Source organism: Pungitius pungitius, chromosome 4 (assembly GCF_949316345.1).
Source record: "Pungitius pungitius chromosome 4, fPunPun2.1, whole genome shotgun sequence".
Classification (NCBI taxonomy): Eukaryota; Metazoa; Chordata; class Actinopteri; order Perciformes; family Gasterosteidae; genus Pungitius; species Pungitius pungitius.
In genome coordinates, this window is record NC_084903.1 from 12,125,489 (window position 1) to 12,269,017 (window position 143,529).

The following is a 143,529-nucleotide window of genomic DNA, read 5'->3' on the forward strand; positions in this document are numbered from 1 at the left end:
ACAATGAAATCCAACATAGAGGACATCAAGACATAATTGTAAATTTGGAATGATGTAAGAGGAATGCATCTTTGTTGAGATAATATGCACTCATTGCCCAGCCTGACCTGGAGTTATAAATTATGCACACGTTTTTAGCTCCAGGCAGAATCCTCCCATGACATATGTGCTGCTGATTAAGAGAGAGTGAAATGGGTCTATTTTAATGAACATATCCTATTTAACAAAGACATAACTCAAGTATATCACTTGGAACACACAGGTCACAATAAACCTCTGATCCCAACGTGATCTTTCCGTATTGTTGAACACACTTTTCTTGATCTGAAATATTCACAGCTCCTAAAAAGGCTGGTATCAGGTCTCATTAAATGTTGATGCTGTGGGTGAGTAAAGAGAATATGGGCTACATCAAAGGCCTTGTTATGTCCAGTGAATACTAACCAATCCCCAGCTTCTCTGTAGGAGCATCTAAAGCCGGTAAGACCAGCGGTGTCAAGGTCACCGCTGGAACTCCGCCCGGCCCTTACGGTTCCGACAGGAGACTTCTGCACATCACAAGGAAAATGAGGAAGAAAGCGTAGATTGAGAAAAGATGCTATTTTTCCATAATGATCTAGATTGTGATGCTCGGCGCACTGCGCACTGCATCAAAACCAAAGCGGTCAATAAAGCACAACACACATGGGCTCACCCGAGCAATAATAGCCCGGAGTCAAAGGATACGTGTTCCACCGTTGATTGATTATTTGTCCCTATTATTTTGTTTGTTTGAGAAAAGGAGTGTGCGTCTGTGTGTGGGTGTGTGCACTTGTGTGTGTGTGAAAATAATATTACCAACAAAGGAAGTCTTCTTTTTATCCAACCGGGAGTTACATTGACATTTTCTCATTTCACGGAAGAACGTTACTGGGCCAAAAAAAGTCTTGATTTTAAAGGCAGTGAACTTTACGTTCAGTCGACATAACTCGACAGAGGCCATCAAAATAATTAGAATACATTACTAACCAAATTGTACTTATTACATGATATTAGTGAACTGGATAGTGGGATGCTATTGTGGGCATTGAGGAACATTTGCAACGTCAAACACAACGTTCACGGAATAAATTCAGCAAGTGCAGATCGTCGGGTGAAGAGAGGGAGAGTGCAAGTTTTACAGAAGGTTAAAACCTCCACAGGCTAGTTGAATGAAGACATGCACAACCAAAGGACTTAACATCAAAAGAACCTGTGTTTTCAGCTATTCTCTGTGGTGGTCTTGCTTTGCATATTTCATGGCAGTGGATATCATATCAATGCCCACCTTTCCATTGATATGTAAAAAAACTCATACGGTCTTTTAATTCAAAGTATTTTTCTTGCTAGGTGTAAAGTGTCAGTCTTTTTGATTTGAAAAAAATTTAAATTGTTGTTATTTACCGTGGCAGGGAGCCACGGTGGAAGTTCACCTCTGTCTAGTTCCTCCCATAAGGTGAAAAGCAAGAATAAGAACCTGTTTGTTTTTCTCTACATAAAAGCCTCCAGATGACCTATGATTCCAGGCAGACCTTTAAAGAAATAGAGGACAATCAAAAGGACAAATGTGACGAGCCTCCCGTGTGAGCTACAAGATGAATGCGAATCACCGCGTCAGTTCTGTGATGTCTTTGACCTGAGAGTTCAAAGCTGCTCCTGGACTCTGGACCCCCGTTTCGTATGTGAGCACCTCAGACAAAGGCTTTGTTCATATTAAAGTAAATCCACCACATTGTTCCTTTGAGCTAAAGACAACTATTTGAACAGGGAGGACGCTTTCCAGACATGGAGCCAACATCTATGTGCCTGCAAACACATCACACACACACACACACACACACATAAAAACGAAGACATTTAAAAGAAAATCTTGATATAATTCAAATTTTCTTCGATTTTAGATGACGCCTGATTTTTCCCTCTGAAGCAGTATAACTCAAACTCTTGCGATCTCTTCTTCATGACACACAGACATCTACTCTTTTTTTTTTGATGATTAAATATGTAATTATTCACATTAAAAAACCCGTACTGGGCCAATCTGGTCAAGCAAACTTTGTTCCAGAGGTTATGTGCTTTTCATCCTTATACGGCTCTCAAAGAGTGCAGCCTTGTGCCGGTGTGCATAATGCACCTCTGTTTAAGGCACAAGGCAGTGTGTTGTGGAGCTACAGGATGCCTACTCCCCCCCCCCCCTCCCCCCCCCTCCTCTCCACCTCCCCTGCTCCGGTGTCAGGAGGCATTGGGAGGTGCTGCTCCGGCCCGGGGTCATAGTTAACCACGGCGAAGCAGCAAAGACGAGCCGCTATGGTGTCTCCTATTCCCCATGAGACACAAGGGTGAGCGGGGCTTTGAAGTTAAAAGTGTGGCTTGGAGACAATGTGAGCAGCACGTGAGCCTCTATCTGTGTGTGTGCTGGTATGCGCGATGGTCTCCGAACCGTACAACAGTGTGTGCAGGGTGACCGTCGGGTTTCACTGTGCAGCTGGAACCTTTATAACTGTAAAGACGTGTTCATATAAATAGAGAATCTGTGCATGAAACTAGCCAGGCTTTGAAAACTATGTAATATTTTGTAGGCATTTGCTGTTTCCTTTTGTGTTTATCTGTGCAAATAGATTAATAGCAAGCCACGGTTTGTTGAACTGTTGAGGTTAATGAAAATAATAAATATACAGTAAATTTACCATAAATCTTTTCCAAATCAGAGGACCTACATTTTGGATTTTCTTTAAAGTTTGATGAATAGCATTACATCGATACATTCGTACTGACAAAATGCTGATGATAAATGTCCAAGCATTACAGCCTTGATTCATCGAGCCTGGTCCTATGACAACGCCCTAAAGACAAGTCAAACAACCAGAACTAGATGTTGTATGCGTCTCCTTGACAGGACGTGTGATACGCCTCTTTAACAAGTACAGCATTTCATAAAGCCCTCTGTCATTTACAATTAAACAGATCAGCAACAGCAGCATGCATACCTGAGTAGAAGGCCTGCTTTACATTTCAGAGCACACAGAGGGCATTTCTATGCCTACAAAGGAGGCCTTCAGAGAGAACGAGAGAGAGAGACGGGGTGTGCAAGGAGCTAAATCTTTGACGGAGCACAACGCGGTCCTTACAAAGTCTGTTTAATGTTGTCTTTAGAAATATCTGTTCCACACGGTAAATAAGCCCCAGTGATGAGTGAGGTTTTAGAAAGTGACCAAAAGCTCCACGATGACTTGCGTTTGATATCCAGGGCGTCAAGAAAGCTGCTCTCGCTCTCTGATATGAGCGGCGTTCATGGATGTGCTAATGTTCTTAAACTCAACATTCACAGCAGTGCCGTAAAGCGTTGGTTCAGTATTAATAGGATAGTGATTTGACTTCTTCACATCATTCGGGCTTCAATTTAAAAAAATTACTAAAATAATGATTGAAATAAAACAATAACAGTGGTTAATACTATTGTCGATGTGCTAACGACCACCACTCGTACTGCAAATAAGCATTTGGCGTTTTTACTGCATAACACATGGTATTGATAAATTTACTGACATAAACCAGCTCTAGAGTTACAGGAACACTTTATCATTTTGGATGAGACAACACAGGCTTCTGTCATTTCATGTTCAATTTAATCATTGATACTGAGCAAGCATCCGGTATGCTGATCTCATACACAAAGATATTTTTTATTTTTTCAACTTTATTTTTCTTCCTTGCATAAATGTTTTAATTCAGTTCTACAACCAGAAAGGAAAGGCAAAATGATGTCCTGTATACGTCTGGCACAGAAGAAAAGAAAACAGCAACATATTCCATAAATACAAATGTTTTAATGGAGTACCAGAGTTGAATGGCTCTTGGCTGCCATCTTGAGTTTATGAATAGAAATTACACTTTTTAGACAAACGTATTAAGAACATTTACTAAATCAATGAAGGAACCTGTTTTTATCTTAGGGGTTTCTTGGTTATAACAACCAGTGTTCTTTGATAGGTTGTTTGGACTTGGCTGATGGTCAGTTGAATACGAGCTGTTATTTACACAAGAAAAAGTAATAACTAAGAAGGTGATGGACATAGTGTAGTAGTTAAATAATGTTTTTCATGTCAATAAATTAAGCAGATCAGTTTCTAGTTCCGATTCATGAACCTCAGTATTTCAAGCTCACAGCTTTTGGAAGATAAAAAGTACAAAGGTCAACAGGCAACTGTTATTTCCATGTATAAACACACATGTAATCAACATAAGGTACCTTTATCTATTAATACATCTATTTTTATTACTTGAATATCTCTGGCACAAATATTATTTGAGGATGAATTATGTTCTTGTTTCTTTGATTTCAGTAGGCAGCCAAATCCAAACTAATTCTGTGTAATCAACTTGCAGATTTTTATAGTTATTTATAATTTTGGTAATGGAGACAGTTCACTAACATCTTTGAAAGCATTTTAATTAATTTTCCATTGAGTTATTCTGAGTAAATTCAGATTGGATAAAATACTACAACCCTACCTCTAAGGTTGGAGCCTAAAAAATATTATTAAACACACTGTTGTTTGCAAAATCCTACATTCATTAAGCACATCTCATGCTTCAAAATACTTTAGTGATCTCCTTGTTAAGTCTTTTTGCAACTGTGTCTTATGCATACTGTATAGTTCTTTTAAAATGTTTATTTAAAGGAACCAACTGTGCCCCTTTATTTTCTTGAATGAAAGTACTTAGGGGCATCAGTGGCCCAAAAAAATAACTGTGAGTGTAGAGTCCTAACGTGGTTACTTTTCTCTTTGAATTTAATGCGATGCATAAAGTTCATCTTGATATCTTGGAAATTGGGAAAATCTAAATGGAGGGGCTGTAGATCAAATACAAAAGTTTCATTACCCCTGACATGGAGGAAGCCAAATGAGGCCCTGAAATTATATTAAATTAAACCCAGCAGACTTGGTTGCAGTGTTCGCTGTAGTGCATTATGAATATAATATGAAAGCTCTGTATTATTGAAAAGGCTCTTGAAGCCAGAAGAATGTTTTTTTTGGGAACCAAAATGACGTACTGGGGTGTGTTTGAAAATCATCTTAACTACATTAGCGTAGAGAGGCTCGTTGACTAAATGAATGCTCTGATTCAGCATGTCAGTGATGTGCTGCATGAATGTAGGAACTACTGCTGCTCTACAAAAGGCTAGGACAACAAGTGGGGGATCAGGATTTGTATATAAGCTGTAGTCGTAAGGTGTAATTCGCAGCAAGTTTAAATAAGTCAACTAATACAAAACTTCACCTACACATAAATACTTAAGAGCATCCTTATCTTAAAGGTTTATTTAACATGATGCTCACAGGTCAAACACACAAGTACCTTGATTGGATTAGTATTATTCTGTGTTAAACTGCAGGGTCAAAGCATTTGAGTTTCGAAAAATTAAAAATTATTTTCAAGAAACCTGCCAAAACATTTGTGTACATTAGCCTAACCTCTTTGTTTTGTGTTTCACTTGTTAAGTCAAGCGTGTATGAACTTTACAATGCATTGTCTACATTTTTAGACCGCTATGAATTCCCCATGGAGAGTAAATGCACAGCATGTTTGCATGCTATCACAAAATCGGGCACACGGTGGCACCAAAAGAGATGCAGAAGGGATGTAGAACCGATGTGTGTTCCATATGTAAGTGAATGCCATACATTGCTTTGGAATTTAAAGTTTATTTAAATTAGGTTGTAGCTACTCGATAGCTAACAAATGAGAAGACATGACATGGAGACATTTAATGGCTGAGTTTAGCCACGTCTGCTGTGGGTTTGTGACTGAAATAGGTGAAGGATGTGGAAGGGGCTTAGCGTTTTACTGCCTCGCTTACCTACCTTGACACATCCAGATGGCATCTGGGTGGGTTTTTGGAAAGGCTTGAGAACACAAAAGAAAAAGCATAACAATGCAATTCATTTAAAACCACATTTGAAGATGGCTTAAAACGCTATTTCAGAATTCTTCAGGTACGTCTCAGTCTTAATGCTCAAATCGGGATTTAAATGTGGAAGTGTGTGGACAGATGCCGACAAAAACTGTACGCTGGCAAAAAGCACTTTTCACGTCTACATCTGTGTATTTCAAAGAAGTATACATTATTATTTTATCTACGTTATTGTTGCCTTTTTCTCTCCTGAGATAGAAGTAAAAAAAGTGATCAATATGTGTCAAATTTGTGTCCCAAACAACCAGTTTTCCTGCAGCTAACCAAGAAAAGTAAGATATGGTAGCTAACTGACTCGTAGTGTGTCATCCACATGGTGATGAGGGAAAAGTGACAGATGCTCGTCCCCGGACTCTGTGGCATCAGCTCCTCCGAGGCTCCGGACTCTCAAACAGCTCAGTTTGCACATGGCTGCTCGCATCAACCCTCTTCTCTCTAATCAGCTTCGGGATGTGTTGTCTGTCAAAACTCAGGGGAGACTTTCACATTTTTAACAAACCCTTGGCTGTTTTAACCACCACGGACACTTTTCATTATTTACACCTTTTTTTTAGAATAAAAAGTTCAAAGCATTGGCTTTCTATCATGCACAGCCATCAACAGAATGTGACTTTGTCTTGTTATCAAGTATATTTCTTTGTTAATTGTTGCTAAAGTGTAAAGGGTTTACTTCAGTAAATAATAAAGTGAAATAAACCTTCCAAATGTTCTATTGAAATCAATGATCAGAATCTATTAGAGAAATAACTCTCAAATTTGTGTCAGATTGACCAAGGTCATGATAGAGTTGTGACAGATTTCTGGCAATCACATCTGTATTACTGTTAATAAAGTACTTTGTACTTTGTTAGAGTGGACAACAGTGATTCACAAAGTTCTGTAAAAACAGCCACCAAAGATCGAGCTTCCCGCATTACAAAAACACAGCAGCAAACACACTGTCCACAACTCCAAAAATGTATTCAAATGTGTTTTAAAAGGGGCCAAACTTTCAACTTTGTTGTGAAAATCCTATAATTGTCGACTGCACACATTGAACTAGATTTGATACTACTGAGTTTACAGTTTACTTCTCTACGCCACTGCTCACAAGTCCCACTTTTATCAAGGTGTAAGGTTTTTTAAACTGCCACTAACCCCCACATTGTGCGTTGCTGCAATTTACACTGGATTTACACTGGGTTGTTGTTGCGTAATAATCCCTTTGTGTTATACACAATCTTTTCAAGTATTTTCTCCCTGAAGAGACGCTGGACTGTGAGGGTCAAACAACTTTTACAACAATCACGTCAATTAGGGAAGACGAGCAGCCGTGAAGCTCAGGGTCTGTTACACAGTAACTCCAGAGAAATAGTACTCGAGGGAGCTATTAAGCCTCTTAGAGATCCCACGTGAGGATGGTCATGGCTGTCCAGGGAAAGGATAGCCTCACTGCCGCCACCGCACCATATTTTCCAAAAGGGGAGGAAGAGGAAGCAAAACTCTTGTGAACATCTTGTTTGACCAACTGTTCACATACGGAATAAACGAAGGAGTCTGCCGTGGTTTCACAAAATATCAGTAACATTAAAAAAAAACATCTGACAATTAAAAGCCGGTTACCTGGCTCGGGCAATGTGACAAGATTCCAATTATGAACTTGAACTAAACAAAGGCTGAGGAGACTCCACAGTCAGCCATTGGCCCTTTTGAACTCAAATCCGGCAAGATGTTACAAACGTCACATACACTGCCATTGACAGGATTCATTTTCAGCACGCTCACAGCACAGTTCACAGCATAGTGCAACGTGAGAAAAGCAATTACTCAGTAGAAGCGCATGATTGAGCGCCGCTCATTGTCCATTCACCGTACAGCATGTGGTCCTGCACTGGTATCTCATCTGGGAGCCTGATGTTACCACTGCTTGTCCATACCTCCCACCTTTTGTAACCTTGTTCCTTGTCCACGGGCGTTTTGTCCCTCCTAGCAACAAGCTAACATCCTCTTCGGCTTTGAGTGTCGGCTTTGTTAGGATGTTTCTTTCCCATCGTTTTGACCAGACTGTTGTTGCGTTGAGCTGTTTCAGACTTATAAAGGATGATCTTCTTTTATCTTTGTATAACTGTGTTACGTGCCTCGGCCTGCTTGTGGGAGGGGGTGTGTGTGTTTGATTTTGTTCCCACAGGTGTTCTGACGCACCCACCAGCCAATAATCTCCCCTGCCAGCTCCCACCTGCAGACACTAATCACCCTCACCCACAACTTTTTGCAACCGAACAATTGTTTTGAGCGGCGTTCAAGTGACATTTCTGTTTGTTTTGGTGTATGTATATATTTGGTCACTTGAACTAGTGAAGGTTAAGTTATTTTTGTTATTCTGTTATCACGTTGTCTGTGCTATTCAGTTTCTTTGTTTTGTTTGTCCCAGGGAAAAGGGGACCGCACAATGGGAGTGTGTAGGTAAGAGACCCTGGGGTTTACATACTACCCGTAGATAAACCTCTGTCTATACACACTAGGTAAGATCTGGGCGGACCACCCACCTGTACTTTTTAGAGAGTTTAACAAACTTGTGTTTAGACTAGGTAGATTAGGGGTCTTTTTCATTCATTTCTTTGCTTTGGTTCCGCTCAGCCCCTTTTCCCCCACTACCGTATTATAGTTCAAAATAAACCTGGTTTGAACGGTACGGTGTTTTTGGTTGTCCTGATTGTGCGCACACTGTTTTTACTTCACCTCACCCTCCCGGTGACCAGCTCACGTGTGACGGCGAGTTACGGTATCCTCACTGTAGAGGAGGGCGTAACAAACTGTCTGTTGAATGCACTGAGTTGTGTTGCATTCTCGGGGGTGTAGGCCGCTGGTTTTCATTGGGTAAAAGAACACATTGAATGTAATAGATGTTATCTCTGGTTCTGTGTTGATTCTTTCAACAGTCCATTATGAATCCCACAATATTATAGGAGTTAACTAAATGAAGCCTAATTGATATCAGGCTTTTAATAGACTTAATAGTTTGTATGTAAGACATAATGCATCCCAGGGGTCATCTGTAAATACTCTAAACTAGATATGTATCTCCTACTATTATATCAGCATTTAATGAGACGTCGCACAATGTGTGCACAGGTAATACGGTTGAGGGATGAATACAATGAGAAAATATAACTGTATCGTTCATCAGAGATTTAAGTAGTGGCTTATTATAACCACTTGAGGGCAAAATGAGCCAGGTATTGAAAGATAAATGAAAAGTGTTGAGTTGCCAGAGACCTGCTCACCATTGTATATCACAACAAAAACAGCTTACAGTGCACAACATTGTGAATAAATATTCTTTAAGGTTGAATTACTCGTGTCTAATGAATACAACGTGTCCTCTCTGTTGATGATAAACTGCATGATTGGATGCCCTCGCTTGTCAGACATAACACATGAACCTTTCCAAGTGAAGTATGCATGGTTTACAGCTTATATCCCCCATTTAAACAAAAACACAGGAAGACATGAAAACATAATGTAGCTAAAATACAATTTATTCCTGCTTTCAATAAACGATCAGTTTAATATATAGATTAATACATTTTTCACACTTGCATTTTGCACTATAAGGAACTCTAAGGAAGTATTACATGAAGGCACAAGAAAGCCGTAGTTGTTGAAGTTTTCTTTTTGAAAGTGCAGACTTCGAGTTTGCAGTACAGTTATACAGATACATGTCAGGATAATATGATCCAAGCAAAAACAGAGAAAAACATACTGCCATTCCTTTAAGGTACTTTTGTTCAGTTTTCTTGCATCGATAACGATTACATCAGTGCTATTGTTATTTATCCGATTTCAAGCACAGACAAAGAATGAATACGGACAGGTTTCTAAAAACTGTAGGTCCATCGATGTTTGTGAAGAAGTTTGTTGATGTTTCCCAGTGTTTGAAGGTAGATGATGATGTAGTTTGGTCACTCAAAGGAGGCACTGGAGCCAAAGAGAGGATAGAAAACCATTGAAGAGTTTAACTTTGAGAAAGTAGAAAATTTTTTATAGATTCATGACAAATGAATATTAAGACAAAGAGATATTGGTATCAACGTTCCTTAGTTGAAAAATATATTTTTGGCCACAGGGATCACAATAACACTCACACACTACATACACACTCAACCTGTCTCAGAGAGAAGAGTGGAGTCAATAACCTTTATTTCACTGTCCACAGATCAGATTTGGCCAGCGTACATAAATGATCATTAAGATTAACTTGTCAAAGCCCATATTTAACAAAAAGATAAAAATTGATTTGTTATATCTAATTTCAGGAAATTTTAAATGTAGGAATCTCACTTCTAAAATTGTATGATACATAATTATGCATCTTACACATATGTGTAAAGTTGAATGATTTAGTCCAAATTGCTCTCCTGTACTTCATCTACACCACATTCCTCAAAGACATACCACACATCTGCTCATGTGCTCACACAGGGCCGCGCCGCTTCCGCCTGCCAAACGCCTGGGCTCCCACGTCGGTGGAGACATAGTTGCTGCGTCCGATTCCTCCCGACCGACTCAGGAAGTCAGCCAAGCGGTGGGTCACACAGGTGGCTGTGTTGCATGCCCGCTTCTGTGCTGTCGCATTGCTTGAAAGAATGGAAAAGACAGTGAACACAGCTTGTCTCAGTAGCTGAGTCAGCGCTAGGGAAGACTGACTGATAAGTTGAAAGTTTAGTATCGTCAACAACAAATGAAACAAAATAAAAAATACAGAAACAGGAAGTAATTCATATCACTGTGTGTGCATTATAGTCATGCTGACCCTTTTCTCCTTTCATGTTTTGTTCAATAAGTAATGTACATCTACAAGTTTGGAATCGAAATGAATTAAAGGAGCTTCCATGTAAAAGATGAGTTTATTACAGTAAAGCAGAACCAGGTTACATTGAAGATAAGAAATACAGGTTTCTGTCCATTTCTATATTTTATTTAATGATCAGAACTACATTGGTAACAGCATTTGGTAGTTTTCAGATTGGTGGTGCTGCTGGTGGAAAATGAAAGCAAAGCTGTTCCTAAGAAGCTGGTCAGAAAAACAGGGTCCACATGCATCATCAGTCTTATGAACGGAAACCGGATACAAACGTTAACTCAGACAGACTGAAGAATAGACCTCAGCTCAAAACGTGAGTTTCAATTATGAGACAAACATGCAGAAACAGACTTGCAGTAAATGTCTCATGCAAATAAATATCAATAACGACATGCATGATGTTCTAAAATGTCATGCTTTAAATTAATATTTGAAATACATCCGAAACAGATCCGTAACAGGCACATGAAGAGATCTTGTTGTAGTTGAGTCGTCTTGCTATGCATGTTCAGTTTCTGTAATATCTGTCATGCATTTTCTCCCTTGTCATCATGCTCCTCATAGTTTTATGACCAAGAACACATCAATTGATATTGTTCTGAATCAATGGACGGGTGAATAGCTGACTGCAGTTCATGCATGAGCTGTACCTTGATAAAAACAACAATAAAGACCAAAGTTGGAGCTGTCGGGCTTATCAAGAAAAGTGTGTAATATTTTGCCGAGATAGATAGATAGATAGATAGATAGATAGATAGATAGATAGATAGATAGATAGATAGATAGATAGATAGATAGATAGATAGATAGATAGATAGATAGATAGATAGATAGATAGATAGATAGATAGATAGATAGATAGATAGATAGATAGATAGATAGATAGATAGATAGATAGATAGATAGATAGATAGATAGATACCTCTTTGCATCAGCTGTTTGGTGGTCTTGCTCCTCTGACGTTATCTGCATGAACTCCTTGATGGCTCTGAGTAACCCTTGTGCATCTTCATTTGAAAGTGTGACTCCATCCGACATCGACTCCTTACTAGTTCTGAAAATACACATTTGATTGAGTAATCTCTCCAGTTCTGTTTTTTTTACAAAAAGTGAATGTATTTTATTCCTTATGGAATAATGCCACATCCTTACCTGGACGGCGCTGCCTGTGAGACGTGCATCTGACAACTGATCAGCGCATAGGCAAGAAGGAGATTCCAGAGTTTCAGCATTATCATGATTCCCTGTGAAAGATACATACAATGCAAACAAGTTAATAACATTTTTGTAAAGAAGGTTTTTAAAATGTCCTCAACATTTGATTAAAAAAGACACCATTTCTCATTAGTACAGACTTACTCATCTAGCGCATGCACCCACTGCTATGAATCGCCTCTCTCTCTCTTACACGCTCTCCCTGTTAGAGATGCTGAACTTGCGGATAGAAGGCGGATAGAATAGTTCTTGGTGACATAGTGACACTGGGAGCTTTGCCAGAAATGATAACAGCCGCTCGTCCATTAGCAGAATTAGTTAGCTGCAGCCGATCCTACATGGCACTATAACACCCACTGTTAGCATCCAGTATCCAGTCTTCTAAGTCCTCAACTTATCCTGAAAACCACATCATCTGACATCTAACAGTGACAGCATCATTTTCACAAACAACTAAAAAAGCACTCTTTAATCAATACTCACCGTGAGATAATGAATCTTCTGGAGATAAAGAAATTCAATGATTCAGTCCCACATGTGAATCTGCTGAGCCCTCCTTACTCTGCAGGGTTTAATATATATCATGCACGGGTGTCTGTACTAAGTGAGTGAGCACTTGATCATAGACTATTGACCAATAAAATGTTTTACTCTCAAACTGCTGGCCAATCAGACATCCTACACGACTTGGAGGAAGCCAATAAAAGGCTTTGTATGTAAATATCATCAATATATGCTCATCAGTATGTTTAGCTCACAAAAGGCTGCTATGTATTTTAATGAGATCATAGTTGTCAAAGTTAGGAGTGAATCATGCATTTTGCATACTTCAATATTGGCCCCATTTGGCTGGAAATTGTAGAAGTCTGTCTGTAAATATCAAAGTAATATACAGTATATCCAACCTGTTATGATAGCTATACATCAGTTATCCTTGGTGTTCATTTCTGACGCACATAAGTACAAAGCAGTTCTTCTATTTCTTCTTTCTTCTATTCTATTTCTAACTTAACAGGTTTGATCATGTTTATTTCATAATGTATATATGATCAAACTTATGTCTTTCTTGAATGGCAATGTTGTCCATCAATAAACTATAGTTTCTAATAGTGTTAGGGGGAGAGAGAGAGGACCCAAAAGCGAGATGCAGAAAAATGATGATCTTTAATGGGAAGGTGCAAACTTAGAGATCGCCGCGAAGGCAGGCACGAAAACGGCAACTGAAGTCTTCTTAGAAAAATGAACAGAAGGTCTCCCGGTGAAACGGGGCACTAGAGGTCGAGGGCTGGGAAGAGGGGTTCTCTGCCCGTCGTTCCCGACAAAGCCGGCTGGCCGGGGTGGCGGCTGTTCAGCTGGGACTCCTCCTGTTCGACGGGACCGGACGCTGAATCAGGACAGTAAACACAAGACGTAATCGGACAAGACTAGGCATAAAGACGATGAGTGTGTCTCCTGCGTGGGTAGCAAAATACTCTGACAGGGAACAGAGGAAAAGGGGAACTAGAAATAGCAGAAATAATTAACAACATAGGGAACAGGTGTGTAACAATTAGTGTGAGAGGGGGGGAAGATAATGGGATTCAGCTGGTGAGTTGTGGAAACAATGTATGAATAACTAAAAACCAGTAGGGGGGGGAAAAGGGGCAGGAAGAGCCCAAAACCATGACAGTGCCCCCATCTCAAGGAGCGCCGCTTGGCGCTCCCAAGGGGGGAACCTGGCGGGTGCGGAGGAAATCATCAACCAGAGAGCGGTCCAGGATGTCCCGTGAGGGAACCCAACTCCTCTCCTCAGGACCAAAGCCCTCCCAGTCAACTAAAAACTGGTGACCACGACCTCGACGGCGCATATCCAGGAGCTTACGCACGGTGTAAATAGACTTATCCTCTGCGCGCACCGGAGGGGGCGGGGGGGTGCGGGGGGCGCGGGGGGGAGTGCGTATGACCGGTTTGATGCACGAGACATGGAAGACAGGATGGACGCGACGAAGACCGGGGGGGAGTTTCAGCTCGACCACGACAGGATTAATGACCTTGGAAATCCGATAAGGTCCGATAAAGCGGCGGGCCAATTTGCGAGACGTGGTCTGGAGGGGTAAATTACGAGTGGAAAGCCACACTCTTTGACCGCAAAGATACTTAGGGCTCTTAACCCGACGTCTGTTGGCATACTTGCGAGTGCGGGTCTTGGTACGGCAGAGCGCGGACCTAACTCTCCTCCAGGTGCGCTTACAACGGCGAATGAAAGCGTTTACTGACGGGACATTAGAGTCAGCCTCCTGTGAGGAAAACAGGGGGGGCTGGTAACCCAGGCAGCCGTTGAACGGAGACAGACCGGTGGCAGACGTAGGTAACGAATTATGGGCATATTCTGCCCATGGCAGCTGATCTGCCCAAGAGGAAGGGTTACTAAATGCTAGACTACGCAGAAGACGACCCACGATCTGATTAGTGCGTTCGGCCTGACCGTTGGTCTGGGGATGAAACCCAGAGGACAGGCTGACGGCTGCACCCATAAGACGACAGAATTCTTTCCAGAATAGGGACACGAATTGAGGACCCCGGTCCGAGACAACGTCAGTGGGGAGACCGTGTAGCTTGAAGACATGCGTAGCAAGGACTTGGGCCATCTCCTTGGCCGAGGGAAGTTTAGCGAGGGGGATGAAATGCGCAGCTTTAGAAAATCGATCCACGACCGTGAGAATAACTGTATTGCCAGCTGACGGGGGTAGACCAGTAATAAAGTCGAGGGCAATGTGAGACCACGGACGGGACGGTGTGGGTAACGGTCTTAGAAGTCCCGCTGGCGGGGCGCTACTAGACTTGGTCTGCGCGCAAATGGTGCAGGCGGCGACGAAACGTCGTACATCACGGTCGAGAGTGGGCCACCAGAAGCGCTGGCGAATTGTGAACAGTGTTCCCCTGATGCCGGGATGGGCAGTCAGTTTAGAGGTATGAGCCCACCGGAGAACAGCTGACCGAACCACTACGGGAACAAAAAGGAGGTTCCTAGGTACATTACGCGGAGCGACAGAGTGAGACAAGGCGCGTTTAACAATTCTTTCTATTCCCCAGACAACAGACCCGATAACCCGTGAGGGAGGGATGACCTCCTTAGGCGCGGAGGAGGTGTCTGGGGAATCGAAGAGGCGTGAGAGCGCGTCGGGCTTCACGTTCTTAGAGCCCGGACGAAACGAAATGGAGAAGTCGAAACGGGTAAAGAATAAAGCCCAACGAGCCTGTCGAGCATTAAGCCTCTTCGCAGATCGGATGTACTCTAGGTTACGGTGATCCGTCCAAACGACAAATGGCACGGTAGAGCCCTCCAACCACTGACGCCACTCCTCCAGAGCCATGCGAATGGCCAGCAACTCGCGGTTCCCAACGTCGTAGTTGCGCTCTGCGGGCGAAAGGCGGTGAGAAAAAAAAGCGCACGGATGCACCTTATTGTCAGAGGAGGAGCGTTGGGAAAGGACGGCCCCAACACCCACCTCCGACGCGTCGACCTCGACAATAAACTGCTTGGAGCTGTCAGGGGTGACGAGAATAGGCGCCGTGGTAAAAAGGGATTTGAGATGATCAAACGCTCTCTGCGCGGATTCTGTCCACTTGAAACCTGACTTTACTGATGTTAAAGCGGTAAGGGGCGCTGCGACTTGACTGAAGTTGCGTATAAAACGTCGATAGAAATTTGCAAAGCCCAGGAAACGCTGGAGCGCGACACGGGAGTCAGGGGTGGGCCAATCTGTAACCGCCTTTACCTTAGAGATGTCCATACTCACCCCCTCGGCTGAGATAACGGAACCGAGGAAGGAGACGGAAGACGCGTGAAAAGTGCATTTCTCTGCCTTTACGAATAGGCGGTTCTCGAGGAGGCGTTGCAGAACACGGCGCACCTGTTGTACGTGGACCTGGAGGGACGGAGAGAAGATTAATATATCGTCCAGATAAACAAAGACGAAGATATTCAGCATGTCTCTTAGAACGTCGTTAATTAAGGCCTGGAAGACGGCCGGCGCGTTGACAAGGCCGAACGGAAGTACCCGATATTCAAAGTGCCCTAACGGTGTATTAAACGCGGTCTTCCATTCATCTCCCTCCTTAATGCGAATGAGATGGTACGCGTTACGAAGGTCCAGCTTGGTAAAAACCTTGGCTCCCTGCAACAAGTCAAATGCAGACGACATGAGTGGCAAGGGGTAGCGATTCTTAATGGTTATGTCGTTGAGCCCACGGTAGTCGATACATGGACGCAGAGTACCGTCCTTCTTTTTAACGAAGAAAAAACCGGCACCAGCAGGTGAGGCGGAGGGCACGATAGTTCCGGCGCTAAGGGACTCTGACAGATACTTCTCTAGTGCTTCGCGTTCTGGGGCGGACAGGGCGAACAATCTACCGCGCGGGGGCGTAGTCCCGGGAAGCAGGTCGATGGCGCAATCATATGGACGATGGGGAGGGAGAGAAGTGGCCCGTGAACGGCTGAAAACCGCTCTCAGGTCATGATACTCCTCCGGTACCCCGGCCAAGTCACCTGGCTCCTCCTGTAACACAGTGACAGGGGAGACGGGAGGATTAGCAGACAATAAACATTCGACATGACAAGACAGGTTCCAAGAGAGGATGGAACCAGTGGACCAGTTAATATGAGGGTTATGCTTGGCTAACCAGGGATGCCCCAGCACTAACGGGGCAAAGGGGGAGCGAAACACTAAAAAGGAAAGAGTCTCATGGTGGTTGCCGGAAACAGTGAGTGATAAGGGAGTGGACTGGAGGTGGACCCTAGGTAGGGAGCTACCATCTAGGGCAAAAAGGGAGGTGACCCCCTCGCGTTCCTTCAAAGGGATACCTTGCTTTCGGGCCCACGTCTCATCGAGAAAATTCCCTTCTGCCCCAGAGTCTATTAAGGCGTTACATGAGACTGATGACCCCGCCCACCGCAGGGCTACTGGAATCAGGGTGCACGACTTTGACGGAGAGATGCAAGTAGCGCTCGCCAGTAATCCCTCCTCTACTGTCGAGCGCTGGCTTTTACTGGACATGTTGACACAAAGTGGTTGGCCGCGCCACAGTACATGCAGAGACGGTTTGTGATGCGACGTTCCTTCTTTTCCTTGGCGGCAATGCGCAGTCCGCCCAGCTGCATGGGCTCCGGTTCAGCACTGGTGGTAGGGTGGGAGTAGGTGGGTGAGGCGGCCGGTTGAGGAATGTCCACCACCCTGGAGCGACGACGAAGGTCAAATCTCTTCTCGATTCTTATTGCCAGTTCAATAAGAGGGTCGAGGCGAGTAGGCAGCTCACGGGCGATTACCTCGTCCTTGATGCTAGCCCGGAGACCCTCCAGGAAGCGCGCAACGAGCGCCGGCTCGTTCCAGCCGCAGGTAGTGGATAGGGTGCGGAACTCTATAGAATAATCCGCAACTGAGCGTCCTTCTTGACGGAGGGTGGACAGGATGCGAGAAGCCTCTTCGCCATGAGCCGATCGATCAAACACCCGTATCATCTCCCCCTTAAACAAGTCAAATTGGGTGATGTAGTCAACCCCAGCCTCCCATGCAGCGGTGCCCCACTCACGAGCGCGTCCGGTTAGAAGCGAGATGACGTAGGCGACTCGCGCTCGCTCTCTAGCGTAGGTGACAGGCTGAAGTGAAAACACCAGCTCACACTGAGTGAGGAACGCTCGACACTGTGTGGGCTCCCCGGCGTAACGGGGGATTATTGACTCTGGGCTCTGGGGGTTCCAAATCCCTGGAAGCAGCAGGGGAGGCCCTCCTGAGGTGGTGGACTTGGGCGGACAAGTCCGAAAGTTGGGCAGCCAGGGAATCCACCGCACGACGAGTAGCGGCTAGTTCCGAGTCGTGTCTCCCGAGCACGGCTCCTTGCACTTCGACAGCAGCACGAATCGGGTGTTCATCCGCTGGGTCCATTACTGGTCAGAGTATTCTGTTAGGGGGAGAGAGAGAGGACCCAAAAGCGAGATGCAGAAAAATGATGATCTTTAATGGGAAGGTGCAAACTTAGAGATCGCCGCGAAGGCAGGCACGAAAACGGCAACTGAAGTCTTCTTAGAAAAATGAACAGAAGGTCTCCCGGTGAAACGGGGCACTAGAGGTCGAGGGCTGGGAAGAGGGGTTCTCTGCCCGTCGTTCCCGACAAAGCCGGCTGGCCGGGGTGGCGGCTGTTCAGCTGGGACTCCTCCTGTTCGACGGGACCGGACGCTGAATCAGGACAGTAAACACAAGACGTAATCGGACAAGACTAGGCATAAAGACGATGAGTGTGTCTCCTGCGTGGGTAGCAAAATACTCTGACAGGGAACAGAGGAAAAGGGGAACTAGAAATAGCAGAAATAATTAACAACATAGGGAACAGGTGTGTAACAATTAGTGTGAGAGGGGGGGAAGATAATGGGATTCAGCTGGTGAGTTGTGGAAACAATGTATGAATAACTAAAAACCAGTAGGGGGGGGAAAAGGGGCAGGAAGAGCCCAAAACCATGACAAATAGTTTCCAGCCAGTTTCTCAAAGCTAATTACGGTGCGGTTGGTCTCTGGGCATCTTGTAATTTCCGTTATGTAACAATATTGGATGATGTATCTTAAAGCACCCTGCCTCCCAGTTAGTTTTTGCATCACAAGGAAACTCATTAGTGTGTGTGATCCTTTTAGCACTATTGAGCAGACCTGCAGGTTTTATACCACAAGCCCTAAATTAGCTTCTGCTCACAGAAGACTTGGAACTTAAGAGAAAGATATTCTAACTATACACTCACAAAAATAACATTTGACTCACTGGATTAACCCTCAAAAAGAATTTGAACTGCATTTATTTAGTTTAACTCTTGATCTCGTATCTCTCATGGAATGTCAACACCGAACAGCAGATATTTAAAAATAGAAATTCATGAGCACAGAGTAACAAATTTGGAGCTTAGTGCTCCAAATATCTTACTTCAAATTCTCCAAATTGATCATAAATATAAGCTAAAAGTCACAGTAACGAACTATGTTAGTATTAAACTAGTCTGTGTATATGTAATTACATTATTCTCTCCACATTGTTTTGCACTTGAGCTGCTTCCAGGCCTTGGTTCACCACGGCCCGCTCTGATTATTGACACGGGTTGAAGCAGAGAAATGACATTCCAGGGGGAAAAGTGTATTGTCAAGAATGCAATCAACTCAGACTGTTAGCATTCCCTAATGTTTGGCACGAATTGGCCTAATTGCAACACAGGAGAGCATTCATGACAGAGAGGGCAGCGTTATGCTCAGAGCAGCTGCTCATCAGTCTCAGCTGAGTCAGCGTGAGAACGTGTCTCCTCCCAGACAGAAGCAGCACCGCCTGTGGCTGAGAGGGAACCGTCTCAAAGAGAACTTCCTTCAAAGCTCAACGATACAACAGTTATATATTAAATATAATATTTGGTAAAAGATTTGAGCATATATATATATATACGTATGTGTTTAACTCTTCTAAGCCTCCTGGATTGAATCTGAGAAGGTAAAATGACATTAAATAGTCTGCTGAAAACAGGAAAATACAAAAAAGCTCTTTGTCCAAGAACATAGACAATATCATAAGATATTAATTTATTTGTCCCACAATGGGGAATTTCACAATAAATAAGAGAGGAACAGAAACACTGATAATTATAATACAAACATAGGATTCTTTTTGTGAAACTAGAAAGGAGTCCTCAACTGTGTTAGGAAGGGAGAAGTGTAAGCAAGCACAGACAGTTTCACACAAAAATGAGCACCAAAATAGCACCGTGGTGTTCGATCTGCAGGAATACCTTATGACCACTCGGCTCACCGAAGCAAAAAAAAACAAAAAAATGTCAGATGGAAATGTCAACGTGACTCAATTTTCACTGCTGTCGGCTTTTGAGAATAAGTAGATGGCAAGCCTGAGTGGCGAAAATAAAGTAAGCGTGGCTTGGTTGGCTGGATGACCTCAGAACCTTTGCTGTAACTTTCAGAATGGAGAGAACAGGAAATTAAATTAATTAGTTAGTTGAAGACAAACTTTATTGTAATGATGATATTGATACTTGGATAGAACACACAGGGTTAAAACAGTAAGATTGTGAAGATGAGAACAAACTTCACCTGGGTGGAAAACCTTTAATGAAAGTGAAGGGCCTGAAAACACTTTACAGATGGTTTCTACACCTTCACTGAGAACATAAAATGACTTTCATTCATTATAAAATTACAAACATGAGATGAAGTATCCATTAGCGGAGGAACTTACACCTGCGGCTCGTCATTAGAAGCTGACCAGACCTAAACTAACATTTAAGCACCTGGCTGGTGGTTGCAGAGGGATTACAAGATCTCTTGATCTTGCATTATGCAGCAGGAAAAAGGAGGCTCTGGACGGCATTAGTATTGCCAGGGAGGGTCAGTAATTTGATTTTTCTCCATGAACTTGATAATTCCGATCATCTGGATAATAACTGATTTGCTGTGGAAGCACAACAGACAAAAGGACCCGCCCAAACAAACACGCCACACAACGTCCCACACTTTAGCTAAACAGGAAGAACCATCTTCAAATGGCCTTATAATGTAGCAACGGATGCTTTTCTTCTACACATACAATAACTGCATTAAATCCCATACATTGATCAGGACAGCAGCAGGGGGGGGGGGGAGGTGGAGTGCTCTTTTAGCAGTGTGTATGTGAATCAATATTGATTAATTGAGAAACTACACTGGCGTTTTAATTTTAATTTTATCTTGATCAAATAACATTTTCTGGGACTAAGAAGTAAAGATGAAGAGCCACACCTGTCACAACCTGACACCTTTCCTCTCCTCCTCCTTTTTTTTCTTCCCGGTTAAATATATCCTGTCTTGTCGCCTCTCATATTACACCTGTTTATTCTTGATATTTCATAGTAGAAAGGGTTGTAACTATGTCAAACATTTATAGAATTTTTCGGAACTTGTGCCAATATCCAGTCAATGTTAACCACCTGGGCACTTGTCATGTCGCTGGTGTTTTAATTAATCTAACCGCTAACAAGATAATGCAACAGTGAGAACATATTTATTTTATTACATTTGACAGATGTTTTTAACGCTTCCAGAACAGCCTTTGAGTCTCTGCAGCTGGCAGGAAGCAAAGACGTGATTTGCAAGTATGTCCTCATTAGGTAGCCCTAACAAATATGCACGGTGGGTAGAGGTCTATGAAGAAAAAAAAGCTTCCCGGCTACATCAGCGGGAAGAAGCGGCTGGGTAAATAACTTCATGTCTAATGAGCAGCCAGCCAAGTTTAACTGATCACACCGCAGCATGGAGAGCGTGGTTCTACAAACGCGCAGACTTTATGGTTTAAGACCACATTAATGAGATAATGGTTTTTTGGGTTAACCCTATCGAGCTTTATCCATCTACAGAGCAGAAACCTGGGAGCAAAACAGTAAGTGAATTCATTAATACATGTAAATTATGTCAAATATATTGGGAAAGAGAAAACATACAGAAAACATTGCCCTACGGTTTTACGCAAGTATTCAAAATTGGTACCTTTTTTTTTGTCTAGACGGGATCAGTTTGTAGCCAACAGGTTGGAAATACATCACACGGAAAACGTACGTTTGGAATGTGGTGCCTGCATTAACCTTTGACCTCTATGAGCAGTTCATGACCTAACCTTTAATGGGTTTGGGTGAAGGAAACTGGAGCAGCTCACTAGGGCAAAGTTTATTTTCTTGAAAAAACGAAACTGGTTAACACCAAAAAATGCTTACTCTTCATTTACTTCGATAAACTCTATTTAAACCAGCAAAATAGGCTTTTTTAATTGTATTTGAAGCCACATTTTTGAATATTTCCATCTAAAGAAACCATTATGTGAGTACATTTAATATTACTATGGTTGATCTCTGATTCAGTGACAAATAAAAAAAGTGTTTTACTCATTTTGATTGGTTTGGTTGTGTGAATGTAAGCTGCCTTTAAAATAAATCCCTGTGAATAAATAAGTGTGTAAAGCACATACTCTCACTCTAGTTAATACAAGTCACTATTTAGGTAAAAATACTGAGGCATTGAAATGCTTTTGAAAAACTTGCAAACCAGCTCTGTAATGCAGAGAATACAGCAGGTTGATGATATCTATCAGGCCATGTAATGCCTGTTCTCCCAGGAGCACGATGGGTGTTTCGTTAGGTTTGTTTGTTTATGTACTTTATATTTAAGTCACCGGTCTTTAAAATGAGCAACGGAAATAATTAAAATCTCAGCCAAAGCAACAGTTATCCTTGAGCCACATCACAGATGGAACTGTCACCACGAAAAATAAGTGCATTTGCAGGAGGGGAAATGATAATTGATCCTCACTGAATGTTAAAATGTTAGGATTAGTTGGCCGCTGAATTCTTTCTTGGACGGAACTATTTCAGTTGTCTTAATACCTTGTAAGCGAGTTGATTTAGTGTTTCACCAACCTCCCAAGACGTCAATCCCTTGATTCCTTTATTTTTTCTTAACATCTCAATCTGTGCTTTATTGTCATTCAGTGTTTATTTGTGATCTGAATTCATTTAGATGTTGATATAACTTCAACGTCAACCTCCAACTTGGTCTAAACAATAAACTGTGCAGAAAACCTAGATGAAATTAAACTGTATCCAACCAAAAAAACATTTCAGTGTTGCAAACTTTTTCCAATAAAAAAAAAATATATATATAGATTTTTTTTTAATAGATATTGCCGGGATGATGCATTTTGTAATCCAACCCACACAAATTAGAACGGGTAAATACGTTAAATGTACTTATTATGTGTAAAGCAGCATCTTTAAATATCGCATTGCATTTGAGCGATTTAAACTGTCAAACGTCACACTCGAGTTTGCCTTCTCTATTTCAGTCTCAGACTGATGTGTAGATGTTGATCTTGGTCTTTTTTGGGACGCAGGGAGCAGCACCTCCCCACCGGGAAAGCTGCCCCACAGCCCGAGACTGCATTTCTGCCTGTGATTTACATGAAACAATGAGTGTCTCTGTGCTCAGCGCTTTAACCCCCTCCAGCCTGCTGCCGTGGGTTCAAATGAGACACGCAATGGTCTCTCAGGTGCTTGTTTGCTGTCAGTTTGTTTGAGGCAACGTTTTACAAAGTTCATACCTCAACTCGACTTTGGCTTTCACGGCTTGGATGAAGTGCAGTGTTACTCTTTGACGTTTTATGGTGTTTTTTTGTTGTTGTTTTTTTTCTTAATTGTGTTCATTAATCGCCGGCTTAAACCCGACCTAAACCACCCCAAAAATGATCCCGGGTTATTGATCAGGAGCAGAACAAAGTTCACCAGCAGTTGACTCGGACTTTTCTGGCCAATCTTAGCTTTAGAGGCGGGGGATAGAAAATGTGCAAGATGATACATATGCACTTCAGCTCTTCTGCGGAGAGAAGTCCAACTCGGCGGAGGTGGTCCAGCGACTGAAGCTATAGACTCTTTTTTTTTTTTTGGATGAAAGATGGTTTCAATTCAATCGCAATCTCTGGTGCCGGTGTCCTGCCCTCAGGCTCTCCTCGGCGTGGTCTGTCTGGCTGTCGCCTTGCTCGCTTTTGTGCTGGTTCGCCAGCTCGTCAAGCAAAGGAGACCCCCGGGCTTTCCTCCTGGTCCTTCTCCCATCCCTGTGATAGGGAACATTTTCTCCCTGGCCACCGAGCCGCACGTCTTCCTCAAGAGGCAGAGCGAAGTTCACGGACAGGTAAACCGGCTCGGGACTCCTTCGTGTACGACCGCTTCTTGACTGCTGTGCAGTGCGTGGGCCTCCTCGCAATAAGGACCACGGGCTGCATGACATGCACGCCACGCGTGCGCACGCACGCACGCACGCACGCACGCGAAAACGAACAAAAGGGACTCGCCCTAACATTTTGTCTGCAGCTTTTGGGGGAATAGCGGGAAAAAAAGGGGGCTCTTAAAAAAAACACACACACACATAGAATGCTACAAGTAGAAAGTTGTGCTTTTTCAGGCACTGGGGTGGATCTTGTAAATGGAGACATTGCAGGGAAGTTTAAACTCATCCTCAGTTTTCTGGCTCCTGTGGAAAAAAAGCAGTTTGGACACTAGTGATAAGGAGGGGACACAAGCTGAATCATGACTCTTAACTGTGGCATTAATATCTCATGTGTCGGCACGGGGCACTTTAATTTGCACAGCACAAAAGTGCAGCAGTGCTCATCATGCAACGTGTACCTTTCAGATTTTCAGTCTCGACCTGGGAGGCATCCTGACGGTGGTATTAACTGGATATGACTGTGTCAGGGAATGCCTCTACAATCAAGGCGAGGTGTTTGCCGATCGCCCATCGCTGCCTTTGTTCAAGAAAATGACCAAAATGGGTGGTAAGCTCACGTAGAAACACTATTCATTCATCATTGCAGTCGCCGCGACACAAACTCACGTGCTTTTCTTTGTTCCCCACCTTCCAAAGGGCTTCTAAATTGTAAATATGGCAAAGGCTGGATTGAGCACCGCAAACTGGCTTGCAACTCGTTCCGTTACTTCGGCAGCGGACAGAAACAGTTTGAGAGGAAGATCTCAGAGGAGTGCATGTTCTTTGTCGATGCCATTGACGAACACAAGGGAAAGCCCTTTAACCCCAAACACCTGGTGACCAACGCCGTGTCAAACATCACCAACCTGATCATTTTTGGTCAGCGCTTCACTTACGACGACCGCAACTTTCAGCACATGATCGAGATCTTCAGTGAGAACGTGGAGCTGGCAGTGAGCGGCTGGGCCCTCCTTTACAACGCCTTCCCTTGGATTGAGTACGTGCCCTTCGGAAAGCACCAGAAGCTGTTTCGCAACGCTGCTGAGGTGTACGACTTCTTGCAGGAGGTCATACAGAGTTTTTCACAGGGCAGGGTGCCGCATTCGCCTCGCCACTATGTTGATGCCTATTTGGATGATATGGAGCGCAGTGCGGGAGCAGCCGACTCCTCTTTCTCCTACGAGAACCTCATCTATTCAGTGGGTGAGCTCATTATTGCTGGCACGGAGACCACGACTAACACCCTGCGCTGGGCCATGCTGTACATGGCTCTCTACCCCAACATTCAAGGTCAGTTATAGTATAAATATCATCCCAATATGTAAACAGGTGACCCACAGAGAGATTTGATGGACATCTGTTGGTAGACTGCTGTAGACATAATAGTTATGTAATGTTCTGATAATGAATACACGGCTGATGGCATCTATTTTTATCTTCAAAAGAGAGGGTGCACAAGGAGATTGACAGCGTGCTGGCCAATGAGAGGGCACCCACCTTGGAGGACAAACAGAAGATGCCCTACGTGGAGGCTGTGCTGCACGAGGTCCTTCGGTTCTGCAACATCGTCCCCCTCGGTATTTTCCGTGCCACGTCACAGGAAGCAAAAGTCAACGGCTACACAATTCCCAAAGGCACCATGGTGATCACAAACCTCTATTCGGTGCACTTTGACGAAAAGTACTGGAACGATCCAGGTGCTTTCTCGCCCCAGAGGTTCCTGGACAACAATGGCAACTTTGTGAGGCGGGAGGCCTTCCTTCCATTCTCCTTGGGTTAGTGCCTCTGCTCCTTTTACATTTTCAAGCTCGATAAAAGTTTGCTAAATATGATTGTGTCTTCAGGTGATTTGATTGGTGAAAATGGCAAGTATGTCGTAAGTCAGGGGTGACCTCAAGTCAGATGCTGCCAAGCCATAAACTAAAGCATAAAACTCTGAAACATAAACGTGCATTGGCGGGAATAAGGCATTTTCTTGGCACAAGTATTGTGCATACATGCCAACATCACATCTAGAAAAACACACAACCGCCTTCGCATTACATAACTATACAAAATAAAACAAATATCCGGTATTTTAGATTAGAGCCATGCTGTCATGATGGCAGTTCAGTTTGTCCTCATCGGTATTTTGTTTCTCATATTTCGGAATAATGTGCCTTTGTGTTAATTAGAGAGTCTAAATTGAATTGATTCTTTTCAGGGCGACGGTGCTGCCTTGGCGAACAGCTGGCCAGGATGGAGATGTTCCTCTTCTTCACCACTTTGCTGCAGAGGTTTCATCTTCAGTTCCCTCCAGGAAGCATTCCCACTGTCACTCCGAAACTGGGCATGACCTTACAGCCCAAACCTTACTCCATCTGTGCTGTCCGCAGGCAGCAGAAAAGTCCCTGCTCTGGAGACACTCCTTATCCCAATTAAGGCAAAATATGAGTTTAGTACAGCTTGTTTACATGTTCAAACCAGAATTGAAGTATTTTGCACAGCAATGCAACCACATGATACAGGTGTATGTAGCTGAATGGCTCTGAACTGTACTGTCAGCTCTTTAGCTATGGACATTTCAGTCAGTTTATTCAATGACTTTTTAATTATTCTACTGGGCAATATGCACGTTTGCACAATACCTTTAAGCAGCAAGACAACCAGACACAACTCAGTGCTGAAAGACATTCTGGGAACACCTGTGTTCCACTGATTTAGTTGTCTGTAGCTCAGAGTTGCCCTGAGCCCAGAAAATGAAATGTCCATGAACCTCAGTGTGGTAGCAATGGGTTTGGTGCAGTGTCAATGATTGACAGTAAGTACACCTATGATGGACCAACGCCATGCCTCTTCAGGACAGCTTCAGGTTAGACAAATTAAACCACTGAATTGTATGTTTAGGGCCCAATGTGACTTTCCAAGAAAGTTCTGAGCTGGATCAACTCTGACCTTTTCTCCAGGGATTACGCTCTCTGGAAAATATGTCTCTTGGCAGGCTAATGCAACCCTGGTGGATTTCTAGAAACTGACTATGCAACACTGGTTTCTGCTAAATGGTGCTTATCAGTACTAACAGTACTGCATTTACAAGTTTGTCCTTTTTTTGTTGCAGTACTGATGGTATGAGTTGTTGTTTTGTGTGTATTCATAAAGTCTTTCCTAACATATTTTAAATTTGCCATGTCATCTTTTAGCTGTTGCTAAATTTCTAACACTGAAATGTATGAATAACTCATATATGTGTTATTCACATGCTGAGAGCTCAAATGATCCCTTTGAATACTTGCAGAATAAGTTCAATAGGATATGGCCTATCATTTCAATGATACACAACATACAGTACAATAATATTAAGTCAGTGTATATTGTAAACTGTGTTTTCCATGAAGGTGAAAAGCAGATTTATGTCCCTTTACCCCTTTGCACTGCTCAGCCCCGGGGAGAAAAATGCACATCCAATTTGATCCATTATGTGCTTTTTCTTCTCTGACACAGAAAACATTAGCATTCAGTTAGTGTTTCATGTGACCTGGTTAATGCAGGTTTCACACTATCTCAGTTTCCCTCTGCGCAAACCCCCACGAGGAAAATACCTGGCTCCTACGTTACTAAATGCTCCACTACGTTAACCCAATCGTCGTTTGGCTGCTATTGGTGCTGGAGAGTTTGAGCACAGTGGGTTTTCATAGCATTTGGGCAGAATTCAAGGTTCTGCTTATGCCAAAAATGGCACTCATGAGTGTGGTGTGATAGAAAGTGCAGCCCGACCAACATGCATTCAAGCCGGTTTGTACGCCCCCCCAAGAGGAGGTCTAATGAGGCTCATAAGTGAAAACACCTGTGTGCGCCTTTAGAAGATTTATGGCTGTGCGTTCATTTTCCAATGGCCTGGACCCCCAAAAGGTTTTTATTATAATATCTTGCAATTCAAACACACTCACACCAATAAAACAATGAGAACGTCTGATACTTTAGGGATGGTGTTTTATGACATCTATAAATAACAACAAAAATCAGTTGCCCCCACAATGTAGATAAGGGTGAATGGTTACATTAGACAAACATACGTATATTGATGCTACATAAGGATGACAACCATTCATAGATGCATTTATGGCACAATCATCAGAGGACACTGTGGTTTGAGAGACTGCAGAGTAAGAAGCCAACAAACCTTCACCGCCTGAAGGAGCCGCAGTGTGACGGGACGGGAGCCATGGAGGATTTATGATCCAGGATGGCCCCATGGGAAAATAAACTAATGAAAGAGTTGTCAGATTGCATATGGCGCTCTGACCTGAGTCCAACTCTGACTCTCGTCCCCCTCGCTGCCACGTAAGAGCCTGGTGAAATATTTGACCCGAGTTGTTTCTCTTGCATGAACAGTACTGGAGCCCACAGGTATTTTGCCCATCCATTTTGCGTATCAAAAACCCACCAACTAGGGTGTGTAGGTAAAGCGTGGCGCGCTGAGATGGGTCGACTGAGACAACAGCGATACAGAGAGATAATGAAGAATACGAGAGTGGTTATTAGACAGAACAGCGAGAGGCTGAAACCAAGTGAAAAATCTAAATCAAAACACCAAACCCCACAGCTCCACACCTGTAAATAGAAGTAGATAAAAACTCTGGAAACAGAATGGTAATTACAGGATCTCAATATACAACATGTCAGCTGCGTGTAGAAAACGAATGCATTCATTTGATTATTTAAAAAATATATATTTATATGCACATACTCTTTTGTACAGCGGCTAAACACTTGTTTGGTATTAAAATGTGCACCCCTGTATCTATTGTTTTGTCTTTAAATATTACTATGTTGATTTTCACTGCTTACTTAACATTGTCTCCAGAGACTCTGATTTTATAATAGTGATAAAGGAACTAGGCACAGATTCTGCCCTCCTTTCCATTAAACATTTTATTCTAGTGGAATGCCAAGAGTTCTTTAGACAAAAACACAGTTCTCTGTTTGTGTGTGTGTGTGTGTGTGTGTGTACACACACACACACACACACACACACAATATATATCACATATAAAGTTAAATAAAGCCGGGATCCCTGGGTTTGGCAAAAATAAACAAATAATGAGGAAAAAATGGAGAGTTCAGTCAATTCATCTAAACATCTGTTAGCCTGCTGATTGAAACGCAGATTAATAAATATGTACTGTTTCCTTAAGAACAGAGAAGATTGAACATTGATAAAGAAATTCCCTAATGAACTGTTATAGAACTGAAAAACCATTTTGCTGCAGGGGAGACATTCGCAGTCTGCTAAAAACCGAGATAAGCTCTTCTCCAGTGAGGTTGCAAAAAGGTTATGCAAACAGTGTATGAATGGCCGAGAGACAGCACGTACTATATGCTCCTCTGGATTTGTTTGTAGTCAAGTTGTTCATTTGAAGGATTACAAACTACCTCAGTCACCCTGATTTAAATTGTCTTCAATTTTAAAGTGAATTTCATAATGACATTAATTCTGGCAAAACTATTCAACTTTGCGTGAATCCTGAGTAACCTTTAAAATAGTATTTTGAATCAAAATAGGAATATGAAAACTCCATTCGGTGCTCCTGGTCTCAATGTTAAAACACCAGAGGACATTTCACTGATTAGAAGCCACCCATTTCAGAAAGGACACACAAATAATACACAAAAGAATTACATATTAATAATTAAAAATGTGCTCTCTTTCTCCCTACTCATTCTCTCTATCACATTCCTGCCAAAAATATTCACACACTCAAAACAAAATGAAGCAAGGAGAGTTAAAAATCTCAACAACAAAAAAAAAAAGACGTGTGGTACACATGAGTAAAAGCATCAAAAATGATGCAGATATAATGCTATTAATCAGTCAACATTTCAATAATGTCTCTGTGACTGAGTCTGATACAGTGTTTTGTGTCGCCAGCAAGGAGAGAGAACTACACAAGCCAATATGGACTCATTTAACCATCAGGCAGGCACATTTGATATATTTAAATATATATATATATATATATCATAAATATATATATGTGTATGTATACATATACATACACATATACATATATACACGCACACATATACATATATATATAATTCAAAAATATACCTGACATTGAGGCTGAAACAGTCTCAGTCTCTTGTCTTTCTGTGTTTGAATGGTTTGCTTTGGTAAAGGGTATCTATCACTTCATGGTGTTGCTTGCTTCATTATCTTTCCTTATTTCTCCATCGTTCATTTTTAAATAGACAGTAATTGTTTTGTACCTAAGGGAGGTGTAAGCGCTTTGTATTCAAGGCAGCATCACAGCCAGGTCACCAAGGGGGCAAAGTCAATGCTGGACCCTGTTCACACTCTTCTTCTTCTGCACCTTTTGCGCCTCAGCTCTGGTGCTTTTTTTTTTCTGGGTGCACTTGACTCTCCAAGGGGTGAAAGTGCATAAGAGTTGGACTCCCACCGTTGCAGCAAGGATCCGCTCACAGTAGTAAGGCCTTTTTGTTTCTCCAAAAACAATGTGACTGCTTGAGCATCTGAGTGTCTGCACAGTGAATTTCTTGTGTTTGTGTGTGTGTGTGTGTGTGTGTGTGTGTGTGTGTGTGTGTGTGTGTGTGATTGTGAGTGTGAATGTGTGTATTTGTGTGAGAAAGAGAGAGAGAAAGAGCGCAAGAGAGAGAGAAAGAGGGAGGAAGTAAAGTGTGTTTTATATGCATTTGTCAACTGTTTGTATGTCTCACGTGTGTTTATGTTGTAGAAAGGCAGGTGGTTGAGGGACCCATGTCCTTGTACAGCCTCTCCTCCTCTTCCTCGCGCGTCTCTGTTCTTCCCTTCGTTCCCAATGCTACTGACGCTCCTCTCCCTCCTCCTCCTCCTGGATGACCTGGATGTCATCTGACGGGGAGGTTGGCAGGCTGGCCGGCAGGATGGGGAGGAGGCCGTCCGGCTGCTCTTTGCTCTTCTCCTCTTCCTCTATGGTCTTCTTCCACACCTTGTGATTCTCCGTCAGGTGCTGCATGATGCTGCAGAACAACCTGCGGCGGCTCTTCCTCCTTTCTGCAATAGAGAAAAGGCAAAGAACTGTTTATAAAGATCTGTTTTTACAAGGTAAATCAGACATCAAAGCTGACAGTGTCTTACTTGGTGCTAGCTCATCCTCCAGCTCATCTTCCTCATCTTCATCTGTGTCTGTGTCCACCTGCCCATCCTCGTTGTCTTCATCCGACCCCTCTTCATTAATCCAATGGCCGGGAAGCAGGCCAGCGGCGTCGTAGGAGTTACAAAGGGGTCCTACAATGTGAGTGATGAAGGACTCCTGTAGCTTTGCCAATTGTGGAGAGGAGCGGTCCATGAAGGGGCTGATGGGTAGTCCCAACCTAGCCTCCTCATCACCCTGGAGATCAAAAAGACTACTTTACACCTAGTTAGAAATATCTGTTTGTTTTTCATTAGTTTCCCATGCGGGACAATAAAGTCTGAGATAAAAGGTCCTCCGTTGACTGGTAATCGTCATTATTTAAATTGCTTTGAATAAAACTACAGGGAGCAATATCTCACTAATATAATGAGTCTTTCCTTTCTTTGCTGTTTAGGTGTCAGATATGTGTTTTCTCTGGAGGCGTTTGTGCTGGGAAGGGGATTTCTTTAACGTAAAGCCGTTACCCGCATAGTAGGTTCATGAGAACAGACCCGAAGGATTACCAGACAATCCGAAAATAAAAGGTTGAAGACTTTTTCCAAAGTAAGAATGCTAAAGATAAAGATGAATGAATGAAAACAAATCTGTGCGGTCTGTACCTGTTCATAAAATTCATTGACGATGCCTTCCGTCCACTTCAGGTGCAGGTCACGAACTTTGGCCGGACCATTGATGTCTGCCAGCTTAATACACACTTGGCACACTAGCATCCTGTCGTTCTCATTGGTCCAATCAATTCCTGGACTGTTCACATCATTCACCTGTTAACAAACAAAGATGGATGTCTTCATACAAATCATGAACTGATTTTTCCTGCATCCATTATGCTGCGTATTAACTGAATGGTTACCTAACATCCTAATGTTTCAATCAACAAACATTTATATTTTTGTCAGATATTAATGTTTCAATGAATAGATAATGATCTATTCTGCACATGTAACTCATCTCACATCTGACCTTGCCATTGAACTCGGCCAGGAAGTCAAAGTGCTTCTTGAGGTCTGTGGCCAGAATAGCCTCGATGACGAGGAAGCGAAACCGCTTGAACTCCACATGATCCAGGTTGACCAGGAAGTTGAACTCAGGCCGGGACAGGTAGAGGCTCCAGGCAGACGCAGCGTGGTGGTTCTCCAGCACCGACCTGTCATTGTACAGCACCGCCTGCAGCCCACAGCACAGAAAAGCCAAGTGGTGAGAGAGGGCAACGATGGCACACAATTCCCCCTAAAATTACTCTAAAAATAAATGTGCTTGCATAATATGTCTGCATCTGTGTTACACAAGTTGTAATGGTTTTTAAAAATAGCAAGAACTCAGTAAATGAGAGTATGAGGGTATTTGGTTATGAAGGTTTTAATGTAACTGGCTCAAAACGCAAGTATAGCTGAGGAAATAGACAGGTTAAAAGTAGTTATGAGGACATGAGATAACACATGGGCTCCCCAGCAATCAATAGGTTCAGGGTTCCCTGTCGCTTCTTTTAACCAGCTTTCCTGGGACTTACAAAACCCAGACAGTGTGAGTGCTATCAGTGGTCATGTTGAGAAAATACAATATTTAAACAGGGGCTTTCGGTTAACCTTTTCAACCCTTATTTAAATGGCTGACCACAGTGAAGGAGCACAATGGGGATCAACTGGCTGTGTGCAGTGCAGTTCATCTGATATATGATGAAAATTTGCAGTTATTTTGTGTTGTGTGTTTGTACACAAGGCTAGTATCAGGGACAAGATGTCAGTGCGGATAGTTGACTTCCTGTAGTGCAAGCAGTGTCCCTCACCCTGGGGGTGTAAACTTAGTAGAGTACGGTCCTAAATGCTTATCTTTTCATTAATATACACAGACACTATTGTGTATTTTTGTCCTTTGTAAAGCTTGGACAACGGCAATAATAGTGCACGTACGGTGTAATAGAAATGTTAAAAGAAAGCACTTTTGGAGAGCAGTAAAAACAGTTTAACATTCAACCTGGCCAGTTTGGAAACTAGTGTGACAACCAATAACTTAACTCCATCAGTTACAGTTGTGGTTACATGTCATTTGACAAAAGGAACCATTATTTAGGATATCTGGTGTGTACTAGTGAGCTTCAATACATTTGTCAATACATTCTACTACACTTCCAAGTAGAAATAAATGCTGCAGGATACCTGAGATGCATTAGTGGCTACTAGAAAGGCATTTGTGCGACCGGGATGGTCATAGTCGTGCATTGCAGCTGCTACATAAAGGGCCATTAGCTCCAGGGCGGGTATGTTCCAGGCCAGGCAGCCATAGCTGTCATCTGAAATGGAGGAGCTTTTGGAGGAGGCGTAGGATATCCTGCCCGGAGAGATCCCGCTATCTGAATCTGCAACACGACAACAAAATGGATCTCAATGGATGTCGCAGTGATGAAAACTGAAGTGATCTCTTCTCTAATCTAAGCAGGTATTGGACTGTATTAAAAAAGGAAGGGGGTTATGGTCATAGAGTAAAATATACACAATACTTTCATTTATTCACTTAATTTCTTACATCCCGGACATTGTATCATTCCCTTCCTTTGGTCCCTTCTTATTAAATGGCAGCTGTTCTGTTAGCTTCCGTGTTAGTCGTCAAAGTCAGAGACTACATTTCCCATGACAAAAAGGTTTATAAACACATTTGAATACTGTGTGCAAAAAAATCCATTTCCAAAGTAAAAAAACCCTCCATGTTTATTTTTTAAAAACGTGTATTACTGAGACCAGGGAAATCTACTCAGGAAATTGACTGTGTGCAGGCTCTAGTGCATACATGTGACGAGAGACTAGAGTCAACTAAGATGTGCAACCCTGGCTGAAATCATATGGCTGAAACGCATATATTACAGAATGCAAACCATGCATTTAGCCTGAGAAGATTGTTGTGCAGCCATGTGTCCAGGTTGTAGCCTGTAGTCCATAAATGACTCAACAGCTGTGTCTATGAGCAGTGAGTGTATGAGCCCACCTGTGTCACTTCCTGTCACATGCTCACTGTGGATCTGCTGGAACCCAGGGATTGGTCGAGTGGTCAGGTACCAGACAGCATGGAGCACATCAGTAGCATGGACCCTGTTATGATCTGTAACCATAATACTTTAATTAGTCTATTGTACAATGTACAGCGCACCAGCACTCACTTGAAATTCTAGGTACTTTGTGGATAACTAAAACTGCACTTTTTCTTGGCTGCACAATGGCACCACAATGAACGACCTGGGCCTACACAGAAAATGATGTCAGAATATCTTGAAAACTACACTGGTGAAATACTCACAGGGAATGTCCCTGTAGCCACTTTCCAGAGCACAGAAGTATGTCATGAACTCCCTCACAGGGATCTTGAAAATTTCAAACAGACAGGTATCCTGGAAAAGGGTGTAGGTCACCTGGGGAAACACAAGCCAGCTTTCCTGAAACACCAATCAGATCACAACCAGCTGCCCCCAGGTCCCCTGGAATATTGACATACCTTCATGCACATCGTTATACAAGGACAAGGAGTTCACTACCTGTGCAGATATGTCATTTGCAGCAAAAAGGGGACACTATTTGCACTTACTGAAATAATTCATATTTGGCATATTTGCATCAAAGTCAGACTAAATGCTAAAGCTTCTTCCAGTAGACACTAAAAGCTGCCATGTTGATTATATCCAGTTCAAAATAACTTTTGTCTGTTGTTAAAAGAGTGGACAGGTCCTCAGATTAAAAGACAAACTGCTGCAGCGACAGGAGATGACTGGTTTGTGCGTATTGTACTAACGTAGCTGAGTATCCTTCCGCTCTTCCCTCCTGTTCTGTCCACCAGGTCAAATATCTGGAAGTTCCAGGTATTCATCCGTTCCATGAGAGCCTCATGGTCCTCCAGCATAGGATCTAGTCGGAAGTCCCTCTCACCCTGTAGAAATTGGAATGAGTATTGTTTCCATTGAGATTTGGTGTTCTGAAATATAAATGGTGTTTCGACATGCATAATCATTGTAATTAAGTCCAGATAAAAGTATGAGCTGTCTGATAGGCATTTGTAGTTGAAAGAATTGTACTAATAACAGGACAAAGGGATTGATTGTCCTTCAGCTGTTCTGCAGTGAACAATCAGATTGAAACTCTCTGATCAAGCACACCTCTGACTCCTGAGTCAGCTGGTCTCTGCTGGAGCTCTTCTCCTTCTCCTCCTCTGCCGACCGCTGGTCCTCTGCGACATCCCCAGACGCGTCCCCCTCCAGGCTCTCCTCCCTGATAAGAGGCTCCCCTGTGAAGTCAAACCCTTCACCCGCTGCATCCCCAAAGTACAGGAAGCAATGAGCACACGGACACAAAGCACGCACACTTGCATCATACACTTGCATCCCTTCTTAAACCCTTATTCAATTGAAATGAATACATTGCGATCACAGAATAACGTGATTGCATTCACCTCGGTCTGTCTTTGTCCAGCACAGGGCAACGTTAACTCTGTAGAATGCTTTCAGGAGTATTTATCTTTTAATCTCCAGCACCACCGTCGGCCACCACGCCAACTCACACTTTACTGTAACAAATGTAGTTGATTGTACCTGAGCGCCTGCGTTGAGCCTCGCTGATAAAGGGTTGATAGGATTCACCCGTCTCACCTCCAGAACCTCCCTTGAGCATCTGACGACCACAACTAGAATGGACACAACGAATCGCACATGTGACCAAATGAAGAAAAAAATGCACAATGAAATGTCCCTTCAGCGCTGCAGGTCTCACCTGTTGCACAGAGGAAAGGGGGCGCTACCCACAAGCCCTTGGGTGTATCCCGAGGGCTTGTGCAGGTTGAGATTGACACTCGGCTTGGTCAGGAAGTCAGCAGTGTCTGGGAACTCCACAGGTGATCGAGTGACGGAGGTCGACAAAGAACCTGCGCCTGCTGTGAGCAGACTGTGGCTGGGTGAGGAAGCGGGGCTCGGGCTGAGAGAAGCGCCTGGACAGGACCAAAGGAGATTGGTTTGAGATGATGTGTAATATAATCAAATCACGAGCAATTTATCCACGTGTCGTCTCGGAGGAGTGTCACCTGCTCTCCTGGATCCAGCATGGTAGGTGAGAGTAACCGAGGAAGACCTCTGCTTGGGAATGGTGAGCAGGTTTGGATTGGGCCCGTTAGACAGCCCTGAGCTGGAGAGAAAAACAAACGTGTTCAAATGGAGCTCAAACATGTATATATGAAAAAAAAACATCTTTGACTCAAAGCCCTTTAGCAAAGAAAGATGGTAACATAAGGAATACTTAAGGTCTTTGATCCTCTTATACTCAAAGAAGCTCTATACTAACCAAATATTTAGTCTCTACTTCCCCCCTGTGGAGACATACAGAAACTACACCCCCCTTGGTCCAAATCTAGTTTATTGTTTGATTAAATCCAGTGCTAGGTAATCGATTCGTTGCATTCATTTTCTCTGACTTTCTCTCTATTCTCGATTCTCTTGTGTACAATTATTGACATTCCCTAAAAGTGTTGAATTCTGTTCTAATAATCACTCAAACTAGAGAAATCACAATGATGTGCTAACAGCGCCTCCTGCTTTTGGTTTCCCTCTGAAAGATGAAACTCACACGGGGCTAAAAAGGTACATTTGGGTATTTGTAGAAACAAAAACACTTTTAATCAATTCCAATAATGCATTTAAAGATTCTTTGTAGCAGGGTCTGGTCTGTCCAATGATTTCACTTCTCAACCTCAGTGTCACACAAGCGGCTTCAAACTAAAACAAAAGGCTATATTTCTTCTTCTGTGTGTTTCTAGCTGTGTATTTGTTGGTACCTGGTCAGGTTGAGTTCAGGGTGGGGTCTCTTGCCATTGTTGCGTTCCCAGCGTAAAGAGGCCGAGTCGAGAGAAGAGAGTGCTGAGCACGAGGAGGAGGTGGAGCTCCGCCTGGGCTGAGGGGTGGGGAGGCTGTTTCTGCTGCTCAAACCCTGATGGAAGAAGGAAGACAAACTGAAGGTGCGGGTCATGCTACATAAACAACACTATCACATCAAAAAGCGGCGAGCATTTCTGAACTTGAGCCACATTCATAATAGAGCCAGCATACAAACAAAGCAACATACAAACACAGGGTCATATGGTCAATATGTGTAAACTGTGTTTGCTACAAAGCGACGCCATCTAGCAAAATAACACAACATCTGGCTGATCTAGTATGTGAATGGTGTAGTTCAGTTATTTACCGTCGCTCTGATGACTTTCCAAAGCTGTACAATCCTCTCTTACAAAAGACACTACTGTTTCCTATGTTTGGACACTATGACTCTCCGGGTACTTTTTGAATTGAATTACCGTAAATTCAAACTATAAGGTGCTACAGTTTCCCCACGTAAACTTTCCATTAATGAATCAATGGTGAGACGTCGGAGACAGCAATGTGAAGAACTCGGTACGGCTTATATATGTAAACATCTTTTGTTCTAAATGTAGGTGGTGCGGCTTATATTCAGGCGTGCTTTATAGTTGGTAATTTACGGTACTCATCTCTTTATGTATCCATGCTAGATTGAGGTGCTGTCCGAGTGCTTTCACCCACCTTGATGGTTTTCCTTTCGCTCCTCTCCACAGAGTCCTCCACCTCATCGCAGGGGTAGAAGCCTGGGAAAGGGGTGAAGGGGTTGACCCTGGGGCGGCATGAGCCCGAAAACGTCCCCATGAGGCTGGAGATGCTGCGCAGGGCAGAGACGGTGGGTGGCGTCAGAGAGGAATCCATCAGTAGGTCCGACACCAGGTTCCTGGCCTCGTTGATGACTGACAGATCCACGCCGTTGCCGCTCACTGCACCCTGCCATGAGCATCACACGCATTATTCAGAGCGGCGACTTCAGTCCGCCACGTTTAAAAGTAGTCGGATCCCGATTGTGTGACCTCCTGCCGGAATGCACCAGGTCACTGACAGAGGACAGCGTTGGCAATGTACCACTAATTTAAAAAGATGTTGGGGTTTGCAGGGATCAAAGTATTTCATTGTTTCTAGTGCCCATATGAAAACCATAGTGCTATTCTAATATCTAGAGCGAAATCTCATAAACCCCATAGCATTGTAGCACAAACAGGTTTAATCCTTGAGTTATTCAGGGCAGGTTTCATGTATCCTTTCATGTTTGGCTCTGCATAACAGGAGCAAACAGGGATTTTTAGTTTGTGGGAGCTAAATTCTTTGTTGGATTACGCAAATAGTTCAAACAAGACAAAGAATGTCTGAATAAGATAAAACATGTGGCATGAGAAGAATGCCAAGGCTATTGTACGCCAGCTTTAACACATATCTGTGTTACGCGTCATCAAAAATGTCAGCAGGAGAACGGAGCGTGATGAAGGTGAATAATAGACGGCTTCTACCTGTACTGTCGGTGTGTCACTTGGGCGAACCACACCGGGTAGCTTAGTTTAAACAAAACTTAAATAAACACGAGTACTGACCTGATACTGTGGTTTGTACCAGTGCTTCAGATCCCAGTCCCACAAGATCATCTGAAAGACAAAAGAGAGACACACAAATTGCAAATTATGTTTATTGTGCATAACACAGAATAGGAACCGTATTTACATAGAAAGAGATCAGGCTCCATTATTAGCAGCCTGTCCTGTCACTTTTCAGTGAGGGCACCGGCAGGTCAGCTTCTGTTGGTCTATTCTACCTGTTATCTAAACACACAGTGTGCTAACAGTTTACATTGAGGACTTCTCGCACCACACAATGCACTCGCTACTGCAGGTATTCTAATGCACAATGCCTTCAGACACAGCACACAGATGGCCTTTCACTGAAGGCAAAACAAGAAAATCTAACGGCTGAAGCCACCAGTGCATCTACAAGGAAGCTGTGAGATTTTATCTGGCTCAAACTACGTCAATTGGCAGCGCTCCAGCGCTATCTGTAGGTAAGCTAACGGGAGCTTTCACGCATGCAGGTTGCAGTCGTGGACAGTCAGAGTTGCTGCAAGCTGTGTAACACAAAGTTGCAGGGGCTCGGACAACTGAATCCTGTGGCTCAAGTATAAATACAGAAATGATTAGCTTTGATAGCACTAACTAGGTTTGCCACACAGTCCAATTATACTTTTCGTATTTATTGATTTTCCTAACAAGGGCATTTAATTTAGTCATCTATGCACATTCCGGAAGCACTAAAATCCCTTTTGACTGCAATGAAGTTGATAAAAGTGATGAATCTGTCACTTGATGCGCGACAGATAGACAAATATATTATACATGTATTTATATATATTAAATGCTTTTAAATACATATTCAATAAAATATAATATAATGGAATATATAATATATATATATAAACTATATAATATAAGCTACAGTGTTTTAATGGATAGAAATATATCAGTCTGCAATGTATTTATTTTTGAGAGCAAGCGTGCAGTCTCACCTCCCACCACACGGGGGAGAGACAGCCGGCTTCACACACACTTAAAAACACACACATCACATGTCTTTCTTTCAATCATCATTGTATTTTCAGGATTAATCAATGCACATCAATAACTAAAAATATATCTCAATTGATTAATAATTTGTTCATATTCATTTTGGATGAAAGCATCAGCTAAATTAGATGTAATGTAATTCAGAAATGCCAAGAACTTAAAGATGGTATTCAGTAAAACAAATCCATTATATTTAAGGATTCCATCTTTAAAGCTAAAAGTTTAAATGCGCTCTCATACGCACGTGTATAGAGGAAGACTTTTAGGAATACTTATCCAGCGGTGTTTTACTAAGTGACACGTACACTGCGTAAGCTATGTTTAATAAAGAGATCCATTCAATCTCCCCCAATCATTGTTTCATGTACCAAAGTGGGATGTTGGGTGTTTGTCCTCACACTCTGTACAATGCTTCCAAACATTTAATATGGCAAATAAGCACTGCCATGGCAACCTGACTTAGAGGCCAGGAAACAATGCTCCATACACCATGGCAACGGGATGGCGGGAGACGGCCGGAGGACGGAGTTGTTGGCCTTCTGCTTGTTTACAGAGAGATGCAGTAGGGCTAAAATGGAGAGGGAGATGGGTAAATGCTATTGAGTGGAGAGTTAAGGACATAGAACTATATGTCAGACAGAGATTTTAAAAAGTAAACGTAGACACAAATAAACACGATCTACACTTTTCACCTCACTCAACCTAAGGTGTTTAGCGCTATTTTCTAGTCTTCAGTGGGTCACACAATGCAGGGTAGTTTGTGTACAATCCGTCTGCACCACTCTTCACGGGGTGTAATGGCACATTCTGTGCACAACGTAAACATCCATGTCCTGCCTGCCCGGACACACGGCGCTGAATGGGGGCCCAACCAGCACCATCACAGCATGCACCAAGTGACAACTTGTTTACAGTGAGGGCCTTCTGCAAGTCATGGGATTAGAATTGTTCAATGAACATTTTCCCTAGCAATGTTATGAAAACATGACATGAGGGCACGCAACAGCTGAGACCTGCACACATGCAGACGCACAAGACCTCTAAAACAGTTTGCTACATTTTTTAGACAAACAATGTAGAAATCCAGTGCAATGAGGTACATTACTATTTGTACTACTTTTTCTACCATTTTACCACTCAAATATATTCATTAAAATGGGATATATTATGATATGTATAACAATAAATAATGATACCATATTCATTAATACTCAACAGTATGTAATGTAGATAAAACTACAATTAAAAATAATTATGCATGAACAAACACACATCTAGCTTTTTCACTCCCAAAACAGATAAATACCTTCAAAATGAGCAATAACCGCAGAACAATATTGGTCAAAACAGAGATTAGAATTTCAGTCTCAAACCTATAGACACATAAACTTTAATTTAATACATTGGCCCCATTGACAAAAATATCCAATGCAGCTTATTGAGTCCAGCATCTATATCGGTGCCCAGAATTAACACACACAATCAAACACGCACTGAGGAAATATACACATCAAAATAACACTACACCACCCTTCTCTCACACACACACACACACACACACACTGTTATTTAACACAAGTCGTAAATATTCTGAACAGGAGTCATAAACCTGTGCGAGCTAGTCAACGGCCAGTTGTCACACCCGCGTGTCATTTTAGCTTGGCTCTGTGGTGTGAGAGGTGCTAGAAATGATAAAAGCACGCTAATAAGAGTGTGGGGGACAGAGAAAAGGTATCAATGAGGCAGACTGCCATTGGTATGGAGAGAAGCAGGGCCCTGCTGACGTCAGTCTGCGGCGACACACGCACACACACCACACACACAACGTCAGCAGCCCACTTGCACATGCACACGTCGCTAATGAGGGCTGGGCTCTCGCTCTGAAAACACGCACAGGAAGAAGAGCTGATAGAGAGAGGGGAAAGGAAGGCAGGCTGGCTTGATTCTCTTAAGCCTGTTAAGGAAAGAGAGTTAACCAGATGAGAGGACTGCAGAGCGAGCATGTGTCTGTCTGTCTGTCTGTCTGTGTGTGTGTGTGTGAGTGTGTGTGTGTGAGTGTGTGTGTTTGTCCCATAGGTCAGACATGGCTTGATCTGCCAGAATATGGCTGGGCCTGTAGAGCACGCTGTGCCAAGACTCTGGCAGGTAAACGCAGGCAGACCAGCAGCTGAGCTGACTGAAGGAGATGCAGACTGGGATCAGAGAAATAGTCTCTGAACTGTTGACCCAACGTTGATTACATTTCATGCACATTATAAACATTGTAAACATTCATTTACAATAAAATACGGCAGTTCCTTTCGTGTCAATATTGAGATAAAGGAAGCTGAGGTGCTACACCTTTGCGTCGAAAGGAGTCAGGTGAGGTGGTTCGGGGCATCTAACCAGTACGCCTCCTGGGCGCCTCCCACTGGAGGTTTTTCCGGGCGCGCCCAACTGGTAGGAGACTCCGGGGAAGACCGAGGACACGCTGCATGGATTTTATGTCCCAGCTGGCCCGGGAAGGCCTCGGGATCCCCCCAGAACGAGCTGGGAAATGTTGTGGGTGAGAGGGAAGTCTGGCTCAGCCAGATGGGCCCGCTGCCACCGCGAGCCGACCCCGGGTAAGCAGAGGGACATTTATGGCTGGAAGATACGGCTTAATGTGTAACATTTACGGTCGGTTATAATTTATGGAGTAAAAAAAGCAAATAATGAAATGAATGTATTGTAGGATTTAAAAAGCACTCAAAAATTAACATAACATGAATCCATTCATTTAAAAACTGGTTTGTAATACATCCCTTTTAAATAACTGATAATATTATTTTCTGTTGAAATCTAGCAGCCTTTTTTATACAAATAATGCAGAGCGTAATCTGACACCCTTTGTTGAATGGTTCAAACAATGTATCGAATCAGACTTAGTTGGCAGATGACAAAAATATGAAGTAACCAGTAAAATATTTGAAGAAATAAAATTCTTCCTCCAGTCAGAAAATCTTCCAAACCGGAGACGTGTTCAAATCTTTTTGAATCCGGGCTGCTTGGCTCGCCTCCAGCCCCACGGGTCAACAAGGCCAACGGGAAAACTCTTGGTACTCCAGATGGCTAGTCCGCCTATGGCTGTCACCAGTGTTGTCGGGGCAACCTGGCAGGACCATGGAAAATTCTTTGACTCGGGAAAGGAGCTTGTGCAAAGTGTCATCCCTCCCTTTCACACTCATCTACCACTTCACTGGCCTGGTGTTGCTCAGCGTCGGCCCAGCAAAGGCCGGCGTCTATTGGTGTCATCGGTAGAATTAGGTATGACCCCATCTGTTCATTTGTAAACCACATGGCATTTGATGTCTGCCTTGTCTTAAACATAATGGGACCATAATGGAACTCTCCAGAGGCCATGACCTTTATTACTCAATAATACACATACCTTGTTGTAAGCCTGTTTCCTGTAGGAACTGTAGTTCAGGACAGAAACAGAAGAAGACAGAAGCAGTTCGGTTTTCAGGGGACTTTGAGCTCCAAAGGCCGAGTCCCATTTTAGTTGGCTCAAGGCACAAATCTCTACAGCCGATATATCCAAAACATTATTGATAAATAGCACTACAGGTAAGCGGAAAAACACATTTCTTCTTTGTATTTGAGGTGAGTCGTCGCTTGTTACGGCTACTATGGCTAAATGGTTCTGAGGAAATTGAATGTTGTGACAAAAGTGACAAAAAAAGAGCCGCAAAGAGCCGCGGAATCACCTGCCCTGCTTGTCTAAACGCTAGAGGCCAACGATGGTTTAGGGCTGGTCAGCACTAAATATGTTCTCTGAATCAGAGGGACACATATGCCGTGTGATAAGAGAAACCCTCTAATGCACGACGTAGCACCAGCTACTAGTGTCTGTGTAGCCTTAGGTTACGTGACATGTGCTGCAGGAAGACAACAAGGTGGCCACCTTGAATGAATGATTACATTCCAAGAAGTGTTTTACGAACTGTTGAAAGTTAATGGATGACATTCTTTGTAAAAGGTTTTCTGTGTTGAGTAAATGCAGTTAGACATTTCTCAGTATTCGGGATGGGCAAAAAACTGTAAACACGATGGATAGCGACAGCTCTCAGAGGGAGGGCACCAATACCAATAGTGTCTGGAGTTACAGTGCATAACTCACATCCTCAATTTTGCATTGGATTCGCAATGTTGTGCACTCCAATTTAGCTATCAAAATCATAAGCAAGGCAAAGAAGTGTAATGAGATATTTTGTGAGATGTGAGAACTAGTCAAGTTTTGTCTGAAGCCTATAGACACACATACACTCATTTATTCTTTTGAAGTGGGGAAGATAGCAGTTGCAGTCTGCTTCCTGGCTGCTGTGAATATGTCAGCCAGCTGTGTCCCCAGAAAAAAAAGCAGATGGACTGAAATGAGGTTGACAGAAACAGTGAAGAGGAAGAAATATAACCCTGCACGGAAATGGAATTGACATGTTTTCATCAGACATTCAGCATGGTCATCATGGTTGCTTTCCAGCATTGGTGGAAGACCAATATGGAGGGAAAAAAAAGACACACAGGTCTAAAAGTACTGGAGTTTCTGAAGCCAAAGCATGGGTGTAGGATGAATTGAGGAGGCTATGGAGAAATACACTTGAAAGCTCAGGGAGGGAAGGAAAGACTAAATATCCCTGAGGCCACTCTGAGGCTGCAGGTGTGTCCTCGTTCAAGAGATAGTAAATGGTCCCAGCAGACCTTCCACACTGTCAGATGTTCTGCTTCTCTCATTTGACCTTAGATAACTTTGACATCCAGCACAAAGAGATGCAAAAAATAAAGTTGACTGGCATGGTTTGAGCCATATTATTTAACCAAAGGCTATTCAATAATAATAACATTTTACCACGCTAGATTTTTTATGGTTTGGATTTTACATGAAACCAGTAGATATTGCGTGACATGGATTTGCGTCAACCTGCATTTTACAGCCAGCCGAGTTAGTGCATATACTGTAATTCCTCATGAAACTTTTGCCCCTGGCAATATATCAGACCTAAAGAAATGAGCCACTTATCCTCATCTGTTCGCGCTACTCAACCTATTGTGTTAATTTGCGTTGCATAGTGTTGGAGACAATGCATTAAGAGATCATCATGTGGAACAAGCAGATGAAGAGCAAAAGGATTCTCCAACCCATTCTGGACGGACCTGGACGTCTCTCAGCAAAGCGCTCTTGTTACCAATGAGTTCAGGGATGCACAGAGAGGATTAAAATGACTCCCTCTACTTGCCTCGTACATGCACAGCAATGGGAGGAAAACCAAAGAGGTCATAATGGAGCCTTTTGCAAAAGAATGGGGCAGCAGCTACTTTGTACAACAAAAGTGGCGTAGAAAATGTTAAATGCAAGGTACTAATACTAGTACTAGTACTAAATATGATCGCTAGGAAATGGTATTATTTTAACACTGATTGTGGATCACAAGATCCATCCAAAACACCAACAACAGACAAGGGCACGAGTCGCATTGACACTTTTGAAATGTAGAGGAACTGAATGTTAAGAGGTTACTTTGATGTAGAGATATGGCTACAGATATGTAGCTTAAAACCAGACACATCCCTCATTTTAACTGTCAGCGTGACTCACACAGAGAAAGTGAGTCAATGCTACAAACAGTAAGTCAACCGTAGCGCATCGATCACAAACGTTTTTCCGATAAAGGTCTGTTTCATCGTCAAACGACCCTTAACTTTCCGGTTCTACACAACACACAAACTAAGTGGGCAGCTACCCATGCTGGCAAAATACAGCCTATACACCACCTGCCGTGTTTCTAAGAAATACAAAACCATGAAAAGAAAGACACATTCAATTGTATTTTGACTGACAACATGCATCTTTTCCTTCCTATAATCTAATGTCACAGTGCGCTGTCTAGAAAATCAGAAAAGACAGACATTTTATATATAATTCAACTTGATAATAAAAAAACATTGAAGCAATACAACTGTTTTTTTCAAGTTAGTGAAGGCAAACAGACTGGCCCCAAATCAAGTCAATTGAGAAACCTTTAGGATTACAATTTTACATAACAAAAACATTTCCACATAAAGGGATTTAATCCATGGATGACTGGCCCTACATTTCCTGGAAATCACTCAGCAAATCATGCCCCTATAAATAGTTGCAGGCAGTCTGGACTGCAGGCCATCAATGCAAGTTACATTTCATCAAAACTTAGATTTTCTTGTTGACCTGTAACGCAGCGATCCATAGCCACCAGAATATAGGAATATATGACCTTTGGAGAGTGGTGGCAGAGAGCCCAAGTGTAAATACTGAACAGTACTTCACAAAGTCCTTTCTGCTGACATTGATTTGCAGATCTTCAGGTTCATAAATATCCCGGGCTCACCCAGTGTTAACACAAGTAATTATTAAAAGGACCATTGACCTTATGACGCACAGAGAGTACAAACACAGCCTGGCGAGGGCCTCCTGTGTCATCACAAAACATATAAGCAGCTGTTTATTAAGTTAAAACACATAACCACATTTCATGGGTCTCTATGTCTGGTTTCCCTTTGCTTACATCAGTATTTCCCTCCACTGTTATCAGCACATTCGGTTTGCAACCAGCTCTTTTCAATACGTATAATAAAAATATGCAAGAGGACTGAGGTGATCTCAGTGGCAATGTTTTTTGTTGAAATTGTGCCCAGGGGGCTCTGCACCAGATGGCTTCACTGTCCAAGACATCGTGCACACAGGTGTTTTAATCATTTTTGGTTGCATGGCTTTTTGTTCCATACATTTTATCCAAGGTTGTTTACGATCGTTTGCTATGAGTTTGAGTCCCGGACGGCATCAATCCACTGGGTCTTTACTCCGCAAATTTTATTTTGTACACACAGACACAATTTAGGCTGTTTGCTTACGTATAATTCAGTGCTGAAGCGATTAGTAGATTAATGGGACATGAATGGACTTGAGGTCAGAAAATTGATCAAGCAGAACTGCTGCACACACAGTTTGCAACTTGTCAAATGTGCAAATAAGCTACACTTTCTCTTTTTTTTAATGTAATATTGTGCATTATTTGTTAGTAATTTGTTCTAATTGCTTTAAATCACAAAGTCCATATTCTCAGCATATTGTGGCTTAGTCTATTTCTTGTCATGCATGTCCTTCACACGCAACCGGTTTTTGACCAGTGTGGAGCCCAAGACCAAGCTGTAGTTTGGAGGCTGGCAGACCTGAGTGCAACAGGAAGGTTATACCTGATATGGACATGAGAGCTCCATGAGGGAGGCTCGATGCCTTGTAAGGGAACATCTGGTTTTATCATGGAATCAGTGCAAGCTCCTCTCATAAACACGACCTAACGCCTGAGCCCTGCAGCTCTGGCCAATAACAAGCATGTGAACACAAACGCCATCCATCAGAGGCGCGCAGTGGGAGGAAGAGTTCACAGGGAAGTAGAGAGAGCGAGACAGACACAAAGAGCAGTGAGAAGAGACGGAAATTGTGTGTTTAGTAAATCATTTACAATTAAAGAGACCAACGCTGGCTCTCTGTGGCTCCTTATTTCTACTTTACGTATCAAATTCACAAAGCTGCCTTTTAAAGCTGAGAAGAAGAAAAAAAAAGAAAAAAGCCCAAGAAGCTTACAGCTGTACAGTTGTCAAGCTAAAAGGTCAAAATCAATGGGGAACTGGCTGCTCTTGAGCGGCTCAACATCTGTCTACTTGTCGTTAAAGTTAGTTTATATTGCACATCATGAAGGTAATTTAACCAAATTCAATACACTCTTCTCGGCAAATCCATAATCAGAGAGTTTGTGGGCTCCATAGAAACGAAGGACACTTTGCAGCCTGTCCTTTCCTGCCCTCCTGGCTGCGGAGTGAAGGCCTGGGTTGGATCATAGAAGTAAAGGTCAGCATTGTACGGGGCTCCAAAATGCCTCACAGCTACAAATGTTTTTTGTATGAAGATTGAGGCAAGATATTATTTTTACAAGGTGTGCAAGTCAATAGAAACTTTTGTTGACTGATATAAGATCATAAAATAAGTGGCTGTAAATCATTGTGTTCATATACACCCCCTACACACACGCATTGCACACACACACACACACACACACACACACACACACACACACACACACACACACACACACACACACACACACACAAAAGTCCAGAGAGAATTATTAGTATGCTCCTTAGCGACATGGAGCTTTTTAGATCAATATTTTGGTTTAACATTTGAAAAAAGCATCCTACCAAAATGCAGACAGCAACTAGCTGTTGATAAAAGTGAAACATTTAGAGAACCAACTACACACACATTGATCTAATAAGTTGGTTGAAACCAAACCAGAGATAAAAGCAAAGTGAACTTTGGACTAAAGACAAGAATATCGTAGCTACTGAAGATCCCCTTAAAGTACTTACTATTTCATACAGTAGTTGGATTGGAACATAATAACCTCTTCATAACATTGCCAGTAAGACTTTGACCCTCTTGCTAATATTTCATCTCTGCCAGGATTGTGGGATTGCACACTACAAACGGACACCGCATGTAGTACATCATGGTATTTATGGCATTTTGCATTTGAAAGACTGTGTTCTGGGACTAAACTAACTGTGTGTATTTGAAAACACTGAATGTTTGATTATTTTTCCTCTTTATGTCTATCTAAACCCTTCAAGATGTTTCAGGGCAAAACGCCCTTCTCTTGTATGACATATCCGCTTTTCCCTGGTATGGCAAGGCAATCGACAACCCAACACTTTTCACACAAGTCTGCAGCCATACAGCAGCCATAGGTTGAAAAACCCCTTAGGGACTAACCAATATACTGCAACAGGCCCAAAATGTATTTGTAGCACAGTGCAACATAACAAAAGCAATGAGGTGACCTTTCACGAGGACTATCCCCTCTGGCTTGGTACAGGAGTACGGTGTTCTACACTGTAGAGTCCCTGATGTGTAGTGCACACATAATGAAGCGAGACTGTCAACATGGCAACATGAAGACGACGAACATGGAGAAGCTATTAGTAAAGGGTTTAGGAGTGCAAAGTAAGGACAAACAGTTCAAGTACTGACCAAAACAGTTCATTTCATAAAATGATGCTGTAAATCTGTTGAACATTTCTAACATCAGATTCTGGAGGAAAGTCAAACAAAGGAACAAACCTTTCTTCCTGCTTTTACAAGAGATTGCAACAACAAAATGTTTAATTCAATAGACTTTCCCGAAAAATGAGGACAAAAGCATTGCAGAGAGGCTATTTAGGGGTGACCTTCATCGGAGGATCCAAAGGTCACATGACCCCAATTCAACAACTGAGCCCAAGGTGTCTAATTAATTACTTATCTGCTGTCGTTGATATACTCAACAACATTTATTCTAAATGTCTATTAAATGCCCAATATACCATCTTCAGAACAGGCAGCCTCAGCGGCCAGTGCTGATCTAGCGCGGATCACAACATGATCAGCATTCTACTTGGGTGAGTAGAAACTCAGAGCTCGGGGAGGTCTGCCTACATCACATGAGACAGATGCCACATGGCATAAATACTGGAACACTGGCTGGCTGTCAGATGAGTCAGAGTCAAATAAACAGACCTGAGGTGGGTTTACTAAACACAGATTGGAGAGCAAAGGTGAGGACTACACATACACATTACATTACATTACACGTCATTTAGCTGACGCTTTTATCCAAAGCGACTTACAATAAGTGCATTTCCACATAGAGATACTAACTCAGAAGAACAAATAACAAGAAAATACAATTTTCATTAAATAGGCAGTTTCAAAACATGTTATAGAAAAGTGCCATTATAAGTACAATTTAAGTGCTACGGTTTGTTAGTGTTTAAGTCAAGGTAGACACAGTTACCATGTTATTGTGTAGCATACAGTCCTCTGACTTCTTCTAGGTATAAATGCACTGCTTAAAAAGAGCACTCCTGTTCTTTATTGAAGTATATACCATTTAAAACGGGGCCAAGCTTAGATTTGTTTGGATTAAAAGGCACGAGACATTTGAACGTATCACTCTTTTCTTTCATTTACGTAGTTTATTGAACTGTTAACCGTCTATTAGATGTTGGAGCTCATATCACCTGGGGCCTTTCGGATGTACACACCTAGCAACTGCAGGCCTCTTAGTTTGAAATGTAGGTGTGCTTTACACTTTACAAGCATACTGAACTGACAAGGATCCAAGTGGGATTGACTTTATTAAGCGCATTAAGCTTTGTTGGTAGCGCGTACCTCCGTGGATGGCACCGAGTGGCACCTTTCGCTGCAGGATGCTCTGGATCGCCAGGGGGCGTGTGGACAAAAATGTACCGCGAAGAAGCAAGAAGACATTGAGTGGGAAAAAAGCCATAAACCATAATCCACAATGGCAAGGAGGAATTAACTGGAAACTCATATCTCGTGTTCAAGGAAAACTTTATGGCTTCATGTGCAAGCCTTGTAAAGAAACAATTCAAGGAATACATGTAATATAAAGAAATAAAAGATCATTTTACGCAAAATAAATACTTAAATAAAGATTTTTAAAACCTAAAAAACAAACAAATGGGCCTTCTTTGTACAGACATGCGAATAGCACTTCCATCGGTGGACTATTCGGGACCCAAGTTAGAAAATTCAGAGGTGCACTTGCAGACACGTTAGGCGAGTGTGCACAGTGTGCGTGACCTATTTCTTCAATTACACATCGTAACAAAGCATCTGACCTACTGAATGCTAGATGGACAAATCCGTTAGCTCCAGTGCCGTGATACATAGTGAACAGACTTAAGGAGCCCCACAAAACATTTCTGTGCAGTTTGTTCTGTAGAGTTGAGTCGCATGGATGTGAACTGAAGCTGTTCTTTCTGACTGCTCTGTTGATCCAACACATCCAAACTGTTCACTTCACTGCATCATCCCAATGGACAGCATATTAATGTGTCCCAAACATCGCTGAATACAAAGCCTAACAGACCTCTGTGATGCTTTTAGTCTGAGGTACGGTTTGTTTTGTGGTTGTGTTTTAGTCTTTAGTGATTGGTTACAACATTGATACATGTGAAGAACGGTATCAGCAAAGAAATAGATCATAATTATGAGTAACTTAACTTGGATAAAATAACTATAATTGCATTCAACAAAGTATGTTTTCCAAAAGATGTATGGAAAAATATATATAAAATACTACCTGAATGTTGGGCATAAGGATCATTTTAGGAACAGAAAAAGATCAGGAAATGAGAAAAGTTGTAAACCAACTAGCTTTCTTTATGTCTGTTTTCAGCGATTTATACAACCAACCAACAAACCTGTTTTTCCTTCTATTAGTAAAAGTAACACAAAACTTTCGATGTGATCACAAGGCCGGTAGAGTTCACTTTATGACGCAGTCACTAAATCTTTAATCCACGCCTCCCGACAGCCAACTGCTGTCTGCAGTAGAGCACCTGGTGCCTGGCGGTGGGGAGCCTGCTGTTGATATGAGGCATTAGGTCTTTGATGCATGTCAGCAAAATGTAGGCCCCGAACAGGTTCGCACTGCAGCATTTAATCCAATGCAGTGCAGAGTGTATCAGCATAAGTAAGAGACAACGGTTTTATGCTCCAAAAGTGTATGAATACATGAATGCAGTATATTGGACCTTAATGTCACTTTAAAAGTCTCTTCCCAGGGAGCCAACCGACGGCATCTGAGAGGAGCAAATGGGCATCTGCTGCACGGGGGGCCGCCATTAGAGTGCTCCATATGGCTGCTGCAAACACCCATCTAGACCCCTGCCCGCCCCCCCCCCAGTCGCGCTGGTGCTGGTTTATCCCCAGTAGCAGCCGCAGCCGAAAAAACGGCCGTCTTCTACGGTCTACCTGGTAAATGACTGCGCCATAGCTCGCTAACCTTTCCCACTTCAAGTACAAAAGATTCTGTCTTGTGTGTGTCAAGCAAGCATGAGCCAATCGGTTCGATTCGGTTAGTGTAGCGTCGATTAGATTTGAACACGTATCAAACTGCAACAGAAATGCACTTCATTTGACTTGGATAACTAAAAACAATGCTTCATGACCGGAAGAAGTGCACTTTTATTTTGACCTGAAATGTAGATAAGCCTTTGGCTTACGGGTCAAATTTCATGCGCTGTCACACGAGAAAAAAAGGCAGGGGGGCGTCGGGAGGGGGGGGGGGAACAATGGCGAGCAGATCAAGAGAAACCTTGGTCGGATGGGGGAGCGATATCACACTGAGGCTCAGAGTCAGAGCAGTTGTCAGACATTAAATCTATCGACTAAATCTTACTTACATTAGGTTAGGGGAAGGGGAGGAGGGCCGTCTGGCATTTAAGCCTGTGTGCTTGTGTGCTGGGGGAGGGGTGGATGGGGTTAAAGGGGTGGAGAGGGTGTGGGGGGGTGCAAAGGGAGAAAGAAAAGGAGACAGCGACAGACTATCGAGAAAGTGAAGAAAAGGGGGTGGGATTGGCCAAGTTCATTTTCTTCTATTTTTTTTTTTTCTTCTTTTGTTTAAACCTCATCATTGAATTTTGAAAAATGTACTTTTAATTAACATAAGTCACTCAGGATGAAGCAGTTGTTGTAAATGGCAATCCTATTGGTTAAAGTTTGGGTTTTCATTGCAGTGACTAATAGTGCTTCTCAGTTTTGCCCTTTTCAGTGGGATCTGCCCTCAGCTGCTAAACACACACAAGCCCTCCTCTGTAGCTGTGGCTGACGTCAACCGTCGCCTAGCAACCGCCTTTTGGTGTAAAAGCAGCAGTGCTGACACCGTTTTCAAAAGAGGCGCACAGAGAAAGACGGGAAGAAATGAGAGATAGAGATAGAGAGAATAAAACGAGGGGTAGAAAAGTAGAGGGAGAAAAAGTGAGTACAATTTTGTTAAGATTGATGTGCTCTGTTTGGATGAGAAGGTGAAGCAAAAAATCCCAATTGCATGCATTCTCAGTGCCACATTAAAACCTGTAATCCCTCCAGTCTCACCATGCCTTCAAATTACCATATAAAGCTTTAGGAATACCGAAGGAAAAGATGACGTTATATCGACGAAGTCGTCTGGAGGCTATTAGCAGTCAGTAAAACCTATGGTATGCATGCACTCACCTACATTAAACTTAAGTACGCTACATCCCTGCCCTCATTTTTTTTAATTCCCACAGCAACAGTTTACAGATGGGCTTACACCATCTATTTCACAGAAGACTACATTTACCACACCAGCCCAAACCGAGCCACGCTACCCCCCCCCCCCCCCACCCACCCTTTCACGGAGGAAACCAACAGTCAACGCGCGCAGGGTTCAACGACCTCATCCCAAAATTAGAAGCTCCGCCACCTGAAATATTTGCATGGTTGGAAACCTTGTGGTGTAATCAAATTTCTCTATGACGAGTAACACAATGTCTCTTGAACCCTCAAAATAAAATAAAAACCGGATCCTCTCGCAGGTGAAGCCTGCGGTTTGGGGAACACTTGCTCATTAGTTATCGATAATATCTCCACTTCACATTTGATACATTGTTCATGTCATGGAAACAAGCAAAGTAAGGGAAGCTGATACAAAAAGCCCAAACAACAGAAAAACTCAGCCACGGCTACGCTTTTTGCAAATTGAGAGAAGAAGAACGCCGAGGTCAGGACATCACGCCGAGGCTCATTAGAGATAGATAAGAATCTTTATAGGCATTTCCAAACGCAGCATCAAACAAGTCATAACCCCAACTATGTCCTGAAATAGTAAAGATAGAGAATCAAAATAATACCGTCACTGAATATTGTTGCGGGCCCTTTCCTGATGGTGAGTCTTAAGTCACAGAAGCCATCAAGGCTACACTCTGGTAGGCCTATCATGTAAACTAAAGAGCGGCAGGCTAATTGCTGCCGATCATGACGCAAACCGTTTCCAGGGTAACCCGAGTTTTGGAGTACCCGCTCTAGCATTTCCTCATCTGTTTGCACTCACACCAGCAGGCCGACAATGCAGCCGCTGCATCCTGTTTCGCTCTGCAGTCAGCCAAACAGTCAGCACCTCGCTCAGCTTAACCCTTTGTGCCGAACCTGCTGCTGCTGCTGCTGCTGCGGGTGGAAAATGAAAAGCAACCACGCAAACTAGCGGTGATGTTTAGGAAGGTAGGACGACCACAGAGCTCACAGACGCTGTCACAGCAGCCCGTCAGGACCACGAAAACAACTCAATGGATTCAATAATACATGTAAAAGAAAAAGAGGGGGGGGGAAGCATTCATAAATGCTGATTCAGCTCTTGATGTGGCATTCATAAAATGTTTACCTTCCATAAAAGTGGCCTCAGTGAGCAGTTGCTAAGCAATGAGTTAGGACATCTTGGCCTTGATATTGCTACTGTAACACAAGCTCCTGAACGCGGAGGTTAACGCCACACACCGCTCTCACTTTCCCATTTCATCAAATACATTTATATTATGATAATCAGCTTCAAGGCGCATCAGAAACACTTTCATTGAATATATTTCCATATTAACATAAATAAGACTGCGGTTCCCGAATACTTTGGAGCTATTTTAATGACTTTGCCTGAGAGAAATTGTTGATTATATCTAAATTTAAATAAAAACACTTTTTTTTTTACTGCAGAAAACATTTAATACCCTATGATTCCAGAAGGTACCGTCTATTCCAAGTTAATTTAAATAAAAAGTATTCAAATATTACCTAAATCTTAGTTTTAAAAATGTTTTTAAAGTGCAAAGAGAATACAAACAATAATGCAAAATTTGAGAGGCATTCTCGTAGGTGCCATGACCAGCATGAGGAGGATTTAAAGTCTACTGGAAACCAAACTGAACGCTTGTTTCAATGCAGGCAACTCATTTTGAATTTAACACGCGTTGTTTTGGTCAGTTCTGATAACCAAAAGGCAAAAGAGCTGTCAGACCGCTTCACTTACTGCACGCAGACAATACCCACGACGAGGCAGAGGATGCAGACAGTATGAATAGTACTTTGACCACGATATCATCTATGTGGGATTATATCTCATTAAAATAAGATATTTAATGTAACACAAAAGACGTGTTCTGTACGTCTATGCAACTGCGGGAAGATTTATTCATTGGATATGAACATTACATAACTACTGCAATACACTCACACCAATGAAAACGGACAAATTATAATATTGGAAAAGGGATATTCTGAAATACTTAAAAAATAACCTTCTAGCTTTGTCTAATTCCTGGATTAATAAGGTTTGTTTTTTCAGTTGCAACTTTTTCCCCCGAAAGACTCTTTGTATCGCAGACCGTCGCAAGACGGACAATTCCTCCCTTTTCGATCACTGCTGGATGCGGACACCGTATTCTACGGGGCGATTAATAAGACTTGGCATTTTTTTCCCCCCTTCCTTCTTTGCAATCACCATGCAGTACGTCACTGGGCCGTGACGTCAATGTTATATCATTCCACATGGCTTTACAGCAAGCGAACGTGACAGCTGAGAGCTGCTCTGCGTTTTCACTGCCCTCCCTTCCAACCTTTCTCTCTGCAGCCTGCGTCTCTGTTCTGGTCTGGATGAGGGGGGGGGGGGGGGTTAGTTAAGTGTATTACTTACCCCTGCCCGCCCCCGCGGAGTGGTAAGCAACCACACAAAAAGAGGGCCCTCTCCCTGAATTGTACATTGTGCTGCCGGGACTGCCTCTGAGGTCTAACTCAATGAAGTTATCTTTTAGATTTCTGTCCTGAGAGCCCAAATACAAAGATCTCCACTTTAACTACTCCATTGAGGAACACTATCTTGGTCTCAGAGACACAAGCTAACGTCGTTCTAGGGGAGGAAAAAGCTGCCATTCAGGTTGTTTGTTGTTCTGGCTTTTGGATTCATAAACTAAAATAAAAATAAAATAGAAAAATAAATAAAAAAGATCCCTAGGACCAAAAACCCAAATATGCAGCATAGGATTTATTAACATTTTCTCAAATTATTGGTCTGACCAATGTGACCACTGGAGAGGCTCAAAGTTCATGGGGCAATTTACAGAACTGATTTACATATATGGGACTCGGACCACAATGGCGGGTGCAGTGTTAATGCAATAAATGCAATAGTTCAGTGTACCTAACCCCTGCCACTTGCAGCCGATCTATAAAGCTTTGGTTGTGCAAGGCTACTGTGGCAAAATAACATGTCCGAGTCTTGAAATGATCAGAGCATAAAGAGCATTGAATTGAAGCTGGATATTACACAAATTCACTGTTTTTGTGTCACACCTGTTTGCACCTTTCAAAGACAGAAACTTTTCCCTGTTTCATCATTTCTACATGAGCAGTCTAAACACTCGGCTATGAAGGGTTTCCTTTGTAGTCAGACTGACAAATTGAGGATCGCACCTCCAATCAAAAGATGTGCTCAGCTACAGAGAATGTCCCTGAACGCAACACAATACGACCAAAGAAAACTGGGAGGTTGACCTTTAAAGGAAAATAAAGCAATCTTTTGAGTGGCCATAACATGACATTCAAATGAAAACGTCTGTAAATCCTCAGCACTTATTCTCATTCTGTTTGACTTCTTGCCATTTTGTTCATTCATCAAATACTACTTAAAATATGCAAATGACAAAAAGAAATGTACTAAAGTTGAAGCTGTCAAAGATACGTCGTGGCGGTGGCATTAAATAAAATATCATTGTCTACTCTTAGACCACGCTACAGTTCAAAGTAATTGCATAGCCTGCATTGGTAATTCCGAAATAAGAAAACAAATACTTTCAACCAGTAAGACACAGATAGAATGAAACTGTAAATAGTTGGGGGAAATTCTGCCAGCAGACAGCTGCATTTAGGTCAGCAATAAAGCTACGGGCTGTTTATTGGTTGTGACAAGTACCGATCATTTGTAAAGTCGGCCTTTTCAAATGTATTTGAAATTTGCGGTAAAGAGATGGAGGAAAACATGTGCTTGTCTGTAACGTTTGCATGTTTATGAGTCAAATGGTTGCCATTGAAAGGTTTTGTTTTTGCTCAAAACAAACACTTGAATGTATTTCCAACCTTTTAAAATATTTGAACACAAAATAATTTTAATATTCATTAACTTTAATTTCTAGGATAGAATTAATCATAATTCATATCATGATTTTACAGATGCAGGCGTTAAAACAAGGAGCTGAATTAGCCTTATTTGTGTCTTATGTGCAGCCTCATGTGCCTGATGTGCATTCTGTTAAAAGACAAAACAAAAACAACTGGCTCATTAAAGTTTTGCTAGTGGCCTAATACGACTCTCTATAAGCAGTAGCTTTTGTAAAATTGGGAAAAGAGAAGTTAAACCCTTTGCTCCTATACACAATTCTCAACAGTGAATTCCCTTCTGGGGCTGTAATACTCAATAATAACTTGCGGTGGCCCTGTCAAGCTTTCTATGAGCAATTACTTCTGACGGGCAAAGAAAATGTTGGGACAAAACATCTGAAACCTTTGATGTCTGAAAAGATATTCACACTTGTGTCCTCCATTCAAACTCGCAGATTGGATTTACGGATTATCTGGGGGAGAAAAAAATGAGACAGATTGACCTGGAAATTCAGGTATTTTTAGGTGCAAGTTTTACTTCAAATGCCTGTCGCGCATAACAGTGACAAGATGAACACACACAACCACCGGGGTCTGCTGTCTCTATCGGGAATATTCCTGATGGTGTCGACCTGCAAACAGTCTGCACCCACATAAGTGGAGTGTTGTGAAGATAAAAAAATATATTTTTTAAAAACATGCGTGAGTATGATAAAGTAATTACTGCAAATATCTTCATATTAATACAGAAGAAGTGTCATGATATGTTATTTAGCTGACGCTTTTATCCAAAGCGACTTACATTTCTACCCATGGTTTTTACAATAAGTAGGGGACAGTAAGTCAGGGAAATAAGTCAGGGACACTTCGACATGGGACCAAACTGCCCACCCTCTCTACTAAAATGGGCCACCATCGCCACTCATGTTAAACCCATTTGTGTTGGGGTGTTTTAGTCCTGGCTAGGGCCAAAGTACTGCTGCTATAGTTACCTACATTATAACTTATAATCCCCATGATTTAAGGACGTTGCTTAAACCGATATAAATCATCCAAAGGCTTTCCATCTTTTTCCAAGGCGATGACGAACGCGCCGTATAAGCACCAGTTGCTTCCCCTCCAAACCCAAAGAACCTCACAGTTGAAATGTGTGCGTGAGAGTGTGTCTGTGTGTGAGAGGAGGGGCGGAGGGGGGGGGATTGTATGTTCTGCAAAAATGTGTGTGTGTGTGTGAAGATGCAGAACGTGTTTGACATCACCGGTGAACTCTGAGTGACTCCGTTCGAGGTCTGCCTTTGTGCTTTTCTTTTTGCCTGCCTCTGACGCAGAGGCGGTCTCATTAAGTCACACCACAAAAGATCATTTCTTATGCCGGGTTTGCCGTTCTTCTCCACCGACTCGATGATCGGATTATCAAAACCCGGGAATGGACAAGCGCCGTGGCATCGCTGGCGCCGATGGAAAGGCTGCCGTCCGAGAGCATCAACTTTCCCCTCTCGCCGGCAACCTTGTAGGGGCCGTCAGATTATGTACGATGTAACAGGACACCTGCGACAGGTTGCCAGTAAGCTGCGTCATAAAGCTGACACCTACAGATGGACGGACACACTCCCCCAATACATTCACAACTCTGACATCACGGTTCAGTGGCAGAAGGGGGAACAAATCTGCCGCAGGCGATAACATGTGCTCCCCTTTTCATTGCTATTTGTTCCCCGTTAGGATGGTGGTGAGGCATGTCAAGTTTGCAGTTCATAATGTGGCGCTAAACAATTAATGACACTAAATTGGCGCAAATAGTTGTTTGGGTTTCTAATGTTTTCCAAATGTCAGTCTACGCTGTGCGTTTGTGGGATTTTGTGGAGGATGCAAACAACAAGGTTACCGAAGCAGACAATGTTTTAATTACTAATAATAAAAAAAAAAACCTGTCCTGTTTCAACTTGAAATGTTTCAACTGAAAATGATCAGGTTTGTACTGGAGGTGTACTACACGCTGTGCGTGTCTAAAGCGACTGTTGCTTGGAAGATTGGGTCTTACTCAAATGAAAGCAGACTGTTTTGGATTCATTCAAACTGTCGACTGAGTCAAATACAAATGTTATTAGGGTTTTTACATGCACAACCTTATCTTGTTTCTTTAAAGTTATAAATCTTCTGCAATCTGTTCGGAAATGTTGTGAAGCACCTCATCCCAGGTTCAAGTCAATATCTTCAGAGTGTTGGAAGGTAAAGGAACATTTTGGAGCTAAGGGCCTCGTCAAGAAAGCTTAAAAGCCTGAATATATATTTATTTATAAATCTCTCTCTATATGTGTATATATAGAAATATGAAGTTGACTTCTCGCTAATCCTCAGTGGGGTAAAAGTGTAAAAGTGAAGGGAAAGAACGATCTTTCAAGAAGCAAAAGGTGAATTTGTTTAAAATGATCCAACTTGCTTAAGGCCTAATTCAATGTGGCTACTAAACTGCTAATAGCGTAAACCACAGTAAGAAGAAAATTGATATATATACGTGTGGAACCTAAATAAATGTTTTTTTTCTTTAAATGGTGACAATTATGTTTCAGTTTATTTACACTCAAATGAAGTGAGCGCCTTGCATCAGCTTTTCGTCAACAACATATTGGATGCAACACGATAGTCTTCATTTGGACTGGACATCACTTGATATTGTGTATTAGTGCTAAGTAGAAGGGGGGGCCCCATTTTGCAGTGGACCTGTTGGCTCCTGAAAACGCACGTTATAGCGCTTGTGTATTAAAGCAAACAGAAACAGGAAGAAACACACTCTGAATGTGGACCATTGACACTGAACGATCCCAAAGCGCGTGCACGCCATCATGTTGTTTTGTTGACTGATACATTCAGAGGGGACTGTTCATCATAACAGCTCTCCGAATAACACCTGAGGATGTAACCAGACACTCACATTCCATCGATTATGTCAAGATATGCCCTATTAAAAAAAAATGATCATGCTCAAAATGATGATGCACACATGATAGTGTGCTAAATGTTGGTTATGAGCTTCCATAGGCTGGAGACACCTTGATACAATTGGCTGAAATGCAAACGTCTTGCTCGACATTTAGAGCACATGTAAATAACACTGCAAAACACAACTTTAGTTTGCCCGATAAGGCGGGATGGGGCACAACTTTTGGTTTTAACACAAATTAGTATTATCGCATACAGGTAGTTCTGTGGGTCAATGTTTATGTTTTTCTCGAATGCAAGTGAGCGGTGCGGTGTGCTTTGTTGAGACCGTGCGTCTCCCTCCTCTAGTGCACATGTTTACTCTGGGTAGCTGTGGATGATCGTTGGGAGGGGAGGGGGGGGAAGGAGGGGTGGGGGGGGGGTACATGAACAATAACAACAACCGTGGTCCTTCAGGGCAGTACGTACCTGTTCTTTAGATATACAGGGTAACGACGGTCTGCGGGGCATTTTACAACTGCCGTAATAGCTGGTCGACGTCTCCCCCAGTGAAACGCAACTGGACCGCCTCCTGGGTCGGATCACCGGGACCTTTTCCTCCGCGGAGGAAGCCCCGCTCGGCGCCTCCCTCGGCGGGTAGCAGCGGTCGAAGCAGAGCCCGAGCAGGGAGCCCGAGACCCCGGCGCAGCAGGCGAAGAGCGGCCTGAGCAGCGCGGGCAGACCGCTCAAACTTGTGAAAGACACGAGCCACACAACGCTGGCGAAGACCAGTACGAGGACGCTGTGTTTGAGTTTCAGAGTGGGGATCAGGGTGAGCAGACCCACGCACCCCAACACGAATAACAACCTGCCCACCATTTGCATCTGGTGCTGGTCCTCTCCCCATTGCAGAAACCGCAAAACCAAAAAATCCCCGAGGTAACACGACGCCGGCAGTGACAGGAGCCAGCATTTGCCGCTCTCCTTCTTTTTCCTCCTCAGGTAGAACGTCAGAAAGAAGAAAGCACATCCTATGCTGAATAAAGGACTGATGGACTGGGAGAAGCCCGACAAAAAAGTCCGCAAATCCCAAAGCGAGTCACTTTGCAAGCTCCTGGAAATGAGGAAAGATACCGCCAAAGCTAGAAACGCGCCGACGTAGAGGGCTGAGACCTTTAAACATGTGGAATTGAGAAGGTCTTCGTTGCAAAACCTGCACACGTTAAACAAAAATCCCCCGTGGTGGTCCTGTTTGAGAGGGGTGACGCAGCTCTTCACATAGCCGTTCCTGAAGCCCTCTGAGCTGTTTACACTTCCAGCCCCGTCGTGGTGCCTTATTTTACTGTGCAAAACCTCTCCTTCCTCCCGTGCAGCCATGGCCTCGACTGTGGCTCCTCGTATCCACGCGAAGAAGAAGAAAAAAAGGTCCCCCTTCTGCCAATATCCACGCCGCGTTAACGCCGAATTACATGACGGCAAATGCACTCCATGGTCACTCAAACGTGCTCCAGCACTTGGACTAAAGAAAGAAGGTGAGATGTTGTTTTTACAGAAAGGGGTCTCCGTGTCGCCACCTAGAGGCCACAACCTACACCGTGGGTTTTGTAATCTGGAGCGTTCAATTAATCCCGGTCCGCAACATTACATGTAACATAATCCATACTCCGGGGTTGCAGTTAAATAAACGCATTTATTAAAATGTTGGTATTTAAAAAATAAAGAAAGAAACTATTGGTACTTTTCAAAAGTTGGACCTTCTATTGCAGTCAATTACTTTTTTAGATATTTATTTATTTCTAAGGAAATATTTTGCTTTTAAATGTAGATTTAAAAGCAAAATGCAAAATAAATCATCCCTAGTTCAAATATACATTTATATTCCCCTTTATCTACGTACATATACATCCATAATTAATAAAAGAAAAATGACACATACATTGAGTAAATATTGCCAAATGTTGACAGGGTTTGTTACAATTCTGAATGTCTTGCATATCATCTGAATTGGCCTTGCCATCGTTTACTTAGTGTGTCAAACTGAAGTAATCATTTACCGTAATAAAGTCGTTGTTGGCGGGTCGTGCTGCATCGAGCGGCTCTGGGATCGTTTGCTTCGCCTGGTTCGCTCAGTAGGACGAATGTCGATCCAACTGATCTTAATAACAGTGTACCTTACCGGTGGTGACTGTTGAGTAGTGGTCAGGCAAACAACGTTTAATAGATGAGTGTTGTGATGTATTTTCAGAATTAAAGTCATTGTCTGCAATAAGCCCCACCTGCCATTGGCTACGACCAGCTAATTCTAAATGCATGTGGTGGCTTTCCAGAAAGCAAAAAGCCAGCACGGCAAACTGACATCCTAATAATGTAAAAACAGTCTTTTAACACAGAGGAAGGATTGAGAATGAATATTGATCCATGTAAACAGACTTAATCAAACTATTTATTTCAAGATATTTCACATAACATCAGGTTATTATATTTTCCAGGCCTGTCTTTATCGACGTAAACAAGACACAACAGCAGATGACAAACTGAGGTGATCACAGTATGAATAGTGTCAGAGCTGCAACAGACCATCTATCTCACAGACCAAAAACATAAACACAGACATACAGCGCACACAAACATTTATACTGATAATTAATGATGCACAGTTGTCTCAGGTCATGAAGAAATGATGGCTGTTTTTGCACATTTCCAGATGTTGAGTTGCTGATGAGGGCCAGCTTGCTTTCACGTAAAGATATCCAACATTAATAAATGTGTGTCACATAGTCTTTATATATTACACCACCATCCTTAAGTGTTATTCAGTCAATGTTTACTGTTATAGAGCTTGATGGCAGAGGGAGGAACAAGGCTGACTTTTATCACACTTGTGTAAACTAAATAAAGGCCCATGAGTGTCTTTTCCTCTCTTGTTGTTCTGTAACCAGTATGGCAATTCTGTTTGGAGAGCAAAGGCTCACCTCATGTCACAATGACAACTTATTTTACTTTATACATTTTTATTCCATAAAATTGCTCACCGAATCGTAACAATATGACTTTCCCAGAACAGGATCAGGAAGTTAAATGAGAATCCCATAGAGTTTTGGTAGCAAGCATACAGCGAGGATAGCAGCACGTGTGATGCCATTGCTCTTGTCTGACAAGGTTCTGTTGTGTAATGTAAACAGGACTTTGCGCTTGGCTTGAACCATAAACCATTCTTACCATAAATACTGCAAATTAAAGATGTATACCTATAAAAGCACATGCATGTCATTGAGAGAATAATTGTAGTCTGTTCTGCTGATTGCAGCAATACAGTACTATTACATTTGTAGCATGAAATATGGTTACAAAACTTGGCAAAACTTGGCAAACCAAATTGGCTTAAACCTTAGATTTGTTTGTGTAGTGGCAGTGTAATATAGTTTTCCTCTGTGCTATAAAACTTGATGGTCCTCAAAAAACTATTGCACACGATACAGTACAAAAAACCTATTCTTTTGTTCTTTCGTTAGGATGAAGTCTGTTGGGGATTTCTTTTACAGTTACTGTATTGTTGATGAGATTAATGAATCTCATGTTGTTTTACTGCAATAATGACAACATACACTTTATCACTAATTACCCTTTTAAGTACAAAACAGATCTGTCGAAACAATCTTTCAAACGATTCTTGCATTTGTATCGAGGTTCAAGTGTCTTTACATTCACTATAACACTGGACTCAGCCTCCACTGGAGGGTGCTGCAGAAAATGAATACTTGGTAGTACATTATTGTACAACATTGCACTCTTGCAATTACCACTGTTCATGTTGTTGTTTATTTTTATACGGAAAGGGCAGTGAATATAGTTGCGGTTGAGTACTCAATTCATTATAGCGTTTTCTTAGTTCTTAATCGATCCGTAGTTGCATTGTCAACAGTTTGGTCCGTATGAACCCAGCGTTCGCATGTCGCTTGTGTCACACGTTTATTTTGCCTTCGCGTTTGAGCCATCCGGCGCACGGTAGCAGTGATGTGGCTCAGAAAGTAATCTTCCACGTCAGTAGGAAGTAGTGGAGAGCCACAGAGACAGCTCGCCAAAGGGTTCACCTGAGCATTTTTACAGATGTGAATATCCTAGATTGAGTGTCGAAGGCCACTTCGTGGGATAATTGTCGTGCTATCAGGTAGTTGATGTTTCTTTTTTTTCTTTTTCATAAGTGATGTTTCTTACCTGAGCCGTGGTAACGGCTGAAACAGCTAGCGTTAGCTGACGTTACTGTCCTCCATTTCATTGCTAGCCTGATCTGCTAAAGCTAATCTGGCGCTAGCTAACGTCCGATAGGTAGCAATTGACCAGTTAGCTTAAGTCAAAGTCACCAATTGAAAACTCTACAAACTTAGCCTGCCGTTTTATTTTGAATGATGCTATATGTTACTCTGCTTGATGCTAACGCCGCTACCGTTAGCAGCAGCTCCAGCTTTGTACGAGGGTTTTAACACGTTAATGCTGCGTGTCACACTTTATTAACTTAGGGATCAATAACCTTCTTTCTCCTCACAGTTGCGTTTTTTAAAATGCATTCTGCAATAGCAGCGAGTAATATATAGTATATATTATAAATTGTAAACATGGCCTCTCGTTGTTCGGGTATACGATTGATTTCAAGGCGGCTCGACAATAATTCAGCTCCTCCTTAAAGTTTGAGTCACTGTATTTTTTCAAGAAAATCAAGCGGCCTGTTAACCAAATAAAGATGGTGAGTGCTCCGTTGCCGGAGGAGAATTTGAGAAGCCATTCGTATCAACGTCCTAATGCGGACAGTTTTACTTTCATCTTATAACGTGGATGATCAGCTGTTTATTGTTAGGATATTTTGTCTGATGCAGAAATATTAAACAAAGCAAACTAAACAAAGCAACATATGGGTTTAGCAAAACTATTACAAAACACACACCAGCCATTCATTCAATGCTTGTATACAGGTGTTTATACAGTAGAATACCTTTTAATGGTTTACCCTGCTTTAAAAAAGTTCTTCACATGCAATGTACAAGCCTAATTTTCTACTCTGTTTAAAAACAACACCGATGTATATTTCTTAATGTATCTAGTGGTAAAATTAGGTTTTCGTTTGTCAAATCTAGTGAGTATATTTTCTAGTGTTATCTCCTTTTGTAGTAAAGATGTATCATGTAATGTTCACGAGGAATTGAAGCAAAAATACAGTTCAACAGTTTCAATCAATTCCGACACTTGACGCATTGTTATTTTGGCTTTTGTGTACTGTAGATGAGAAAACACATGTCTCATCACTTTAAATAATCACTTTGAAGCTATCAAGCGAATAATGACTCGCAGCATTTTGTAGCTCCTCTCTACCAATTTTCCTGACCAAGGTTATTGAGCCATATCCCAGCACACCTGGAGTAACATGCAGATCGTCCAGGACAGGTTGCAAGTCTATGGTAGAGCAAACGCCAACCTCTAATTAGTTTTTTGTGCATCTCTTTTCAAGGACTCTGGAAGGGCACTGCTCTGTGAGGCCACAGTACAAAATAAACAATGAGCCAGTGTGCTGTAAACCAGCAGGTTACCTCCAGTAAGGAAGAAGTGGTTATATTTGGTAAAGCGTGCTATGTACAGTCAATTAGCTCCGCGTTTTCCCAAGTAATTCCAGTGGTTTATACCTGGTTGGCTATTCTGGGTTTCAAAAAGCTCATAGAAGAGTTGTCTGGTTCTATTTCAAGTTAGTTAGTCGTCCTCTTTGGCTACTTTGAATAAAATCAAATGCAACTCCACAGTGCTTTATTTTCTTGTTTGAACGTTTGGCTTTACGGTATATTGGTTTTGTTTGTGTTTGGTCTTCACGCAGATTTAGTCTGCTTTTTACTAAATGTAGGGTTCTTCTTTTTCTCATAGGTATTTTCCAGTAAGCAGCATTCTTTGGGATTCTTCTTAACGGATTCAAGCCCAGCAGCAAAATGACAGCTGCAGAGAACGTTTGTTACACTCTGATCAATGTTTCATCTGAGTCAGAACCCCCTTCTGAAGTCAGCCTTAAAGCTGATCTAGGTAACTATTGTTGATATTACCTTGCAGATTTGTCTCACTAAACCTTAATAAAACGTTCATTTCTAAATGTCTCCACCTCAATGTAATAGAGGTTGTTGAAATGTAATGTGGCCCTAACAAAACAATGTCCTGCTTTCTCTGGATAATTCAGACCTCACTGTTAAAAATAACAATAAGGATTTTAAGTTTGGTAGAACTTTTATTTTTACCCAATGAAGACAGGTGAAGTCTGTGTTATCTAGAGAGAAATTATTTTCTACACAAATAACTAAAATACTTAATTGGTCATCAAAATAAAATGGTGAAAAAAATCGTAACCCTGAAAAACAATAGTTCAACCTCTTCCTTTCGAAAAGTTTTAAGTTGAGATCTATAAAAGTCCTAATACATGCTTGAGGCCAGACTCACCGTAGTAATAATAATAATTGATTTCAACAGAAAAGGGGGAGATCAAGGCAAAGACTGAAGCCCTGAAGAAGGTTATCATCATGATCCTGAATGGTGAGAAGCTGCCAGGACTGCTGATGACCATAATCCGCTTTGTGCTGCCACTTCAAGACCACACCATCAAAAAGCTGCTGCTGGTTTTCTGGGAGATAGTTCCCAAAACAACCCCAGATGGAAAACTGCTACAGGAGATGATCCTGGTCTGTGACGCCTACAGAAAGGTAACAGCTCCTGCGACCACAGGGAAAATACACTTGAAAATATCTTTTAATTTAATTTCTTGAAAAGAAAATGAAAAAACAAACCAGCAATCGTCATGTGGCATCTTTCTCTCAATTCCAGGACTTGCAGCATCCCAATGAGTTCATCCGTGGCTCCACTCTGCGCTTCCTGTGCAAGCTGAAGGAGTCGGAGCTGCTGGAGCCTCTCATGCCAGCTATCCGGGCCTGCCTGGAGCACCGCCACAGCTATGTGCGCCGCAACGCCGTCCTGGCAATTTACACCATCTATAGGTACCAAGTCTTAGACCTCTTATGTTCGCACATGCATGTTTTATACTCTCTTCATTAGTGAAGAACTAACATCCGAGCATGTTTACTTGTTTTAGGAACTTTGAGCATCTCATCCCTGACGCTCCAGAGTTGATCCATGATTTTCTCGTCAATGAGAAAGACGCCAGCTGTAAGAGAAATGCTTTCATGATGCTGATCCATGCAGATCAGGTCTGTAGCTTATTGTCCCTTTCTACCTGTTCCTATTGTTGTGTTTCACTATGACTAACAGTATCGATCCCAAAGCCCAAACTTAACCTCATTTCCTTCACTTTTTTGCATGTTTTCAGGATCGAGCTCTGGATTACCTCAGCACATGTATTGACCAAGTTCACACTTTTGGTGACATTCTCCAGCTGGTCATCGTGGAGCTGATTTACAAAGTGAGTCAAGACTTTCACTAGTCCAACATGAGCTCAGTAACTCAACAGCATATTACCAGAGGAGCTGCTTTAATGTCTCAACTCTTGCTGTTCTTGTTCTCTGCCTGCTAGGTCTGCCATGCTAACCCCTCTGAGCGCGCCCGGTTCATCCGATGCATCTACAACCTGCTGCAGTCCTCCAGTCCGGCTGTTAAGTATGAGGCTGCCGGCACTCTTGTTACCCTCTCCAGTGCTCCCACAGCTGTTAAGGTACATTACCAAGATCTTATCAGTAATGTACATAGTTCAGAAATTGTACGCAGTGACCCAATAGCAGTGATTTATGGCGATTCTCCTTCTCTCATGCACACTGATTTTGTGGGACTTCAGGCTGCTGCCCAGTGCTACATTGATTTGATTATCAAGGAGAGCGACAACAATGTGAAGCTGATTGTTCTTGATCGTCTGATTGAACTGAAGGAGCACCCCACTCACGAGCGCGTACTCCAGGTACGTTGAATTTCTGCTGTGGTTAGTTTTTGAGGCAATTAACAAATAGAATGTGGTCTGGTGCCTTATGAAGATTATTAAAAACAGCAATAGTCCAAATGTGATGTCCCTCTCAAGAAAATAACTATTGACCTTTTAAACACCTTAGTAGTAGTAGCAGCATGTATGATTTTAGTTGATGAATATTATTTGATAATTTAAGATCCACGAAAAGCAGAAAAAGTTTGACGATGAGGCGGAGCCCATTTGCTGCACTTACATCTCCTTTAAGCTTTTGTTTCTCACAAATGCTTTGTAACCCAGGATCTTGTGATGGACATCCTGCGTGTTCTCAGCACTCCTGACCTGGAAGTCAGGAAGAAGACCCTGCAGCTGGCGCTGGATCTTGTTTCATCGCGCAATGTCGAAGAGGTCAGCGGCGTGCACAGTTATAGCATGTTATAGAAATCACAAAATCCTGTTAATAATGCGGCGACGGTTTGTTTTTTCAGTTGGTGATCGTCTTGAAGAAAGAAGTGATCAAAACAAACAACGTATCAGAACATGAAGATACTGATAAGTACAGGCAGCTGTTGGTGCGCACTCTCCACTCCTGCAGTGTGCGCTTCCCTGACATGGCGGCCAATGTCATTCCTGTGGTGAGTTTCTCATTATTTAGCTCTAGAATTTTTTCATTTCCGATAGTAACCCAGGGTGGTGTATACTGTTTTTATGATAGGAATATAGTAAGACAGTTCTTTGTGTTGATATGATTTACAGCTGATGGAGTTCCTAAGTGACACTAACGAGGCAGCTGCTGCCGATGTGCTGGAGTTTGTACGGGAGGCCATTCAGCGGTTTGACAACTTGAGGCCCCTCATCACCGAGAAGATGCTGGAAGTCTTTCACGCCATAAAAACTGTCAAGTAAGTCTTTAGAAGAACTCTGAGGGGAATATTCTGCATCTTCTTTTTTGTCTCCTCCCTAATGGTTAAACAAATCAGTTTTAAGATGGTCTGCGCTTGGATAAGTATTACTTGCATCACTATATATATTCATTCAGTCTTTACTAATGAGAACTGTATACGCATACTGTAACAATACATCGAATGTGAGCTGATCTTTGAAACAAACTGCAGCTCTCAGTAGTTCACCAGTGGTGTGTACTCTGTAAGAAGATGTTGTCAATATCAAATCAAGTAGAACGAGAGTGAAAATACACAACGGAGGTGAGTTTTGGTGGCTTGTTACTTTAAATGAGGAATGAAAATGGTCAGATTTGGTTCTGATAGTTGTCTGCTGTTACATAATTTTGTCAGTACACCAAGGTGGTGTCTCTATACAGGAGCATGTTGCTTTGTGAATCCTCATCAGCTTTGTCACCATTGTCCTATTTCAGGATCTACAGAGGAGCGTTGTGGATCTTGGGAGAATACTGTAGCACCAAGGATGACATCCAGAGTGTGATGACAGAAGTGCGCAGGTCCTTGGGCGAGGTATATTTGTCTGCTATTGTCACAATTGAATGCGACACAAGCTTACCTGAGGCTCCGATCAAACTGTTCCAAAAATCTGACATCTGTCTCTCGTGCCGACAGATCCCGATTGTAGAAAATGAGATCAAGAAAGAGACCGGAGAGGTGAAACCAGATGATGAAGTAAGTGCGGCTCCAGCCCAGAAGCTGGTGACAGAGATGGGCACCTATGTGACACAGAGCGCTCTCAGCTCGTCCAGGCCTTCGAAGAAAGAAGAGGATAGGTAAAAACTGCAAATTATTTTTTTCTGATGGTATAATCCTTTGCATTTGTTATTCAGCTGATTGCATGGACGTTGGTCATCTTGGCACTGAGCTCACTCGGGTAAAACTTGGTGGTGTTGTTGTTGCAGACCTCCACTGAGAGGCTTCCTGATGGATGGAGACTTTTACGTGGCAGCTTCCCTTGCCACCACACTGACCAAAGTGGCCTTGCGCTATGTTGCCATAGTTCAAGACAAAAAGAAACAAAACGTAAGTGGTTCCCTCTTGACTGACACCGCTTCATCATTGAACCAACTAACTGAGGTTCTAACCCCTGCTGTCTTGCTGTTGTCTCTCCCAGTCCTTTGTGGCGGAGGCCATGCTGATCATGGTCACTGTGCTGCACTTGGGCAAGTCCTCTCTTCCCAAGAAGCCGATTACAGACGATGACGTGGACCGCATCTCGCTGTGCCTGAAGGTTCTGTCAGAGTGCTCGCCACTTATGAATGACATTTTCAACAAGGAGTGCCGCAGATCCCTGTCACATATGCTGACTGTCAGACTGGAGGAAGAGAAGCTATCACAGAAGGTAGGGCTCAACCTAATGAACCTCGTGGAAGTTAGGCTGAGTTAAGTTGTATTTGATTTATTTATTTTTTTACATTACATGTCATTTAGCTGACGCTTTTATCCAAAGCGACTTACATTGCATTATAACCCATGCGTTACATTTTTGCCTGGGGAGCAATTAGGGGTTAGGTGTCTTGCTCAGGGACACTTTTACATGGCACATGGGGCGGCCGGGATTCAAACCACCAATCTTGCGGCTTCCAGTGCACCACACTACTCCATGTGCCACCATCGCCCTTTTTGTTCTTACATCTTAACTATTTTAGGTATCCCCGGTGTTTGGACTCCATTGTTAGCTAGTTGTAGGCTGGCTTACACCCCAAAAAATAACCATATGTGTTTTTCTTATTACAGAAAGAGTCTGAGAAACGCAACGTCACGGTGCAGGCAGACGACCCCATTTCTTTCATGCAGCTGACTGCCAAAAGCGAGATGGCTTCTAAGGAGGACCAGTTCCAGCTCAGTCTGCTGGCTGCCATGGGCAACACTCAGAGGAAGGAGGCTGCTGATCCACTCGCATCCAAACTCAACAAGGTACACCGCAAACCCTGATAAATTACATTAATAACGGAGATACTGCGGAGACTACTTTTGGCCTGTAAATAAAGGGATGAAGGGATTTTTTTTTAGTTGTTAAAATCATTCATTGTTGCCTTAAAAAACTACAGCATCTTAACTGCTTGCTGTGTATCTAGTTAATATAATTGATAATTCATTGTAATCCCTCTGTCCATTCTAGGTGACCCAGTTGACGGGCTTCTCAGACCCAGTTTATGCTGAAGCCTATGTTCATGTCAACCAGTATGACATCGTGCTGGATGTGCTGGTGGTCAACCAAACCAGCGACACTCTCCAGAATTGCACTCTTGAGCTGGCCACTTTAGGTCAGTCTGGTTTATTTTCCACCTTGTTCAACAAGTGACCAGATTCTTTTCTCTATTAATGATTACCCAAGCCAATTACATTGTGAAGCTACATCGCGCTGGTATGGATTTCAGCAAATGTTTTCATCCCACAGGTGACCTCAAGTTGGTTGAGAAGCCTTCACCTCTAACTCTGGCTCCTCACGATTTTGCTAACATCAAGGCCAATGTCAAGGTGGCTTCCACGGAGAATGGCATTATATTTGGCAACATTGGTATGACGATCATTTTGTGTATTTTCCGCCATACAATTCAACTTGTTTGTTTTGCTCTCTGTAGTCTGAGAGTGTTTTCTTATATGTTGGAGATGTTTGATTCTGTTTTTCCAGTCTATGATGTGTCAGGAGCTGCTAGCGACAGGAACTGCGTGGTCCTCAGTGACATCCACATTGACATCATGGACTACATCCAGCCAGCTTCGTGCACAGATGCAGAATTCAGACAGATGTGGGCAGAGTTTGAGTGGGAAAACAAGGTAGGCCTTTGCACTCCACATGAGTGTTCCTCTCTACTTTTCTCAACACATTGATTTTTAGTCTACACATTGGAAAATTGAAACGAGTGAATTTAAAATATGGTGTCTGCGTCGTAGGTAACGGTGAACACTAACATCACCGATCTGAACGAGTACCTTCAGCATATCCTCAAGTCCACCAACATGAAGTGTCTGACTCCTGAGAAGGTTGGTATGCGACGTCCCAGACAGCAGAGCAAAGAGTCAGTGGTGCTTTTAAACCCGGCAGGACTCCTAAAGATGAATGCCAATAAAGGCCTTTTTTTTTCCTGGTGCATGTTGAGGGAAATGATAAGTGGCCTTTGTCAGCAATGTCTCCTTAAACTGCTTGTGGCTGATGAAGCTTGGTGATCTTGTGCTGTTGTTTTGCAATATTCTCAACTCCTTTCCTTCTGCCATTTTTAAACCAGGCACTCTCTGGCTTCTGCGGCTTCATGGCTGCCAACCTTTATGCTCGTTCTATCTTTGGAGAAGATGCCCTGGCTAATGTCAGCATCGAGAAGCCCATCCACCTGGGGCCCGACGCACCTGTCAACGGACACATCCGCATTAGAGCCAAAAGTCAGGTGGGTCACAGCTGCTGCACCGTGAACACTTAATCACCTCTGAAGTAGAGTCCTGGTTTCCTGGATAAGGAGAGCGAGTATATGAAATTAGCTGATACATGTGATGTTGCATTAAAGGGTTTTTGCTCTTATCAGTAAGAATACAATCTGCCACAATAAATCCTTCTTCTTTCATTTCACAGGGGATGGCCTTGAGTCTGGGTGACAAGATCAACCTCTCCCAAAAGAAGTCAAATGTCTGAAACCATTCTGGTCCAGCTGTAAAAATGTCACCTGCTGTTGTTTTCTATCATCCATCTTTTCAACACAGATAATTAAGAACTCTACATGGTTAGTTGCTTCCGTGCTGTTTTTCTTTCTTTTTTATCTAACATCACCGCTGTCACTTTAGTCATTTTCTTTCCCTGTTCTGCTTAATTTTCAATAAACAAATGTATTAAGAGTGACAGTGTTTTGTCTGTTGATTCATGTCTAGAGGGTTTCAGGCGTTTTCAACGTGAACAAACTCAAAAGGGGAACGTTTGGATGACTTTTAGCAGTCAATGTTTGAGGGCTTTCTCCCGTAATGTTTTACGCTCCATGAGGCCTGATTGTAAATGTTTAGTGATGGCTTCAAATATAAATGTCACTCAAAGGAGGTTGTGTCTGTTGCTCTTGCTGTTTCCAGCTTTTCTGCTCTGGGCTCTTGTGACATCTTGCAGAATGGACCTTAAGGAATTAGTCTTCCCCAAATTGTCATTGACTTCATGTAGACTCTTAAACACATCCATATATGTGCAATAATTTTAACGGAGGGATTCACAGGCCCCCTCATAGCCATCTGCAAGTTTTAAACTGATAATGAGATGCAGATGGATTAGTATTGGCAGGGAGTTGCATATTGCACTCGTCCTTCCTGTTAATCATTTACAATTTAATGGCCATCTATGGCGATGTCCCAGATTAAAGGCTTCCAACCTTGTTCACTCATCTACAATATCTGTGGCAGCATTCACAGCGACACTTCGAAACCTGAAACCAGAGATCCAGGGCCCTGTGTTTTTTCTTCTGAGGTCGACAAAGTATTCACCCACAATAAATTTGCATTCTTTAAGTCCTCATTTATTATGTGAGACAGCGGATTTGTGATTATTTTAATCTGGATCGAGCATTTCTCTTAGACGCTTACAGGTCGATTGTTGTGTTTTATAAGCATTTGTCTTGATTTCATAATGAAAAAAATAAATGATTATATAAATAATAAATAAAAACTGTCTAGTCCGTTTACAAGTAAAGCACACACAGAGGTGACACTAGATGGCGCTGCACGTGTGTTGGTATTATGCAGCGTAATGTTGTAGTAAGATCTGTCATAACATGGCATATAAGTGACATGTTGACACAACACAAGGCATGCTTGTGGGCCATTTCAGATTCAGAACTTCACGCAAACTGACATTTTAAGGGTAAAAAAAACCCCGACTTCATTATGATCAACTCGAGATTAGAATTCACTGTAGTATGTCAACGAAAATGTAGCTGAAGGCAATATATCTATAGTGTATTTTTACGAGGCATGTTTTTCAGAACTCTTTTGTTGCATTAAAAATGTGACTGACTTACAGCACAATGGTGGACTTTTTACTTGTGAGAAGCAGCGTTATGACGATATGCAAAGCTGGGGATTTGTATGATATGAGCACAAGGAAGAAGTCCACAGCACACATGGCTTGGCCTGCAATGCGCGTGAAGGGAAAACCACCACTTGGACACGATGCCGTTTATCATCCTCCTATTTGTTTGGATTCTGGTGGGAGCCGCGGGGAGCCTTTATCGTCGGTTCCAGTCGGCTGAACAAGGCATTTAACTGCAGCCTTTATATCCGCGTGCGCTGCGGGACAGGAATGTAGGGGAGTGCGATGCCAGTATCGGGACAGGAGGGCTGCGGGGTCGGCGTGTGCGTGCGTGCGTGCGCGCGTGTTCTGTAGGTGGAGTGTTGGTGCAGTCACACACACACACACACACACACAGCCGGTAGAAAGTAGAAGGGCCTCTAGCGCCAGACATGAGTACTGGTCTGTTTGCTCACTCCTGCCGTCGGATCCACAGCGCCAGCATCGCAGCGTCCGGGCAGACACACACGGTCAGGCGTGCGGACAGGCGCCCCGCAGCCCCGCAGCCCCGCACCTCCCTCCCCGTGTCCCCGTGGCCGCGTGCAACTCAACGGACTACGTCGACGACTCATTTTGCTTTGTTGTTTGCTCCGGGCTCCTTTCTACGTGCCGGGTCTCTCGCACCGCAGGGCCTCCTTCAGTTCGCTGGGAGGGAGAAGGCGAAGAAGAAGAAGAAGTAGTGTTGGTGGTGGTGGTGGTGGGTGTTTGCTGCTCACTGGTGTTCCGGCAGCAGCGGTCGCGGCGGTGTCCCCGATGGCAGGCTGGAAGGACGGCTCGGTGCAGGAGAAGTATCGGCTGGTGGTGGTCGGAGGCGGCGGTGTCGGCAAATCAGCTCTGACTATCCAGTTTATTCAGGTCAGTAGCGTGCGCAAAAACACGGCGAAAGACCGGGGAGAGACAGGAGGTTCTTGGTGGTGGTGGGGAGGGGGGGGGGGGCACGGTGACCCGGTAAGCGGATACCAGGGTATGCTTTCCTTCACTACCTGACCGGGGCCTACAACTATTCACCGGGGGGGTTGTGAGCAGAGGAAGGGGAGTGCTGGCGGGTCGGGCTGTGTGAATGAAACGGGGAGGGACGGGCTGTCACTTCAACGCGAACCGTTTGACCCCGAAGCCCCGCTTCCACTTTGCGCCTCACAGCCGCCGGGCAGAAGCGAGGCGGCTCCCCTTGGGGCTCCCGAGGTGCCCCTGGTTTCTTATTAACTTGCTCCGAAAAGTAAAGTAGCGAATGGGGTTTAGTCTGTAATGGCTCGGTAAGCCTTGAGAGGGTTTAGAGTAGAAGTGTTAAAAGCAATGCCCCAGTGCACAGGAAAGTTGCACTCAACTCACTGCACCTTTTCTCCGAGGCAAGCTGCTGGTTAACCGGAGGCAGACTAATCTAAATATTCTGAGAGATTAAATTTCTCTTCCAACCCTCACTGAGAGGGTTCCGTATGTGTGTCGGTCTCCTTCAAAACTCATGTGTGTAACATGTAAACAGTCACCTCCGTCAATCCCTGGTTGCATTCCAGCACACTGCAGACTTGGCCTGCTTTGCTTTAACCTTCCAGGCTTTCATAACAGTCTTTTAAGCAATAGCCCCGTAAAACACACACACACACACACACCATATATGAGAGACGACAAACTTTGCCCTTTGCGTTGTGTGTTTCCCGCATGTGTCAGTGTGTTACTGACCAGACTGCAGGCAGCTGCATGTCTCCACAATAGTAGGCTGGCACATGTTTAAGAGTGGGGGAGATCCGTGTGTGTGTGTGTGTTTGTGTGTGAGAGAGAGTGTCTGAGTCTTTAGGGGGAGTTGTGTCTAATGAGGGTTCAAAAAGCTCATTAACTGCATACCAAGTAAAAAGGGGTCGGGTTGCTGTGGAACAGATCTTTGCTTTAGCCTCCTGACCCGAAGCTGTATACACATTTCCCTTGATTTAACAATACTGCAATGATGCCAATATTGTAATTGGGAAGTTATTTGTTTGTAGTGTGTGCACCGCATTTTGTAGTTTTAAACAAGTATGTCAATGTTTTGGAGAAGGAAGATGATACTTTATATCTGTTCTCAAAGTAACACCTACAGACCAAATAAAATGGATTTACTCAGATGGTGATTACAACCACCACCAAGGAGTCTCCTGCCAAATTATAGACAGTCCCAACAATGTTCAACAAAATCAAAAGCCCTCTATCTAGTGACGGCCCATTATTCCTGCCAGTCGGGTGACATCAAGGTGAACACTACCAGTACCAGTGTATAACAACTGTCCACTTTGTGTATTCAGAGTAACCCATAGTTACTTTCCTCCCAGGCCTTTTCTCGCTGCCGGCTGACATGTCGGGTACCGTGAAAAGGAGATTGTTTGAGATGTTGACAGCAGCACACATCCTCTTCAGACGTTGCTAGAAGTCGCCTGCCAAGCGAAAGGCCCCAACAGCTGATTGGGAAGTTGAGGCTTTCCCAAGAACCATGTTGAGTTGAGTACGTGGGGGGGGGTCTGAGTGAGTCTGGGTGGGTTAACGGTCATGGACCATGTGGGATTTGGAGGAGGAAGTCCCGCGAATGCAGCTCTTTGGTCGTTATAAGGACCTTCCAGTTTAGTATAGAAAAACATGACCTGCTTCCTGAAGTGCGAGCGTGTGTGTGTGCTTGACCAGGCCTCCTGTATTTACCAAACGTAGTGAAATGGTGCAAGTGCTACAAGTCTCTTTGTAACCGGCAAACCTTTTTTTTCAAAATCTTGGTGGGTTTTTGACGGCTTCTGAGAAACGCTGATGCAACACCTTTTCCACCGACAGTATTCGTATTGAATGAGACGTTGTGTCCAAACTTTTGACTGGTGCTGTTGTTGTTGTGTAAATTTGAGGTCTTTTTTTTGTTGACGGTCTACTTATAGCGTTATGATTCCATATAGCAGAGGGGATCCGACTGTTTGAATATCCAGAAGGATCTTTGTGTTGCCTTATGTGTTACTGTGTGTTTTTGTGCGCAGGAATTTGTGTGTGAAAGACACCTTTTGTGTCTTTAGAAAATAACTGAAGAACTGGATTTTTTGCATCGACATCCAAACTATTTTTAATGATCAAACTTACCAAACCAGTCGTAACAAAAGCAACTGTAAAAAAAAAAAGTTATACTTTCATATTTGGAAAAATGTGATCAAATGAGTAAACAAGACCATGAATCAATCAATGCAATCTTTTGTCTGTTTTTCGTAATCCATTTTGTGCGCCCCTTTTAGACTTAGTACTGAGCTTCAAAAGCCAGCGTTAATCACGAGGGTGCAGAGCAGAGTGTGAGACGACTCGAGCACAGAGATCAGGGATTGGGCCGATAGGAGATGATGAGCACTAGCGGAGAGGCAGGTGGCTGCTGTCCACCCTAATGCCAACCAGTTGACTCATGCTAAGATAGCAATGGCATGATTGAGTCATCTGAACACAAGTTGTGGAACACAGTGTGGTGTTTTTTAATGTGACGACCATAAAGGAGGAAGCATCCAAAGTAAGGGAAAACATGACTCACGTTGGCCATGTGAAGAGTGCACGTAGGGATGTGTGCATGTGTCCTTTGGATTGTTTTTACCCCCGAAATAATGGCACTTCAAAAACCGACTTTGTATACAAAGTGTAGCCAAAGGAGCTACTGGAATCAAACGGCTCTGTGACGAGATGTTGTGTGATCTGATTGTTGAAAAGCACGGCGTAGCTTCCTCACATGCTCTCTAAAATGAGTGTGGTGGTCGCCGTGGGCACGCACGAGGCCACAGAATCAGGACCGATCAAGTCCGGAGAGATTAGTTAAAGACGTTTTTTGTGGACCTCAGCTAGATTCACTGCAAATAAATGACTTCTCTTTCTGTCTCTCATACTCCCACGGAATTTTCCACGTACTTTGACGCATTTTTTGGATTGCTTAGATATGAAGTGGAATGTTGCCATGAGTAGTAATTCAATCAAATAACCAAGTATTTCAAGTGCAGCTTTGCTTGGGCATGTGGGGGCAAGGTGTGGTAGCAACAGTCATGTTGAATGTGGTGAGAGCCGTTTCTTGTGCATTTCTCCGAAAACAACCACAGGTGGTTGGACAAAGCTTTTTCTGCGACTCTTTGCATGGGGTGTGTTTGTGATTTAGTTCAGACATTTTAAACAACGTACTCTTAGACCACTTCTGTCTGGCTCAGTGATGCATCTCACGCCACACAGCCGAGTGCAGCAGTTCCATGTATACCTTCATCTCTTTTAGGGAAGTTAATATCCTTCTTTGTCACGTAATATTGATCCATATGAGAGTGCGCTCCTATTGTTTTTGCTGTTTAGCAGCTGTGCCTGTGGGCAGGTGATGAGAGTGCATTGTTTGTTCAGCTCTGTAGCACAGTCACCTGTGGACTTCTCACAGAGCAGAATGGAGAGCTATTAAGCCCTTCATTGGTTTTCACCACATGAATTCTAACCAGAAACTAAATGAATGAATACTCGTCGGTATAGAAATCAGTACTTAAAGAGATGCAGAAGGAAAACCTGTCAGCACCATGTCACCTAGAGGGGGAAAAATAGAGCAGTTTCTATAAATTGCGGGGAGTGACTCAAAACAGAAAATTGAAGTTGTAAACAATTGCTGCAAACCTACCCTTTTTGTGAATGAGTCACTTTGCTTGTGAGTCATCCATACGGTTGGTAATACCAGCATGCAGAAAAATGAAAGAGAAAGACTTCAGCTTCAGCATCCAGTGTGTACATCATATCGGAAAAGTAAAACGGTCTTAGTCATTTCATAGTGGGTGGTTGTGATTTCTTCTCAAAATGTAATCTAGTATAAAAGCTGGTGCTACTCCCACAATAATAACCTTTTCATGTTGTGCTCCATCGACAAGTTAATGTTAAAACAATAGCCAGCTAGCTTTGAGCGCAGTGTCACAAAGTTGGTGCTTCTCTTCCTTATTTCCCCTTAATGGCCCTTTACCCTCATGTGACTATTGTGCTTTGTTTCGTCACTAATTGTATGGCATTTCCTTATTTTGTTTCCTTAATGGAGAATAATGTAACACCTTACAATGTTCAGATTGAGCATAAATACACAATGTAAGTCAACTAGAAGTTGGCATATTATAGCAGTAGTTTAATCCTGTTTGCTGTGATGTGAATGGGTACGTTTGCTCAAACGAGTTGAGCCGTGTCTCATTGTGACGCTTCGCATTGATGCTTTTAATAATCTCTGCGGTCTCTGTAATGGTTTTAAACGACCCCTTGGGCAAAATGAACGTATGAGCCTGTCCCTTGTCTGTTAAAGGCTCGTCTTAAGCTGTCCACATTTCCCTTTTTCAAGATGCCATGTGAAATATCTTCTCACATCCTTCTCCAGCTCGCGGCCGCTCTCCTCGTCCCTCCGCTGTGTGTAAATATCGCACTCGAGTCCATGCCGACAATTATTCCGAATCACATATTTGAGTGGCCGAGTAGCATCGTTTCCTAGACTGCTTGATGAGGGCCATGAAGGCTAGAAACCTGCCCTGTCTCCCCTGTTTTAAGTCAACTTGACAACTTGATGCATAGAATACAATTAAATGTCCAATCAGAATATTCCTTGTCCCCTCCAACACCTTTTATATAGTGGGATGTGACAAACATTGCTGCACAAAAGGCTTCTATAGCGGCACCTATTTTTAGGCTGGATACGTGGATAGAAACGATCCCGTTGCTGAGGGGATTTGTTTAAATCCGGCTGAATGCCGTGAAGCGCGCCATAGGAACGTTCACGATAAAGGTAGTTGGGGATCTATAAAGACCATCTGGGAACGCTCAGGTCATCCCTCTCGTTCCGAGCTAATGAGAAGCTAATGACTTGCCGGGGAGGGAGATTGGTTTTCGTCAGCAATGACATTAACATACAATGAAGATGTTAAGACAACAAGAGGAACTAGGGGATTAATTGCATAACATGTGTGCCGGTAATTTATAGTTATGCTATTGTTAGGGAGGATCCACTGTCAATGGGTTGAACTAACAGGAATCCGTTTCTGACTTGTGGCTGTATCATGTTCGCTATCTGGCACAACAAAACATGTGACGCTCTCCTCAAGCCGAGAGAAATGCCAGAGATTATTGGAATGGGTCCAACCAGCTAACTCACTCACACTTGTATACAGCCTTGAATGCGATAGGAACAAATGCAGAGAAGCTCAAGTGAACTCTTATCATGTGTAATACTCGTAACAAAAGAAGCTGTCTTTTAGAGTGATGAGATGAAATATAGACGTAAGCTGCATGTGTGTTGGGTGCTCTCTGCAATCCAAACCAATTTTCTGAAGCATCTTTCTCTGCTTTGCAAAGCAGAGCAGTTAGCTGGAGGCGAAGGTGTGACCCAGAATGTAACAGATCGGAGACCAGATGATGATTTTATCCAGTGTTGTCTCTCTCTCTCTCTCTGCCCCTCTCTCTTCTGCCACAGCCACTAAGAAGACAATGCTAATGAATAATGCAGCAACGGCATGTATGCACAAGTCAGGAAGTGAGAAACCATCGAAAGAGCAGAGAATCATCCATCCATCTTGCCTACTGATGATAGACTTGTCTAACGTGCGTTCTTTCAGCTGTGAGCCAAATTGTAGCGAAGCCAGTGAATGGAGATGATCAGTATCTGTGGTATTTTGGCTTTCTTTTGCACAACATTACCTCCTGCAGCCTATCAAATTGGGGATATCTCTGCGAAAAATGTATTTTGAATGGGTGTTTGGGTACACCGCGCAACCTTGCTTATCCGCTCTTAGGCTGATAAAGGGAAGGAGGAAATGTTTATATGTAGAAGATTAGTAATATAAAACCCTAGCACACCGCTCTGCAGTAAAATGCAGATTCTAAAAATATTGAAAGCTTCCATTCGATTTCTGTTCATAATTCTAATCTTGTTTAGATGTTTGTTTAACAAGTGGTTGAACGGACTAGGTATATTTTGAGAATGACACCCCGTGTCTTAACCTGTATGAATAAATGTCGATGAACTAGTCATTTATGAAGACCAATTTGAGGATGCATTTTATTTTGAATTAATTCTTCTCAGGCTGCCTATAATTAATGTTTTGAAAAACATGTTAATTTTTCTTAAACTAACCTATTGGAAAAATATATAATTTCATGTATTTCATGTCACAGACTTTTTTATATGTCTGACACACAACTGAAGGCATCAGGGAGAGTCACAGGGATCTACATGAGCCCCCAAGGTTAACCGTGGGGCCGCAATGACAGGGATTTGAAATGAGCTTATGTTGTCAATTCCCCCCCCCCCCCCCCCCCCACGAACTTGATATCTATTGATCTCTGCCAGAAAATACCATCAACGACAACCGGTATTATGTTTCGACAGAGACAGACTTCTTTTGGTCGGGGAAACTTTCTGGTCTCTGATTGTTTAAAAAAAATGATTAATTTGCTTTTATCTAGTAATGACTTTCTTTTCAAACCGTATTGTAACTTTTCAATTCTAAATGTTACACACAATTACATAAATGAGTAAAACCAGTTTGTGCTAAATTTGACTCTCAAATCATATTGTTTTTTTTGATGGTCAATAGAATGCATTCTACAACATAAAATACTCATTTTATACCACTATAAGGAGCATAATAATTGTTTATACACACTTTCAACTCTCTGATAGCTTGTTGTTTTCCGGTCACTGCCCCTCAGATAGTCAGACAGACAGATAGGGCCGTCGGTTCCCCTGTGTTGTTTCTGGCCATTGTTCTTTGTTCACACCTCTGTCTGTTTCAGAATAACTGGCCACAGTATCAGGTCTCTCATCTCAGAGTCATATAAAAACAACTCTGGCTATGGGAAACTGACATGTTGCTTATTTTAGCAAAACCCACCGCCACCGCATTCTTACATTTAGCATTAAACATTCATGCACAGCTTTTTATGTGGCAAGCCTATTTAATCATCACACTGCTACTGTTGATTAAATATAGTGTTAGTCATTAGTTGCGTCCCGTTCTTAAACATTGTCTGCGCTCTTCTCTTAAGCCGCACCGCCTCCCGTAATGTGCCACATGCAGAAGAGACGTTGTTCATGCAGCTTAGGTCGACACAACACTATGAATGGTTCCCTTAAGACGACTGTGCTCGTCACTGATGCCGGTCCCCGAGTTGCCTGCCAGGCAGCTGGTGGACATTTGGCACGTCTCACCCAGACACCGGCCAGGGGCCCGGGGGGAGCACCTGCTGTCCATCAGGGGGGTGAGGCATGGAATGAGACAGGTGACGGCACAGCACGGGGCTCTGTCCATAAAACACGGATGAGCAAGTGGGACTTGTGTCCTCCTCTCCGTTTCTGTCCAACTGATGAGACACCCGAATCATGAAGAGAGAGGATGTTCAGCAAGCACCGGGTACATTGAGCAACATCGGAGTCGGGGTTGAGTCAGCGACACAGCTGTTGTGTGACTGGCATACTGATCCAACTCGTGCAGCAAATGTGACCGTTTCCAGCGCCAGTTGGTGGCGTCAAGTCCGACCCAGACTTTTGAATTTGGCACACGCCCGTCGCAAACCGAGTCAACAGCTGCCTAAAGGTGTGTTTGGTATGTCCAACCAAAACATTGTCCTCTCGCAGCCAGGCATCTCGGAGCTCAGGCTTCTCAGGTGTTGTTCTCCTCTGGTTTACATCTGCTGACCTTGAAGGCCACATGAATTACATACAGAAGTATAATAGTTGACTATATATATATATATATATATATATATATATATAATTCCCCTTTCATGCAGAGTTTGTAATTGTGACATACACAAATCGTTGACCCAAATGCAATGACGTGTGATGATGGCGCATGGGCAGGCAGGGCGGAAGCATCAGAGGGATCAAGATGTGTCCATTACGCCTTGTTTATGAGGAGCTGTCTTCTCCAGTAATAACATTTTCTCCTGCCTGTGTTGTTGGGTCTGCTGGCCTAAAAGCGCTCTGACATGATGCCAGTTAGTGGCCCCATTTGCTTTGACAAATCACCCCATGATAAGAATTATAGTCTGCTGCAGAGTACCCTGGTGCTGAAATACACACTCAGCAGGTGTACCAGAGCAGAGAGGGGAGATGGTGGAGAAGATGAATACGTTGCTGCAGGTGCTGTACTGGTCAATCCGTTTAGAGATGTTTGGGAGCTGCTCAGTAGCTGGTTATGTTGATTATTATTTCTCTTTAATCGTAACTGGTAAACCAAATCTTTGCCATTATTCACTCGGTCATGAGATTCTCCTGGAAACCGTAGTCCACTGACTGTGAGCTGCACTCCGCTGAGTGACTTTGAAAGTCGCACAGTCGTTTCTCTGTGCGCACAGCCACTGCAGTAGCTGGTGTCCTCTCACTGAGCTGTCACAGTAAAGCTTTGTTGATGTGAGCGTGGCCAGTTTGACTTCTGCAGCGAGACGAGCAGAGGAAGTAGAATGAGACAAAGAAAACATGCTCAAACGCAATGCTAGGCAAGGCGAGGGGTCCCAGAGAGGCTCCATATACTCCAGATGAGCTTTCTCGGGTGAAATGTATTTCTGCCACATTATTGTCTGTGCCTTGCTTCAGTTATCCTCAACATCTACACTTAATTTGTGGTGAATTTGATGCACTGCACAAAAGCAGTCATTGATGAGGGTTCACCAGAACAAAAGGGGGTCAGGTGGGAATCACGACTCTTTTTGTAAATATGTTGATTTTCTGTCTCACCCGGCAAAGCCAGATAGGGCCGTGGAGAAAAATGGTATTGATATCAACAAATGTCTGGCCTTAGGGTGGGCTTGATGCAGGAAAGGGGAACTTTACAGTGGGTCACATGATCAGCTAGAACAATAAGCGTGGTTCACACGGTTCATCCTCTGTGTTGTTCTGCTTAATCAGTTTGTGAGCTTCGACAGTAGTTACACAGGTCCCCACTTACTATTTAACAGTGTTCTTATGGAACGGAGATGAAGAAACAGTCTGTCACCACTCAAAGGCTAACGTGCAGCTTTTGAGCCAAGTGATCTGGATGAAAAAGGTCCTTTTTAAATGGCACTTCTTTGATTCTGCGCCTTTGAGCGGGTTCAAAAGTGTTCAGAGTCCAGCGCACATTGATATTTAGCTACGCTATTGAAGTTTTAATGTCATAGAGGTTAGAAGAGAGCAGGGGGTTACTGGCAGGACACCCATCCTCCGCTTTATTCTCTGCACGAGTGCTGGACCGTTCACATACTGTACGTGCTTGATTAAGGCCGACGAATGAAAATGCTCATAGTATTTATGGATAAACATGTATAAGTGGATATTACTATTATCTGTTACAATGGCATTTCAATCTGCAACTTAACCACAGGGATCGGGCAATAAGGCAACACATTACAAACCCTGTTTAATGTTTGGTTAAAGTTAAAATGAATGGACAATACTACAGAAATGTTCATTTCAATGTCCCCATTTTAACTGCATAAGAAAAGCTGCATGTATCCAAAGCCTGTATAAATACAGTTGGTCGACCCAGGGAGTAGCACTGCATCCAATTGATCCAATTAATTGATCAATTGATTAGCCAAAATACAGAAAACTTGTAATGTTTAGGATTTTCTTAAAACTCAGATTTTAGCTCATCATGATTTGGTGGTTGTCTTTGTAATACGTGATATAAATATAAATTGTATATCGTGTTGAATGAAACAATCTTGGGCTCTGGGCAATTATGTCTCAGTGGCATAGTGATGGTATACAGCACCACCATTGTAAAAACATAAATATCCTCAGAAACACAAGCCCGGACATGAAGAGCATTTGTGGAGGACAAAAAAAGGTTGAGTCCATGTAGAATTAGATAATTGGTTTTGCTCAGGCGGCTTAATGTTACTCAGCATCAGCAAAAAAAAAAAAAACGTGTGCGTTTGCCACTTGATGGCCCAGAACTCCAGAGGCATCAGAATTAGCATTCACTGATTGGGAAGACTCTTTGTAATGATTGGTACGTCTTTTTGACAACTTGGACCTTTTTTATTTTTGCAGTTTGGGCAATTACATTGGTTTCTTATAATTGAAATGGGATGTTCCTTGAACGTAAAAGTGTCCGGGTCTGTATTTGCAGCTATACGCAGTGCTGGATGGATGTGAGAGTTACGCCAACGGTTTGTCTGATGGGGCAGAGTTTCAAGTGGTTGTTCGGCTTTTCAGGACAAGGGAGTGATTTAAGGGACAAGCTATCGATCTGTTGCACATTAGGAGGAAGGCATCTTGTAGGAGCGATGTGAGTGGGTTCATTTAATCCGGCGTTGAGCCAAGTTTCAGTGCTGCGCGTCGACTGCATTCTTCATAGAGAATTAGCATTCAATGAATGTGTTTCCAAAGTGGATGTTGACCCTGCAGCTTTACCGCAGACCTTTAAAATATGACTGACTGACTTAACTTTTTTTTCTTCTTCTTTTTTTCAACTAATTCTGTGCAGCATGTGTACACTATTTAAGGCTTTTCCAGCTTCAGCAAAATGCTCCCCGGTGGCCCTTTAAGGCAGTGGACACATTGTGTGCTCTCTTTCTCTCCGTGTGTATTAGGTATTGAATCAGTGACCTTTCTGGTTTGCATGAGCTCATGGGAAAAGTGGGTGTTTCCACAGGAAGTTAATGCCTTTCCCTCCCCCTCTGTTTCTCTCTCTCTCTCCCTCTCCCTGTTGCCTACAGTCTCCCTCCCCCCCTCAAACCTTTCATTCTGTCTTCTCCCCCCCCCCCACCCCCACCCCCAACCCCAACACTATTCCTCACTTCAAGCCCTCTAAAGTACTGAAACAATGCTCCTCACACATTCCACATTCCTGTGCCACTTGTAGGAAACTGGATGAGCGGTGGCGTTTAGGGACGAGGACGGGTGGTGTAAAAATGCAAAGGAATCGGTCCTCACTTCCATCTGCCCGACGTTCAACCCGCTTGGTGGCTATTTGATTACCAACAGCTGTCCAGTGTGCAACCCAAGAAGTTTGCCGAAGGTTAAACCTCTGCTAGTTTGGGGACAGGAGTTAATAATACACAGATGCCTCAATCAGATTTCTCTTCTCTTGAACGATGCCCCATGCTACTCTGCTTTGGCGCCTTGCTTCGGATGTCAAGTAAAGTTGGGCCACAGGTCACGACGGCATTCAACGGCTGAGAATTTGCCGTTGAAGTGTAGAGGTACAAAAGAAGTATGTCAAAATTATTTAATTTACATGGATAATATCGGTATATATCTTCAGAGGAAAACAACTAGAAGATGGAAAGGATTGAGGGTGCATGCCACGATGCGTCTTTTGTCACGTGTGTTTTTCTCGGAAATGAATTTCACAATTCTCTCTGCTTCTGCTAAACTGAAAGTGCGACCCGGGAGCGACCAGACAGACGTTAGTGTGCTTCTTTGAAATTGCTGCACTCGGCCGTGGCCCACTGAACATGTTTCACCTGTCAGGTGGAGACCCCCCCCCCCCCCCCCCATCCGGATCCTATCCAGCGTCTTGGTCCTGGGGTCAGTCTGTGCCGCGGTTTGGAAGGCTCCGTTCTGGGGTTCCCGGGAGCTCAAGCTGACTAATGTCCGGTGGCTGTAGTTGGTCAAAATAAGATAACATCGGTGTTTCTGCCACAATTCTGAATGAAGAAATCTCTTTTACTACTTGTGGGCTTCTCCAAAGTATCTTGTTGTTGCTGTAGGGAGTGTTGTCCAGTCCATACAATTAACTTTGAACCGCGTTGATGACAATCTAGTATGTACACCCTCAGGGTTTCCCTCATCTCTTTAGATGCTGTGTGCTTTTGTTACAATGTTTATGTAGTATAGATATATCTTTTTTTCTTCTGCTTTGGTGCTAAATCTGTGGTTTTAGCTAATGATGCTATATGGGTTAACAGTCAGAGCAAACAAGTGGGATAAGAGACAGAGGTGGAAAGCAATCTATATTTAGTTTTTGTATAGCTGTTTGTGGGGAGAGGAAGTGGGTGCACAGTGCAAGCATGATGTTGATTACACGCCTACACGTATCACCCGCTCTTGCTTTCCTTGAGGCTGGCAACCAGGAAGTCAGACAGGATTCATTGCTTTATGTCTCGACTCAACAGCAGTTCGCGAAAAAGAAACCTGAGAAGGTGCTACAAATAAATGCATGAGTGTATTGTGTATTATTGTGTTTGTGATGCTTAAAATTGTATGGTGAGGCAGTTCTTAATACAGTGAAACACAATGATTTGATGCCCTCAGAGTTTCCAACTCTGGCCATCTTTAAATGCATTACTGATGATTCAGGTTTTCGTCCTTTAGTGTTGGGTAAGGGCTTAAGTATTGATCCACAGGAATTCTATCAATAGCCAATTTGTTAATCTTGAAATCCCTTTAAGCCATTTTTGAAAGCAAAAATGCTAAATCTTTTTGTTGTTCCAGCCTCTCAAATGTGACGATTTGCTGCTTTCCTTTCTATTACTTATTGTCAATTGAATTTGTTTTGGCAACTGATCTATTGTCCTCACAGAATGATGAGTTTGAAGACATCTAATTGTAATGGACATTGTGCATTCTTTTATGGCAGAATTATTTATTGACAAAGTGTGAAATTTATCTCTCCAAAAAAAATGGCCACGCCTTAATATCTTGACTCTTTCTTTCTTCTCCTTTTGTGGTGTGATTTAATTTAGCCTGTTATTCACAAAGCCTCGAGAGAGAAAAACACCCCAGCACAAAAAAAGCTGTGCTGCAGCCGTGTGTGTGTGTGTGTGTGTGTGTGTGTGTGTGTGTGTGTGTGTGTGTGTGTGTGTGTGTGTGTGTGTGTGTGTGTGTGTGTGTGTGTGTGTGTGTGTGTGTGTGTGTGTGTGTGTGTGTGTGTGACAAGTTTGGACTTCGATGGGTCGTCTGTGACATCACCACCACCCGAAGGCTCGGCTGGGCCAGCTGCCTGCCGCGGAGGTGGAGTTTCCTTCCTGGTCAGAGGACCGGGGGCCCAGAGCAGCCGAACCCGCCTTCCCACCAACATCTGAGCTGTGCTGCAGCTCGATGGTTTGGTCCGCTGTTTTGTTCTCTTGAAGTGTGCTGCTTTGTAAAGCGGGTCGCTGCAACAACTTTCCTTTTAGCGGAGCAGAAAATCTAGAGCTCACAGGCCACGATGTGGGTTCATGTCAGCACTAGCCTGATTATGCCGAAGGGCTGACTTGATTTCTTGCCCCGTGTCGTTGGCTCTGTTTAAATGCCAATGCACCTCTGCAAAGTAGCTGCAGGACCCTTCAGCTGTAAATGCCTCATTTTGTGCAGTGTGTTGAGTCCTCTTGGGTAATTTATACAAGAAGAGGGCTTTTACTAGTGACTCTTTAGTGCACATGCTACTGTGGGATTTCTGTGGTTTTGTGTCTGTGTGTGTGTGTGTGTGTGTGTGTGTGTGTGTGTGAACTTGATGAACAGAGCTGTTGACCCTAGCTGTCTTTCACCACAATCTGACGCCACAGCTTGTCTTGGACCGATGTCAGATAACACCTGACATTTTTCTTTCATTATGTCAATAGAATACTGGAATTTGCGGCACCAGTAGCAAATTAGGAAATAGAATGACGGGAGATTTTTAATTTAATCGACAAACGATTAATCTCATCCCATTTTTCAACCCCAAATGTTGAAAGACAATAGGAAAGGTTGCTTTGAGCTCTACACAAAAAGGCGGATGAATGTCTAATGAAACCAATATATTGCAGTATCAAGAGGTCCATAATTTTCCTAAAAGTTTGCTAAAATAAAATGGGCAATAATAATTAAACAATATGTAAAAGAAATTACAAACCAGTCCAACTTGTCTTTTTTTCTGTGTAAGTAATATTTTGGGTGCTATTTCTCCCCGAGAACTCTACTGGACCCATGCAGCGTGATTCATTCCGTTCCATCTGATGAAGTCATGGACAGATAGAAGGATTTATGTATTACTGGACATGATTCAAGCTGGCTTATGTCACATAGTTATTGGTAGTCCTCCTGAGTCATGTTTGCACTCCCTCACCCAGCCCACTGCCCCATTAGTGCTGGCTCTGTTGCTGCTGGCACTGCAAAACAGCCTCATCTATCAGGGGAAACGACTGTGAGAGAATCAGCTCAGCCAGAACGGAGCGCGAGGCCGCCACACTGCCCGTGCATGCGCAGGGAGGGGAGGACTGGGCCAAGGAGTGCGGCGCTCGATGCGGCTGCCCCCGGGTTGACAGAATAGGAATAGGAGGTTGACGGGAAGCCGAGGTCACGTGCTGAAGCAACGGCTGGGAGAGCGGGGGAGCCGGTGGTGGGAGGAGCCAGAAACACAAGCAGCTTTTTTTTAAATTTTTCTTTATTTTTTCTTTCTTTCTTCCTCTCTGTCCCGCTCTCTTTCTGTGTCCGTTTGGTCCTCTGAAGGCAGACTTGCAGCGCCGCTTGTTCCACGGCACTCGGTAACAGTGATTTACTGAGCGGTGGTGGTGAGTGGATGTGACGCAGGTCAGCAGGCTACAGAGCAACGTGATAGGGAGAGATAACCTGCAACAACCGGAAGGCTTAATGTACAATGAGTTTGGATCACAAACATCCACATATCAAAATTAGAGCTCAAGGCTATGGTTGATATTATTATATTTGATAGTTTAAAACATCTGATGGCAATACCTCAGCTAATGACATAAACATTTTCATAATATGACATATGTTGGTGAAAACAATCAAATGTATATAGGTTCAATTCCCTCAGATGTTAATAGCAATATGTTTCTTTGCCACGGTTTTAGATTGAGTTGTTCAAATTTTTTCCCAGTCCAATTTGACCAAGTAAACCTCAAATAGGTGTTCCTGCACTACAACTATGAAGTCCATACTGGTGATGTCTAAATTATAAGCTTATTATAAGATTAATCAGCCTCAAATGAAAATGAAGGATGTCATTTAGCTGCTACTGCTCTACTTATGTTACAAATTACACGCCATCCATTCTCTCTCTCTCTCTCGTGTGAGCCTTTCTGCACCAATAACAGTAATTAGATGGGACGACTTGAGTGGAACGACACACAAACAATTTAAAATGTTAATTTGGCGCCTTGTTAGATTTTCTAGATTCAGGGTTCTAGGATGTCACTTTGACATTCCCTGAGCTCTCCCCTCAGCTGTCACCACCTAACTAGTCCCAGAGCAGTGCGAAAACTACAAAACATGGGAAAAATGTAAAAAATGCATGACTCCCCCCCCCCCCCCCCCCTGCCCGGCGCCCTGCCCCCCTGCCCCTCTGGCCCCACCCTTCCAGTTAAGGTTGCTAGGTAACCAGATACTGGCCCAACAGTGAAAGAATTAAAGCCTTCAGGATTGAGTGGTGTGACTATCGCAAATGAAGAAGTGTTTTGTTAATGTGTAATTAGCATAAAACATGGCGTGCTGTCTAAGCTAAGCACTGGTTGTTGTATGAGGAAATATTTACGTGACATTTATAGTGCAAGTGTCTACAGACTCTGTGTTTACCTCCTGTCTGAAGGTAGGAGGTAAACACCGGTAGAGGTCATTACAGCCGTGCTGTTGTCACCAAAAACACAAGGACTGAGTACCTACCTCATTCCCATTCATTATGAAGCCGGCTGAAAAGTCACTGTGTGACAAACCCATGTTACGTAGACTAGAGTTCACAATAAAAAAAGTACTGAGTAAGCAGTGGACAATAACATTCTACTAGGCAAGGCCAAAAGTAAAATGCGTGAGCTGCTTGCAAACACTGAATCGTGGATGGCGGTGAAACGGCTTTAGGAACACCTCCCAACTCCCCCACCCCTTCCCCTTGAAACTCTTTTGTCTTTTAGTATAAATGGCCGCGTTGAGTGAAAGTTGCCGTTGGATTGTCTTCTGCACTGTGCCCCTTTTTGCTGTACTTCCTGTCAGTATGGAGCAGTAGAGCTTGTTGGTTTCTTGCACACTCATTGCAAAGATCAGTACTGAATACTCTATATGGTTGTATGGCTATTGTGGTATTGTGGCTGGACATGCGCTTGGCCCTCAACCTGAAATGATGTGTACACGTATGATAACTGCACACATGTTGACAGTTTCCTCCCTCTTTCCTCCTCTTCGTTTCTCTCCTGCAGTCGTACTTTGTCACCGACTATGACCCAACAATTGAAGACTCTTATACCAAGCAGTGTGTGATTGACGAAAGGGCGGCCAGGCTCGACAGTAAGTGCGCTTATTCTAAACAAACACGTCAAGAACAAATATACAGACACACAGACTGCCAATGTATTCCAAATGCAAGTCTCTCATCATTATTATTATATTTTAATTCAAGTTTGCTGAAAGTTATTCTTTGTTTGAAATGTGTGTGTGTGTGTGTGTGTGTGTGTGTGTGTGTGTGTGTGTGTGTGTGTGTGTGTGTGTGTGTGTGTGTGTGTGTGTGTGTGTGTGTGTGCACGCACTACCTCTAGTCCTCGACACGGCTGGACAGGAAGAGTTTGGAGCCATGAGAGAACAATACATGAGGACAGGGGAGGGCTTCCTGCTCGTCTTCTCAGTAACTGACAGAGGAAGGTGAGTGGCAGTTCTCATCATGTGCAAAGTCACCGCTGCAAGCGCACTCCTCTCACCACGCGCACTCCTCTCACGCACACTCCTCTCACTCCTCACCACGCGCACTCCTCTCACGCACACTCCTCTCACTCCTCACCACGTGCACTCCTCTCACGCGCACTCCTCACCACGTGCACTCCTCACCACGCGCACTCCTCTCACGCACACTCCTCTCACGCGCACTCCTCTCACGCACACTCCTCTCACGTGCACTCCTCACCACGTGCACTCCTCACCACGCGCACTCCTCTCACGCGCACTCCTCTCACGTGCACTCCTCTCACGCACACTCCTCTCACGTGCACTCCTCTCACGTGCACTCCTCTCACGCGCTGTGTTCGCCCATCTCCGCTTATTGCTCACACTCTCTTTCACGCCCCTTCTGCCTCTCGCAAAACAATAAAACTTGCGACGATACTCTCCCTTGTTGCCCCTGGTACTTCCGTACCTCCCTTTGCTGCTGTTGTTCTTCTTGTCGTTTTAGCTTGTTACAATTGCGGTGGACCAAAGCTTTCTCTTTAAATCTTAAGTTAACCGCTTTAAACCTGGCTGACCCGCTGGTGAGTAAGGGACGTGATGTGAAACATTTTTCAGGCCTTAAAGACACCAAATATGTCCGTGCATTTTGGGGGAACTGTACAGACCGTGTGCAAAGATGCACACTGTATCTAGAATATTTTCACATATCTTGAAGTAATTATGCAATTTTATTCCTGTCCTGTGTTCTTTCATTTTATGTGAACATCAATCAGCTTCCATGAAGAAGGGCCAAGCGAATATGGAATATACAGTGTGTAATACTGTGAAACGATTCCAAAAAAATAAGCAAAAACCCTAATCATTACAAATTGTAAGATTTCTATCAATGTGGCATCACCCTTGTTGATTGTGAAATAACAGGTGAGATTTAATAGTACAGAACCCTTGAGAATTAGATGATCAAAGGGACTTCAGGGATATAACTGCTATTGGATGTTTCTCGGCTTAAGTAACCATGTGTCCTTATACATATAATATTTTACACAACAGTTCCCCGGGCTGCCTTCCCCTGCCCCCGACCTAAAACACACCCAATGTTTATGTAGTAAACCGTCTCCTTCCTCCACTTGTGTCAGACAAGTCTTTTCCAGATTGACTATGTGCCATCCAAGCTGTCTGCCATCCTGGGTCTGTGGTCGCATGCTGCCTCTTCTCCCCCTGATTGACATTTCTATTTGCTCGCTGCCTTTATGTTATCGCGGGGCCGTGGTCACTTTAGTGCGCACAGCCAAACCTCAAACACATTTGATGTTTCTGTAATAGTGTGGCTGACATTTCTTCTGTTTGCTGACACGTTCAACCCTTCAGGCCGACCCACGGCGGCACCTCAACTTCTGCGTGTGTGTGTGTGTGTGCGCGGTTCTGTGTGTGTACATTATGGATTCTGTTTGTGCAGATAACATCACCTAAAACCGTGTAATATGTTTTACAGCTTTGAGGAAATCTACAAATTCCAAAGACAAATCCTCAGAGTGAAAGACCGGGATGAGTTCCCCATGATCCTTGTAGGAAACAAAGCCGATCTGGAACAACAAAGACAAGTAAGTCCAACAGATTGCAGAGGTATTAACCCACTGACAGGCAAACACTCACCCTGTTTGATCATCTGAAAAGATAATATCAACTGGAAGATTTAAGGTGACATTTCTGAGAGTGGAAGCGAGCGTTGCAGCTGCGGCTCGCTGCCAAGATGCCGCAGGATGTGAGCGAAAGAAGGAAAGAAAGGATTCTGTATAAATGGTGGTGTCATGAGGGGAGGTTAGAAGACAAAAGGGAGTGTGATGAAATGATGAATTTTCTGCCTGTTGGTATGCAGTAGCTAATCACTTCCTGCAGTGAATCCACACCACCCCCTTGTGGTGAAAATGACCCCTACAGGCACAGAGACAACTACTATTAAACAGGTTTATTTAGTAAAATCAACCTTTAGCATTTCAAACCTAATGTAATTTGCTTGTATTGGTTTATTACTTGATATTTATTTTAGTCTTCAATAAGAGAAATGCTAAAGACATTGTATATGACTAACATGATAGATGATGGTGATAACACATAACCCAAAAAGCTTGTAACAAAATGTAACACTTTAAATTTACAATAAATAGATATCTGTTAAATTGTGTTCATCTTGCCCAATGTCATTAGACTTCACTGCTTCATCTCAGCATGTTGGAAGATAACATTACGTTCAGGTTTCAGTCCAGCATTATTATCTCCTTCCTTTTTCCTCAGGTAACCCAGGAAGAGGGCCAGCAGTTGGCCAGACAGCTGAAGGTCACATATATGGAGGCTTCAGCCAAAATTCGTATGAATGTAGACCAGGCTTTCCACGAGCTGGTTCGAGTAATCAGGTGGGTGATTTTATAAATGCACCTTTTACATGTTCTACATGACTCCCATTTGCAGAGTTAAGGAAGATGAACGTTTGGGCATTTAAAGAGCTGTTAGTAATGCAGAGGACAGTTATATGAACGGGTGGATGAACGACTCATGGTGGCGTAGGGGAGAGGCTGATCATAAATCACAACTCAATTCACTTCAAACGGGGGCCTTTTTTGTGTTTTTTTACTTTCTCTCAGTCAGCTACAATAAAGTCATGCGATCCCCCCCAAAGAATTATTATTGAATGATTTAAAAAAATGAATAAATTACTAAAGAATTTAAAAATGGACAAATGATCAAGTTTGAAGTTTTGAATGAGTAACGTTTAATCATTATTGATTAAAAGTTTAACAAAACTGTATCTTCCTAATCAAGACTGTGCGTGGTTTTATCAGATTTGATTAAAAGTCGCCTGGCAACATGAGAAAACACCCCAACAAATATCATCACTTTTCGATTGATATATTTCTTCTAAATTTGAGCAATTATCTCAGTTTGGTTGTGCTGGACCAGTGTGTCATGATAGTTTCACTCTCTCCCAACTCCCAGGAAATTCCAAGAGCAGGAATGTCCCCCCTCGCCAGAACCTACAAGAAAAGAAAAAGACAAGAGCGGCTGCCATTGTGTGATCGTTTGAGGCGGCCTTATCACTGTCACTCATGCAGCTAGTCTGTACCACCCGACCCACTCTGCCTAACATCACATCCTCAGTGGATGACTGACCGCTGCCTTCTCCTCGTGCATGACTTCAGACAGCCTTTTCTGAGATACTTTGACCAGGAAGTGCTGTCCCCAGGACATCACTATGGACAACTGACAATGCCAAATTCGAACACCACTCTACCTTCAGCTGTAATCTAATTCACACGAGAGAGTCCCAACACTAAACATTGCCTTCCTAAAAACCGCCTGACAAATTAATGTTTTGTACTCTGAAGGACTTCTCTTGCCTTGTAGTGACATTTGTACTTGCTACCGAGATTGAATGAAAACTATATATCCAGAATGTTAATGAGTTTGTTTAGTTTCCAGCGTCTGACCAGAGCAAAGAGATTATCTTATGAAGCTTTGTTTATGTCGTGCCATATCCACCTTTTACTCCCATGTGCTTATCTGCTACTGTACATATGTGACATTTGTTGTGATTTTTAAAGTGTACTTGATCATGATCTATTAAATCACCACAGTTCAGTGTGTGAGGTTGAGTTTGGTTTTACATATATGAAAGTGAATATATATATATATAAGTATGTATATTAATATAAAGTCTAGAAAGCCCTTAAAGCTACAATGATAGAACGTTGTTATTTTGCAGTGGATTCTTCTTCTTCGTCTGTGGTTCTGGCTTTCATCTCAACTATAAAGGATCTACTGTATTTGATATTTTTTCAAAAGTCGTAGAGACTGAAGCCTTCTTTCTCCTCTGCCATCTCCTCGATGTACCGAAAGTGGCAAATGGTTCTGACTTTCTTTCCTTGAAGGTGGCAGTTTAGTTGAACTTGCACATCCGATTTCTAAGAATCAGAAGATACTTTTGTTGGTAGCACATTGTATGTCTTTGACAATTAACATTATTTCAGCTCAAAACACTGTATGCTCTCTATTCAACTCTTGACAATTAAAAGTTAATTTGTTGCAAATTAAGACTCTTTCAGAGCTCAGTTTAGATCCTACAAGGTTAATGAATCTCTGTCAATCATTTAGTCCACGTTCTGTTTTGCTCAATTATTCTGTTGCATTACTTTTACCCCCCCCCAATGATCGGTCGCCTGGCAAACCAGGACAAGTGGAAGCGTTGAGATGCACGCCTTGAAGCAGTCGTTCTCCATCAGGACATGAACTCAACCGGACCTGCCACCCGTGGAATTATCGCTGTTCCCACTCCACTTGTGTTTGGGCGTATAAAAGTACTGCGGTTTGTTTTGCATCTCCTCATCCTGTAATATCAACAAGGTGAATCAGATAATGGAAGTGACAGACTTGATTAAATGTTTCTACTCTACTTTTATACATTATTTTCTTATCAAACTAGTTGACAAGTATTTTTATAGGTTTCTAAGCAAATAACATACATAGCTGTGTATGTATGTTTGTAAAGAGGGATGTTTAATTATTTTAAAATAAGGATAACTGTTGGCCCAAATTTACAAAAGTCTAATTCTTCACTCAGATGTGATCAAGAATTTTGTTTCTTGTGGTTTAATAATTCAGAATATATATATATTAATATGTGAGTTGTTGCACCTGCTCAGAGTGTAAAACGCTAGGTGTCTGAGGATCTTCATGAAATCACATGGATGAATTATTCTAATCCCTGAGAATCAAAATACCTGCTTCCCATCTTAATCCCAATCCTAGCATAGGTCTAAACCATACGGATTTGTTCCTTATTTTTCCTCCCTACCAATGTATGTCGTGTGCCCTGTGTCGAGCTTTTGGTGCTACAATAAAATCTGTCTTTGAGCCAGATTGAGTATAGAGAATCATATTTTTAGAGTTAAAAAGATGCACCAACCTGGTTTACATCCAGAGCATAGTGCTGGTGAGATAATTATGATTAAAAAAAACAAAACAGAAAGCCGAGTGAAGGAAATACATTTACGAGACGGGGACCAGGAATTAACAAAACACAAGATTTTGCGCGTGACATGGCATGAGGTCTACAGAATACACCGACACACACAACATGCAATGACGCGACAAGGGGCACAAGACACCCAGGCCTTAAATACACAGGGGAGGTGCAGGTGATTGGACACCGCTGGAAACAATCATGGACACTGCAGACAATCACATGGGAGGACAGGACAAGGCAAGTGAAGTTAACCCCAGGGACACAAGAGACATGAAACAACACAATTAAACAGGACATGAACCCAAACCGTGACAAATCTAGTATTACTTTGCATTTAAAAATAGTAAATGCTGAAAACACTCACGTCAGATCACAGATCCATATGTGCATTTCACCAAAAGAGGCTTGTTTTAATCAAGGACTTTTTTCTAGATGTATAGGTTATATATATTAGGACAAAAGATGACGGCCCACCAGGAGCAGCTTCAGTGCTCGGTTGCACAGTTTGGGATGAACCCCGTTCGTATATCCCTTCAATTTGTGTGTTGATGATAATGGAAATGTCCTCAAAAGTGTTCAGTTGGGTTGAGATCTGTTAATAAAAAGTCCATGTGAGATTCACATCATTTTCAACCAAATCAAATAATACTCCGACGGTTCAGTAAACACACATTTATGCCACAGTTATCCCTCGCAATTTGTGCTGCAATTGTGTTTGTGGTTTTCTCTGTATGTTTCTCAGAGAGTGCTTACATGACATTTTGTCTTGAGTCCATAGCGTCCTAGACATCAACTGAATGTGCAGAGAGAGAATCAAAATTATGAAATAATAAAGGGGCACGAAGTCTTAATTCAGTTGTATGTTGAAGCTTTTGTTTGCGTCGTCTGGCCATGCACTCATCACTATCAGCGTTTTAATAATAAAACTCATTCGTAAATTCTCTACCGTTTGTGTATTCCAATTACAGTGAAACTTATCTCAACAGTATCTTCCAGCCTTGGCAGAACACAATACACAAGATAAAATTAGGTATGTGCCGAAAGAAGAAGGACCTACAGATCTCCTGGAGGGATTCAGCATATTATTAAAGAGTGGGAAATTCAGTGTTGAAATGGCAGCATTTCACTCTTTTGAACTCATTTGAACATCTCTCCTGCTGGTTGGTACTTTAAGAACGGTTGTTTTTTAGTGTGTCCACGTTAGCACAATACCTAATTTATACAGACATCCAATCTTAGAAAAGCAGGGATTTTAACCTGCAACCAATCAGCAGTGAGCCGGGTGAAACATGTGAATAATTAGGTCCCATTCGATTTTGAACTTCATCCATGATGAATTTATCATTTATTGAGAGTGCACACATGCCCATGCAGTAATATTCAGCAAAAAGTACAGGATTAGGAACAGCATATTTGAGCCAGCTTCTATATATTTATATATTGATATAGAGATATATTTATACAGTATATGTGTATGCATGCCTTTTTCAATTAATCAGCAAATGCATGAAATGGTCGGTGCACAAGACGCAAATAACCACAATGAACAAATCCCAGTTTCCCCTCACGCACACGCTCGTCCAACTGCACATCGGTGCCTCGGATGCTCCACTGACACGCAGGGCCCAGTCAGCAGGGTACACGTTAAGTCCGCGTCGTGCGCGCTCCCCTCTCCGTGGTGGTGTAGCCCACGGGGAGAGCGCGCGCCCGGCTGTGCACAGCCTCCCTTGCTCAGTCATCTAACGGCGGTCCGTGCACTCAGCGTTCTGCGCTTTCCTCCGATCCGTCTCCAACAGCCGGTCCAATCCGTCCAGGGCGACATGGAGGGAGTGAGCGGCAACAGGAGCATGTCTTACAGTAGGTGGAGTTATGACAGGTAAGCTTCCCCCATGTTGACACGTATGCGATTCAAAGCGTTTTTTGTTGTTGTTGTTGTTGCGTGTCGTGCCGGCCCGATATTGTTGCGGGGCGTGGGAACCCTCATCCCCGCTCGTGCGTAATTAGTGGACCGGTGCAACGCATTTGTTATGTATGCAGCGAGAGCGCATTAAGATGCCAAAGCATCCCGCTGTGTCTGCTTCGTGTGTGTCCGCGTCTCTCCATTTCACAACACTCAATGGGTCTCTCTATTTCTCTGTGTAGTGATGACATGACATTTTTTTCTCAAAGTTGTTTGAGAAGTGACAATTAGCAGCACGCTGGCAGACTGTCAGAAGCGCTTCAATCACAGAGCTGCATTTATTAGACAGGAAGTTGGCAGGCTTTGTCCCAGCAGGGGGGGGGGGGGGGGGGGGGGGGGTTCACAAGTGGTCAAGACCAAACATGTTGGTACGAATTCAATCAGCCGCGTGGGGAGTAAACACAGGGAGCAATGAAAACATGGTCGCTCTACAATAGCTGTATTTCATTGAGCATCTTTTCTTTCATTAGTGAATGTTAGAAGCTCGTTGAGGGTGATTCAAGACACATTTCAGCAAAGGCATAACCGTGAAACCATGAAAATGGCAAATTTTGTGCCTGTGTGTTTCATCAATATGATGTCAGACTTCAGTGTGAATGAGTCAGTTTGAATAATTATGCCTTTTCTTTAAATGGCTCAACTATGAAGAAAACCTACTTCAAGTATGCTAAACACATTAACACATATATATTACAGTACTACTATTACAGGGGGTCAACACTCAAAGCACACAGATCCTGATTAGCTGACCAATTAGTCCTCGGCTCCATCAGCAGAGGATGGCTCTCCCTGACAACATTGGCTCACACAATATAATTGGTATTCCGAATCTGCGCTTGGACCTCTCAAGAGACTACCACCAGATCCAGATTACCCACAGTATTGTGAAGTCATGTTTGGGCTTCTGTCTGCAAGCAGCTTCAGACTGTAAGACGTGCCTGGGTCTGTTTATTACTGGAGCAGTCTTGTTTGCTTTTACAGCAATAGCGTATTTTATATACTCCAGAAAAACCAAAAGATTTAGTTTCAGGGATTCGCGTTCCTTCTTCCCTGTGCAGGTGAATAGATCAGTACACAACCTTTAACAGAGTAACTGCAGGAGAAGAAAAAAGATCTGACCAGTTTAATAAATTGTGAATTCATTCTTTAGGCTGGGATCAATCCAGCCAAGAAGAAATTGGGATGCTCTTATGACAAGCTCTTACAGGCTGAATGCATTAGCCTAAGGGTTAAATTTAGCTTGATTGGTTAATGAATAATTAGGATTCCCTCCTAAATTCAGGTGTTGCAACATTCAAATGTATTCCTTTTTATTGCGGCTAGAAGCTCAATAAAGCCTGAAGCTGTGTCGGGTGTTGAGATTGTGTGTGTCTTTCCCTGAGCTCCACCCAACTTCAACCGGAGCAGAAGTCTAATCAGCCAGAATAAAAGGCAACACCTGTTTGGGGCCTTTCATTCTATTTGTTTTATAATAAACAAGTGCTGTGGAGAACTATTTAAGCAACCATTGGGAATAAAAAAAATCCTCCTTTAATTTGCAGCGTTGGATGTGTGCAAAGTGAATACGTGAATGCGTCTGCTCACACTCAACAATGTCAGACTGATGCGTTTGGGCAGGATCTGTAAATCCTGTTTGTTTCGGTTTGTGCACAATGTCCAATCCCCCATGTCCTGTCCCCCACGAGGTAAACACTGTATCCTAGAGATGGAGGGGAAAGATACAATACAGAGCCACATAACTCCACATGAAATGAACAGGTTAGTGTGAATTGCCTGGTGAACAGTGCCCTCCCTATTCAAACTGTGCAGGATAAACCAACGGTGAAACTTGTCAATTTCTCCGTGATCTGTCCGTTGTCTGTAAATCTGTAGTCCTATATTAGATTAGATGCGTCTAGTGTTTGTTTCACACACAAGTTCAAGGCTGCTATTAATTCCTGTGTGTCTCGTGACAGCTTTTGAGCCGACACAGTAAACAGCTTTATTATTTGCATAATGTAATTGGGATCCGGCTGTCCCGTGGACTGTAAATTAGAAGTGGATGTGGTCATTGTGACGTCAATTATCTGTATTTTTTTTACTGCAGTTTAGGTTAACTCCAATTTGGCGTTACCTACTTGGCTTTTTTGCTAGCAGTAAATGGAAGTGACCGTATTTCGGGCCATTTGAGGAGTAAGGACGCCTTACATGGCTCTGGTCGGGAAGCGACCTGGTGATCCTGATATAGCCACGCCCTTAAACATACTCTGACCACAATGTTATATGCATACAAGTGAGAAAAAGGATTGTTTTCTGATGGACTTCCCTACCATCAATATGTTCTCTTTTGGCTTGTCATTCGAGTCTTTACTGTCTTTACTTTTTAGAACCGCAGGTTAGGGAGAATAAATCTGAAAACACTGTTTTTTTGTGTGGTTGTAAATAAGCAGTAAATTCCTCTGTAGAGCTGTAGGTGAATCTAAAGCCTGTGTGATTTGAATCCCGGAGGCAGTCACTTACCTGCTCCTTATATGATTTGACAGTTCTCCTAATGTGCTGTTCTAGTGCCTTAAAAACGTTAAAAACATTAAGTCATAGTGAGGATCCATTTTGCATTCATTTCAGTGAGCTTGGCCTGTCTGATATCTACCAAGTCTGCGTGTCTTTAATTAAGAGGCGTTGAATTTTTTTTTCTCAGTGACTTGAATTTCCTACTGTATATCTTGCAATGTCAGCGGTGCTGGTTTGGAATCTGTGCAGCTGACTGAAGAGACTCAAATTGCCTCCTGACAGTATTGCATTTATCCAGCCGAGAAGTTTCACTGAGTTGTGGTTATGAGGTGTGTTATAATGATTCAAGCATCCAGCTAGTGGGTTTCCGATCACATCCGATGCGTTGCTACATGTTGTGCCCATGACAACAGCAAGTGTCATAGAGTCATACACAACTATCAGCGCGCTCTTAAATTGAGGATCCATTGTGTGTTTTTAAAAATGGCTCACAAAGAACCATCCACCTGATTTGGAGAATTGCATCCAGATTTAAATAGTTTACGATTGATTAACCATGCTCTACCCATAATGCTTCTCCGTTGTAAACACATTTTTATTAATAAAATCACAATGGATGAGAGGGGGCCCAGCTGAGAGATGATGTTGAATGTGGTTGTCATGACAACCGGATTGGAATTTGTAAAGATATTGCAGACAGATGGAATCGATGGAACTACCAACATTACCATCTTCGGGGCGGTCTTAGCCCGAGGGGGAAAGCATGGCTGTCGTGGTCTAGTTTGATGACTATCGCTTTTGTTCTAGTGTTGTCCCTCGGTTAGTGGAAGTATTTTTGTTTTAGTCGCAGCGGTACCTTTTGTTCTGAGGAGAGATGAGTGTAGAGAAGCAGGCTAGGGCTGCTGCAGGAGAGCAGCTGAAGTGACAGCTGTGACCACAAAGTGTCACAATGTCCACTCAGCCTTTCCGCAAACCACAATGAGATGTTAGAGGATTCAGCATCACAGGCTGATAATCTGTTGCATCTTCAAAAGGGAATCAGTGAAAATGATGTACTTTGTATTTGACCGTGACATTTTCTTTTGGTAAACCGGGATAAACAGTGCAGTCATTTCCATTTCTCCAGCTCAGCGAGCCCTCTCATGTCGCTATGCAGTCCACAGCTCAGTAACGGATTACCCTTTTCCTGCAGTAAATGGGGTGCTGCCAGTACATCACCTCAGGGGGGACACAGCAATCCAACAGAGTGCAACACTCGTAGGGACCCGCTTATTTTCCCAACTTGACTGGCGCTAAAAATAACAAAAAAAACAACCAAATAAAATAGACAGCAAAACAGCAGCAGTCGTTATTCCTAAAACTAGTAATTGTTGAACAGACAGATGACATAAATAGACAGCTACATACCTCTAAATAGGTAGTAGGTGCCTTTTACTGCTTGCACTAATTAGGAGGCTGGGCCTGAAGGCTGCGTTTACATCCCCACCACATGATCATAAATCATATCAATTAAAACAAAAGCAGATAGTGGAGAGTACAGTGAGGAGATATGCGGGAAGGAGTGAGATGCCTTGTGTGCTACAGCGTCCCCCCCGAGGGGAAGCTCTGGTGTATTTTCAAAGGGAGTTTGAGAAAACGTCAGTTCAATCCTTTCCCTGCGGTTGAAAAGGAAAACACTGGGATTGTGTTGGCAGCCGGCCGGTTGACCTGCTGCCGCATCTCTTCTAATCTTGCTGACGAATAGGATCTGACATCAGGTGAGAGAAGCTTCCTCTCTGTAGGCTGGTGCTGCGGTGGCGACAAGACAGACAAAGTTTTTGTTCACCTCCGTCTTGCTTTCTGAACATTGAACATTTCAGATGCAGATAACAGGAGGCAATCAGCGGGAGTGCAGGATGGAGCCTCTTAAATGTTATCTAGCGATTCCTGATGATTATGTTTTCTGTGAAAAGATGAAAAAATGATGTGTGAAGTGTGACAGAGTGCTGGAGATGCAGATTAGAGGTGCGGAGGTGTTTGTGTGGGCCAATTTTTCAAGGCTTCGATAATTTATCAGCGATGAGTGTGAAAAAAAATGAATAACGACATCTTATTCTGAATCATCAAACATTACATATCCTCCCACCTTGTGAAGCAGCTATCAGCTACAGCAGCCATTTCTTTTATAGCCTCTTTTCTAACTTACGCAGACTTTGTCTTTAATTAGAATCAATGTTTCATTCTCCAAAGAATTGCACACAGGAACATGACAGAGCAGTAAAACACAAGTCAAAAGGGTTGGTTAACTACTAGAGGATTATGCAATTTCTCTTTTTGAAGAAGAACCAAGCACTTTGTCTTTGAATTACTACCAAATGCCATCACTAAACAAAATAAATCCTCGGTTGCGTCAAAGGAATAACGTCGCCCTCATCCATGAATCACAATCACTACGCGAGCGGCGTGACGGTGCTTGTAGCCCCCTTACTTTGATGCCTTTGCTGTCTCATTCATTCAGCAGAGCCTGTTGGTTCTCCTCCACATCAAAGTGGATTTGGGTTGAATTACCTTTAAAGCAGCAGGTGTTCCTTTGGAGCAAGAGTCTGTAGCAGAATGAACCATCGGCCCGCATACGTGGCTAAGAAAAAAGGCCTTTTTTATACAAGTACTACCTTGAGTAAACGGGCCCTTTGCCTTCGATTACCAAGCTGAAAGTAGCTAAACTATATGGCTGTATGCACGGTAGCCTCATTCGGGTCTGTGCTCGTCTTTATTCTAGTGCTATTTCACCTTCATCAATCAGCGAATCAAAGACACTATGAACTGGACAAGTGTAAAATTTAAAGGTGAAAATTCTATTTTGTAATGACACATGCGTAAACAGATATTTTGTTTGATTTCTTATGTCTATATGCCAGAAACTCAACCAGAATAGCAATGCTTGTAACAATAATAAAAATATGAATAATAATTGACAAATGGGAAATATCTTTCTTTGTGTCTACTGGATATGCTAATATTTAAAACCCTAATATTCGTTCTTTCATTATTTAATTTGGATGTTAACATTTTTTGAAAACAAAATTGTTAAAGTATATTCATTCTTGTTTTAATAATCAACCGATTTAACTTGATGAAATGCACCTAATGGATGTGGGCATTCAGCCACTTCACTAAGTGCATTCAAAAGCATCACTGTAGTTATAGTTCAGGGCCTATATTCTGTAAACAATCACTTACAGGTAATGAGGGGGATGAACATGAGGAGAAATGGGACCACAGACACTTGATACTGTGGAGTGTCTCTAGCCAGTCGGTAGCAAGAAATATGATGAAAGTTTGACTGAACATCCAAATCAACTATCAGGTCCTGTCTTGATTATCAACAATGTCTTATTCATCTATTTAAAAGGTCACTTGGCTACATACATGATGACATTATTATTTTGAAATAAGGTGTTAACTTATAAGAAAGTGCGTGATGCAAAGCTTGTGCTGATGTAGAGCACCCCCATGTGTCCACTAGTGATAACTACACATGTCTGTCTCTGTTCAATGTGTCCCCCTGTTGGTCAAGAAAAATCATCACGACTAAATGTAAGAGCATTGTTGTTGCTGATTCGTCACGGCTACGGTAACAACAACATGTGTGCGCGTGTGTGGGCGCGCGCGCGCGTGTGTGTGTGTGCGTGTTCTCTTCTTGAAGCAAATATTATAGTTGACCGGTGAGCTTTTAAATGATAATTAGTCTCCGCTGTTGCCATGGTCACAAGAGCCAAGCGGCAGTAGAGCGTGATTCAGAGGAGGCAGCGTGACGTACGGAGGAAGACATCAGGCGACTCCTCCTCACAAAGATGCTGAGTTAGGATGCAAGGGCCGAACCCATTCACACCACAGCTCCCTGCCTCATCAGCGCTGCTCCCTCTGAGTCTAAATGCAAGGGTCAGCTGCATTTTACACAGAAATGTACTTCACCTGAACGTGACTACATCATGACCAAGTTGCCACACTGTCATTTAGGGCTGTTTTAATCGACACTAATGTGCTCGCCCGATTCATGGCGTACGATGAGTGTGTGCAGCCGCAACAACTCATTTGAGAACGAAAGATAAAACAGAAAAGGGACACCCGGAGTCACATGCATATCATCATCAAAGATAGATGCGGGATTCGATCACTAACGAGATGACACTCTCATTTAACATCTCTGTCTTTCTATCATAGGGTGGGAAGTACAAGGTGTGAGCTTCGCTCTGTCTGGGCTGTAGTTAGTTTGAACCAAATTCGGGTCAATAACCTCTAAAAGGACTAACTATACACTGGATTTTTTATATTTCTTTTATTAACCTATAATAACTGTATGCTGACATCAAATATATTTGACTTCCTCTAGCAGAGCCTCAGTCCTACTTGTTATTGGCCGTCAGTGTTGTGGAGGGAGGAAAACCCGGATTCTTTGATCCTTTGTGTATGATATTTTGCACATACAAACAGACGACTGTGAATGAGAACATCCTGCTTTGATCAATGATATGGAAAACACTATATTTCACGGCTGAGGAAACAGGATTTAAGGGTAATATAATGATTCATCAAATCAAAGAAGTACACTTCTAGCAGCTGGGATAAAATCACAGATTGCATTTGAAAAAAAGGGCATAATGTGGCTGCCTAGAAATGTAAACACGTCTTGTACAGAGGAAATTGTAGGAGATGAATCATAAGTCCATGTTGGATTTTTCCTGTTATTATACTAAGCCGGGCATCTTTGTTTGTTGCCCTTGGAAACACTTGGTTTCAAAATAGAAACCCTGACATACAGACTACAATTTAGCAGAGGTCAAGGCAAATGGCCTTTGTTCAGTCCACACACGGCGGGATCGATTCTGATCTCACTGTGTGTTATGAAGTCAGTGTCCATGTAATGTTTAGCTTTAGTTATATAAGTTATATAATTGTGTTTGCGTTGAGTTACATTCAACAGGCGAAAAAGAATGCAAATGTCAGTTAGCTTCCCCTATTCATCCCGTCACGTTTACAGTTGGCAGCAGCGTACTGCACATGCACAGGTGCAGCCGTGTTATGAAAAGGACGATACAGAGGAACTTTGGTCTATTGTAGCAGTCAATCTGGTTCCCTCACTGGGACACTGGGACACTGTTTCATCCAGCATGACATTTTCTAATCCAAATCATGTTTTATGCATGCCCTCCCGTTGGGGACTGAGGGATGACATACTGGGATTTTTGTTGATACAAGAACTGTGAATGTGTGTGTGTGTGCACGTGCGTCTGTCAGCCACCTGCCAATTTTTCCGACATAATGTTGTGCTACAAGGTTGAGTATAAACACATCCACAGTTCAGGTGTACCAGATCTGATACGACGTAATTGGTCCCTGACATGTGACTGGAGAATAAATGTAAAATTTCCATAATCTCCATAATTTGTTTCTACAAGCAAACACCACATTAGAAGGAATAAATGGAAGGTCTCTCTCTCTCTTTCTCTCTCTCCCTCTCTTACACACAGATTAATAACTCTTAATAAAGATGGCTGTTTATGCCTCACAGAAAGCTTCATAGGCTGGCTTTCTCGTTCAAAGCCAACCTCCATAACTCTCCGATAGATTTACCTGAACATTTGTTTGGGTGCATCTTTCTTTCATCTATAAATAATGACATTGTGTCTTCTAAAAGGGAACATCAGACTGCTGCAGACTCATACAGCACCTGAGTGAGACGTTTTTTGTATATATTTCTTTAATTGTTCAGTCCATACGTGTCGATCAACTTTTCCTATTTTGTGTTTCGTTTATTTCAACATTATAACGCAGTGTGGTAGCTTGGCACTCAGTTTGATTCAGACAATCAAATGTTTACTGAGAAAAGCTTGGATTACTCAAGTAGATGCCAGAATGAGTTTGAATATCCAATTAACTCAAGTGTATGGAAACCCTCCTGAATTAGAAGAATCTTAGAGTTCTTTTTTAAATGCACTACTACGTACAGTTTCTTTGGTGTGAATATTCCCTTTTTTGCACTTTCTAGACGCTATACATTGACAATCCACTCTTTACTAAACTTGGAAAACACATTTACAGTTAAAGATGTAGTTACCTCATGATTTCAATCCTTCTTAATGGCATTTTGGCTCAATAGCGCCCCCTAAACGTATTGACAAAGAAGCCCCAGCAACTGCTTTGACCCAGGTGCACTCATTTCGAGAGCACAGCTTTGAGACAGCTGCGCATATTCCTCCTGCATATCAGCAGAAGAGGCATGAAAATAATAAATTGGTTGGTCAAATGTCCCACTGTGACCGAAATGACTGGACCTCTGTCCACATCCTCACTGGAGAGAAATGATCCACTAGATAAAAGCACAGCTCTCTCAAAGAAGACACCCACGTTGTGTACAGCGTGTGCAGTTCACATGTTATTATTTCTTGATTAGCTGCCGTCCTTTGCCTTGACATTACACTGTTAATCCTATGTATTTTAATTGCTTTTTGAAGGTCTTTTGCCTAGTGTTGGTGCATTCTGTTTATGAAACCACAGACTCAGGTTTCAACACCAGCCCCAACATTGATTTATTTTGTCTCTTTTTTTGTCTTTTTGAGCGCGTCCGGCTGGCCGCTGCCCCCCCAACATGCAAGGTGAGGCAAAGGCCCGTTCAACGCTGCTACCAGCTTTCATTTTATGTTTGAGCTTTTAAAACCCAGTATTTTTTAGCCCTTGTTCACTCATATTCCATCTAGCATAAGAATGAGATTCCCTGATCCTTAATTCTTTGTTTGTTTTGTTCATGTCAAATCAACATTACTAAACTGATTGTCTCCAATCTCTGAAGTGCAGCGCACTCCTGTGTCCTATGTCAATTCCAGTCAGTGACTCACTCCCTAGAGGCATTTCAAGGCCCGCGTACGTCATGCTGTTATTAGGACACATTCCAAGTGCAGCTTTCTTTTGCCTCAACGCGAAGAACACAGACAGTTCATCATTTGCCACTTCCATCACTAAAAGCCGACGCTTGGTGGTCATTGTTAACGGTGCAATCACGCTGTCGTTGCCACGTCGGGAAATGTCTCCTGAAGTATTTGACAGGTTGTAATGTCGCTAAATGTTAAGTGCGCACTCGAAGATGAGGAGCAACCATTCAATCCTCTAAAGTCTGCAACATCACAGGCCTCTCCCGTGGAAAGCAGAGCCCCTTTGGGGGGATCCGCGCACCGCGTAGCTGCTGTGAATGGAATCAATCGGATGATTCATGAAGTGAGGCGATACCCGCTGCATGAGACATGAAGTCACTGTTTTGTAATGACCCCCCCAAGTAATACACACGTGTGACCTGATGGTCACAAACGTTTTTGTTTTTGCATGTTGGTAACTCTCAAGCAGCAGCTCCTGTGTAGCAACATGGTTATTTGTTGAATCGAATGGGATTTTTCAAAAATCCAAACATTCAACATACAGACTCACACGAAGGCAAACGCCACGCATCCCGTTGTCACATGTCCTGCATGCGTGATCAGCCTGTTACATCATTGAGGCTGTGTGCCCTGCAGCTGTGTTTTTTTTAAGACATGCGGATACCAGCCAGAGATCCATTTTCACATGAGTGTGTGCTTTCTGTGCCAGAACCATTTATAATTACTGATACTGCTTGTCCTCTGTTACCAACAATAAAATGCCTCTGGGGGAAACTCAGTGCAACTTCTGGACCTGAAAAATCTAATTTGTTGAGAGGATCTTATCATTTGCTGTTTAATGCTTTCATGTCCGTAAGGCCGGAAGCGGGGAGAAGAAGAAAGCACTCTGTTTAATTTGAGAATATAGTTTTGTTTTCACCAGACGATATGAAAGTCAGCTTCGTGCCCCCCCGCACCTCCCATTTCTAAGTCTCTCATGGCCAAACTTCAAAGCCAACCGTCAGCATGAAATATTAAGCAGGGTTCTGTGCTTACACCTGTTCCTCTGGTGAGTCGCTTGTTGTATTTACTTGGACTTTCATCACAGCAGCTGATATGTGGGGGGGGGACATACACTTATGATCTACATTTATCTATTAGTGACTTCTTTTTGAAATTACCATACGTGATATCTGTATATAAACATTTTCTCTTTGGCCCATTTCATTTGATGCAGAGAGCTCAGGGAATCAGTCCTCACTCAGACAAGATGTCCACCTAATTACAGTGATGATCACGACGAGGAGGAATGAGGAAGCTGTTTGTTTTTCTTCCAGGAATTTCCGTGCTTTAGTTGCACATCACAAGAATTGGACTAAATTACAAAACCCAAAAAGGAACATGGGTCGCCGGGGTTGTGACAGTTTGTCGATTCGACTCGGATTGATGGGAGAAGACCAGGGATTTTCTTGTGTAGTGGATTTAGGGTTGTTTGATTTGCAGGAGCAAACCCAGCAGAGCTGTGTAGGAGGGACAGCTGACCTCACTGCCTACTTCAGTCAAACACAAACTTTTGTCAACATGGTTCTCAGTAATGTAGTAGAGAAATATTTTACTCGTCCTTTTGATTGAACATAATAACACCTCTTTATTAAGTCAAAGAACTGTGAATAATATTCTGAATCTTGTCAGGTAACATAAGCCACTTGTCTGCCCAGTGCTCCACTTTTTTAGCTGATTGATTTTATTGTCAATTCCCTCAACATTTGCTCTCTGTTTGAATATTTCTTTTTTGAAAAGGCCATACCACTGGAGAATACAATCAATGATTCACTATGTTTTGCATTTGCCTTTGATGCTGTAAGGAGAATGAAATCAAATGTGTGTGTGAGTGTTTGCGGTTGTGCCAAATTCTTTCCATGTTTTGAATGATGGATTCAATGGTGCTGTGTGAAAGGTTCAAAGCTTGGGATCATTTTTAATTTTTTTAGCTACAACTTTATCCCAGAGCCCTTTGATGATCTCTTGATTCAGTAATGCTCTCTAACACACTCATTCACAGGTTTATTCATACAAAGATCAAATTGTAGCCAGGTATTTGCTAACTACGTGACTTGTGACGGCAACTGGAAGCACCAGATCTTTGTGAAGGGTTTTACATTAAAGGGGGTGAAAGCATACGCACCCAACACTCAAATGTACTTCCCCCGAATATATATATATATATATATATATATATATATATATATATATATAGAGAGAGAGAGATATACACAAACATCTATGTGTGTTTTGCTGCTTTCACTTCAGTCTAATTGTCCCTTTTGGAATTGTGGAAAGCCATTTTAAAGTCACACATAAGAAATCTTAAGACCAAGGTTTCTTCTATACAAAACATTTGGCCATGTCTTTATTCCTCTGTCGGCATTCACTGTATTATTTCGTCTGGCAGTCTACCCCTGAACTCTAACCGTGATGTTTTTTTTCAATGTGCCCAGTAAATAATGGAGAGATGATTCGTAAATGGCCTTTTTAGTGACTCTGCTCTTTGACTGGTCTTTGCTCGTTTTTAACGCGATGCTGAATGCCATATTACAGCTATACCATGTGACACACTGTCACCTATTTGATGATGTGAGTTATGACCTTGGGAGGGATGAACTACATACTGGGCGAACGCTACACACACCTAATGTGTTTTTGTCTCTGAGTGTGTGTGATTGGGAATGGTTTGGTGCGCTGAATGTCCTCATTCTGTGTGAATGTTGGTGCAACAAACACACGGATGATGAAAAGCAGCAAGTAAAAGATTTAGCTTGAAGCTGTTTTGCAAGTAGGCGGCAGAACGGAGGATGCTCTGATCCGTGGCCACAAGTTCTACATTTTGTCCCCTAAGCAGGAGTGCTTCAGAGGATTTCCCTCCTTCCTAAAACCAGCCAACGTGCGCTTGAAGGCGCCGATATTTGGTGAGGGAGTTGACATGAATCAACTCATTATAAAGCATGTCTGTTACAAGGAAGCTGCTGGCTTCAACCGCCTATAGATGGACTCCTCAATAACCCTGGGAACACACTGAGTGATGTGTGCATGGGCAGTGTGACAGTGGAGGGCTGCAGACGGAGGGCGGAAGCAGATGTGTGTGAGAGAGAGGTTCGGAGCTGTGGCACTATCACAGGGTGCCTTTGTCTGTCTGCGGAGTGTTGAATTAAAGGCTGTTAACACTAGTCTGCACAGTCATATGCTAATGCCTCTTACTCTGAGAGAATAAATAAATAGATAATGGTCCAGAAAACACATCTGAACCCCTGCTTTACATGCCTCGTGCAACACAGACAGTGTGGAAACAGAGTCAGAAAGTGTGTGTGTGTACAAAGAGGTGTGCAGTGTGGCTGTTCCTTCTGCGCTGCGCAGACACAGCGTAGAAGGAACATCAAGGAGGGTAGACAAAAGCCACCGTCTGTAGCCTTTTCTTCGCTAGAGGCTTTGTACTTGATGCTGCTCTAGGTGGCCGTACACAAAGGATAACGGGAGATAGATTGGGTGGACGGGGACACAGCGAGATTTGGAGGGAGAGGAAAGAAGGGGAGGGGGATTTAAAGGGCAAGAAACGGAGGGAGATTTAGATAGAGCCTACAGAGTTGGAGCGAGGGAATAGAGCCAGCGCAGAGCCAGGAGCAGACGAGGTGGATGGGAGAGGAGAAGAGGAGAGGCATTGACTGGAAGCGCACACATGGTAGAGAAGGAACGCGGCTATTTCATGTGCTCGCCGTGCACGACTGAGGAGCGCGGGCTGATTGTTAGTCATCCGCTGCTCCGCGGCTAGAGGACACGCGAAGAAAGAAGACAGGCGGGCCGGGGGAACGTTGGGCTGTGTGCAGCAGAGGATGAGCAGGCGATGTGGGGCTCTCTCTCCGGCTGTGATCGCTGTCCTCTGATCTCGTAGCCACTTGCACCGGGTGGGCGCCGTCGCAGGCCGTTCGCCTCGCAGTTAGGCAGCAGCAGCAGCAGCAGTCAGAGTGATCGAAGGAAGAATGAGCTCCAAGCACTGCTCGGACTGGATTCCCTACAGGTAGTGTGCCGCCGGCGCGAGGGTGCAGTGGAACGGGCACACTGGTCCTCAGTCGAAGCAGTGTGTGCGTTTCTGTGTGTCTTAGATGGTGTTCAGTCATGTGGTTCTAATAAGAGTAACAGTTAATTGGTGAAAGCAAACAATGCGGATGGAAACATAATGGGTGTAATATTCTTTATGAATTATTATTCATTAGTGTGAACAGGTTTAGTGGGAAAATGTTTCTTTTTGTATTCACATATTTGGACATATATTAATGATGACTCAAAAGGGATTATAAATTATATATATAAGTTCTTATTTTGGTGTTTCTGGCAGAATACTTATTTTTTCCTTACACATTTATATTGTTTGTGTATAAAACTGTGAGTCATTTCATTCAGGATTAGTTCTGTCCTCAATTCAATTTTTTTTTTTGAATTAGAAGTTTAAATCAGAATACAACATATTATTATTATTTTATATCTTTGAAAGAATCACAGAGGAAGTGCCTGCTTTTGTTTGTGACTGGTATGGACGATATGAAGTATTGCTAACATATGAGGATTTAGGAGCTTTCAGTATCTTCCTGTAAAACCTATACCTGCTTTCTTCATTTCAAGTGCAGTACCAACACTGACAGCGCTTTCCTCTGATTGCCATGGTTTCCCTTCTTGCTTTGATTCCATTGGCTCCCTGTTGCTATAAGTTACTAGAAATTAAGCTGGAAAAGACACTAATATTTAGGTGTCATATTTGACATTCAGTTTTTAAACAAACAACATATTCATGACATCATTCTACATCTTGACCCTCTCGCCCCTTCAATTTCTGTTCAAGATAAAATCTACTGAAAGCTAATGTCATAAAAATAATATCAACAAAATATGAATCTCTCTCTGTCCAAAGGTATCTTTCACAGTATGCCTTTCCTGCTAATGAGCTTGGTGGTTCCTCAATGACCAGTTCCCCCTCATCAAGAGAAGCTGCATGGGCCTTCTCAGAGTTTGAGGAGACCCAGCTTTTAGAAGTTGTGAAATTGGTTTATTGTCAAAAAGGTATTTATAATTATGTCACATTAGTTTGTCATAGTATATGATCTGATATCAGTTAATGCAATAGATGGGACATTTACTGCGATTATTACCATTTATCAGTTGTTTCATAATGTCACATGGTGTCAACATCAGCTCTATCATTTACTTTACTGATAAGGGCACTTTGAGTCGTTACAAGTGCTCATCCGATCGATATACTCGCAATCAAATTTAAACCATTGTGCAAATGAAAATGAAACGTACAAATGTTCTGCTACTATAGAACCATAAACCTTCGATGGTCACACATAGTAAACATTGTGTAAGAGGAGTCTGGGGGGGGAACCAATCGCAGTCAAATCCCTCTGTCTCCTGGGTCTCATATTCACTGCCGGCTGGCAGAGTTAATTAAAAAACACAATTTTTGTGTCCATAGTAAACAATGTAGTAAAAATCGAGTAATCGTATTTTAAGATGAATCCAAACATTTCAGATAATCGGCAACCTATAGTTCTCAACCTAATTCTCTGTTTTAATGGCAAAAGAAGACTTTGCACAGTATTTGATGATAAATACAAGCTTTGGTTTGCCATGTCGTGGCGTGACGATGGACTAAGAAAGCAACAGTATATAGTAAGTATATTTATCAATGATATTGTGCTTTCCTTCCGATTACTTGATATTGTTGACCTTCTTGCACCTCGGGGTGCTCCTTGAATATAAGCTTCCTGTGAACCTCAAGAGGTGTGTTGCACTGATCACTTCAAAAGAACAACCTGTTTGACCTTCACGGGGATAGCTTTGTTTGAATCATTATCTTCCTGTCTGATGCCTATTCACACACTCAATTACTCTGATTGCAGACGTGGAGTGCTTTGTTTGTCTGCGTGTCTGACAGAGAGTAGGAGGCAAATGCATTTCCATTGCCTCTGTGTCGGCCTCTGTTGTAAATCTAGCATTGATAATGCAGGTAAACTGACTATTCATTGACTGATCTGACCTGCTGCGGGACTGACCATCAATTGCCTCTGTAACATTCGGCCTTTTCACATTCATGAAGAGTAGAGAATGCTCCTAGAGGATATTGACTAACCACCTGTTAGCTTTTGTTATCACACAGTAGTAGGACTTGATTGGAAATCCAGACAGATCTGCTGCAGTAGACATAAATCAAGTGGAGGGATAAGAAATTGCAAAGTGAAAAATGGAACACATTAACTCAAATACATGGAAATAGATTGTGCTTTCAATTTCATTGTGACTATCTGCCCTGCACTTTCTAGTCATTATTGTGGAACAAAATACATTGATTATAGAAATATATGAATGTTGGTTTTTATCATTTTAATGATAAAAACATGCAAGTAAAATATATCTTTTAAACATATTTATAACCCATATTTCTGAGAAGATAATGTAAAATACTTGTAGTATTTGTCATTAACTGCACAGTGCAGTGTAATGACAGACGTTCTGTACTTGCGTGCAGATGTCAAATTACAGTGAAGGGTGCTGGAAAAACATAATTTTCTCATCTTACTTTTACCTTTTCCTCTTTCTCCTGTGGCTCATTCTATCCAAATCTTCTGAGAAAACCTTTCATTTGCCTCTAATTAGGAACAGTTTAGATACAAGCCCACACAAGTTTGGTAAAAAAAGGAGTACTGGAAACGCAGATTAACCAGCCAATCACTCGTACCTGATAAATGACCACTTATTTTGGTAATGAGTGATTAAAGTACTGCACTTTATAGAGATTATTGGAAAGCAGAGCAGTACAACTCAGGTAGGATTTGACTCGTGAGCTTCATCAACCGCTACTGTTGTACAAAAGCAAAAATACAATGAAAGGTCTAATGTGGAGGCGGAGTGCTGCGGCTGGCATGGAGACACAGCTAACAATGTAACAGCGAAAGACTGGCATCTGTCAAGTTCTAACTAGTTTGTGAGGGACACATTGTCACAAATGCTTAGGATGACTTTTTGCTTCTCTTGTCTTTTTGAAGGACAGCATCCTCTCTGGATGTCAAGTCATGACGGCGGATACTTCACATAATCATGAATCAATTGGTCTATTAAACAATGCTGATTGTGGTATTCCGTTAATCGTTAAAATACTGCATTGTAAAGTGAATCCTTCTCAAATTTAAGACATGCTCTCAACTCTTTAATGTCAATGTAAATTACGATTTTCTGACTGTTGGTCATTCCTTTATGTTAATGTTTGTTTGTTCATAGATTAACAAGATCATTTAAATTAGGCAGCACTGAAAGTATCACATTTGAGCGAGACTGCCCACAAATAAAACCCACATTCTCCCTGATTTCACAGCCACATTCTGTGGAGAGAGAAACATTTTCCAAATTGCTGAAATCTTCGAAGATTTCCTTCACCAGAATTGCTAGTGCTACGCCAACCTTAAGGCATTTGGCTACTGGCATTATGTAGTGCGCCACCAAGTAAAATAATGATCCTGTAGAGAAAGACTGTACCCGATTGTTTTAGAAGTGCTTAGGGATGCAACGAAGGGATGTTCTGGTTTGAAATCAGGACTCTGCTTCACATTGTGCAGTTTTTTGTGTGATGTGCTGCTGGGACGTGATGGTCCTCTCACAATGAATCCTCTGCATTTTCCTTTTGTTCCAGCTTTCTCTTTGCATTGCGTCACATTAAAGCCGCTGCAGAGGACACAAGAATGCTTTTGAGAGATATAAAAAATGTAAATGAATAGTAGCATCTCTCACATTTACCACATTTCTATGCACCTGGATAACCTGCCGGAAGGCACTTCTACTCAGACTGAGGGGTTGATTACTGTAGCTAAATATGTCCATTGACCTAGTTTGACGTGTACCAATGAATCGGTTCAATTAAAGCATCTGTTATCAATCAAGTCCTCTCTCCTGAAAGTGAAGTGTGCAAATGCCTCAAATCCAGATGTGCCATGGACAATCTGTACATCACCCCCCGTCTCTCCTTTTTCCTGTGACAGACGCTGCTGTCCATTTATTAACTGGTACAGTCTGGTACGTTTGATGGATTTGAGGTTAAAACATTGACACTGCTGTTTGCTGCATTAGCTGTTCTCTTCTAGTCGCACATGTTCGGGGCTTTTTCTAAGCATTTTTGTCACTTCAACAACATTTCAGCTACCACACTTTTTAAAGCTGTGCAAAGAAGTGCAAAATAACCAACAGAGCGTGTAATGGACTATTTTACATTAGATAATCCGTCTGCTGCTGCGAGGAAGAGCATCTGAAAATTAAAATTTGTATTTTCAAGGAAATACAGCAGTGTTTCAATTACACGTTACACGTTTTTTTTAGTAAAGGGAATAGCGCAGCAAAGGAAACTAAGGATCTCAGAAAACCGGTCCGTTCTCACTAATGATCTGTTCCAGCTTCATATGATATTTTCTGGACAGTATGACATCATCGTTAGTTGCTGTTGCACTCACCGAGAGGAGGCTTACTGGCAGCTTAGCAGGAACCCTCCTGGCTCTTATTATTTGGAGGGGGGAGGGGTTTAGAAGGCTGTATCAATCAAACCACACAGGCTCTCATTAAACTGCGTCGGTGCTTCTTATTTTATCATGAATATTATCATGAAGAGAATAAACCCATTACACAGTTGGCTCTGGAGCGTCGTCCTCTTTACAGTGAGCGGTATATTCATTAAGTGCACACCGTACAATACTTTGTTGTTACTTACACCAAAATATTTGTATTTATAAAAATGGAATGCAATAAAATAAATAGTCCTACATTTCTTTTACATTTGTAGTAGATTGTGTTCGAAATATGATTGCCCAAAGCGATAAAAGCACCTTTTATACAAGTTTTTACACGTATACTTGTTTGGTTTATCAGGGAACAACGAGCCAATGCATGTGGAGAGCCGTAGTAACCGCAGCCATGAGGGTAATTTAGGTGCCTTTTTGTTAAAACTTATGCTATTATTCGCATTTGAATGAACTGAAGCGGTTTGGAAAATGTCTTTGTTGTAGTATATAAACATAAACAGCTGACAAGCAAAATGTTAAAATTCCCCCTCTTTATCTCTCTTTTCTTTGAAGCACTTTAGACGATGAAGGCACCAACCTCCGTCAACAGAAACTGGACAGACAGGTAAGTGTTTGTTTTTCCTCCGAGTGGTGTTCTAATCAGAGGATGGGTACAAGTGCAATAAATATAGTGTATAAAACCAACTCAACCAACTCAAAGGTGTCAATCACCTGTACCCAGAATGCACCTATGAACACCTAACCAATTAGATCACTTGTGAACAACAATGGAGTTAAAATATTAGAGGACTGTTGTTACAATAAACTGTTGTGTCAGTGTCTGATTTGACTGTATGAGTCTGACAACAATTACGCATTACATAATTTCCATGCTATATATATATATATACATATATATATACATATATATATATAGTGTTTATGTTAATTGTTAATTGTCTATACAACATAGGCCTACTATGAAGACTCAATTTCAGAAATGGTCTTTTAGCAATTGCCACATTTTTGGTTTGTTAGTTTGCATGAACATACTTCTGTATTCTACTCTCCACTCAATGGATCTCACATTCAACCAAGGTTTTAAGTGCAGCGTGGAGTAAAAATAAAACATCTTTGTCATTGTTTGTCAGTAACCTCTCGGTCAGAAGGGAGAAAGGTTGCTAGTTTCTGCATTTACCCTCACATCAAATCCATGCACTCTGTAAATGTGCCTTTCACTATCTTGAGCATTAGAGGAAATACTGTTGCACTCTAATGCTCTGCAACCTGAATTCTCACTAATAGAAACCTTCAATATTTGATGAGCTCTGGTTTGAAGACTTGCATATAGCTGACAGTTAGTCCAGATGAATGGCTGAATCCAGCCTCAGGTCAAAGTGTGTCGGGCAGCTCATTCTCAAACACCTCCTGCCTTGTTCTAAGGTGCTTTTAAACCCAACGCTCTGCCTACAGTATGTGTGTGTGAGTCATGCCTCATAAGTCATTATCACAAATGAATTCAATTAAAATATACAAAACTATTTTGTACTTTATACTGTATTATGTTTCAGGACTTAAGGTCTAAATAAAGTTTTGCCACTTGAAGTTGTTGACATTTTACTCCTAATTATATGTGAGTCAAACAATTAGCAAGTTAAGTTAACTTTTGTTTAGAAATGTATCATAAGCTGTAACACACGTAGAAAGACATTTTGTAACATCCAGGCTAAATTTTGTCCCAAAAAACTAGAAGTTGTTCTTTATTGTAGTAATTGGTGCTTACTTCAGTGACCTCGGTGCCCTGATCATTTTTCTTTCCACGTGAACCCCTTCCCAACAGCGAGCGCTCCTTGAGCAGAAGCAGAAGAAGAAAAGGCAGGAGCCTCTGATGGTGCAGTCTAACGTAGACGGGAGATGTCGCACCCGCCGGACCAAACAGAGCGAGGAACAGGCCCCTCTGGTGGAATCGTACCTCAGCAGCAACAGCAGCACCAACTACCACGGTGAGTGAGGACCGGCACGTCCCACCGCAGGGTTAACGGGACACATTGAGCATGAAGATCTAACACGGCTCGTTTGATCTGTTGGGATTTACTGTTATGCTACTTATAGTATAAAAATCAGGAATCGGGAAATATTTATTACCCTGTCAGACATACAAGGCATTTGACTTGGCGGTTGGTGCATGTCAGAAGACAGTTTGACAATGGACAAGACTTTCTTCCTTTGTGGTATTTGTTTCTTTTTCTGTTGGCTGGTGCACTTTATTTTTTAACTTTTTAACTTTTTAAACTCTTATTCCTTTATTTTTAAACTAACCCATAGCCTTACATTACTATGCCATAGCATTATATTGTATTATTATTATTATTTTATTTTATTCCATTTAGTCCATTGTCAAACTGTCTGCTGTCATGCACCAACCGCCAAGTCAAATTCCTTGTATGTCTGACAGAGTAATACATGTTTCCTGATTTTCCTCAACAGAAATGTATACTATAAGTAGCATAACAGTCAAACCTCTAACAGCAAAAGTGATTGAAAAACTCCCTGATATCCCGGGTTTAGAAATGGAGGCTGTGTCGACCCACTGCAACGTAGCAATGCACCATCAACTGCGGCACACACACCATCCTCTGCTGCAAATCCTACAGCAGTGGTTAGGCCTGGGTTGGCTGAGGACTTCTTATCTACATGCAGGGAAGTGAGCAGCTAGCTAATCCCCACCTCCGAGGACCAGTGGTGGGCTCTAGGCCACGAACTGTCCCATTTTCTGAGAGGAAAGACAATGTTTTGGAAACATTTAATCTGCGCTGTTGGGATGTTCTGATGGAAAGAACGGGAAGGAAGCCTAATAGACGAGGGGAACACATCCAGTGGCTTGCATTCGCTGTGAAGCTCTGTAATGCTCTCATGCAAGCTGTGAGTGGATGGCTGAACGTTCAATAAATACTGATAAGAATGTTACTCTGGAATGTATATTTGAGAAAATAATTGATTGATAATTAAGAATCGATTGAACTCCATTTCAATCCCTCTCACTGTGAAGAATACACTACTATATGTCCAATGTCTTGTTTAATTTTTTAATAGAGATAGCATTTCACTTTATATTTGTAAACATATTTCTCATATTTTCTAAAGTTAGAACTAGAATACTGTTCAACCATTGGCCTTTCACGTATTAAGCTTGACATTTATGTATTTTTTTTTCTTCAAATGTATCAATTCATGTTTGAGACTCAATGAAGACCATTGGTCCGTATTAACTGCCATGTTTTACAACCTTTTCAATGACTTTTTTGTCAGTGTAACTCTCTGTTTTTTTGTTTTTCTTCCTATCCGTCCATCTGCTCTCATAACCTTGCCCCTGCTGCTGTGTGTAGTGCAAGAAGCTGAACAGGAGGAGGAGAGGGTGATGGCCGACACACAGCCGCCTCGCTCGGCTAAAAAGGGAAGAGGATCGGCCAGCTCCACTCCACAGACGGGCAGCGACAAGAAGGAGAGGAAGGGGAAGCACAAAGGTCAGCCTCGCAGCAAGGCTCCCTGCCTGTTAGGGGTGGTCAGTGTAACTGCAGAATAGATAGAAAACAGGTCATTGGACAGGCATGCTACAAGGAAAAGTTGAAACACAGCTGAATAAGAAAGGAGGTACCAATTGAAAGCATGTTTTTATGTGAATAACAGCCAAATTATGATATTTTTGAGCATTTTGTTCTTGTATTTGTGTTTAAAAAATCCTATGGGAAGCAGTCCGATAAACGAAAGAGAACGGTTCAAATGTTTTTTATGTTGAGCAGCTACAACTGTGTTTCCAAGCACTGCAATCCTCCCATACTGCTTTGCCTTGTGATTTCTCAAGTCACATCTGGAAACAACCCCTGCCAGCGAGGCAGCCACACTTTGGTGCCGTGCTCATCACAGCTCAGCTGTGTGTGATGGTGTTAGTGCTCTCAGCCACATACAGTATTCATATGGAGCAAAAGGTTCAGTCCAACTACGTCTACAGCGCATCTTTCATTGCATGTGTTGCTCATGCATCCTTGACTTCACCCTTTTCTTTGTCATCTGATACAGCACAATACTATAGATGCTAATCTTTGGGATGACTAGAAAAAAACTGAAACAAAGTGAATGAGATCCCGCAGGGGTAAAAGATTAATCAGGTCAGTCGCGGCAAACTCTCCGTCTCACTCGCTGATTTTTCTCAAGTACAGGGACTCTGTCTCAAGAGAACAGAACAGAAGAATACAGATTCACTCAGATAGAATGTGAACTGCTCCATAAATATCATATCTATATCCGATGTCTATTCTCAACGCAGGATTTCCCAAATGAAGCATGAGAAAAAATATTTATTAGACTTTCTAATCCTTTTGTAACAAGTAACAGAACACTTTTTCAAAATACACATCAACCCTGCACAAATCCTGGGATTTCTAAAAATACACAACCTCAAAAAATGAGCTGTGCTGCTCATTTCCATATTTGTTCTTTCACTCTTCTAAAGAAGTTGGTTGTTCACCGAATGCCCAGAGCAACAAGAACATAATGTCCTTAAACATTATAAGCAAATTTAAATGTTATTGACACTGAAACTACTTAAACACAGAGCAGGCACATATTCATCAAGGCGGAAATTTGTAATTGTTGCCTATGCATGTGTTGAGTACATGAAGGCTACTTAAGTATGTGTTTAAGTTATGGAAACATTGTCCTCAACCTTTATTTTGTCCATCAAAATTTCAGAACGTGTATTCCGCAGTTTAATACACAGCATTCCTTAAACTTTGGTGTAGATTACATACAGTACACAGAGTAGCGCCCTGGTTGTACTTGTGTATTTAAGAGGCAATGTGTTAACGTGCGCCCAACCTGTAAAACACTTACGTTCTGATTAGCAGTTTGCTCTCTGTGGGATTGTGACTCAGCAGCGACGGATGGTCCGGCCTGCCAGCAGGACGAGAGTCCGATCCAGATCCTGACGGTGGGTCACCTCAGCGCAGAGGAGAGCGAGGCGGAGCCCGTGATGAGCTGCACGCAGTCGCAGAGCAAGCAGGATCTGCGTGTCACCATGCTAAAGAAAGGTACCGGCAGGGTGCCACTGCATCTGTACACCCACGGCATTCTGGTCCACTGCTGCGATGTGTTGGTGGGAAGGTGGAACATACTGAATCGTGTTAGAACTGCAAATGAGGTTTAAGAAACATTGTGTCAATGATATGACTTAATAAACTGTGATGTTATCCTTTAGAAATACTGAAAACACTGGTTACAAATAACCTAATGTATTATTGCTTGTCAAACTAATCGTGCATTTTTGCGTCTTCACTGATTATGTAACAGTGACGTCCATTTCTAACAAAACCCAAAGGTTGCTTTTTAAAAATCTTACCAAAAAGTGTCTGGACTGAGTCAAAGTCTTAACCTGAAGAATGGTCAATGACATTTTGACCACGTAGTTACAATATCTGACAATAATGCTGTTTGTTCTTTCAATTCATTCTTAATCCATTGTTTTTTGTAGATCTGGTTTCTTGTTATTTACAGGCACAAAACATATTCCATAATACACAGAGCTGCAATATGCAACTTTATATCACATAAGTAGTTTGATTGTTCCCATGTTTTCAAAGAGATTCAAATCGAGCCTCGTGGGCCAACTGGGGAGACATAAATTATTTTTGTATACCTTCATGCTTTGGTACTTCACTGAACTACTTACTTACATACTTATACTGTATGTTGTATCATCTACTTTTACCATGATGCACTATGCATGAAAGGTTAGAAACTGCATGGCAATACATTCCTTGCTAAGAAATGCTGCTAGTACTATAGTGCTTTAACTGTAGATGACAACATTATAAAAATTACATCATCTCAAATGATATAATCCTTTAATGAAAAGTCTGTCTTGTTTTTTTTTACTTGCGTTTTTTACTAGGTGAAGTGAGGATGTGTTGCTTTTGAAGGCTGCAGTCATTGCAGCATTTCATGTCAACTGCAGGGAAACAAATCCGTACAACAACATATTTCTTTCTCTTTGTTGTTTTCTTTTTCTTTGAAGGTATATCCAGCAGTATGAATTTTGATGAGGAAGAAGACGATGACGATGAAATTAGTTCCAGCTCGTCACAGCTCAACAGCAACACGAGACCAGGTTCTGCCACCAGCAAGAAGTCCTGCAAGGTAAAATAAAGTTCACAGCACACACATGAGAGAGGATTTGTTTTACTCTGCCCGTGAGACCGGTGCCTGAATGACACACAGGGAAAAAAGATGACTTTCTAGTGCTGGACGCTTTTTAGCACTCTATTTCATTTTCATAGCTAGAATTACAGATTTAGATCATTGGGGCTTGATGTGACACACATAAAGTGCTGTTGCCTTTTCTGTTTTTTGTTGTCATCTACCAACAATATTTAAATATTCCCTGCCAAATGATTTGGTCAAAATGTTGCTGTGTAATTTACAGAGCCAATAAAATGAACGGCAGGTGTTGGGGGAATATTCTGACGTTACTGTTTGTGTTTCCTGTAGTTTGAAAGCGTAATTTGGTTAATATTTGTTGTCAGTCGTTATTTCACATACTTCCGATCACTTCAAGTGAGTCATCTCTGGATCTGCCTGAGCTAATGTTTTGGTTACACAAAGGACACGTTGGTTTGGTTTTTCTCCACTCCAAGTGCGATAATGTGATCATTCAAAATGATGCTTTAGTCATTTTGATTGTAGGTTGTTTGAGGATCTCACCTGTAGTCAGTGTATTTCCTACATGGACAGAGGTTAAAACACCTCCAGTTTGGAAGCAGTTACCTATATGCGTGTGGCATTCTACTAATGGAGCAGATTACGGGCCGCTTTAACAGATTTTATTGGCCTCTCTTTTGTGGCAAAACATGTTGCGCTGATGTGCCCGCCCACAGCAGCACGTTGCTGCTGTGCTGGTACGTGTCTGCTCATTCAAACTAAGGCACGTGCCGACCACCACATACTGTAAGTAATACACTAACTATAGATAACGACCCCATACAACCCCAGTTCAGACACCAACTATCCCTTTAAAACACAGGGCAGCCTCCACGCTTTGTTCAGAATGAAACCCCGGGTGGAACTGCACACATGATAACCATCCTTTTGTCTTTGCTCCCCTTTCCTCTCTAATCTCTCCGTTTAGTCAACTTAGTCCTCCGTCTACAACAGGTTCTAATATTAGACTCATTCTCAGTCCCACTGGACGATTTGATCTTCAGACTCATTACTCTGTTCTAATGAAAGTTGGCTCACATCTCACAATCTCACAAGGGGACGCCCTGTATGGTCTGTTTTCACCTACAGGAAGTGGCCTCGGCACCCACCCCACCAGTCAATGAACCTGCCATCGATGTGGATGACCTTGAGGAGTTTTCTCTGCGCCCTGCACCTCAGGGGGTCCGAGTGAAGTGCAGAATCACCAGAGACAAGAAGGGCATGGACAGAGGCATGTATCCCACCTACTACCTTCACCTGGAGAGAGAGGACGGGAAGAAGGTGAGAAGAAACTGTAAACATTAACACAATTGATCTATTATGAAAACTCTACAAATTCAAATATTTTGTCACAATAACTGGCACCGTTTCTAAAAAGTCATCGCTGGTATTAGATATTCAAAAGCAATTCTCTCTGCACTTTCTATAACACTCACATCTACGATGCATCATGTAATCTACAACTATTTATTAATAATCTTCACTTGCTATTATCCCAATACTTAATACAAACGTATTACAAAGTATATATATGTATTCTGGATTGGCTTGTCACAGGTGTTCCTGTTGGCTGGCAGGAAAAGGAAAAAGAGTAAAACATCCAATTATCTCATCTCCATCGATCCGACTGATCTGTCTCGAGGCGGAGAGAGCTTTATCGGCAAACTGAGGTAAGTCCTCAGAGGCTTTGCGACATGAAATGTTTTGCCAGCACACACCAAGATTTGTATTTCTTGAGAAAGTGTTGTATATGATTCCTTAATTACTGCTTTCTGAGTTTACTCTAAGTTTTCTAATTATATAGCATTGTTTAAACATGCACGCCTTGTGAATTATTCAAGTACACTCGGTGTGTACCCGAACCTGCATCCGTACATTCTTAAGATACCTTTGGAATAAAAAAAGCAACTGTATGTGTAACATTTTAAGTTAAGAGAAAACAGGTAAACAAAAACGGTGTACTTTTGCTACTACGGGATGAATAATGAACTCCTCGTCTAACAAATTTACAAATACTTATCAAGTAGTTCTTGATGTGCATCTTATATTAATAATTCATATAAGAAGTGTCCTCTAATGTTTTACCCTGTTGTAAATGTTTAATTAGGACAAACCTATGTGTTATGTTGTTGTTTTAACGCTGTGATTCCCTGCTCATGAAGGAAAAACATGTTATTTCATGCTTTCCTCCTAAATGTACATGACCAAGGCCGCAGTAAGAGGTAGAAAGTGAGTTGAGACATAATCTTTAGAGAGGGCTTCGGGGCAGCTTTATTGGCTCCATGGAAACTCCTTGGGGTTTAATCAAATAGGCCTGTGTGCAGCCTTTAATCTTCAGTGCTGGCCTGACCATTGGTCGATGCACTGCTCAAACCAATCACATTCCAGCTTGAATGATGGCAGTGTAAATTAAGATAAACAGTGACCTTTCATCTGGGGCTCCTCCAGAGTAGGCGGGCCGGCCTAAAAGAGGAAGGCGCATGTTGTGGCTAACCCACCTTACCTACAATGGACACATCCAACACCTCTGGTCCTCGTTGATATAATATCATATTAAAATACTTAATATTCCATCGTGTTGATATTAAATATTCCCAACAGATCACAAATCCATGGTCATTGATGGTTTTGAAGGGATTGTTAATTTCATAATACCTCACATTTTTGCAAATGGTTGTACTACTACTACTATACCATGATACCGACCATGCATAAAGCATTTGGATAATACTTGATTTCAGTGATGTGCTTTGAATGCAGCATTTATGGTACATAAAATACCAGAGCTGTGCTACAGTGTCTTACCAGAGACATTTAGACCCACAAAAGCTATTTCACAACACAGGTCATGACCAAGCTCCCTTTAACTGACTCGCTACCTTCGAGGAAGCTCCAAACAAAGCGCTGGCATTTGGCCCTGGCCTCCCTCTGTGGTCTGTGGAAGCCAGCCATCGATCCCCGCTGAGCCCCAATCCCACAAAAACAATTTCCAACAGCTCTCTTACTGTTTCACAATCAGGGTGACTTGAGTTGAGGTTTTTCAAATGGCTGCTGTTGTTGAAAATTGGCACTAAAAGGAAACGTTTTCCCGCTTTCTTCGTTCGGCGTCACGATGTGCAGCTACGTCTCCAGATCTCCTCAGGCTGTTATATTTTCTTTACAGGTCCAACATCATGGGAACAAAGTTCACTGTATATGACAGCGGTCTGAACCCCATGAAGAGCACAACCAGCCTTGAAGCTAGCAACCTGCGTCAAGAGCTAGCAGCCATTTGCTACGTGAGTTGGTCCAAATTGCCCCTTAAAACAAAAGCAATATGCAAGATGATCAATATGCATGCTTTTAGTGCACTGCTCTGCTGATAACGCTGTTGATTCCCACTCAGGTAAACATTGGGAGCTCTGTTCGCGATGTTAGAAAGGCTTTAATACCATTCATCCTCATGAACCAATATAAGGTCTACTGTTTATGTAACTTTACCTGCATTGACAATCTGGAAAGGGTTCATATGTCTCATGGCATTTGAAATTCACGGCTCCAATCGGTCTGACTTCAATAATACTATCGAAGCATTCATACAACACGAGGAGTCAGGGCGTCACCAAGAATCAAGTTGAAATCAAGTTATGAACCATACATGGATGGACAAAGGGCCTGAACCTTCTTTTCTTTGGAAATGGAGATAATGAATTAGTTCACAATAACATAACATTCTCTTAATAACTTTGCCCATTGGATGAGCACAGTACAGTTTTTCATCTTTTCAATCCAGGAAACAAATGTTTTAGGATTCAAAGGACCACGCAAAATGAGCGTCATCATTCCCGGAATGAACATGGACCATGAGAGAGTGTCTATTCGCCCACGAAATGTATGTATCACCCTCATTTCTAAAAGTTTTTATCTGTGCTGACCAATTCCACCTATTTCTATAATTGATCTGAGGTTCATGTCTACTACAGGACCATGAGTCACTCCTGGCCAAGTGGCAAAACAAGAACACAGAGTGCGTGATTGAGCTTCACAACAAGACGCCTGTGTGGAACGATGACACACAATCATATGTGCTCAACTTTCACGGCAGAGTCACTCAGGCCTCTGTCAAGAATTTCCAAATCATTCACGACAATGACCGTGAGTTGATTAATATTAACTTATCTTGACAGAGTACATTTGGCACGATATAATGATGTTTTTATGATTTAGAAAAGCACTCTCTCTTGTCAAAAAATAAATAAATGTGAAAAAAAGTAAAGGAGAAATAGATGTTTCCTGCTTGCTTTCCTCTGCAGCTGACTACATTGTGATGCAGTTTGGCCGTGTGGCAGAGGATGTCTTCACCATGGACTATAACTACCCAATGTGTGCCCTACAAGCCTTTGCCATTGCGCTCTCCAGCTTCGACAGCAAGTTGGCCTGTGAATAGATGGCAGCCTGGTGGAACTGATCCATGTGTCCTCTCACACAGGGCTGGTAACGTATCCTTGTGTGTGGTCGGACTTCTCCGAAGCGCTCAAGGTCATGCTTCTTTGTGTGTGTATGTGTGTGTGTGTGGGGGGGGGGGGGGGGGAGGGGGTACCTTGGTTGGTAGAGGAAAAGAAGCACAGAGAAATTCACTTTAAAACTTCAATTAATTTTTTTTGATAACTATAGTAATTTTGTACTGTAATGGCATCATGCAAACAAACAATGCTCCTTTATGTAGTAGTTAGAAATGTAACATTTCTCTATCCGTAAATTATAACTAAACGTTACACATCTGTACCTTTTCAAAAGTTGACATGATTCTATGTGATTGCCACACAAAATTGTCCCACTCTTCTTCAAGCATGAACACTGCTTATATTGTCACTGAATTTAAAATAACATGCACGTCGTTGTGTATTTATTTGGTTATTTATGTATTATTTATTACATGTTGATTTCTGTTTTTTCTGTCATCATTTGCAACAATTTGAGCAGTATTGGCTCCAAGGAGCCACAAGCCCATAAGTTTGTCAGAATTTTTCTTTTTTCCACACAACGATTGGACGTAAACAGGGCAAAGGTATGTAACAGTGTACCATTTACAATATTGTGTCACAGCGTCATTTATGTGAATGTATAGGACGATGGTGCACTCTACGTTGACGTCTTTAGTGGATGAGATGTGGCTGTACATACTTTATTGTGCCTTTTGAAGACTAATTCCAGTGTAAGGCTTCGGCCGCACAATGAGATGAGCTTGAAATTGCCTTTGCTATTCTTGCTGCCTCACATGCATCAGAGGTCATTTATTTGCACCAATATTGAACTCAGTTGTCTAATGGAGGTTTCATTCAAAGTGATCACATAACTGGAGCTGCAAAACGTTTAGAAAACAAAAGTATACATCACTGGACAATGATGTTTGGATAGTCCAGACATATTTGAATTAAATTTAGGGACTAGAACACACTAAAGAGGCAAATAATGATTTACATTGCACTGTTAATCCGGCAGCAGAAATACTATTCAAGGCATTTGGGCTTGAGTTGGGCTCATATCTTAGGATGTATTATGAAAATAAAAAATAAATAAAAAATTGAACAGAAATTTACTTACTGAAATCAAACACAAAGTAAACTGCTACCGGAGCTACCCAACTTCGACATTTCATTTTTTGCTATTTTGTTATATATTTTATAATCTGCTGAGCTGGAACTTGGTACATTCCACATTTAGCTGGCATTTCTGTATCATAGTTTATTGTTGTTCACATTTACACTCAAAATATTCTTCTTCTTGCTCCTTTCTGGGCAGTAATCTTTCTCAATTATATGATATTTTGTATTTTATGGCCATTAAAAAAGCTTAATGAAGGCAAAGAACAATCTCTGATACCGCTATTGTCACTGTGGGTTATGAGGGAATCTTTATCAAATGTGCTATTCTTGTACTCAACTGTGTTTTAACTATTTTAAATTTCTATTTTCAAATTGTTGATCATTTTTCTGTATAAGTATGCTTTTCATACATCCAGGAACCAAAGGTTCTTTCACTTTCTGTTTTAAGTGCTCTCGTTGTAATGTACAATAAATGGTGTACAGTTTACTGTGGTGGCATAGACACAGTCCTTTGATCATGGAAACAAATAAAACTTCAGTGAGTCAAACCATGTTCCTTAATTTGATGCAGTTTTAGACCTTTGCTCCTCTTTCAAACCATCTCTTGCCACCAATAAAGTCACGTCTCGGGATGTGAAAGCTGCTCACCTTGTTCGTCTACACAATATACTTTTGGTTCCTAACGGGGCCAAATGATGTATTATTTTTAGTATTGCAGAACATATGTAAATGCAGTTGAATGTTTACATGTGGTGGAGTTATACATAACATGATAGAAATAGAAAACTATACAATGCAGCAGCAGTGTCTGGCATCATTACAATAACGTAAACAACCTTACCTACTAGCTAGTCCTTTAGGATCAATTATTTCATTGCCACAGTTCCGATATTACAGTAATGTTCAATTACATTTTGACTGGATTAAGCTGCACTTCACATTATTTTCTGTGGCTTTCTCTTTCTTTTCATTTGCTCACATTATCTTCTGCTGAGTGCTGCTAGATCTTACCGTTACATTTCTTCATCAATAGCTCTGTGAGTCTGAGATTGAGTTTTAGTCTCACTCACTCTGTATGTCTCTCCTTGATTTTCTACAATCTTCTTGGGTGAAACGTATGAAATCTAAAAAATGTCTCTGAAAATCAATGTCATGGTTTTTTGACATGAACAATTGGATGTTATTCAAAAATCCTTTCAGAATGGCAATGTTCCTTACAAAAAATAATTACAGTGGCCCTTTTATATAGCTGACATTTTGACAAGTCACAGTAGAAGAAGCGTAGGTGTAACTATTAAAGCAATTTGAGTTTTGATCGTCTAGGTAAGCTAGCAAATCAAGCTGGTGAGACGAGTACAATAGCAGGGCTCTGGACACCTTAATAGATTGCAGCTATTGTTATTAGAAATCACACCTGTGTAGGACATTTCAAAATAGCGATATGGAGAATGGTACATTGGTCAAAGACACATGTTAGCTGTGTGCACAGCGAGGCGGTGGAAAACAATGTCTGTCCTTCAGCATCATCTTGTAACCTTTCGCAACTGATCTGTTATAATGTCATTGCTTTGTCTGACACAGCAGGGGAAATATTTCATTTTTTTCCAGGAATAAGGAAGCACTATTGCCTTACATGATGGACTGCATTGCATGACCACTGCAGTTAATCCCTGTTCTTGTGCTGGAGCAAGCAAAAAGGATGAATTTCTAATAAGGTTTACCACATCAATCACTCAAGGCAGCAATGTGAAGAGAACTAATGACTTAATGTTGGCAGTAAAAACTTTAGTTATGCTGCATTGATAGCAGTGTGACACTTTTCAAATGTTGCACTATTTATGTCTAACAATTTAAAAAACGGCCTCTACCTGCCCATCCTCTGTTTGTGTGCACACTAGATGGTTCTCTTTGGTATGGTGATTTCCATTGGGGTGATTTGTGATGCTCCCGTGGATGTTATTTATAAAGGTCCCTTTTTATTCTATGTTGTTATGCTGCATTACTGCAACACAGAGCATGCCCAAGAGTACAACCATATTGGACCACCAGATGATGCACGACAGAATAGTCAAAATATATACTACTTCACCTTTTTTTATTCAGCAAATCCTTCATTCTCAGTTGCTGATATGATCACCCATGGCTTCTGTAAAACACATATGTCACAATTGTCTGATTAAAAAAGTAACTCTGCCAATGAGAATGATGGTTGTTTACACTGAACAAAGTTGAATCATGCCACCAACTGAAAACACATTAGCTGTGGGAACACGGGTATGCAGGGCCTTAAAGGAACAAACATCAGAAGCTGTAACGGTTGTTGGTGTGAAGAGAGACTACAACTTGTAGAAAACTACCCGTTCAGACATTGCACCTCTCTATTTAGCTCTTGCTCTGTGTTTTACACACGTAAGGGATCAGGGATGAGAAAAAGTACAATTTGAGGAACATCTAGTCCACTGTTACTAGGTAAATAAGTATTTAGAAAGGTCCTTTATGTCTCCCTTCTGTTCCGCATCCTCAGCCCACTCGACCCCACTTCTTTGGGGGTATCTGCATGGCCATCGTCCACAGGCACCGACAGAAACAAACACTCTTCGTTGTCCTCCTCTGCTTCCTCTTCCGGGTTGGGACAATCCTCGCAGCTGAACTGCAGGCTCTCTGCCTCCATCACTGGATCTTCTTCATCCGCTTCCTCCTCATCCACCTCTGTACTCTCATCATCATCCTCCACCTCATCTTCCCTCTCCTCCTCCTCCTCCTCCTCCTCTTCATAAGTACCTTCTTTTGGGTAGCAGAACACAGCGTTGTGGTCACTGAAACTAATTTGCTTCTTCTCTCCATTAAGACACTGTAACTCCTTGCTTACCTCCAAACCTAATCTTTCCTTCTTTCTTTCTGCAGTAGGCTGGGATAAAGGAACACAGAGCAACTGCATTTTCTCTGCTTCCTCTTCCTCCTCCTCCTCCTCCTCCTCCTCCTCCATCTCTACGTCCTCTACTTCTTCCTCCTTATCTTCATCTTCATCCACCTCTTCCTCCATCTCTTCCTCTACCTCTTCATCTACTTCTTCCACGATAGATAGTTTCCTTGCCATAATATCTTCCTCCTCTTGCTCCATCCTCTCGGCCATGGCCTCGGCGGTGAGCTGGTGGGGAGGTTCCTCCAGTGTAAAGAGGGAAAATCCTCGTCTTTTATAGGGCTCATCATACTCTGGGTAAGTCTCCTCTGGGTAGCCTGCATTGGTGTGACAAACAATGCATCGGTCTAATATACTGTATGAGATTTATATTCTAAAAAATCCCAAAATCTGCCACTATACAGTACCAGTCAAAAGTTTCAAAACACTTTCTTACTGAATTGATTACAAGAATGTGTCCAAACTCTTGACTGGTACAATAGGTGCAAGGAGTGTAGATATAGTTAAAAGATGTGAGGAGCTTTGAGATTCCTATCGAGGCTTGTACCTTCCCAGTCGACACAGTAAGGGACCTCCTCAGCCTCCATCTCTGGGGAGTCTGCCTCCAGCCGGCTCTCTTGGATCAGCAGTGTTATCTGTCTGAGTTGTTTGAGTAATTTCTCCTCCTTCTTTGAAGTAGAAGTTTTACTCTTCCTCCTTCTGCCACTAGAGAACAGCACAGCTAATTAAGTACTGGTGCAAGATGGGAAAGCTATGGTACACCAATCGCTGATTCAATGAATGGTTCTTTGTAAGTAATACTCTTAAATTGCTGCATTTAACTGGAATGCATCGTTTCTCTTTGCTCTCAATTTTCTGATTCCTACTGAGTGCGATGAGGCACAGATGAAAGATGTTTTGGGTTTTGAGTAATAAGAATCACTGAGACTGCATCATTGAGTCACTGAATCTGATATTTTGATGTCTTCCGAAAAATAATTATATAGAATGAAAGTTACAACAAATAGCAATTTTATTATATGCTATTTTAGACATCGATTTAATTCCTAATCTATGCTGTTATCGGATTTTCAAAAAGAGTAGTAGATGTAGCTGATGTAGGTTGCCTTTCCACATTTGAATAATTCTCTGTTTAATCTTCAGGCCTTCCATGCTGGGTCTGCACTGATTTATCCCAGTGTGAGAGATTTTCTTCTGGTTGCTATGGGCGGTGAAATGTTGGATGTTGATGGAAAAAATAAGGCTCACCTCCCAGAACCTCGACGCTTTCCAGAGACAATTCTCTCCATCTTCTTTTCTGTTTGCAGAAGCTTCTCCTGAAGCCTAACCAGCTCATAATCTGGTACTACAAGATTTACAATAGAAAACATTGTTTTACAGTCCAAATATATTACATGTGTACTGTATATGTATATCACATTCAAAGACACACAATAACATGTCTTCTTTAGGCAAAAGATAATTCAAACACTTCACTGAATAGCTGTATGCCACAGATGAAGAAGCACAAATGTTTCCATAAACATTTTAAATCATATAGGAAGTAAGACACAAATCATTTTTGGAATAGCGTGAATAATGTCAATAAACGAGAGAGACACAGTACTTACTAATGTTGTTCTCCATGTTTGCTTTGATAGCTGTCGTGTGGTTTTCTGATTCAGTAGCCTTCCCCTTACATGTCAGCTGTGAACACATTTAGCATAATAGATCTTAACTGGTAATTGGTTCATTTAAACAATCAACTGTACATTAAATCGCCACAGAGATCACCGTGGTATTTATCAATACGGTTGTATTTATTAGTGTAGTGCTGTTTTTTTTTTTATACCCATGCACTTTTGTGGATATAGTGTTTTGAATTCTACCTTATAGATTATGTAGAATATGTAAAGAAGAATCCCAAAGCCATATATGGGTATGACTTGAGCCATCAGATTGTATTTTTTGCCTCGTCCGATGACATTCATTTTGGCCATGGCCTCAGCACTGTGTGTCATGGAGTACGAAGGGTCCACACCCCACCGTTTCGGGTCCTCTGCTGATGACAGATGGTGCATCACAGGAGGGTAGAACCCAGGTCCAACTGGAAGAGACAAAAGTCAATCTATCAATAACTAAAGGGAAATTTTCAAGCTAATGTTTCAAATCCGTCTTGTACTAAACCATGTGAGCAATCAGTTAAAGAGATTAACCACATAAATATTTTATGAATTAAATTATTTATGTCGCAGCACAGCAAGTTCCCCAACTTTAAATGTAGTTTTTTACCTAGTCCATTAATTATGTATTGCTTTTAGGTCAAAATTAAGGAACAGTATTATTTTACCAATACAATCAGTGTAGTTGATCAGACAATATTAAATCATATATTCATATAAATCAATACTAGCTTTTCTGAGCGCTGTGGCTTATGACCGCCAGTCTGTTTGCACAAATGAAAACCCAGCTCAAATAAAGCACAACATAATCAAAAATATAGTCATCAACTCGGAAACTCAAAGAACGCGTCATCCGGTGACGTCATCAAACGCTGAGGAGTCCGCATGCTACCAACTCAACTCCCGATGCAGCTCTGACTCAATTGCTAACAAAAAAGCACAAAGTAAGGCGATAGTTTCCTAAACAACGATGAGATTTGGCTGAAGGGACAGAGACACCCGCCCTGTTTGGATGCAAAGGTAACAAACCGCGATACATGTTTAATTGGGTTTAACTGCTGTATTTTGGCTGGTGGAACATTAGCTATTTCTCACTTTTGTTAAAAGTAGTTAAAAAAACATTTGACCCCGTAATTTCCTTTAAAACGTGTTCTCTTAAGGAAAATATAACTTTAAAATAGCTAAAGCATGAATTAATGGATAAGACATTTACAGATATTTGGTTGGAGCCTGTGACTTACGTGCAGAGTCATTTAGAATATCCCTAAATATTCATAAGTGTCCTTCTTCATCTTCACGTAATAATCAAATAAATCAGCTTAATCTGTCACAGTACTTCCATTGAAGACATGAGCGTTATAATGATCAACACATAATTATATACAACTCTACAATCATTTCTGTAATACGGGCTATTTATAATTAAATGTAGACATGAATTACAAGAAATGAATAGATTTTTCAAAATGTGTAATGTGAATATATAAATGTTACTTTGAAAAGAGTTCGACAACATATTCTATACACTTATGTTCCAATCCATTTTTTACTTTTAAAAAAAAATAAATTCTGTAACACTTTGAAGAACATGCACATACTATATGCTGGGGCCCTGTGCTCACACACACTCTCCATAGTCAAAGTAACAGCTGGCAGGAGCAACAACAACAGCAGCAGCAGCAATAACGAAAAACAGAAGAGATGAATGAATGATGTGATAAACCGCCTTACCCTCGGGCCGACCCATCTCCTTTGTCCTTCGGGGTAAAAGCATTCTGGGCAGGAAGAGAGAAACACAGAGAACAGAGCATGATATAAGGGTAACCTTCTGGCAGGTTGTTATCGACATTTTGTCTCACAAAATTACAGGCATGCGTTTATTTCACTTGAAAAGTAAAGCTAGCATCCCCAGATGTCATCTCTCATCTGGTGACGTCGCTTCCCAGATTAGAACGGATTAGGCCGGCTGCCTTCAAATGCCGTTTGAAATATTGAATACAAATCCCCAAAAGAGAGAATCTACTGACCTAGTGCGTGCCTCATTATTTGTATAAATATTATTATTATAAATTATTGAATTTATAATTTTAATAATAATTATTAGTATTATCAAATAAAAAATTCCTGGCTTCTGGTTTCCGCATGTCGATGTTTCCGGGAGTGAAAAACTGAACCCAAGGTGTTTTTCAGCAGCCCATTGCTCCTAAATGGTTTGTTTGTATGTTACAGTTAATATAAAGTTGTTGCTTTGCAAGTTATTATTCTATAAAAATAGGATGAACATGTAAACATACACACTTATATGTATCTGGGGGAGATTTACCTTTTGCTCGCACCACGAGATTAAGAAATTCATCCTTGTTAATTGACTATTTTTCCATGATTCGAGTTCATTGCAGCAACAAGCTGCTGCTAAAAATAATGAGGAGGAATCATCATTTTGGTTTTAGATCGGCTGTTTTGCAGTGTGTTTTGTTTGTTGCTTGTGAAGCGGGGATGGATTCCAGCGTGTGCTCTCACTAGTTTAGAGTCAGTTTACATTTTAAGAAACAGACAATAGCCAACACAATTAATGATGAATTAATGAAAAGTAAAGTAAAATTGAGAAAGTGGATTGTTTCAAAGTATTCCTAAATAATGGCCTTTTATACATTGGGTATTTTCCATTAGCTCTTGAAAGCAACAGATGACCTTTTAACCCATCTTTTGTCAAGCCCCATGTGTGATTCACACCAGAGAGCAGCAGATGGCAGTGCAGGCCTGGAAACAGAGCAATTGGCATCTGGAAAACCGATCACTCACTCAAAGTCCTATTGGTCAGGCCAAGCCTAATTTATGGGGTTTCATAGATCCTGCTTAAAATTATAGTGACTAAGGAGGATTCATTTATTGTGGAATGTCAGTCCCACCAAAATATCAGCAGTTAATTTATATTTTTAACTATTATTAAGATACTTCAACATCTTCATTTTCACCACCTGTGTTGGCCTCAATATTGGGAACAATGAAATAATCATGTTTTATCATAAGTCAGACAATATTTAGTTTAAATTACAAAACATAGAAAGTTAATTGAGGAAAAACATTTAGAGTAATAATCTAAAAGGTTTTTACTAAAATAAATCTCTTTTGAATAACTATCCATTACTGAATGAGCTAACATGAAGGGGATTTAGCCTAGTGCTCACTGATGAAACCCCATGCATTTACAGTATTATGAATTTGGTGGCAACATTCCCAACACTGTTCCCTTCTCTGGGAATTGAGATCCCCTCTTGCAATTACTGCGTATTGCCATATGTGCCGCCAAAGAGAAGGAAACAAAGATCTTTGAGATTGTGACTCTAAAAAAAAGCAAATCAATGCACAGGTGCGCAGATGTGGTTATCACAATTATTAGAAATAGAGGAAATTGAGTTAGTAAAAGACATGTAAGTAGGCTATACATTCATTATTCTAATTACATGTGTTAGTTGTACGGGATTGTCCCTCTTTTTCTGTCTTTTATGTACGTAAGTTTGGAGAAGAAATAAAAGAGAGACTTAAATAACCATATTTCATTGAGAATTATCATATTTCTTATTCATTACATTATTCATGTTTAATTTTGTATTTGTATTATTATTTGTTGTTCAGTCAGTCTTGACGAGCTTACGATTTGGGTGGAACACTGATTAATTTCAGCAAGATCAGTTAAATTAACTTGCACCATGTGTAACCTTTATTTGAACTGCAACTAAAATGCAAATATATTTCCTGAAAGTTAATAGACCAACCCACTATTTTCTTTTTACGCGTCTAGAGAATGTTTATTGCACATGCCTTTTATAAAAGAAAATTATCCTCAAATGAATTCCAATTCTAGGGTTAACCCTACTGAAACAGTATAACCAAATTTGACAAAAAATATGAATTATTGAAAATGATTTGATCAGATTTACTGTTGAGTTCAATACAATATTTTGCATCATCAATGATGCAATCCTTAAGCATTGGGTGAACCTTGGACAGAAAAAAGGTTTAAGGTTGAGAACAACACTTTACTGTCGAGGTCCTCCTCTTGGATGGTTTTCTCTTGGGATCATAACTCGGGCGCTTTCCAAAATCCACTGGTCCTTGACTGTTAAGTGGATGGCTTCTTCTTACAGGTAGATGCAAATAAAACTGAAATATTTATATTTTTCCTACGACCAATTTTTGCATTCAGTGCAGAAAATCTGGCTTTTTTTACATGCCTTTACACGCATGTTTAAAAGGTGATGCTGTCCTGTTCAAGATTGAAGCAGTTGTGCCTTTGTAAAACGTGGAGCAGTTATACATGCATTCATCATATCCTGCTTGGTGTGCTGTAATGCTCTATATTTGACAAATTGGCAGAAAATACATTGCTCCTTGCTTGTTAAGATGCATCAGCTAAACATATTCCAAGTACAAAGCAAACAGTCCAAGGCTTGCATCCCTGCACCAGCTAGCTTAAGGATTGATTTTTAGCTGTTTGTGCAGTAAATGTTCCAGACAGCCGACACGCCTCTTGATGCAAGATTTTGTTTCCCCACGGTAGACGTATTTGTAGCGGCATTTGCTGATGCCCAATGAGATATATGCATTACAGTGTGGCAAAGTCATCTGGTAATTAAATGGTTATTTAAGGCTGCTTTGGAGGCTGACGCCTTTTGTCTGTTGCTTGGTTCCACAGTGGAATCGGAAACATTGAACTTCCAGAGTAGGCTTACCTAAATATCTTGAATATGATGCGTTTGTCCGGTAACATCTGACTCAAGAAGAGCTTTAGAGTGATGCAACAGTATGGGGAATTTGTTGAACACGCTAAAACAGCACGCTTAACCCGTTAGCCGTGCATGTAAACGCAACACAGCACAAAACACAGACAACAGCTCATAGCAAAGTTAAACCAAAAAACCAGGCCAAGGTGACTGGCAGTGAAGTGCAGAAGCTAACTTGTTAATGAAAACACCCCCACGGAGTTAAAGAAGGGGGGAAGCTGCTGTTTGTCCTTATGACGTAGCTAACGCTAACAGTAATTCGTTTGCAAGAAATTGAAATAAATACGTACTCCAAAAGAGGTGGTTTCACAGTATTATTAAAAACACATTGCTCGTGACTTATTTGAGCTACTTACGTAATCTCTACGCAAACAGCTAAGCCAAACTATCCATTTATAGATTTGATTTGGAACCACTACAAAAGACAATAAAAAAGCAAAAGGATCATATTATGAATATTTGACGGTTTCTACTTACCTTTTGAGGGTTAAAATACATTTTTGGGATGGTATAGTGAGGGTGGTCGAAATAAGAAATAAGATCTCAAACCGTCCTGTCAATTATTGTTGACGGGGTGACAAATGTGATTTGGTAGAAATTTGTAATCTTTTCTCAGGAGTCGAAACCTTTTTACTCTTCAATCTGTCAAATGTCAAAGAACTATGCTCACGGCATTATTTGGTGGGCCCATTTTGATAGCATTGGGACATTTTAGACTGTACTTTGTTTTGAAATACTTAGGACACTGCCTTTGTGACTTGAAAAAAGCACTATCTGCAATACAGCTAAAAATTCTGTCGAAGCTGGCATGGATCAACATTATTGGCCATGCCATACACCCTCTATAAGCTTTTAATCCTAGGAAACAAATATGCATTTGTGTACCCACTCTGGATGAATGGATTATAGATTATCACTGCCAACCAGCATATGATGCCAACAGAGATTATTGCTGCTGTATGTTGTATAAAGCAGATACCACTGTTTGGAAAATGTTGGCACCATGAACAACTTCAAAGTAATACGAACGTGCTGCGGTATCGTCGTGACACATAGAGGGTATTCAAAATTGAAACTGTAAGGATTTGTTATGGTAACAGGCTGGTATTTAAAAAAAACGTTAAGTTTTTAAATGCAATTTTCAAACTCCCTCCCTGTTTTTGTTTTTTATTCTGATTATTCCAGTCAACTCAACTGTGAACTGGCTCAAAATGTATTCACATATTTTCCCATGATTGCAGCATTGTTGAAATAAGACTTTCATCGTTCTCATGGAAACCCCTGAGTACACATCAAGCTGTGCAATTACTCAAAAAATAAACCCGCTAATGTCAGAGTGGAGAAAATATCACAGTGCACTCCCATTCCCAAAGTCCAGCTGGGAAGTATTACATTGTGTGTGCATATTCACAATCACAAGCTTTTAAGAAATGACATACAGACCGTTGGCCCATTTTAGGTGGTGCCTTTGATGCTTTGTGTTCCTCTAATGATGTCATACTGAAGGTATGTTCAATTTGCGCTTCAGTGTACCACATTGTTAATAGCCACACTTGTCTTTTATCTGTTTACTTTGCTTCTCTCTTATCAAGCCTTTAATTACTTAATTATTCTTCATTGGGCTCAATTAAAACACAATGGAGTCAGCTGCTGCAAAAGTCAACTATCTCTGCTCCTGCACAGCAGTATACAAGGCACAGGAGAAATTGGCTGTAGCAGTTGGCCTTCTATTATGTACTCGGAATAAATGAGATTCGTTTTTTTCTTTGGATGAAAGTCTGGCCTTTCTCATTATTATGCTAACAGCAAAATACAACATTGACTTTTATAAAATGTTCATGCTCCTTGAGTCGAGTGAGGAACAGATTCACATACATGGCAATCAACGCACCTTCCCCAAACAAAATTACTTTTTAGAAATACAAATCGTTTTCTTTCTCTATTCATGCAAGTGATTTGTTGCGCAATGTCACCTTACTCAATGGTAGCGGACCAGGTTTACATTTTTTTTTCCCCCACCACTCCTCCATCTGCCTCCTATCTAAATCAGTCAATTTATTTCCAAATTGCATGTCGAGTGTAGGAGCAAGGTCTTGTGGCAGTATATTAAATCAATGCACTCCTACGGTGGATATTTTGAGATTTAATTTTTTTCTTCTTTTTGCTGATATTGATGGGGATGCACCTTGCTTTTAGTTTCATGAAGGACACATTGTCACAAATGTGAATGCTGTGTGTTCATACAGGAGAAGAAAGACAGCTGTGAATGAGGTGGATTAATGGAGTCGAAACACACTTGACAATATAGGCCAGACCTTGACTGTCTTTTAGTTCTATGATTGCCAGTCTGCACAGTTAAATTGATCAGTATCAGAAGGACATACACTATCACCAAAGGAGGCAATTTGAATTTGTGTTGCTTTTACATACTATCATGAACAAAACCAATATGAATAAACAACACAACAATGCTTGCAAATATTATGTTGTGGATCTGGCATGTGCGGGTTTTGTCAAGGTTAAAAGGAGTAACACAGTTTGCCGTCTTGCTTAGGACTTCCTTACCGCTGTGTTGTTGTTTTAACCAGCTCTGTACAATTTGGTTTGTAATATTTGCTTCCTGGGTGAAAGTATTTTGAAAAAAACAACGATTTGAAATGCAGATGGACATTTGAATAAAGGAAACTCCCACGTTGTCTTAGATTGAGCAGAAAAAATGCTGACTTTTTTATTTACTGTTGCAGCATTGCAGACCTTTCTCATTCCTTCTCATTCAATTGAACGAGGGGGTGTCCAAACCTTTGACTACTTCTTTGACTTTCCTGACAGAAAAATGATACCGGTTACCTTGCAGAGTCCTGTTTGGCATTGACAAAATGTAACATTCAAATGTGATGTAGTTAAGATATGATTTCATTAAACCATACAGCGTCACATAATTGAAAGCGGCCTGTTGGACAGATGGTTGCAGAAAATAACGCCGTCATCAGTCACGGCAGCGTAACACCCAACCTCAAGTAAATCAAAGTAGCCCACATTGTGCCTGTCTATTCACTCTTCACTTGAAACAAGAGTTTGAAGGCCAGATTTTTTACTGTGCAGAATTAATACTTTCACTCTTAATAGTTAATAAGTTGTATTGCGCCTATTTAAATTTAAAGAGAAGGGAAAAGTTAAGACTAGGGGTGTTTTCCTGGGGATCCCAGTCATGCAATGGTAAATATAGCCTGGATAGCAGAGGTATTTTGCTGGCAGTAATATTGTTAGTATCACATCTTAGAGCAGGGAAATGTGCTGGGACTTATAGTGGGAAACCTTCTTTCAGTGGGCTATCCAGAGTTAAATTAGTCTTAACTCCAGAAAGGAACTTCAGTAGATAAAGGGCACAAGCTGGACTCAGTAAGTAGACCCACATAAACCCCCTTTGATGCTGAATAGGGAGTTGTTTTTTTCCAAAGTTTGATCATATTTGAACGTGTTGTGTGTCCAAATTGCATCAAATTGAAGAAAGCATCCCTGCGGGTCCCCAGCAACAAACCCTCCTCATATGAACTACATCGGATGAGCGGTTTTAGAGACATGCAAAGGACATAATAAACTCACAGCTGGACTGATATTCTCATGCTTATCGTTCGATCATTTATTCAATTAGTTATTTTTGTGCACTTCAGCATGTTCAGCATGTGCAAATCGCTTTAATTTTATTTTTACAGAGACTTTAGTGTCGGAATTCGTCTGCTGAAAAGGATGAGGATCCTGGTGCTGTGTGCGCGCTTCACTCTAAGTACTAAGCAACAGCATCTCCCTCTCTGTGTTGGAGGCACCTTGAATGCCCTTAACCAGCACTAACAGGAGATAATGATAGGTACCCGACAAAAAGTGAGATTCATTTTGAATTATTAACAAGTTAACTTTGTAGTGGAGCCACTTTGTCCCAGAGGACAAACAAACCAAATGTTTGCAAAATATAATTAAGCCGAGGCATCTTTAAATGTCATTTCTGCTTGTGCCATGTTTCAAATTGTTCTGCATCAACAGAATTTAACGAGATGGCTAAGGAATCCATTTCCTGCAAGCATGTGATAAGCCACACATACAGTGGCGCACTTTCATTGATTGCCAAAATAAAGCATTTTGTATGCAAATGGGGGAATGGAGTGGCTAAGCTGATTCAGCCTCACGGACACCAAATAATGGTCTTTACAATTAATACTTTTACATGCTACCCATTGAAAATTTCATCTTTCATTTAATGGCTCTAAAACATTAAAACATGCCCAGAAAAGAGGGGGGAAATGCTCTGTGTTCCAATGGATTAATATGAAAGCCAACAAACAAATAAAGCCATGCAAACGTCCCTACCCACCCCCAGAGTATTGGTCCCTTTCCTGCCGTCTCATGCTCCTGCACATTTTGGATTAACAGATAATCTTTGAACATGAAGGAAGGTCTGCTAACCCCGAGGGGGTGGGATGTAGTGAGTGAGTGAGAGCACAGGATTGGAGGTGGTGCTGCATTGTTTGAGCGTAATGTGCTTGTCTTGTTCTTGTTAACATGCAGCTCTTTTTGTAGTGGCGATACAGCTTTAAATACCCCTCCTTTACTCTTGTTTTTACAGGAAACCCACAGGTCGGAATGGATCAAGGGCACTAGGGGAACATGGTAGTCAGCCACAATGGAAACCTTTCAACTGTATGTTCAAGAGTATCTTTGGGGACCGACAAACACAATTCAGTGTACATGTATCCGTGGCGCCTTCAGTTGACCTGCCTCGTCTCATCTGTTCAAAAGTTTCCTTACAAACAACCACATAAATCCAAGATGCTGGATTAATTGGGCCTTGCTATATTGAATACTGCGTGTTCTTCTGCCATACGTGCTTTGAGTCGTACGTTAGTCAGGTTTTCGTGACATGTAAGGCACTTTTTACAACTCGCTAATAATATATCAAACAATATCAATGAAAGAAATCAAACGCAGATCGTTCACGGTTGTCGATTGTTTAAAGATAGAATTTATTGTGGGTTTTTTGTGACAAAACACCTACTTACTAAAAAAACTAATCTTACTTTCCTGTAAATCATCATATACGATATCAAATGTTTATTTATATTGTTATATTCATTACAAGAGGGAGCATTTTATCTAATATCTCAACCATATACAGTCTATAACTATATTCGCTGGAAATGATTGTACTGAACGTTTTTGGCCACAGACATATTTGTTGAACAAAGAAAAACAAGGATTTTAGATGAGAATCCACACAAATATTGCAGGATGATAAGGTTGTGCATTACAACACCACACCAGAAGTGGACGCAGTATTGTAAACCGTTCATCAGCTTTATTTAATCTATAACAAATTTGTTTCAATAAGCAAATAATTCATCCCCGTCCCCGTTAATGCTCTAATTAAAGATATAGGAGCATCTTCGTTTGTGCTTAGGTTAGGTTAGCTGGCCAGTATGGTAGTTGCAGTGCAGCTTGAGTGCTTGATTAAATTTCTGTTTGGGTTGTAATGGAATTTGTTTTCCTAATTGATTTTAACAAGATCAATGCAAAGAAAACTAACTGAAATGAAAATATTACCTGTTTTGTGAATTTAGCGATACCTACTACACCTCTGTTCAAACTAAATGTCCAAAGGGGGCTGGTTAATTGACCCAAAGTCATCCATGCTTCATGGTTTAGTGATCAAAGTTCCTGCATGAGCTAACTCTCTTCATCCCTTCTGCATTTTTGCCCTTTGCCCCCCTGCAGTGTTTCATTCTTAAAAGATGAACCCAGTATCATATAAGAGCCAAGGACACCCGCAAAAACTGTTGACAGCAGTGTTTGAAGTAAATGAGAAAGCTGAGCCCTCACAGAGCTCCTGAAAGGCGGTGATAGAGCAAGATGGGCGAGTGGGGCCATGGTGGTGATGGCGCTGACCTTCTGATCAGGTGAGCGTGTGAAGCCCTGAGGACCGAATCCCCTCTCTGCTGCCCTGGCTGAAATTTTGTGCTTGAGAGGTGTTTAACTTCTCAAATCCCAATTGCACTCAGTGGGGAGTGTTCTTTTTCCCTTTGCCCACAGGTTTAGTGACTGCCCCTACGCCTGGCCCTGAAGGGGGGGGGGATCAATAGAATGGCAGGCTGCCTGTTTGATAGAGATGAAGTTTAGCTAAGAGAGAGAGAATAGGGTGGGATAGTGAGGGCTGTAGAGATCTGAGTAGGAATTATCCATGACACCTGGGCTCTCAAGGCTCCGCAACCTTTAAGCACATGATTTAGGATGGCTTCTATTTGTGGGATGGCCACGGCACATTCAGCACATTCAATCCAAGCCTTTGTGCTCTGTCGCCTCTCACGGCTCAGACACATTTTCAGTTGTTTGTTTAGAAATGCTTTCATTGTTAAATCCTCCTACCTACAGTCTTTCAGCCAGGCATATTCAATTCTCTTTGGCACCTTCTT

At 42.0% G+C, this 143,529-nt stretch overlaps 7 protein-coding genes across 11 annotated transcripts; 4 read left to right on the forward strand and 3 right to left on the reverse strand.

Annotated features, from left to right (window-relative positions):
- Positions 1-9,330: 9,330 nt before the first annotated feature.
- On the reverse strand, positions 9,331-12,621 carry calca (calcitonin/calcitonin-related polypeptide, alpha). 2 transcript variants are annotated; one of them, XM_037490451.2, is made up of 5 exons: positions 12,537-12,621; positions 11,991-12,082; positions 11,761-11,892; positions 10,453-10,611; positions 9,331-9,952 (listed from the first exon to the last, which is right to left on the reverse strand). In XM_037490451.2, the coding sequence occupies exons 2-5, from the start codon at positions 12,074-12,076 to the stop codon at positions 9,937-9,939; spliced, it is 393 nt and encodes a 130-aa protein (XP_037346348.1). In that variant the 5' UTR covers positions 12,077-12,082; positions 12,537-12,621; the 3' UTR covers positions 9,331-9,936. The 2 variants fall into 2 exon arrangements, with proteins under 2 accessions (XP_037346348.1, XP_037346357.1); XM_037490460.2 differs by having other exon boundaries at positions 9,333-9,952; positions 10,430-10,611; positions 12,537-12,620.
- Positions 12,622-22,884: 10,263 nt separating this feature from the next.
- On the forward strand, positions 22,885-26,869 carry LOC119226474 (vitamin D 25-hydroxylase). Its single transcript, XM_037484499.2, has 5 exons — positions 22,885-23,779; positions 24,281-24,422; positions 24,512-25,144; positions 25,300-25,629; positions 26,058-26,869. The coding sequence occupies exons 1-5, from the start codon at positions 23,543-23,545 to the stop codon at positions 26,273-26,275; spliced, it is 1,560 nt and encodes a 519-aa protein (XP_037340396.1). The 5' UTR covers positions 22,885-23,542; the 3' UTR covers positions 26,276-26,869.
- A 3,547-nt stretch (positions 26,870-30,416) lies between these two features.
- Positions 30,417-61,017, reverse strand: pde3b (phosphodiesterase 3B). 2 transcript variants are annotated; one of them, XM_037484477.2, is made up of 16 exons: positions 59,966-61,017; positions 38,476-38,526; positions 37,589-37,837; positions 36,829-36,980; positions 36,082-36,182; positions 35,775-35,988; positions 35,597-35,688; positions 35,165-35,316; positions 34,804-34,983; positions 34,315-34,426; positions 34,006-34,119; positions 33,183-33,382; positions 31,990-32,193; positions 31,629-31,790; positions 30,972-31,224; positions 30,417-30,887 (listed from the first exon to the last, which is right to left on the reverse strand). In XM_037484477.2, exons 1-16 carry the CDS (start codon positions 60,851-60,853, stop codon positions 30,676-30,678), a joined length of 3,336 nt encoding a protein of 1,111 aa, XP_037340374.2. In that variant the 5' UTR covers positions 60,854-61,017; the 3' UTR covers positions 30,417-30,675. The 2 variants fall into 2 exon arrangements, with proteins under 2 accessions (XP_037340374.2, XP_037340385.2); XM_037484488.2 differs by having other exon boundaries at positions 34,804-34,938; positions 59,966-61,016.
- Positions 61,018-63,491: 2,474 nt separating this feature from the next.
- copb1 (COPI coat complex subunit beta 1) lies at positions 63,492-72,200 on the forward strand. The gene is made up of 22 exons (XM_037485924.2): positions 63,492-63,644; positions 65,381-65,533; positions 65,972-66,201; positions 66,323-66,492; positions 66,588-66,702; positions 66,822-66,914; positions 67,026-67,163; positions 67,284-67,403; positions 67,707-67,814; positions 67,895-68,041; positions 68,163-68,308; positions 68,782-68,878; positions 68,981-69,141; positions 69,271-69,391; positions 69,483-69,710; positions 70,106-70,285; positions 70,491-70,635; positions 70,770-70,889; positions 71,004-71,149; positions 71,267-71,356; positions 71,599-71,754; positions 71,937-72,200. Exons 2-22 carry the CDS (start codon positions 65,443-65,445, stop codon positions 71,994-71,996), a joined length of 2,862 nt encoding a protein of 953 aa, XP_037341821.1. The 5' UTR covers positions 63,492-63,644; positions 65,381-65,442; the 3' UTR covers positions 71,997-72,200.
- A 1,583-nt stretch (positions 72,201-73,783) lies between these two features.
- rras2 (RAS related 2) lies at positions 73,784-95,013 on the forward strand. Its single transcript, XM_037485937.2, has 6 exons — positions 73,784-74,261; positions 90,471-90,558; positions 90,807-90,909; positions 92,420-92,528; positions 93,220-93,338; positions 93,919-95,013. The coding sequence occupies exons 1-6, from the start codon at positions 74,160-74,162 to the stop codon at positions 94,004-94,006; spliced, it is 609 nt and encodes a 202-aa protein (XP_037341834.1). The 5' UTR covers positions 73,784-74,159; the 3' UTR covers positions 94,007-95,013.
- Positions 95,014-97,625: 2,612 nt separating this feature from the next.
- Positions 97,626-126,683, forward strand: tub (TUB bipartite transcription factor). Of its 3 annotated transcripts, none has more exons than XM_037485160.2 (12): positions 97,626-97,820; positions 116,443-116,494; positions 117,710-117,872; positions 119,256-119,393; positions 120,804-120,956; positions 121,940-122,061; positions 123,211-123,402; positions 123,679-123,791; positions 125,285-125,399; positions 125,894-125,992; positions 126,084-126,255; positions 126,414-126,683. In XM_037485160.2, exons 1-12 carry the CDS (start codon positions 97,765-97,767, stop codon positions 126,545-126,547), a joined length of 1,509 nt encoding a protein of 502 aa, XP_037341057.2. In that variant the 5' UTR covers positions 97,626-97,764; the 3' UTR covers positions 126,548-126,683. The 3 variants fall into 3 exon arrangements, with proteins under 3 accessions (XP_037341057.2, XP_037341049.2, XP_037341065.2); XM_037485152.2 differs by having other exon boundaries at positions 97,627-97,820; positions 120,801-120,956; XM_037485168.2 differs by lacking the exon at positions 97,626-97,820 and adding an exon at positions 110,683-111,350 and having other exon boundaries at positions 120,801-120,956.
- Positions 126,684-127,970: 1,287 nt separating this feature from the next.
- ric3a (RIC3 acetylcholine receptor chaperone a) lies at positions 127,971-134,219 on the reverse strand. The gene is made up of 6 exons (XM_037485181.2): positions 134,019-134,219; positions 132,495-132,712; positions 132,237-132,312; positions 131,875-131,971; positions 131,174-131,331; positions 127,971-130,943 (listed from the first exon to the last, which is right to left on the reverse strand). The coding sequence occupies exons 1-6, from the start codon at positions 134,134-134,136 to the stop codon at positions 130,201-130,203; spliced, it is 1,410 nt and encodes a 469-aa protein (XP_037341078.2). The 5' UTR covers positions 134,137-134,219; the 3' UTR covers positions 127,971-130,200.
- Positions 134,220-143,529: the final 9,310 nt, after the last annotated feature.

Excerpts from the sequence above, each read along its gene's own strand:
- calca (XM_037490451.2), bottom strand. The coding sequence starts at position 12,076 with ATGATAATGCTGAAACTCTGGAATCTCCTTCTTGCCTATGCGCTGATC. Across the intron at positions 11,893-11,990 it reads TCACAGGCAGCGCCGTCCAG|AACTAGTAAGGAGTCGATGT; the intron begins GTAAGGATGTGG and ends GTGTATTTTCAG. Across the intron at positions 10,612-11,760 it reads CAAACAGCTGATGCAAAGAG|CAATGCGACAGCACAGAAGC; the intron begins GTATCTATCTAT and ends CATTCTTTCAAG.
- LOC119226474 (XM_037484499.2), top strand. The coding sequence starts at position 23,543 with ATGGTTTCAATTCAATCGCAATCTCTGGTGCCGGTGTCCTGCCCTCAG. Across the intron at positions 23,780-24,280 it reads AGAGCGAAGTTCACGGACAG|ATTTTCAGTCTCGACCTGGG; the intron begins GTAAACCGGCTC and ends TGTACCTTTCAG. Across the intron at positions 25,145-25,299 it reads TCTCTACCCCAACATTCAAG|AGAGGGTGCACAAGGAGATT; the intron begins GTCAGTTATAGT and ends TATCTTCAAAAG.
- pde3b (XM_037484477.2), bottom strand. The coding sequence starts at position 60,853 with ATGGCTGCACGGGAGGAAGGAGAGGTTTTGCACAGTAAAATAAGGCAC. Across the intron at positions 35,989-36,081 it reads TGCTGGATCCAGGAGAGCAG|GCGCTTCTCTCAGCCCGAGC; the intron begins GTGACACTCCTC and ends GGTCCTGTCCAG. Across the intron at positions 35,689-35,774 it reads CCCTTTCCTCTGTGCAACAG|TTGTGGTCGTCAGATGCTCA; the intron begins GTGAGACCTGCA and ends TGTCCATTCTAG.
- copb1 (XM_037485924.2), top strand. The coding sequence starts at position 65,443 with ATGACAGCTGCAGAGAACGTTTGTTACACTCTGATCAATGTTTCATCT. Across the intron at positions 65,534-65,971 it reads CAGCCTTAAAGCTGATCTAG|AAAAGGGGGAGATCAAGGCA; the intron begins GTAACTATTGTT and ends TGATTTCAACAG. Across the intron at positions 67,164-67,283 it reads GTGCTCCCACAGCTGTTAAG|GCTGCTGCCCAGTGCTACAT; the intron begins GTACATTACCAA and ends GTGGGACTTCAG.
- rras2 (XM_037485937.2), top strand. The coding sequence starts at position 74,160 with ATGGCAGGCTGGAAGGACGGCTCGGTGCAGGAGAAGTATCGGCTGGTG. Across the intron at positions 92,529-93,219 it reads ATCTGGAACAACAAAGACAA|GTAACCCAGGAAGAGGGCCA; the intron begins GTAAGTCCAACA and ends CTTTTTCCTCAG. Across the intron at positions 93,339-93,918 it reads GAGCTGGTTCGAGTAATCAG|GAAATTCCAAGAGCAGGAAT; the intron begins GTGGGTGATTTT and ends CCCAACTCCCAG.
- tub (XM_037485152.2), top strand. The coding sequence starts at position 97,765 with ATGGAGGGAGTGAGCGGCAACAGGAGCATGTCTTACAGTAGGTGGAGT. Across the intron at positions 119,394-120,800 it reads GAGGAAGGGGAAGCACAAAG|CAGCGACGGATGGTCCGGCC; the intron begins GTCAGCCTCGCA and ends ATTGTGACTCAG. Across the intron at positions 123,792-125,284 it reads AGCTTTATCGGCAAACTGAG|GTCCAACATCATGGGAACAA; the intron begins GTAAGTCCTCAG and ends TTTTCTTTACAG.
- ric3a (XM_037485181.2), bottom strand. The coding sequence starts at position 134,136 with ATGTCGATAACAACCTGCCAGAAGGTTACCCTTATATCATGCTCTGTT. Across the intron at positions 132,313-132,494 it reads TATTCTACATAATCTATAAG|CTGACATGTAAGGGGAAGGC; the intron begins GTAGAATTCAAA and ends ATGTGTTCACAG. Across the intron at positions 131,972-132,236 it reads AAACATGGAGAACAACATTA|TACCAGATTATGAGCTGGTT; the intron begins GTAAGTACTGTG and ends TAAATCTTGTAG.